Source organism: Nilaparvata lugens, chromosome 14, assembly GCF_014356525.2.
Source record: "Nilaparvata lugens isolate BPH chromosome 14, ASM1435652v1, whole genome shotgun sequence".
Lineage (NCBI taxonomy): Eukaryota > Metazoa > Arthropoda > Insecta > Hemiptera > Delphacidae > Nilaparvata > Nilaparvata lugens.
Window position 1 is genome coordinate 13152686 of NC_052517.1, and position 144179 is coordinate 13296864.

General features: G+C 34.4%; 3 protein-coding genes across 6 annotated transcripts in view; all 3 read left to right on the forward strand.

The window, feature by feature from the left end:
• Positions 1 to 24804, forward strand: part of LOC111054872 (POU domain, class 6, transcription factor 1) — a 225849-nt gene extending 201045 nt beyond the window's left edge. The window contains exons 3-13 of one of the 4 annotated variants that reach the window (XM_039440774.1): positions 1 to 225; positions 2107 to 2232; positions 5807 to 5977; positions 7120 to 7281; positions 9018 to 9385; positions 10424 to 10700; positions 11878 to 12058; positions 15169 to 15261; positions 19151 to 19234; positions 20493 to 20629; positions 21755 to 24804. The exon at positions 1 to 225 is cut by the window's left edge and continues 145 nt beyond it. In XM_039440774.1, the coding sequence (XP_039296708.1) occupies positions 1 to 225; positions 2107 to 2232; positions 5807 to 5977; positions 7120 to 7281; positions 9018 to 9385; positions 10424 to 10700; positions 11878 to 12058; positions 15169 to 15261; positions 19151 to 19234; positions 20493 to 20629; positions 21755 to 21885 (1955 nt within the window). In that variant the 3' untranslated portion in view covers positions 21886 to 24804. The remainder of the gene's footprint in view (positions 226 to 2106; positions 2233 to 5806; positions 5978 to 7119; positions 7282 to 9017; positions 9386 to 10423; positions 10701 to 11877; positions 12059 to 15168; positions 15262 to 19150; positions 19235 to 20492; positions 20630 to 21754) is intronic. The other 3 variants (XM_039440776.1, XM_039440775.1, XM_039440777.1) reach the window with 3 other exon arrangements.
• An 18808-nt stretch (positions 24805 to 43612) lies between these two features.
• On the forward strand, positions 43613 to 107225 carry LOC111054873 (F-box/LRR-repeat protein 4). The gene is made up of 13 exons (XM_039440778.1): positions 43613 to 44040; positions 45846 to 45939; positions 49001 to 49196; positions 56347 to 56620; positions 59935 to 60177; positions 62212 to 62337; positions 68201 to 68325; positions 71218 to 71327; positions 73710 to 73871; positions 83775 to 83940; positions 87088 to 87279; positions 96448 to 96581; positions 103269 to 107225. The coding sequence occupies exons 1-13, from the start codon at positions 43759 to 43761 to the stop codon at positions 103307 to 103309; spliced, it is 2145 nt and encodes a 714-aa protein (XP_039296712.1). The 5' UTR covers positions 43613 to 43758; the 3' UTR covers positions 103310 to 107225.
• A 16560-nt stretch (positions 107226 to 123785) lies between these two features.
• Positions 123786 to 144179, forward strand: part of LOC111054874 (activating signal cointegrator 1 complex subunit 2 homolog) — a 146846-nt gene continuing 126452 nt past the window's right edge. The window contains exons 1-3 of the mRNA XM_039440779.1: positions 123786 to 123835; positions 138640 to 138685; positions 140187 to 140778. Of these exons, the coding sequence (XP_039296713.1) occupies positions 138647 to 138685; positions 140187 to 140778 (631 nt within the window). The 5' untranslated portion in view covers positions 123786 to 123835; positions 138640 to 138646. The remainder of the gene's footprint in view (positions 123836 to 138639; positions 138686 to 140186; positions 140779 to 144179) is intronic.

Consider the following 144179-nt stretch of genomic DNA (forward strand, 5'->3'; position numbering starts at 1 on the left):
CGGACAGCTACCTGAGAGATACCTCCTCTCTCAGGGATGGGTCTCTCCTCAGAGAGAACTCGCTCAGGGAAGGAGGTCAAGGTCATCCTCAGGACAGAAGGCAGGATGAGGGTGGAGAGGCTCTCCCTCTGAAGGGAGGGAATCGTCAACATAGGGAGCGCAGTATGAGCCCTGTCAAAGGAGAGGGGTTGGATGCGACTAAAGGACAGAATCATCTCAATGGATGTGAGTTAAAATTAAAAACAAATGTGATAATTAAAACTTTTCCCTCCACCTACTGTCTAAAGTGCTTACTTCACTCCCTGGAACATAATACCAAAGTGTCACTTTTTCGCCCTCGGGAGGAAGAAACAGAAAAGCTCCCTAGAGCGTAAAAGTAACTCCATTTAAATAACATGGGAAGCATCTCTATTTAAAAAACCTACATTTGAAATAGGTTAGAAGGTCTAAGCTCAGATGCGGAACCATATAGAGTAGTCATTAAACCAAATTCAATACCTCAACCAGACATTAGATCTGGATAATTATAATGAAATATATGTTAGAATGCTAAAATTATTACAAACTTCATATCAGTATATTGTATAAATATTTTTCATAATCCATGTTATTCAAAACACCAGTCAACGGATATTCCTCATTAACTAATCAAATTTGAAACGGGAACTTCATCATAGTTGTAGTGGAGTCAGCCATTGTTGTTACAACTTTTGCCGACAGATAGCGCATAGCGCAGTCCGCGGTGAACTGTGATTACAAGCGAGCTGTTTACTTTTTAGGTTATACTGTTACACATTGTTACTAGTCACGTAAGTTTTAAAAATTATTTTATTTGCAGTTTTTATAAGAATGTAGGTGGAGGAAAAATGTTGTGTATATCTAGAGTGAAAAATTCTTTTTCTCCCTCAGGGAGAAAAAGTGGCATTATTTACTCTAGATAGACATATAACTATTGGAATCAGAGTGCAACTGAGAACAGAGCGAAAATAGCTCTGTTGATCCACAGATGTTTTTGGTGTGAGAACAAACTCTCCGGTCGTTAGCTCTGTTGCTCTGCAGAGTAAAATAGCCTGATCTGAACAGAGCTTATTCCAGTATATCTGAAATAGAATTAATTTTTTCATTGTTGATCAATCGTATTATGATATTCACCAAATGAAAATATAACTTTAATGATTCAATATGAAGTAAATTTAATATATAAAGTGAATTTGATATGATTCAATATTAATAGGCCTAGTGATTTTTTATAGTCTCTTTCTGTTCCAGCAGTATTTATTTTAAATCACTTGAAAATGGCATGAATGTCCGAAAAATGTAGTGATAAAATAATTCAAAAAAGGGTACTGAGATATTTCTATTATTTTAATGTTCATAAAATTGTGACGCAATAGTCTGGTAGTTCATCATACTTTTCCATAGGAAACGATTTAGCAACGGTGCGGAGTTGGAAAAGGGTAGAGCTATCTCCTTTGTTTGATGACAGACAAATGAAGCTAACCAATCAGGTGCTGACTTTATAGCGTGGGCCTTACTTTAGAATTCATTCAAAAATGATCTGCAACTTGCACTGTTCATTATTTAAGACAATGACATAGTTATCGAGTTTAATAGTTTAACAACCGGTACTAATATCTGTAATTGTTTCAATAAACAAGTGGTTCCGATAATCAATATTCAATATTATAGAACTCGGTGTTTGGAAACTTCAAAAGGATAAAAATAACTACAAAACTCAATTTTCTCCGAATTGTGAGAGAACTTCCATTGGAATCAAGAAGATTGCAAGTTTCAGACTCGATTTAGAATATTTATTTCGCCAAAAAACATAAGACAGGAATGTAAATGTAATTTGATACAGATATTGAATGAAAAAGACTAAGAAATTGTCAAAAACCACAGATTTATTGATACTTAGAAATACCGGTTTCGGTTATTCTCAGTTATATATTTCTTAGTCTTTTTCATTCAATATGAATAATTACCACAATATCAACTTCTCAACTACACAAAAAGTGATATAGTTATTTATAGTCGATTAAAAAAGTGTTTATTATAGTGCATATAGTTCTCATTTAATTTGGTTCAATCTTTTGTGATTTCTAGTGGCAGGACTCATGGGACTACAGAATTTGGCCGGACTGCAAAATCTTCACTCTCAGTCTAATCCACCACAGCACAATTCTTCACAATTATTGAACACACCCCTCAATCTCAGCATAAATGCTACTGGTAAGTCACATTTTATAAACTTTTTTAACTCACAAGTAATAGAATATTCATGATTACAATAGAAAATATTCGTTATATAAAAAAATTTCACTTATATAGGCTACTTTTGTACAGATTAATAGAAAAAAACTTGTAGTACCCTCTTTTATTATAAACTTTAAAATAGTTTCAATTATAGGTAATTTTCAAGTTCAACTTGACTAGCCGTTAAAATATTTTTAAGTTTTTAAATAAGGGGTACTACAAGTTTTTATATTGTTTTTATTAACTCCTTATATAGTATTCGTCAATATGATTTATACTTCAGGGTTCCAGGGTTCAATATCTAGAGCCGTTTGCAGAGTCAAAGCTCAAACTGGAATCAATCAGCTGGTGGCTTAGACTCAAGATTAACCACATTTGGGGCCGGTTTCAAAGCTCGGGATTTAGCTAAGTTCTAGACTTTAAACAGCTGGAGTCAGAAAATTGGCTTTCCGAAACGAGGCATAGTCTTAGTTTTTATTCTCTAATTTCTATAAGAAACGTTTTTCCTTGACAAAATGAATTATCCCTAAATAATTCAAAGTAGCTGAAGATTCACACTACTTTCTCTCCATTTTATTTTGTGTTCAATTGTCTAGTTTTTCGAAATTTAATTTGAACATGGACTACAACTACACCCCGTTTCGGAGACCCAACTATCTGACTCCAGCTGTCCAAAGTCTGGAACTTGGCTGAATCCCGAGCTCGAAAACTGGCCCTGGAACGAATGAGACTTCAATTGAATCCATTTATTCATCCGTTTGCAGGATAAATACAAGTGAACAAATGAATACATGCAAGAAACAATTAGAATAAAACAATAGGGGTGCAAAAAAAAGGTGATTGATAAGGATTTAATTCAGTTTAAAATGAAATTTATAGTTTGAACTGACTCTGTGCAAACGGCACTCAGGGCCGTATGTAGATACTCGGTTTGAACGGAGAAATGTTGTCAGCTGTTCGTTTAAACTCCATATTATGAAATTTCACAAATCTACAAGTAAACGTGGTTTAGCATTAAACGTAGTGTTAGCATTCGGCCCTGAGATAAACAAAATGCGTGAAATATCTAAATCTAAACAACATAACTGTGAAGTATAAACTCTTTTCATAATCATGGAGAGAAAGAGGATTAGAGTGAGCATTCACATGTAATAAACCGCATTTCACATTTAAAAGCTGAACATCCATGTGCTACTCTAAACACCTTCTATTATGAAACCTAATTATAAAAGTGTGAATGAGTTTCATTCCATTGAAGTGATGAATAACTGGCAAAGAGCGTTTTTAGCACAAAAAAGAACTTTGTGAGTTAAACATAACCTCACTTTTCTACCATACCGCCCACTTTTCGCTGCCTTATTTACATGACAGCTAATTGAAAAATACGTGTGAAAGCAAACCAGCTTATTCTGTATGGACGCACAGTGTTATTCCATCTTTTCTACCTTTCAAAATTAAAACCAGGTTGGAAAATGATTAAAAAAGTCGTCTGGTGAGAGAAAAAGAGCGTCAATTGACACCTTTCAAAAAGCTTGACTCTTTTCATTTGAATGATATTTTTCTGACGTTTTTTGCTGAGTTTATCTTCATTTGAGAGAAATGAGTTAGAGGGAGAAGGTGTGTGTAAGAGATAGGAAGAGAGTGAGAGAGGGGATGAGAGAGAAAGCCCAGAGGTATGTGCTGTTATACGCGTAGCAGAGGTAATTTTCCCTAATTAAGATTACTGGGATGATTTTTCAAGTGGAAACTGGTAGGGTGAAATGTGCGTTTGCTCTTTTTAATTCGTTTTTATTCGGAGGAGACTGTGAAGGTTTTCAAATGTGTTTAATGCTTTGAATGGAATAGGAATCTTTACTATGTTTAAGGTAGAAAGCTGTTTCAAAAATTATTAGATTTGTTATGAAAGCACATACTTTAGTGCTAGATAACCGACGTTCTTTCTATAGTGTTCAATCATCGTATTTATTAACAGTGAAGAGGTTGATACAGTACAGTACAGTACAGTTACAGTTACAGTACAGTACAGTTACAGTACAGTACAGTACAGTACAGTACAGTACAGTACAGTACAATACAGTACAGTACAGTTACAGTACATTTATATACACCCTTACGTTATGAGAGACTCACATGTAGGCAAAAGCCTGTGTTTGTGAGGGCCTGGCGTAATTCGCTGAATTTAAAATCGATAAACTAAAATTGATGCACCAGTTGTTGTTTTCCGCAGCTATTTCCAAAACTATGTGTCCATAAACACAATAATCCTATATACAAAATTGAAGCTTAAAAAATTTCCTAAAAGTTTTATTCGACAATATCTTTTGTATTCTCTATAGTTTCCAAAATATTTTATCTTGGAAGTTTGACATTTTCCTGAAACCAGTTCTGTTTATAGTTTTCTGCTCGTTCTACTTTCAACCTCTTCAAACAATAATCCCTGCTTATTATAAGTTTCTAAAGCATTACACTTTCTCCAATTTCACTGTTTAATACACCTCTTACATTTCTGATGGTTGAAGATGTAATGTCAGTAATACACATACAGTAGTTTTAGAGATAAATAACACTGTGAATTCCCTTTTTCTTGTAGAAATGGATTCAATTTTATTCAAGATTATCACAACTGTGAACTCGTAATCTTCCATAGAAATATACTGGACTTGAATTATTTGTGTTTTTTTTAGGGGGAAAATGAATTGAATTCGACTTTATAATACTCATCGTCGCCGTCTTCTTCTTACAGGGGTAGGCATTAATACCTGTTCCGCTTTCAAACATTTTCCCACCTTTTTCTTGGTCTGCCAATACTTCTCCTCCCTTCTGGCTTGTAAGCAATGACAGCTTTCGGGGATTCTTCCGTCTCCCATTCTCTCAACGTGTTCTCTCCACTGTTGTCGATTCTCGTCAACTCGTTGAGGTATAGAGATCACATTGAGCTTTCCACGGATATCGATATTATAAAGCCTGTCCTCTCTGGTGCATCCCTTCACTGACCTTAAAAATCTCATTTCGACCGCCTGTAACCTGCTCCACTCCCTCCTCTTCGGTACCCAGGTTTCAGAGCCATACAAAAGTGTAGGTACCGCCATTACTTTATTAAATTTGAGTTTCGTCTCTTTTCGGGCTTTATTTTTGAGAGTTCTGTTAATAGTTCCGCATATGTACTGGAATCTGTTAATTTTTGCATTCAAGTCGTGGTCTTCCTCGTATGTAATATCACATCCCAAATATTTGAAATGTGATACCTGTTCCAGTATTCTGTTGTTGAGAACTATTTCATAACGTATTGGAGACTTCCCCAGAAACGCCATCACTTTTGTTTTGTGCTAGGAAATCTTCATATTCTATTCTGAGCTCAGGAAATGGAGTTGGTATGTTATTGCTCTTTGCAGATTGTCCTCTGATTCCTGCAATATTACTTGATCATCTGCAAACCATAATGAATTGACAGCAATATTTTGTGTTAGTTGTATACCTGAGTGAATTTGTTGCTTCCACTTCCTACACTTTATAATACTAAAAATTGAAATTGTGTTTCTTGTTGTGGCAGGCTCGATGCAAGTGGGAGCCAACAACGGTGCCTCCCCAGGAGTGGTCCCCCAAGCGCCTCCCCAGCTACTCACTGCTCCCCAGCCGGCTGCCATGCCTCAGTTCATCCTGGCCTCAGGACAGCTAGTGCAAGGCATACAGGGTGCGCAACTGCTAATACCCACTTCACAAGGTCAGTAAATTTCTTCTTTTCTTCTTCTTCTTCTTCTTCTTCTTCTTCTTCTTCCTCTTCTTCTTCTTTTTCTCCTCCTCCTCATCATTATCCTTCTTCTCCTCCTTCTTCTTCTTCCTCTTCTCCTCCAGAAATGTATTCTGCAAGCACAACCCCTTTATATTGAATGGACTACTAGTAGATCTTCATATTATACAGAATGATTCTTAATTATGGTAAAATAATCCAATACGTGATAGTAGAGGTAAAAATAAGAAAAAAGTTTTCATAAACATATACCCATAAACGCTTCATTAACGAGCTATACAGAGTGAAAGATTTCCTATTCAGGAATTCAGTTCCTATGGTGAAATACACCGATGCTGAATTGTTTGGGGACTAGTTTTTGAAAAACTTATGCTGGATTCATATGGAAAAATATTTGAAAGATTGGATAAAACTAGTCTGGAAGCTGTAGTGTGAGTAGTTTTTGAGGGAAAAGTTGAAATATGCAAAAAATTTAAGTAGAAAAACACAGACTTCTAGGTTTGATGCCCAATAACTTGACCAGTAAACAAATGATTTTTCGCAATTAGAATTGTAGAGAATTCAATTTTGAAAAGAATTATGTAAGCTGTGTGAACTAAATTGGAATAATAATTAAATAAAAAGTACTCTTAAGTAGTACATTACACCACAAAAATTTGCTGTTTTATTGGGCATCAAACGTAGAAGTCTGTGCTTTTCTACTTAGATTTTTTGCATATTTCAACTTTTTTCTCAAAAACTACTCACACTAAAGCTTCCAGACTAGTTTTATCCAATTTTTCAGATATCTTTTCATATGTATCCAGCATAAGTATTTCAAAAACTAGTCCCCAAACAATTCAGCATCGGTGTATTTCATCAGAGGAACTGAATTCCGGGCGAAATCTTTCACCCTGTATAGCTCACTAATAAAGCGTTTTTGGATATATATGTACTTTTCTTCTTATTTTTACCTCTACTATCACGTATTGAATCATTTTACCATAATTGAGAATCACCCTGTATATGTTGATGAATGAGTGAGTACCATTTCGCTTTAATAATAATAGATATTTCAAGAAACTAGAAGGTTTTCACGAGATGAATAACTGAAATTAGAATTGATTTTCTTACAGGTATTGCAACACAAACGATTCTCACAATCCCGGTTAACCACGTAACCAGCAATCAAATAGTTAACCTGGCGTTAAGCAACGGTCAAGTGATAACCACCACTTTGGCTAATCTCCAGTCAATGGCGCAGCCTCACCATCTACTGGCTCCTACTCATAGTTCAGGTAAACCGAAGTTATAAACTGCAGTTTTGAACTGAACTGAAGTTTTCAAATTCGAAATGAAAATGTATTGATGACTGTTGGTGTTCTCGTAGTATTAAATGAAAAAGACTATGAAATTGTCAAACCGAAGGTTGAATTTTATTTTTAAGGGCTATATCAACTTTACAAGTACTCTTCTATTCAATAAATTCAATTTAATTAGAGCACGACTAGTTAGAACTCTACAAGCAAGGAAAATTTCAAAATTACATTTAAAAATGACTCTTGAAGAGCTAGAACTAGTAGTGTTGAAATAGAATAGAAAGGTACTTGATATATTCTATTGTATTTTTAATAACGATTGTAATATCATAATTATTATACAGTATTATACATATTATGTATACTGCTTCCCAGTTATCATATTCATTTCATTACGTTGTGAAACATTTCATATTAATAAGCTAGAAATACCAGAATTATGTATTGATTGATTGATTGAGTACTTCATTTATGTAGATTACAATATATACTGTACTGGCTTATACACTTATATACAGTAGCTTACAATACAGCAAAATTATGTTATTGCATAATGAATTCAACTATTCAATTGTATGAAAACAACTTGATATTCTTGAAATCACCAATTCATTTGAACAATTTGTGATACTAGTTTCGGTTTTTAAACCACTATCAATCTCTAGTTAACTGAAAGCTTAAAATGAAAACACTGAGATGTTGTCAGAAATATCACAAATTCATTGTAAAATTACAAACATGTTTTAACACCATTGTAATTTCACAATAAATCAGTTACATTTTAGAGTTTTCACTATGGATGGATATCACAACATTTTACCAGCAACAGTATCTGAAGTGAAAGCTTAAACACTGAGCATCAGTATATAAATAGTATGGGTGAAGCTCTATAATATTGACCATTACCTGTTGACCAATAGATATTGAGCTCTACTGTCATTGGCTGGGATAAGACAAGCCCAAGAATCCCAAATATCATCATCAGATCTGTTAAACAATAATCAATGAAGTTGGATAACTAAGTTGAAGAAATACCGTCTTTGTCACATCAACATTTATTAAATTATTTGTACACGTGGCTGTAGTCTCCTGTTGAAACCAACACTTCTTTAGCTTGTGTTGGTTTCAACACGAAAATACAGTCCTGTGTATAAATCTAATGGATGTTGATTGACAGAAATAAAACTGTGTTTTCATTCAACTATTGAATGAAAATACAGTTTTATTATTGTCACATCCACAGTTTATTTAGATTTCATCCATTTATTAAATGGAGACACAGTTCTATTTTTGTCAATACACAATTTACTAGATTATTTATACATTAATATTTATTCCATAATTATCATGGACAAATTCCACAATATCAATATTCTTATTCAAGAAATTTATCAAGAAACTAAGTTTCTAACAAAACCAAATAATGGATAATGGAGGAAGAATGGGAGAAGCTACAATTTGAAAGACATTAGAGACTGTATTTTCTTTTAAATCAATGAAACTGTAAATATTATATTTTTCAATTCTCATTCAACAAATTCTATCAAGAAACTAAGCTGCTAGCAAAACCAAATAGCCTAATGGATGATGGGGGAATGAAGGAAGCTACAATTTGAAAGTCATTAGAACCTGTAATTTCCTGTAAAACCAGTGAAACTGTCAAAATATCATCTTTTTTGGGTAGAAAATCACAAAGTTTCTCCATTTTTCCTCAGTTTCAAGCGCCAGCCCACCCATAATTCCCGCCACCGGCCTCAGTCCTGCCAACGCAACACTCACTAGTCAACTTCTCAACGGCCATAGCACTGCTACCAACCTAAACAACAACCTCGCCAGTGTAGCCAACTGCAACAACGGGTTGCCAACGCAACATAACCTCAACCAGTCGAATCTCAGTGGTCATCTGGGCAGTAATGGCAGTCTTCAAGGTCAAGCAGGTCAGGCTCAAGGTCAGAGCCATTCTCAAGGTCAAAGTCACCAGCAACAGCTGATCAATGCTTTGCAGCAGCATCAGCAACAACAGCAACAGCAGAATGCAAATGGTGGCCAGATGTCGGTTCAGAGGTCGCCTAACCATTTTTCGGTGAGTTTGAGGTTTGGTTGATTTGGAAATCACATTACTTGAAATCATGATCAAAATATGATTTGTAATTGTATTAAAAGGAGGACCAGAGGAGGGGTTGAGGATAGAATGAAACGAGGTGTTAGGAGAAATAATCATGAAAATGATAAATAAATTGGAATATGTTGAAATTGCTCCTTATCACCATAAACATTGAAGCTGAAGCATTGGTGCGATATGGCCACACACAATGCATTGATGATTAATTTTGTGTAACAATCTAATGTATTTCACTAGTTAGATGTAAAGAAAGAAATGGAATCAAATCAAAATTTTCATTCCCAATACAAACAATTGAGGGTCCTGCCAAACCCAAAGGGTTTTCGGTGGGTGCCCAGTTACAAAAAAAAAATAGTTACAAAAGATAAATAAACTTAGACAAAAAAATATTACACTTCAAAGATTTCAAGTATAAGATGAAAGAAAACAAATACAAATTGCAAGAGGGAAATATAAAATATACATCAGATTTTGATAGAGAATTTATAAAAAAAGGGAAAATAACAAAAATTTATTAGAAAGGTATGAAATAAAAATGAAAAGGGAAAAATTGGGATGGAACAATGTTTATGGTAGGGATGTGGTATGAGTTGAGTAAGAGGACCGGTATAATAATATATCACAAGGAAAGAAATTGGATAACGAGGTTTCAAATGCTAGAAAAATAAAATATACAGTATTGTGGCACAGTTTTAAAATAAAATATACAGTATTGTGGCACAGTTTTAACAGCAGTGGTTTTATATGACAGAGGTTAATTAGAAGTTCGATTAGATGCTTCTATTGCAGTGACGACATTACTGAGTGACAAAGCGGTTGGGGTGCCGCCTCATGAGTATAAACCAGAATACAAAAGTAAAGGGTTACTACTCACCCAACAATATCTAATTGAACCAGTTGATGGCTGGTGGATAAATTACATTTATATGAATCAACTTCTCCAAGCTTTCATTCAATGATAATACTAAATACGAAACAATTTCTTGTGCCCTTTTGTAGCAGAATGCAGACAAATCTCCACCTCATCCCAGCGCTGCCACCAATGGTCTCCTACCGAATGGAGGTGGTGTGACACCATCGTCATCTATGCCTTCGTCACCACTGAACACCGCGGTGATCAACCGTCTGGCGGCCACCAACTCGGACCTCACCATCACGACCACCTCCACCCCCAACTCTAAGCAGCATCAGCACATCAATAACAACAACAACAACTATGCACCTCAGTCCATGCAGCACAGCCCAGCTGGCATTGATCTACTGGATGATTCACCAAGTGAGTTGTGACATAATTTAGCGAGGGATTATCTTGGATAAATGTATGATTGATCTATTGGATGATTCCCCAAGTGAGTTGTGACATTCTTCAGCCAGGATTATTTCTCATAGATTCATGATTGATCTACTCAATGATTCGCCAAAGAAGTAGTGATGTAGTTTAACCAAGAATATCTTGGATTGATGTCTGATTGATCTATTGGATGGTTCGCCAAGTAGTTATGACATAATTTAGCCAGGGATTGTCTTGGATAAATCTATGATTGATCTACTGGATGATTTGCCAAGTAATTTTTGATCTTATTCAACAATGTCTTGGATCAATATATGATTTTTATACATTATCATTTTAAAAATTTACTCCTCTTCTTCTTCTTCTTCTTTTCCTTCTGTCTTCTTCTTCTTTTTCTTCTTTTCCTTCTGTCTTCTTCTTCTTCCTCTTCTCCTTCTGTCTCCTTCTTCTTTTTCTTTTCCTTCTGTCTTCTTCATCTTTTTCTTCTCCTTCTGTCTTCTTCTTCTTTTTCTTTTCCTTCTGTCTTCTTCTTCTTTTTCTTTTCCTTCTGTCTTCTTCTTCTTCTTCCTCTTTTCCTTCTGCCTTCTTCTTCTTCTTTTTCTTCTTTTCCATCTGTCTTCTTCTTCTTCTTCTTCTTTTTCTTTTCTTCCTTCTGTCTTCTTCTTCTTCCTCTTCTCCTTCTGTCTTCTTCTTCTTCGTCCTCTTTTCCTTCTGTCTTCTTCTTCTTCTTCTTCTTCCTCTTTTCCTTCTGTCTTCTTCTTCTTCTTCCTCTTTTCCTTCTGTCTTCTTCTTCTTTTTCTTCTTTTCCTTCTGTCTTCTTCTTCTTTTTCTTCTTTTCCTTCTGTCTTCTTCTTCTTCCTCTTTTCCTTCTGTCTTCTTCTTCTTCTTCTTCTTCTTCTCTTCTTCTTCTTCTTCTTCTTCTTCTTCTTCTTCTTCTTCTTCTTCTTCTTCTCCTGTCCTCTTCTTCTTCTTCTTCTTCTCCTTCGTCTTCTTCTTTTTCTCCTGTCTTCTTCTTTTACTTCTCTTATCTTGTTCATCTCAAGGTTGTAATCATATAATATCTGAAACATTGAACTCGTATTTCTGTCAATTTCCTAACAGTGATAGAATCTTCATCATTTCTAAATCAATTCAATAAATAATTCTTTGGTCTGCTCCACAGATCAACCAACCATCAGCCAGAGCAACTGCAACATGGTGGATGGCATCAACTTGGACGAGATCAAGGAGTTCGCCAAGGCATTCAAGCTGAGACGTCTCTCGCTCGGTTTGACTCAGACCCAGGTCGGCCAAGCACTCAGCATCACTGAAGGTCCTGCCTACAGTCAGAGCGCAATCTGCAGGTAACATTCTCAACATTTCCTGATTCCTCTACATAACACCAATTTATGAAGTCTAATGTGAACACATCATTTCTTCATATACCTAGAGCACCTTAATAAATAATGTTCAATGAAAACTCAAAGATATTTATATTTTTATTTATTTATTTTATTCAAAATGCAAATAACACCAATGTAAAAACACATTGAAAGATAAAATAATAAGGTAGTCCTTGTGATATTGTCTGATCAGATTCAAAGATTGGAATCATTTCCTCTTAACATGGAGGTGTGGGATAAAGTGGTGTTCGCGGTCATAAGCAATGTCAAAATATATCACTATAGGTCGGCTCCAGAGCTTGGGACTTAGCTAAGTTCTAGACTTTAAACAGCTGGAGTAAGAAAATTGGCTTTCCAGAATAGGGTGTAGACACAGTCCACCTTTAAATTTAATTTTGAAAAACTAGAAAATTGAATACAAAATAAAATAAAGAGGAAATAGTCAAAGTTTTAGCTTTTTAGATTATTGACCGAGCGAAGTGAGGTCTAAGATTCAAGTCGACGGTTTGGCATTTCTCTTAATGTTTAAATGTTTATATGTTGCACATTTATGGCAAAACACGGTAATAGATTTTCATGAAATTTGACAGGTATGTTCCTTTTTTAATTGCGCGTGGACGTATATACAAGGTTTTTGGAAATTTGGCATTTCAAGGATAATATAAAAGGAAAAAGGAGCCTCCTTCATACGCCAATATTAGAGTAAAAATCAGATTATAGAATTATTCATCATTAATCAGCTGACAAGTGATTACACAGATGTGTGGAGAAGCCAGTCTATTGCTGTATTTCCATAAGGTCTATAGTTTCAATCAGGTACTTGTGGATGAAAATACTGCGTGAGGTCTACTGCTCACAGAACTACTAGTTTAGGAATGTTTCATTTCGTCAAGGAAAACGTTTCCAATATTATAGAAATGAGAAAATAGAGATTAACATAAACTGTGACTACGCCCCATTTTGGAAGAACAATTTTCTGACTCCAGCTGTTTAAAGTCTAGAACTTAGCTAAATCTCGAGCTTGGAAACCGGCCCCATATCTCACCAAACACTGTGTCAGAAGTTGATAATTATTGTTAATTGAAACCTTTTCCATCTCAAGAATGGGTGGAAGTTTCTTCAATTCAAGCATCTTATTTTATAACATTTTCAAATGGCTTGAAGGACTTTTTTGAGAACCACTGTTTGCCCAATGAGTAAACTTTAAAGTAGTGGAATTGTTCTTTGAATTGTCAAATGTTGTACAATACACAGCTTCAGTATAAATTCTGACTGTGGTGTATCTATAGTGCAATACAGTACATCAATAGGGTAGGTCACTTTGTTAGCCAATTTACATATACAAGGAGATATAGCCCACGTTTAATGACACTTATAGAAACTGATGGATAATCAAATCTATACACTTGATAAAGATTTTATTTTGATGTCATGGCTAATCAGAGTCCTAGAAACCGGGGCCTATTATAATGCAGTACAGTATAGCTGTAGTGAATCTGTTTATATATCAGAATAAACTTCCAGGGATTGTATGCTTTGTCTATAACCAGATAGAATTTCGAGCTTGTTTGATAATGAATCAAATGATACATTTTTGTTTAAATACTCTGATGATCATTCATGAAAGAGTGTATTTGCTTCAATGATTTGATCCAAGAAATATCTGCTAGCTAATAATAATAGGTATAGTAATTCGAACACCACTTGCATAAATTTTGTGGCAAAGAAACTTACCTGTATATACATATAAATATGATGTAGTATAATTTTTTCAACGTAATTTGCATTTAATTTGATAATTAATCACGCAATAGTGGCAACTATTTTTATTTTTAAATTTTCTCTCATGAGTGGAAATATGCTATGAAATTTAAAAGAGTACTGAAAAATTGTTATTTCATTTCAATCACGTATAGTAGCCCTATGAATGATTGAACATTGAATGAATATATTATTATTATTTTTTCAATCAAGCCAATCTACCAACTGTTCAATAAACCGTTCAAGGAAATCTTGACAATTATTGATATTTATTGAGATTTGATATTGATATTTTTTACATACAAGGGTAGGCTGATAACTTCAAACTTCTTAGCTGTGTAGAGGCAGGACCTCCTATATACTAGCGGACCTGAACGTAGAAGAGAAATGGTCGCCGTATGTGGTGGTCTTACAGGAATTCCTACTGAGAAAAAATCACTAATCAGCTGTTAGAGAGTATCTCAGTTTGTCGATATCTCAGTTCGTTTAGTTCCCGTTTAAAATATCAATGCCGGCCACCACCTACGGCGGCCAGTTTTTTGTAGGTGCAGGTCCGGTATATAAGTCCTGGTCAAAGACCTTAAAGATGCATAGACTCACATGCAGCGCTAGTGTCGTACTTGAAATTGCAATCGGCCATTGAGGGGGCAACCTATAAGATTATCACATACCAATGCCTTTGTAATCTATAATATTACAAATATATAGATATAATATCTCGTGCTAAAATACCCCAATGGTGGCTTTCAATTTCAAGTAAGAGCTATCATTGGGAAGGCATAGGCATTGTGGGTTTATATCTCTCTAAGGTCTTTGGTCCTGATAGAGGATAAATAGTACTTCCACATGCCACCTACCGCGCTTCTGAACGTTATTCAGTTTGTGTTCTAGAACATGTGTGCATTATCATAGCCACCTCTAATACAAGGCCCCGGCCTACGATATTGCAACATTGCAGTGTAGGCCTAGAATCAAATACATGATTAGTGAAAAAGATCAGATGGTATGTTTTTAAATCTCTTTCACCAATCATGTATTAGATTCTAGGTCTACACTGCGACGTTGCAATATCATAGGCCGGGGCCTTGTATTAGAGGTGGCTATGGCATTACTTATCAGCCTACCCTCGTATTTCATTGTGTCTTTTGGCTTTGAACAAGTTGAAATCATCTAGGCCTACATAATTTTCCAACCACTCGATTTTTGGGCTATCAATTATCGAATTTTTGCCCCTGATAACCTGTTTCATCCGTTTTTTGACCGATTTCTAACCGATTTGTGTCTGTTTTCGCCTGCTCGTCTTGTGTCAGTGCCCTGGCCACTCAGATGTACTGCGCAGCTCAGCTGGCCACAGCCCAACAGCAGTCAATGTACGTCCAACCCGAATGCAACTCAAATGCCCGGCAAGATAACACTTTTATATCTATCAGCTACCATCTAAAATAGTCTATTCCATAACGGGGATGTGCGCGCTCAAGGCAGATTGTCGGCAGACTCTTGGTGTAACAATATAATAAGAATATGTAAATTCATCAATAAATACATTTCAATAAGTAAAAATATAAATCTGAGTAAATCATTCTCAAGAAAATGACATTAATAGCCGAAACATGTCGTGACGAAATAATTTAAAATGGTACTCAAATTTATATTTTTATTTATATTCAAAGTAGCCCTAAAGAAAAACGACAATACATTTCAATGTACATAAGGTGTCGTCAAGAATAAAATCCTAGCTATGAAACTTACTGAAAATTCGATTAATCAATTCATACACACTTATAATCATCACTCAAAATAAGTATTTATTACATCCACAGACAAATTGAAAAACTCTTCTACATTATATAATGGGTTCTCTGTTAGCAGCTTTTTAATTTGTGTTTTAATAAAAATAATAGATAGGATGAATTTTTCATTTGTTAATGTGACGAAGTTTGAACAATAAAGTCCTCTCTATCACTTAACCATGACAACAGTTTAACAACAGTGTACAGTACACTATAAAATGTGTTAAGGCAAATGTTTATAGGGCATAAAGCTCTAATTTTTGGGATATATCATCTCAAATACAATGGAAGATGAATCCATGGAATTTTGAGGATAAATTCTTCATTTTTGATTGAATACAACAAAAATTTTCTGAAAATATAAATTTTTGGGAAAGCTATTCCATTTACAAAAAAATGACCGATTTTTTGTAAATTGAATAACATTCACAAAAATTAATATTTTGAGAAAATTTTTGTTGTATTCAATCAAAAATATCATGGAGAATTTCATCCTTGAAATTTCATGGATTTATTTCTTACCGAATTTGGAATGGTCTATTCCAAAAATTTAATCTTCATTCCCTATTAACATTCCCTATGAAATGTTATTTTGGGTCATTTTTTGTAAATGGAATAACTTTCTCAAAAATTGATATTTTCAGAAAATTTTTGTTTTATTCATTTGACAGTATCATGAAGAATTTATCCTTGAAATTTCAGGAATTTATCTCTTACCGATTTTGAAATGATCTGTCCCAAAAATGTAAGCTTTTGGCACCCATATCTCAAGAAGTAATAATCCGAAAAAAATGTTTACCTGAAAAAACTTTTTCATTTTGATAACTTCATAGTAGATAAATCAAAAAACTTTTGAAAAATATCACCAGAAGAGAGTTTTTTCACAGCCTTAAAGTGGGACTTAAACCTTTGTTCGAAAGAGGCTTCATTGAAAACTTACCTAATTTTTGTGTCCATACTTGGGGTACAATATTTGTTAATAAGATAATCTTCTAATCAGGATTCTCACATTTGAGTGTCAGAATTTGTGTCTTTTAAAGTTTTCAAACTCTGTAATCCTCCAACAATTTTTGAGTCTTCTCTATGTTTAAGACACTAATAAGGGACGAATTCTCCTTCACACATTCTTACGGTAAAAACTTACAATAGCCTAACTCTTACATGAACGTTTACAAGGACCTTACATGCTTCCAAATACCTTGGGGACGTATAACATCAACCTCGAACCTTACTCATGACTCACTATAAATAATTGAATCATCCTAAAAATAATCCTTGATTAAAAATGAGTGGTGGGAGATTATTGTAGTACCAGGGAGTCTGCAAATATCCTGTATCTTCGCGCATATCCCTTACCTAAGGATTTTTGTTTCATATTTTTTTTTAGTTTTTCCTAGTCATTATTTTACAGTTTGTTGTTAATTTTTTTAGAATGTGTACAAACCTGATGCTGAGAGAGGTTGAATCTCTTTGTTGATTTCAAAAAATGTTGACAATTTTTTTTAACTCCTCCAGTAATTTCATTTAGTTCATGACAATGGAAAAATGAAGTTCATAGATTCAACCTTACTCAACATAAATTATGTACACATTACAAATTGTATTCTAGATTCTAGTCCTTCCTCTTTTTTTGGACAAAATAGATTGAACACTCTAGATTTGATTCTAATTGGAAAAAGACTACCAGCCTCAAAATGAATTAATTAAATGAACTTGCCAAAAAATGGGCTTAAAATTTCTCCCAGCAAGATCTTCAAGAATTGAACATTCTACTTTGTTTCATTAAATTCCCTATTTACTTTCTCTCTCTTAGTAGCGGTCTACATATTTAATAGGTGAGTAGAAAATAAATAGAGTTACTGGAATAAAGAAGTCGAATTTTTGTGGAAAAATCTGTACCTAGAATACTATATGAAAAAATGTTACTTATTTTTGAGAGACACTTTCCTGTGGGATCTAATTATTCAATTCTGATGTATAAAATGAGAAATTTTGTAATAAAATTGAAATAACTATCAGTGATAGGCCTAGTTACTCAGTTGAAATATTTTCCACACGTACAAATGAGTGACTTGTGTAATGTAGGCAGAAAATTTCCTAAAATGTTAATTTTTTACAACTCTCCAATATTTTTCCAAAAAATTTTTTGTAATTTTTTAAAAATGTTTAATGGAAGATTGTGATTTTCTCACTTTCATTTAAAAGAGAATAGAAGATGAAAAATTCATTTATTTCATTCTCTTGTTCAAGAAATTTAATATTATTGTATTCGAAAAAGATCTATTTTGTCCAAATTCCTTTCACATTCCATTATTTTTCTGTAATATTTTTGTTTCCAAAACTTTTTTTGGTATTGTAAAAATTTTTGTTTGATTTTTAAGTTTCTGTTTTCACTATTGCAATGCCCCAGTGCTCTGGTGCTCAACTTATTTGTCAATATTGATAGAAAATTTTGTGAATTTTCAAGGATTGTAATAAACATTTCAAAATTTTGTATTGTAAGTGTATATTTTGCCGGTATCTTTTGAGATTGTATCGTTTTGCAAATTTAATAGCAGAACAAAAGTTGGTGAGCCAGGGCACTGCGGCACTATTTAGTGTAATTTCTAGTGTATTTAGTGTTATTTTTAGTGTAACTCTAGTGTAGTAATCACTCATCTCATCCTAGAAGATTTTATTGAAAAACCGCATATCAATATTGGAATATTGTGAACACAGTTATATGAAATAGGCTAACTTGTTGTAGCCTATATATTTCTCCTTTGTAATAGTTATCACAAAAATGACTGATTATACAATTAGAGATGATATTTCTAATATTCATCACAAAATCCGATCTATAAGAGATAAAGTTAACTCCATGATAGATTTATAATTAAAAAGTACAAGTTTCACTTGAAGTAGGCCTACAAAATATTAAATATAATCTGATACATTAAAGAGCTTGTATTTCGAATTCATTTTGAGAATAAATTATTTTTTATTTCTTGTGAATCCATAGAGTAGTAGACTATATCAATAAAATAACTTCACTTATATGGGCTGCATTTGTTCATATTAATAAAAACAATATAGAAACTTGTAGTACCCTTTATAAAACTTTGAAATATTTCAACGACTAGCTTCGACCATGATATAAATATCATTAATATTTAATATTTTTATATTTTTTTAACTTGAAAATGACTTATGGTCGAAACTATTTGTTAAAATATTTTAAAGTTTTTAATAAAGGGTACTACAAGTTTTCATATTGTTTTTAAATCAATAAATTATCATAGAAATTCAGTCTTATGAAAAACTTATTTCTACATAGTCTACAAACGAATTGTTTCAAATTTGTATTATTGAGAAATATTGATAAGAAAAGTTATTTCACAATATTACACTAATAATCTTGGCATGTCCATAGCTTCATGGATTCATCATCATTGGAACTGTATCTAACAATATTTATAGTTGGGAAATATGATTTTTAATAATGTGGAAAATAATTTTACAGGTTTGAGAAACTCGATATAACACCAAAAAGCGCTCAGAAAATAAAACCGGTTCTGGAGAGATGGATGAAAGAGGCTGAAGAGAGGTAAATTGATTAAATCAAATTAATTTAAATGTTTATGGAGTAATCCGTGGTCTAGTGGGTAGAGTGCTTGCGTAGCAGCCTAGAGATCCCCGGTTCAAACCCCGCTCATGGCCTAAAGTTTTTGAACAGGTCACTCCCATGTTATCGGATGGACACGCTAAACTGTTGGTTGGTCCCGGCTCAAGTATGACAGTCGTGAGGCCTATTGACGGCTCAAATGATATAGGCCTATAACTACTATTACAGGAAAACTACTATTAATTATAAATAAGAAATAATAGTAGGTATATATTCAGGCGAGGTGGAACTTCCATCAGGAAATCTCCCCACCAATGAAAGCCTCATGAATATTACTAGTAGTTCTATGAACAGTAGACCTCACGCAGTATTCTCATCCACAAGTACCTGATTGAAACTATAGACCTTATGGAAATACAGCAATAGACTGGCTTCTCCACACATCTGTGTAATCACTTGTAAGCTGATTTATGATGAATAATTCTATAGTCTGATTTTTACTCTAATATTGGCGTATGAAGGAGGCTCCTTTTTCCTTTTATATTATCCTTGAAATGCAAAATTTCCAAGAACCTTGTATATACGTCGACGCGCAATTGAAAAAGGAACATACCTGTCAAATTTCATGAAAATCTATTACCGCGTTTCGCTGTAAATGTGCAACATATAAACATTTAAACATTAAGAGAAATGCCAAACCGTCGACTTGAATCTTAGACCTCACTTAGCTCGGTCAATTATTATCATAGAAGAGAATCAGAAATTGTGTATTAAAATTAGATAAATTAATAGTGAATTTCTATTAAAATTAGTTACAGTAACTTATTGTTGGTTGAAATCTTGTCTGATTATCCAGCTTATAAATTAGTGTACAGGAGTGTATATGATAGTAACCTCTCCCATTTTTCTTTCTAAATTGGAAAAATGAATTGGTACCGTATCGAATGACCTATCTTGAACACGTCTGATGTTACATTTCTCAGGTCAAACCCAGAGAGAATATAACTAATTATCATATCTCTGTTAGTTAAAATTTCATTCTCTTTGGTCATATCAAATTCATCTCCGTTTAATCTACGCCAATCTGCGTACCTGAAAATTAGGGATCAACTTGTTAGACCAAAATATTGTAGTTCATATACCATGATGTTATTCACAAGGTTAATTACTTCTCAGAGTATTTCCTGCTTTTTGTGTTTTGAAACGATGGAACTGATTTCTTTCTAATATTCTTCTGTAGGTACAAAAGTGGACAAAACCATTTGACAGAGTTTATCGGTGTGGAGCCCTCCAAGAAGAGGAAAAGAAGAACCTCATTCACACCGCAAGCCCTAGAACTGCTCAATGCACACTTCGAGAGGAACACACATCCTTCTGGTGAGTAAGCAGTAAACAGCCCTCCACAATCAGCCAAATACTCATTCAAATCCACAGTCACTCATTTGATCAAGAAAACCTAATTAATTCTATAATGGATAAACACAGTTAAAAATAACTTCTTACTCCTCCACATCAAACTATAAAATATTGAATCAATCAATATTAATAGATATGATGAAAATCAATAATTTCCAATTAAGACCAAATGACAATCCAACATATGCATATTTGTATCTAGGGGAAGCAGTTATGGAACTCATAAATTGAAGTATTTATTTATCATTTACAATCAACAAAGGAACAGACTACAGTCCAAAACTTCTTTTTATCCCAATTTCATAAAATAAATTGTCCAAATAAAGGTTATGTGCGACTTTCCAATTCTCCACTAATTTCCACATCGAAACAAAACACAAACACTTGGAACAATTAACTTTGAATTTAGAAAGATTAAGATCCGAATTAATACAGAATTCCTTCTACTTAGTAGGCCTACTCAAAACTGTAAAATAAATGTTAATTTGAAATATTTTGTTCCGAAAATTAAAACAATCTTCTCCTTTGTAATTTATGATACCATACAAATAAATTCAAATACTCCAGTTTTTCATTTTGTATTTTCACTGCATTGTATAGGAGTAGTAGAGTAATCCCCCCTCCATATGGGAGTATCTAGAAAACACAGATAGAATTATAGTTTTATAGTCTCACGCTGTGAATTATAAGTATTTCCCATCGAATTTACTTGACAACTGTGAAAACTTGCTATGTAAGAATTAATACAATCATTAATATGAAATAAAAGTAAAGGCTAATCATTTTCTTAAAACTATGTTGATAAACTTCATTTTAGATGCTGTGCACAATTGGATGCTGACACAAAAGTAGGGAGAATGCTGTTAGGTAGCCTAGGAAGTCATTAGTGCAGGAAAGAGCATCTGGCCTATCTGCCTTGGAGAAAATGAATACTTTTTGGACTATAGTCATATTTCTATTATTTAACAATCAAATCCAAATTTATACATCCTTAATGATAATTAGAAAGTTTGAAACTTGAAGCATAAAATAGCTCTATTGGAATACTTATTCATTCAACTAATGATCACACGACATCTGTTACAGGCACAGAGATCACAACCCTGGCCCACCAGCTGGGCTATGAGCGAGAGGTGATCCGCATCTGGTTCTGCAACAAGCGGCAAGCACTCAAGAACACCGTGCGCATGATGTCGAAAGGCGGTTGTCCCACTTAGCCCACGGCCTCAGCCCAGCCACCATTCCTCTGGGACTTCGACTAAGAAAATGCACCATCAGCAGAAAACAGCCTTCAGCTGAATCTGCCAAGAATGGCCATTTAGCAGAAGAATGGACATTTAAGTGTGACTGGGTTGAGAGCACATTGGCTTTGATGAATGCCATTAATGGATACTTCAATGTGGTAGGTGTTTGGGCATCATTTTTGTGGGGTTTTTGAGGAGAAAATACATCATCAGTAGGGAACAATATCCAGCCAATTCTGCAGAAAATGGACATTTAGCAGAAGAATGGACATTTAAGTGTGTCTTGGTTAGGAGCAAATGGACTTTGAAGGATGCAAGTGAGGATTACTGTACTGTGGTAGGTGTTTGGACATCATTTTTTTGGGGTTTCGCCTGAGAATGTATCATCAGCAGCAAACAGCATTCAGCCAAATCTGCAGAGAATTGACATTTACTGGGAAAATGGACATTGAAAATGTGACTGGGTTGAGAAGTGATAGACTTGGTTAAGTGTGGTGAATAACTGTCTGTCTTGGAGGCACCATTTTTGTAGGGTTTTGACTGAGAGAACGCACCGTCAGTGGAAAGCAGCTTAAAGGGGAATCTGCAGAAAGTGGACATTCAGCAGAATCAGTGGAAAATTGGACATTATTCGAAGACTGACTGGGTTGATGAAACATGAAATTTGTCAAGTGTGAGTAGTAGATTTTCGTGGAGTTTTGTCTGAGAAAACACATCAACAGAAAACAGCTTTTTGTAGAATAAGAGGAAATTGGATATTATTGGAAGTGGAGCTGGGTTGGTTTGAAATGGATTTTTTTTTAGTATTGTGTGAAATTCTTAATTTTAATGTAGGTATGTGAAAAGTTCATATGGGCACCATTTTGGGGGGATTTGAGCTTCAAAAATTCCCTATCAGCAAGGAATATTGAGCTATGAAGTAGACTGGGTTGGTTTGAGATAGTAAGGACTGTACATGGTTCAGTGGTGTGTGTTTATGAAGATTGTAGGAATGATGTGAATGTGCCAGGAGTCTGGGTGCCATTTAACTGAGAAAGTGCAATATCAGTAGAATTAACAGGACAGGACATGGAGATGTTCCAGAGATGAGTGAAGCACTTGACAAAAAATCATAGCAGGGGCTTGGGAAGGGCCAACCATTTCTATGGTATTGTACCTGGACTTGTCAATTACCACAGAAATGTTCACAAAATATTGACTGGTATAAATTGGTCCTTATTTGTGCCAGATGAGCCTACATCTTTTATAGATGAGTCTTGATACAGTGGAATAGTTAAAACCAATCCATCCTAACCTGCATTTACTGCATTTGGAGAATGGATGTATGGAAATATACCTACTATTTTTCACTCCTTTGTGAATGGAGTATGAGTGCCATTTTTGTGAGTTTTGGTCATTTGATCAAAAGTTCTGAAATCAGACAAAGTACCATAGTACTTTGACTGAGGCTCATGTGTAGATACTTGGTTTGAACTGAGAAATGTCGATGTTCATTTGAGCCCTGTATGAAACACCTTATGATAAATGCAACCATATCTGCAAGTGAACGTGATTTAGCGTTAAACATAGTGTTTGCATTTGGTCCTAAGGACTTTCTATACAAGGTAGAATCCGGATAAAATGAAGTATGGTAGGGTTGATAGAAGAAGTTGTAAATTGAACACATTTTTATCATCAATTTAATGCATTTGGAAAATAAAATTGTATTGAGAATATGGGTTCACAGATAGTGAGGAGTCTAAATTGGAAAAGTGCAGAAGAGGGGACAATTGATGTGCAATTTCAAGAAAATTCGTTCTTGTTAGTCAGAAATGTTGTAGATAAGGCTTGGGTTATTGCTCTGTGAATTTGTTGGTTGAATTTTAATGTATCTAGAGTAGGCTATGAATGCTGATCTTGTGGTAGTTTTACAGAGAGAGTGCCATATATCATCAAAGAAACCATTTGGATTGGACATTTTCAAACTTGATGTAATTATTATCAATGTGTAAAACTGTTGAATAGATGTAAGCAAATCTTGACATTTGTGATTGTATTTGATTTAGTTGCGATATAACTAGGCCTACCAGTAATATTGGGAACTATAATTTTTGTGGGATGGTGACTGAAATGGTTAGCATTACTGTACAGAACAAAAAGCATCATAAAATGTGTAAATTGGACAAAGTTTGGAAGTCTGAGATATCAACTTCGATTTATCAAGATTTTCAGGTATGGCAAAGCACTATGGATAACATTACTGTGAACATCCTCCAACTAGGAACAAACTCAAATTGACAAAACTTACAAATAGGAAAAACTGGATGGAACATAATTTAGTCAATTTAGATATAAGATCAGTTATTTAGGTATCCTATTAAAGTCCTTCCACACTGTAAAAATATCACACAAGCATCTTCTGTATTGCTGATCACAAATAAACTGGTGTTAAAACATAACTGGAGGATAACTACTTGTAACAAGGTAATTAACTAGTCTGATTAACTAGGCTACTAAAGACCATCATTTTGCTTATATTTTGAAAAAGGTAGATACATTTTCTTGTCATCCAGGAATAATGTTGTCATACGTGAAAACTCAAAAATTAACTCCTGCTCTTGGAAAAAATATGTATTTTTGTCCTTCACTCATAGATTATTTTATTGTGGTTATCATCTGTCTCACTTCAACTCATGAAGTGAGTATAGAAGCCTCTTAATAGCTGGTTCATCTGGCCCAGAGGACCAGCTTATGAGAATTTTTCTGTCCCTCATTCTATGAAACTATCTCCTACTCTTTAGATCATAAAAATACAGTACACTTGTATTGGACAGAGATTCATCACCACTACTATAAATCCAAAAACCTGTACGCTCCATCCATTTACACTTGAATTGAGGGCAAACACATCCTAGAAAATAATATGATTTCTCGTGGACACTATCCATATTAAGGGTGAAAATATCTTCAAAAACATGATGCTCTTTGAGCCAAACCTCAATGAATGTATGTTTTGGACATTTTTTTGTATTGAGGTAAAAAAGTAGCCTCAAAAATGGCACATGTTCATTGAAGCTAATCTAAATAAACTTATTTTTGCACGTTTCATTATATATTATGCATGAACATAATCTCAAAAAATAATGTGGTTAACTTACCAAACTCATGTATTGCACCTTTTTTCATTTTTTTATAAGGGTAAACATAACCTCAAAAAGTATATTGTTATCTAACCAAACCACTGTTATAACCAAAAATATGTTTCTATTACATAAAATACAATCATTGTATTTTAGCCACAAACTCATTATGTTCAACCTCAGACTATATATATTCTGCACCTTTGGATGATAACTTATTGTTGTGTGATATTTAATGTAATATTTTTAATTTCATTATATACTTTTAATCTACCTTCAAGAGTATAGTAACATAGTTAAAGCTAATTGCTAATTTCTAGAAAAGTTTGGGTAGAATTTGCATTGCATGTAGGAGAACTGTGAAAATTGAATAATTGTTGAGCTTATTTCCTGTTTTAAGATATTGTAACAGTCAAAACTTGAAGTTTTTCCTTAGAGATACCATATATATGATTATTTTCAACTTTTGAAAATGCTACATTTTCTTGTTCTTGTTCTGACAAGCAAAATTCTTGTATAAACCAATTCAAAATCAACTAGCAGTTGAAAGTATTATTTTCCAATTTGTTTATAACTTCATAGATGTATATTGCTGAATTCATATATAATAAATAACCTAGCTTTAAGCTTAAGCATAATGAACCTATTTCAAACAGTATTTATTGTAATTGTGATTAAATGATGTGTTGTTTCAAGCCTATTGTGAAAATGTACATAATGTAACAATTTTATAATATGATATATTTAAGTAATCAGAATAGAATTTCAAGTTTGAAATGAAATATATATCATTGATATATATAAATAAATATATGTATATCAAACACCGTATCTGTAACCAAAGTTCCTAAATAATATTTATTTTTTTGTACATCAAAATTGAAAATGTTTGGAAATGTTGAAAATTGTGTATAAATTTCGGATGTAGTTTTTTATGATTTGTATTTTTGAATTTGCGGAAACAAAATTGACTATTTGGACGACATTTTTAACAAGAAGATATTGTTTTAGAATTTTTGTTTTGTTGTTATAAAGGAAGGCAAGATGGTGGCTTATGTATAGTAGTTATTCTTTAGCTATTTGATGAAATTCAGTTTTCAAAAAAATTGTTACAGTATCAGAATAGTCTGAAACCAGACAGCACCAAGTACCGTAACATTTATGGAATTTTTTGACATCTTCACTCTATAAAAAATGTTAATTAAAAATTAATCTCTTAGCAAACAATTCCAAGTAAAAATGTTCGAGTAATTTCAAAAAGACAAGATGACACTACCATCAATAAATTATCACTTATCCAAAAATCCAAAAATATTTTTTCTTCTCAACATAAATTCATCAATAATAACATGAATGAATTTCACTCCTATGTAATCAAAAAACGAAAATGAAATATGGAGGATAAGAACAAACGAGGAACTAGGAAGATTGCTCGAGGAGATCATTATTTTTTATCTGTTGTGAAAAGTATGAGGGCTGGTGATGTGCACAGAATGCCAGAAGGGAGGGTGCCAAAAATGGTGCAAACCTGGAGGAAGAAGACTACAAGGAAGGCCAAGAAAGCGGTGGGTTGGCGATTTGGAGGAGGATTTGCGAAGACTGGGTTTAAGAAGATGAAGAGGAACAGCAGAATGTCAAGAGGGATGGAAGGATTTGGTTGTGAAGGCTAAGACCCTACATGGGATGTATAGTGTGGTCCACGTTATAATGGCAGTGGATAAAGATATAAGAATAGCGATGATGATTCTCTGCATTAATCAATTATATTTCTACACTGTCAAAAACATAATTGTCATCGTTGTGGACCTAGAAAAGGATAGTACCACCGGCTTTGTCGAATGATAGACAAGGATAGCAAAACCAGAGTTGATCAAATACTGTCATTATAACGTGGACCTCACTATAGTGCCAATTATGATGATGATGATGATGATGATGATGATGATGATGATGATGATGATGATGATGATGATGATGTACGGTATTGAAAACTGTTCCTTTCAATTCATTTTTTCGTACAGTTGAATTTTTTCTAAGATGGAATTCAAGTTATTCTCTATTAATAATTAGGCTTGTCTCAATTTCTGTTACCCAAACATCAAATTTTCCCCATTTTACAACAACATCTATCACATAAATCACCATCTTGTTTCCCAAAGTTACTACTAATCAAATATTATAATAATATTTGTAACCCCACATTGGAAATGTTAAGCCAAAACTAGTAAATATTACAAATATTACTATGATAAAACATAGCCATAATCAAACAGTTGAAGTAATAGAAAACATATAGACAGAAAATAATAACAATTGTTGTATTACATAATAAAATATTGTATCAATAGTTACACTACAGTTCGCCCACATAACAATAATGAAGATTCAATTATTTATTAATAGTATTACAATGAATTATCAATTATTATTCGAATAATTATGATTATTGATTGTCAGGAATCAAGGAGATAATTATCGGTCACTATCAATATGAATATTGATGAGATTGATAAGGTATACAATTATTAAGGATCAAATTGAATTTTATGTAAATAATGATAATGATATTGTGAAATGTACGTAGACGTCTATAGTATTTATAGAATAGTGATGATGATGATAATTATTATTATGAAGGATGATAATTATAATGATTAATATATTGATTTTAAGACGTGTATAAAAATTATAAGTCCATATTTGATTATAAAATGTGTTATTTAATTGCAAAGTACACAATCAATCCTAGCAAAAATCTCCTTCACCTTTCTCCTCTTCCTCTTCTTCTTTTTCTTCTTCTTCTTCTTCTTCCTCTTCTTCTTCTCCTTCTTCTTCTTCTTTTTCTTCTTCTTCTTCACTTCTTATTATTCTTTCATTTAAAAACAGAGCAGGTAAACAAAACAAAGACTGTTAATATTTGAGTCCACGTATAGGAGAAAAGAAGTTGGCTGAAGAATCAACTTACACGATCTCTGGTGGCAAAGTTTTTCCCAAAATGAGATGAGGTACATCCTTTTCGCTTCCATGGAAGCACTAGTGCTCATGCTCACGTCAAAAAAAGTTCAAACAAATTCATTCAAAATAATAGTAGGCCTATGTTATTTGTATATCTAGAGTGAAAAAAGCTGTTTTTTCTCCTGAGGGAAAAGTTTGAAGCCCGAGGCAAAGCCGAGGGCAACAATTTTCCTGAGGAAGAAAAAACATTTTTCACTCGTGATATTCACAACATTTTCCCTCCACCTACATTCTTATAAAAAATGCAAATAAAATAATTTCTAAAAACGTACGTGACCAAACAATGTGTTACAACATAATCTGAAACTTAAGCAGCTGGGCTGGCTTGTAACCACAGTTTTTCGCCGACAGCGCCATGCGCTATCTGTCAGCAAAAGTTCTAACAACAATGGCCACCACAACTACAACTATGATGAAGTTCCCGTTTCAAACTTGATTAATGAGGAATGCTCGTTGGCTGGTATTTTGGATAACATGGAATATAAAAAAATATTTATACATTTTTTTAGTATAGTAATATGAATATAATTATATAATTTATGAATTTATATAATTTTGGTACTCTATATGCTTTCTCATCTGAGCTTAGACCTTCCAACCTATTTCAAATGTACGTTTTTCAAATAGAGATGTTCCTCATGTTATTTAAATGAAGTCAATTTTACGGTGTAGGGAGTTTTCCTGTTTTTTCCTCCCGAGAGCGAAAAAGTGACACTTTAGTATTATGCTCCAGGGAGTAAAGTAAGCACTTTAGACAGGAGATGAAGGAAAAATTATTTTCAAATTCAGAAGTAGGCGCTCTGCCTCTATCATCTGATTTCCACACAATTACTTTCTACACGGAAGCGCTAGAGTTCGAACTTCTGATCAAGGTCTATTAATGAATACAAAATCTATATTTATAGACCTTGCTTCTGATTCCCTTGGAAGTGGAGAAATATTGGAGAATAGCGTTGCCGATTTTCTGTCTTGTCATTGCCTTTCATAGAAAACTGCTGATACCGGTATGTAATATTAATTTGTTCACTCTTGTTTAAAATGAACAATCATATTTTATTTGTTGAGAAATGTATTTTTTACAATGATAATTCATTAATACATTGTTTTCATAATAAATTGAGATCAATATAAGATGTTAGTTCTAAGTTGTTGAAAAACGTTGCGGAGCTAAAAAGGGATAGCGCTATCTGCTTTGTCAAATGGTAGAAAAGGACAGCAAGATCATTTTTAATCAAATACTGACATTTTTTCATGTGAACCTCACTGTAATGTCAACTTTTTTTCAAAACCACAAGCGCTGATAGCAATATAATAAACAAAGATACATTTTATCACTGATAAAATAAATGTTATATTATAATAAAATATTGCTATCAGCACTTGAGGTGTTCAAAAATGCCGGGGTCTTGCAGAAGTAGGAGGATCCTCCTTGTTGCAGAAAAGAGCACTTCTGCTAACTACCGGAATATAAAAATTATATTCTTCTTCAGTGGATGAAATGTAAATAGTTACTATAGCTCAAAATACATAAAAATATATAATAAATGTGTATATTATAATCAGGACTGCTCTATATCATCCAAATGATTTAATAATTTCAAAAATAAATGCAAAGTTTTCATCTAGTTTTGGGGTTGCAGAGAACAGCCAGCGCTTAAAACCACTAAAACAGCAAAAAAAGGTCAAATTGGGCGATTTCGTCAAACTGGGACGACGACAAACTAAGTATTTTTCACGCAAACGACAAGCTTGGTTTACTCGCGGAAATCCACCACCCCCGGCCGTAAAATTCCATTGACTAAACGTAGGTAGCGTTTCCAACTCGTCGAAAGTGGCATCTTTCTACAGAGCTGTAGATGATTATTTCGTCAATGAGTTCAGATTCATATCGTTGTTTGAATATTATGAAGGACAATATTAGTTCACCCTTGGCGGCAAAGTGGCCAGGCACCTCTGCAGGCCCAGCGACTATAGTGAGGTCCACGTTATAATGACAGTAGATGAAGATAGATGAACAGCGTTGCCTTGCCTCTGCATTAATTAATTATATTTATTCATTGCCAAAAACAGATTTGGCATCGTTGCGGAGCTATAAAAGGATAGTAATACCTTCTTTGTCGAATGATAGACAAGGATAGCAACATCAAAGTTTATCAATTACTGTCATTATAACGTGGACCTCACTATAGGTGTTGGGGATGAACTGTTGACAGATGAAAAAGAACGCAATTGTCAAGTTTGTAGCAAGATAAGTACTAATAAGTCAAGGTGGCAAAAGGAAAAAAACTCAATATATGTTTGCAAAAAATTTGACAAAGGAGTTCACCCTTTGTGCCTTTCACTAAATTTTCTTAAACTATCCTACAATTACTACAGTAAATATTTACTAATAATCCAAGTTTTTTGTTCTCAGTATAGGCCTAATATGCTTTGTCTAATACCCTTTTAGCTGTATATCACCATATTATTCCATAGTTATGCAGTACAATACAATACATTTGCTAAAATTTTAACTTTTCATAAAATTCTAAATTTTTGTGGATTTGCAGTTTTTTTATGAATCAATGATGGTAAAATAAATATTGTTATTGCATAAAATGCTGTATATTACAGATATGGTATCAGATAACATTCTGAATGTTTGTATACATGTTCAGTTTTAGTTGCTTTTCAAAATAAAAATGTCATAATTATTATGTATATAACTTATATTTACTGTACTAGTTAAAATATTGTTGGTTTCTATTCATTTATTCAATTTTAGGGGTCTAGTTAAATAGCAATAGCTTTAAAGCCATTAAACTGTTATAACTGAATGTAAATATTTTTGGTTTCTGATACAGTACTTCCGCTGGTACAAACTGCTTCCAGTTTAATCGCCAAGCTCAATTTCACAAAATCAAAATGTAACTTGCAGGGTCCAGCAAACTGCATTGAATCTAAATGCATTAGATTTTCTTGACCTCAAGGATACCTCGAACTTCCAATAAAATTCACAATAAATTGAGCAAGAATTCCATGGTGATGAAATTTTCATCCATTTATTATCACAATTCCTGGAAAAGATACTACATACAGCTTCTGCCTATGCTATGGAAGGATAGAAATTACTCGAAAAGTTAAATAATTCAACATGATACATAATTTTAATCATGTATTCATACATAAGGTTATAGTGCCTTTTGAGAACCTAAATTCTCAGACAACTATAATTAAGTTTGGAAATCATGCTAGACCCCGATGGTGGAGGGGTTAGTGAAATTTCTAGTACTATTCTAGTGGTGAGGAATTCGAAATAAAAATCATTTGACGATTGATTGCCTCTATATTAAATATTTAAACTCAAACAACACTTTACAATAAATACTTTCTTCAATTAAAGATTATCTTTGTCTTTAAGAGACCAAATTTAATTATTTTTACGTCTTTAAGAGACCAAAATCTAAGGGACACATTGAATTCTGGTGGGGAAAGATCAAGTACTCATCTTGTAGTTGTCGTCGCGATGTCCGGAGTCCCTGGCGGAGATGGATGAAGGGTGAAGATGATCAGTCGTCCTCCAGGAATGTTCAGGCGTCGCGGCGACAGATCCAAAAGGGAGTTAGTCTTGTTCTCTCCTCATCAGCGTTCAATGACGTACGATTCCATCCATGGTTGGAAGAAGTCGCCGGCCCTTTTACAATGGAAATTCTCAGCCCGATACAGAAACCTGATGACAAATTTACAACAGAATTAGAAACATAATAATTACCAATATCTAATAGGATTGTATTCAATTGATGATCTAGGTAGATCATCAAATAAATACAATTCACCGCTTCCTATGAGGAAATAAATAATATTATTAACATACATAAATCAAACACTTCTAAATCACTACAAAAATGATAAATTATATTCAATTACAATAATGAAAATACTCACCCAAAATGGGTATTGAAGATGCGTAGTATAGAGGGAATCAATCGTCATCCTAATTCATCCCATTATTATATTCTATAAGGGGGACTTTACTTCTAAATATTATTCTTACATTAAATGTCCGATTTACTTGGACAATCAATTATTAAATTCTCCTGGAGAGAATGAGAATGTACCCCCAAACGAAAACATATTACTGTAAATTGTAAGAAATCTCAAGAAACAGTTAACACTCTGACAGCTGGGATTAGAATGATTGCTCTCCTAGTTTTCAGAGGCTTCCAGACTGATCAGTTTTCCCATAATTGCCATGAAATATTTACCCGATCGCCGGTGAATTTCTCTTTGCCCACCCTCTTTCTCCTCAGTAAGTAAGGAAGGTGATACGTTCAAGCAAGAAGGAAACTGGGAGAGAAAAGTTATTTCCCTTTTGCAAGTTTAGAACTATGGGATTGATTCAGCATACTTCTGGCGTCTAGGTCTGTCGTGAGAATAGATAATTCCAAGTGGAATCGTGGGAACCAAGGACTTTAATAAGATTCTGGTCATAATTATAACGATTTTAGAAATGCTGGCTAAGTTGACAATGAACAAGAATAAATTTACTATCTTCATGGGAACTGAAAACTACTTACTTAAGATAGAATAAATTCCATTAAATAACTCAAAATTTTGGTACAGATTCTCCCCCCGTTAAAGGAAAGTTGGACGCCAAATGAAAAAAACTACCAAAATTTTGAATAGGTGAGCGCGCCAATTGAAAGGGTGTGGGGAGAATCCACAGCATTCGGAGTCAGTCGAAACGAAGAAAAGCGCGGGCCCAGCGCAATCTAGCGTCGTTGACTGGTTTTCCGAGCAAACACTTACTACTACCGTACTACAAGTCATGAAGGTTGTGAGAGAGAGTGTGCGAGAGTAACTTACGTCGAATGCAGTCAGAGAAAATAGGATTGACTCTGTCTGGATCCTATTCTCTCTGAACGGAGCTAGCCGTTCGATGTCAACATTACACAAATTACGGTATCATAATATCAACAAAATTATCATGAAACCTTACTAGAACAATGAACTAGCCTACTCTGAGAATTATCGATATATCAAGCTTTTCATTCAATACTTAATCTAGTTACACATTAACACTACTAACCTATTTCTATATTGCCAATGAATACTATAGTACGTGAATAAAATACTACAACCTAACTGAATAATCCTACTTGAGTACACAATAATAAACTGATTATGCCTTATTCACAACGATATAGTTTAATTGATTATATATAAAAATTTGATATTATATAAGATTATACTCCAATTACGATTATTATAATAATTCTACTTATTTATCCTATTTTACTCATATCTTCCTAATATTCTTATTACTATAATCATGGCCATGAACTTATATTACTACCTAGGAAATTTCTCTCTTGTTTATAGTCGACTTTCAATTATTACAACTTCAAAGACATGATATAACAGTCACTAAATTCAGTCATAGTTACAGTTACAGTCACGAAATTCAGATGCGTCCACCTGACTTCTTATGTGTCTCCTGTATTAATGCTCTTATCTAATTTCAATTGTGATACATGTGCACGTCGTATGAATGTATTTCCATCCATGGAAAATAACTTTACAGATACAGGTGAAATCCATTCTTTTATTATGAATGGGCCAGACCATCTTTGTGCTAACTTTGCCGAAATTTTATCAGCAGCTCTACTTATTGGATTAGCTTTTAGGAAAACTCTATCATTAGTTTTGAAAGGGATTCTACTTCTTTGTAAGTCAAATCTTTCCTTCACTTTACTCTGCGATTTTAAGAGGTTTTCATGAGCTTGTTTCCACAATTTTCTCGTACTTTCACTGAATTTCTGGGGCAGTATTTCATCTATTACCCATATATTCGTGAGTGGGTGAGTTGGTTTATGCCTGAATATCAACTCATAAGGAGTATACTTACTACTTTCATGGAAGCTGCAATTAAATGCTAGAGGTAACCAACTGAGTGGTACATCCCATTTTGTGTGATCATGAGAAGAGAATGCAATAAGTGCAGATTTCAAATTCCTATGTACTCTTTCAACAGCGTTGGATTGAGGGTGGTATGGAGTACACGTGACATGTAAAATGCCTCTTTGAAAACAGAACTTATTGAATATATTAGATTTGAATTGTGGTCCATTGTCTGACACTATTATTTTAGGTACACCGAAATTAGTGAAAATCCTTTGTAGTTCATTGCAAACGGTATTAGCATTGGCTTCTCTGACTGCAATCAGCCAGCAATACTTACTAAACGCGTCGAGACAGCTAAAAATCATGCAATTACCTTTAGAAGATCTTGGGAGTTTTCCTACAAAATCTATAAATAATTTCTCCATGGGGTAAGAAGCAACACTGGAAGCCATATAGCCATAATTAGCCTTCTGTGCTGGTTTAGATAATGCACATATTTTACAGTTCTTAATAAATACTCCTACATCTTTAGATATTCCTTTCCAAGTGAAAACCTGTTTAATTTTATTCAAAGTTTTTGTATATCCTAGATGAGCGCCAAACAAAGATTCGTGGTAATACTTGCAAACCATGGGTTTTAGAACTTGGGGAAGTACTATTTTTGGTTCAGTTGAATTTCGAACATTGCATACTAGAATTCCCTTTTTTATTTGATACGGAAAAATATCATTACCAGCACTCGCTGATTGCATTATCTCCTTCACAAATTCGTCCTGCTTCTGATAGGTTGAAATATCAGTGAAACTGAGTGGGAAATCTACTAAATTTATACTACATAAATTCTGTTCTATTACTTCGGGAGGAGAGTCTTCAAACATACGGCTTAAACAATCGGCGACCTTATTGTCAACGCCTTTCACATGCTCTGTAGTAAACTGAAAGGCAGATAACCTCAGAACCCATCTCCCTATCCTACCAAGTTGCTTTGGGTGGTTCAAGACAAATTGCAGTGCATTACAATCAGTTCTCAGAATGAATTTTGTATGTTCAAGGAAATATTTGAATTTCTCAACTCCATAAAGTGCAGCTAAAGTTTCCTTTTCATAGGTGGAATATTTTCGTTCTAATGGTGATAGGGTGCGTGATGCATAAGCGATTGGGGCAAAAGCTCCATCTTGCATCTGACCCAACACACATCCTATTGCAATTGAAGAAGCATCAGTGCTCAAAATAAACTTCTCATTGAAATCAGCCATTTTTAGAAGCGGAGGCTGTGACAGAATCTGTTTTAGTTTATCAAACGATTTTTGACATTCATCATTCCATATGAATTTCGCATTTTTCTTCCTCAAGGCATTCAATGGGGCTGAAATCTGTGCTAAGTTGGGGATAAACTTAGAGAAAAACTGCACCATTCCCAAGAATCGTTCAATTCCTTTTACTTTAGTTGGAACAGGAAAATTAACAATTGGTTTTGTTCTTTCTGGGTCGATTGAAATACTATTATGAGAAACCAAATGACCTAGGAAATTGATTTTGTTAGCAGCAAAGTTACATTTCTGAGGGTTCACTGTCAGGTTTGATCGTTTTAATCTACAGAAAACTTCATCTAATAATTTCCAATGATTTTCGAGAGTGTCAGTATATATAATCAAATCATCCAAATAAAAAATAGTCCCTTGAAACGCAAGTCACCAAACAATTTCTGCATTAAGTTGGTCAAAACAGCTGATCCACAACTGATTCCATATGGCAAACGCTTGAATTGATACAAGTTAAATGGTGTTATGAACGCTGTTAGATGCTTCGATTTTCAGTCAAATGGATTTGGTTATAAGCGCTAGTCAAATCAATGCACGAAAACCACTTAGCATTTGAAAAATAATGAAAACATTCGTGAAGATTTCCTAATGGAGCTGACTGTAACTCTATTACCTTATTGAGGCGACGATAATCAATGCACAATCGATAAGAATTTGGAGTTGGTTTGGGCACCAATAAACAGGTGACGAGTACTGCGATGTTGAGGGCTCAATTATATCTTCATCTAGTAGCTGTTGAATCTTTTTTCTTAGATATTCTAACTTGATTGGATTCATAGAATACGGTTGAGATCTGACAACCTTGTTGGATGTTAATTTAATATCATATTTTATTAGATCGGTTGATCCAATTTTCTCAGTCAGAACATCTGCGTGTTTACTGATCAATTTCTCTAGACTACTCCTATCAAAATAACTCAAATGCGATAAGTCCATTGGGGCCAGTCTCTCCATGATATTATGAACTTGAATTTCGGAATTGTTAGAAAAATCTTTATTGATTAAAGGAAATTTCAAGTGAGGACTGAAGTCAAAGAAAAAGTTTCTTCTTATTAAATTCACAAGGATCTGAGAGTGCTCTATGAAGTCACATCCCAAAATTATTTCAACTGGCAAGTTATCAGCAATTAAAAATCGGAATTTCCATGAGAATATTTCTATTTTAATTTTCAAAATGCACGACGTATTCATAACTAATTTAGAAGAATTTGCAGTCGAACAAATAACTTGATCTTCAATGATCTCAATTTCTTTAAGTTTATTACTGCTAATTATTTCCTGAAGTGTGGAGGCTTTTATTATTGAAAACGCTGAACCAGAGTCAACTAGACATTGGAATGTAGTTTCACCATTATTGAAATTCGCTGGTACAAAGGGAAGAGCTTTGTTAGAATAAATCATCCCACACACTTTATTTTCAGATTTTCTTTGCAAATTTTGAATGAAACGTTTCTTAGAATTAGAAATTTTATTTTTCAATGATTTCAATTTTGATTGTTTTTCTACTTTATTTACTTTTGACACTAAGTTTTTTTTTGTTGATGAGGCTAGGTTGAAGTTTAAATTCTTAGTGCAATTTCTTGCAATGTGATTGGGTCCATTGCATTTATAGCATACAAATCCCTGCCTGTGTCCTCTGTTGGGATAGTTATTTATGGGTCTCTTTTCAAATTGAGGTGTATTGTTATTATCCCTATTAGTCCTATAGAAAGCATCTCTCTCGATGTCTGCAAAATGTAAATTTTGTGCCTGGATACAGATTTCATCTAATTGGGCTAGAGTTGTAGGTTTGTTCATGAAAATTAACCTTGACCTTTCGTGAGGACTCAGACCACTTAATATTGTAGATACGACTTCAGCTTCTGATTTTTCCAATCTCAATAGCAAAGCACTCTCTTTTATCGACACCACGTAAGCTGATATAGGCTCAACCGGCGCTTGCAGTCGATAAAATCGATCTTTGACTATTGTTGACATAAGTCTCTGTGGTACAAAATAGTTCAGAACCTCCTGGTGGAATTTATCAAAAGAGTGACTTGAATTGATCGCCATAGTGATTTTATCGCATAGAGGCCCAACTGTGAATGGCACTAATAGTTTTAGCATCTGGCCGTCATCTATTTGAGAAAATGACTGAATTTTTAGTGCAATAGTTAGAAACGATAACAAATCATGAATGTTCAGACCATCAGTAGGTTTCAAATTTTTAGTCAAAGATTCAATGGGGTTATGTATTTTTGAATACATTGAATGTTGTACCTGATTTTGATTTTGACTCAAAATTATATTATTGTCAGGGCCTGCAGCTGCATTCACCTCTCCAGTTGGCGAATTTATTATGTTCACAGAAGGTATATTCAATAGTTTACTTGTACCTGGTTGATTTGAAACTACAACATTTGATGTACTGGGAAATGAGAATGCACTAGGCGATTTCATATTAGCTGGAGAAGGAGGCCTACTCTTAACTTGTTTACTTTGCAAATCTACAGTACGAGCAATGATAGAAGGCAACATATTTATCATTTCATACAACAAGGTCAATGATTTTCCTTGTTTATCTGGTGTTATTGTTGGAAAGGCTTTCAAAGATTGTTCAATCACTGAAATGAAATGAAGAATCTTCGATTCTAATTTCACAATTTCTTTTCTAGTCAGTTCCGACATTGATTCAAGTTCTTCCAATAAATATAGAATTCGAGAGCTAATTTCTTTTATTGTGCTATGAGATCTTAACGTTTCATAGGATACTTGTCTACGTTCAGTGAGGTCAGCGATCTTTTGTCTAAACAAAGTTCTCAGACAATCAACTGTCTGACTTTGCATTTCCGATCTATCTAAACCTAGGATTTCCAATTCGAACAGAAGTTCATCTTTTACTAATACATCTGGGTTAATTTTATGAGACAAAAATGAATTAATTACACGGTTACTTGTAAATGCCGTTTTCACTATCTCCAGTGTAACCGCCATGTTATCCTATTATAATCAAATCTACTAATTATTAATACTTATTACTTCTACACAATTGAAAAGCTTGATAATTCAATATCACTAAAATTTTTCCTACTTTAGATAAATAAATGGAACCTGATAGTCTGGAAACCGCTACTCATTAAATCACTTAAAAACTTCATTAATTTAATAATATTCCATCAGAATTCAATTTTCCCATTTCAAATTTAAATTTCCAATTCCAACACAAAAATAGGACCAGAAAATTCACTAATTAACCGTACGCTCTGCTACCAATTTTATAGTGCCTTTTGAGAACCTAAATTCTCAGACAACTATAATTAAGTTTGGAAATCATGCTAGACCCCGATGGTGGAGGGGTTAGTGAAATTTCTAGTACTATTCTAGTGGTGAGGAATTCGAAATAAAAATCATTTGACGATTGATTGCCTCTATATTAAATATTTAAACTCAAACAACACTTTACAATAAATACTTTCTTCAATTAAAGATTATCTTTGTCTTTAAGAGACCAAATTTAATTATTTTTACGTCTTAAGAGACCAAAATCTAAGGGACACATTGAATTCTGGTGGGGAAAGATCAAGTACTCATCTTGTAGTTGTCGTCGCGATGTCCGGAGTCCCTGGCGGAGATGGATGAAGGGTGAAGATGATCAGTCGTCCTCCAGGAATGTTCAGGCGTCGCGGCGACAGATCCAAAAGGGAGTTAGTCTTGTTCTCTCCTCATCAGCGTTCAATGACGTACGATTCCATCCATGGTTGGAAGAAGTCGCCGGCCCTTTTACAATGGAAATTCTCAGCCCGATACAGAAACCTGATGACAAATTTACAACAGAATTAGAAACATAATAATTACCAATATCTAATAGGATTGTATTCAATTGATGATCTAGGTAGATCATCAAATAAATACAATTCACCGCTTCCTATGAGGAAATAAATAATATTATTAACATACATAAATCAAACACTTCTAAATCACTACAAAAATGATAAATTATATTCAATTACAATAATGAAAATACTCACCCAAAATGGGTATTGAAGATGCGTAGTATAGAGGGAATCAATCGTCATCCTAATTCATCCCATTATTATATTCTATAAGGGGGACTTTACCTCTAAATATTATTCTTACATTAAATGTCCGATTTACTTGGACAATCAATTATTAAATTCTCCTGGAGAGAATGAGAATGTACCCCCAAACGAAAACATATTACTGGAAATTGTAAGAAAATCTCAAGAAACAGTCAACACTCTGACAGCTGGGATTAGAATGATTGCTCTCCTAGTTTTCAGAGGCTTCCAGACTGATCAGTTTTCCCATAATTGCCATGAAATATTTACCCGATCGCCGGTGAATTTCTCTTTGCCCACCCTCTTTCTCCTCAGTAAGTAAGGAAGGTGATACGTTCAAGCAAGAAGGAAACTGGGAGAGAAAAGTTATTTCCCTTTTGCAAGTTTAGAACTATGGGATTGATTCAGCATACTTCTGGCGTCTAGGTCTGTCGTGAGAATAGATAATTCCAAGTGGAATCGTGGGAACCAAGGACTTTAATAAGATTCTGGTCATAATTATAACGATTTTAGAAATGCTGGCTAAGTTGACAATGAACAAGAATAAATTTACTATCTTCATGGGAACTGAAAACTACTTACTTAAGATAGAATAAATTCCATTAAATAACTCAAAATTTTGGTACAAGGTGTCCCCATACAGTGAGGTACCTAGTTTCTTTTTTATAGCATACCGGTATGGCAGATAATATGAATAATAATATGTATTTCAATATAATATTAACGTTTGTATAAGTAATAAATAGTATTCCATTTTATTCATCGTATTCAACTATCGACTTCGAGTAACTGGTCAAGCAGTCAACAGTTCGGTCAATAGAATTTTTCTGTTGAGTAGAGCCAGGATAATGATCATTTATAATATTAGAATTACTAACCTATAAAATATATAAAGCAAATTGACCACCTTCTCTGATCTGAGCATATTATATCTGAGCCTATGAATATCTTAGTTTTGTTTCCAATACAGTTAGATACTGAAATAAGTAAACTCTTCATTTGTAGAGCTTTAATCAAATAAAATTGAACATGACTTTCTACTAGTAATGGATCAACAACATTTGATATTTATGAATGAATCAATGACAACGAAAACATATGGTTTATCATATCATTCTACCCGGCTAGATTTTTGTGTTATCTTAGGGGCAAGATGATGGAGTGACACAGTGGACTCTTGTCCATCAGGGCGACAAATGTGAGCATACTCTGGGTTTGCCTCAATCAATTCAACTTCTTCTACTGATGAATCTTGCTTTGAATTTCGGTTCATTTTCTTCAGCCAAACTGGTCCTGGGCTCATATTAGCCAAGATGGTAGTGACTGTCCATTTGTTGAGGATCTCATGTGTAGGAACATTCGTTCATGAGGGGTGCAATTTGTTGTAGTACACAAAAGAGATCGAATAGAGTGAAGTGCATCAGGCAACACTTCCTCCCATCGATTTGAATCAAGTCCTCGTGATCTTAGAGCTAGTGTTATTGCTTTCCATATAATTCCATTATATCGCTCTACTTGACCATTCCCTCTCGGATTGTAAGGCGTTGATCTACTAGTTGCTATCCCTTTTGAGCCAAGAAAGCTCTTCAACTCAGTTGACATGAAGGATGTTCCTCTGTCTGTGTGAATATAGCTTGGAAGGCCAAACATTGATATTAATGAGACCAGGCAATTTATGACTGTTCTCGCAGTCATGTCTGGACAAGGAAATACAAAAGGGAATCTTGAGTACTCATCAACCATCACCAGTAGGTATTTATTTCTTGTTTTTGATTGTACGGGTCCTTTGAAGTCCATATTAATTCGTTCAAAAGGTTTTGTTGCCTTTATGAGATTTCCTTTTGTCTTCATATACTGTGGTTTTATTTCAGAGCAAATTGCACAATTGGAGCAAATTTTCCTTACATCATCTACAGTATAGGGGAGATTTTTCATTCTGAGCCAGTGGTAGAAACGAGTTACACCAGGGTGACAAAGTTCATCATGGTATTTTGCCAAAGCTGAGTTCAATGTTGAACAACCAGCTGTAATACATATACGAGAGAGTGCATCAGCTGGTGCATTTTCTTTTCCAGGTCTGTAGACTATGTTGAATTTGTATTCAGATAATTCTAGGCGCCACCTTTGTATCTTTTCATTTTTTATTTTTCTATTGTGTTGAGTGCCAAACATGAATGTGACTGATTTTTGGTCAGTGATCAAAGTGAATAATTGTTTTCGTAGTAAATAGTGTCTCCATTTTCTTATAGACTCCACAATGGCATAGGCTTCTTTCACAACAGCTGAATGCCTGGTTCCACTTTGGGACAAAGTTCGTGAGAAAAAGGTTACTGGTCGAGAATTTTGTGTTAATGTTGCACCAATTGCAAAATCTGATGCATCTGTCTCAATTATGAATGGTATATTTTCATCAACAAAGAGCAGTACCGCGGAAGCAATTTCATTTTTCAACAATTCCAAAGTTTCCATCTGATCTTGAGATAGAGGGAATTTCTGTATGTGGACAAGGGGGTGAATCTTTTGAGAAAAGTTTTTAATCCATCGGGAGTAATGAGCCAGTAATCCCATGAGTCGTTTCATTTCTTTAGCATTTCTTGGGGGTGGAAAGTTCATGAGTGGTGCAAGGCGTTCTGGGTCAGGTTTAATTTCTCCATGTTTTATCTCATACCCAAGGAACTTCAATGATTTTTTGAAAATTTACATTTTTCTTCATTTATAGTCAAGCCATACAATTCAATTACTTGTTGAAATTTCTTAAGATTTCTGTCATGTTCTTCTTGATCTGAACCGCAAATGACAACATCATCCAAATAGGCAAAGCAGTCGTTCAAATTCTCTCTTTCTATAAGTCCGTTTATTGTACGTTGGAAGGCAGCTACTCCATTGGTTACTCCGAATGGTATTCGTTTGAACTGATAAAGTTTTCGGCCTACTTCAAAGGCAGTGTAATGTCGTTCATTCTCAAGAATCGGTATTTGATGGTAAGCTGACTTGAAATCTACAGTACTAAAAATGTTGTACTTGGCAATTGTGTTTACAAGATCTTCGATCAATGGGAGAGGGTATGCGTCTAAATTTGTGAATTTATTAATAGTCTGTGAATAGTCTATGACCATTCGTTTCTTCTGTCCATTGGTTACAATGAAAGGCTGGGCACGCCAACTGGACTGGCTTTCCTCAATTATTCCTTCTGTAAGGAGGCGATTGACCTCATTCTTCATGAATTCATAGTCATCTTGTGGGTGTCTTCTGGATTGGGTAGTTATTGGGTGGCAATCGGGAGTCAAGTCATTGAAAAGGGAACATGGTTTTATCATGGCCTCCACCAAGAGGCAATCTTTCAAGGGTGGTGTGGTTGTAGAATTATTATCTATTACAAGAGGCTGTTTATTACCATTGAATGCTAAACTTATTGTAGAGTGATTCATCAAAAAATCGTGACCAAGTATCACATTGCAACAGCATTCTTTTAATACCAAGAGTTTAATATTGTTGTATTCATTTCCTTTGTACACAATATTGCTATAAACACATGCTTTTGTAGCGGTGTTATGTTGAACAGATGCAAATCTTATAAAACAAGAATCTGATGCAGTTTTAAATTTATTTGTATTTGCAAATTTTTCATCAATAAAACTGGCAACACTTCCGGTATCAATAAGAGCTGGTGTATTTATTCCATTCACCGAAACAATAATTGTAGCTTTAGAAAGATTACTGGCTATACCAGCTGCAGTAATAGTTGACGTAGTTAGTTTTTCTTTGAGTGTTTTACTTTTACACACATGGGAAAAGTGTCCAATTCGGGAACATTTATGACAAGTCTTTCCTATTGCAGGACATTCTTGAGAATTTGAGTGTTTTTTATATCCGCAACGTTGGCATTGAACGTTCAATAAAATTGTTGTTTTTAAAAGGACATTTAAGGAAAAATGATATTAACATTGTTTTCATAAATTTGATTCCCTGAATATGATGGAATTCCCCAATATAAGAATATTACTAAAACTAGTGAACTCCTATAATGAACACCTCTAATAGGCCTATTTACTTTTCAGCCTTTTAATGTTACTACAAACTAAGAGGAATACAGGTTCAGTGCTGCCAAAAAATTATAGATGTAAAATAGGAATAGACCCAGTTTGTCTTTCACTGTTCCACTTTGGTCGCGTCCGTAAAAACTGACCATTTATTTGGTGAGTGGCGGCTTTCAGGGCAGGCGGAACTCCGGCGACCCATAGTTTCACATCACTGCTCTCAAACCGGGCCACAGATTATTACTCGTGGTTAAGTTGGCAGACCTGCTACTCAGCTTGCTCCTGCTCGCTGTGTAAAAGCTGTCTACCTGTCTTCGCGAAGACTTTTGATCTGGCGTTCTGCATCAAAATTCGGCAGTTTTCTCTAAATTTTCGGCTAGATTATGGTTGTTTACCGATTCGGTAAACGGCAATGGTATCTTTCTGTCTAAATATGTTCTCCTTGGAAAGGAGCGGCGCTGTTAGCTACAAAATGGATCCACATCAGTACCCTATGGTTACGTTCTTCAATGACAGCACAAACGATGAGGATGATAGCCAAGGCTTTTTGGCTATTGAACAGTTTGTGAACGACGTTGTGGATTTCAGTTCGCAGTATGGAAGTGATATTAGCATAACTTACACCGCTTACAATCTGGCCGGTAAACCTAGCAAATATCCGGATTACGGTGACTTTCCACAAGCGTTTGTTATGGTGAGTACAGAGCTACAACCACCTTACATCTTCAACTTTTGTATGATTCCTTCATAAATTGCCAAAACCCAACTAAAATTCAGCCTCATAACAGGTAATTATACTTGTTTTTAAATATAACAATGTATTATTTCCTTGGTAAATCATTATATTGGGTGTTTGAACCCTACCTAAAAGTGTAGGTCAGTGTTTGTTTTTGTACCTAACCTATATTCAGATTCGTGATAGCATAGCCACCTCTAATGTATTAGAGCTGGCTATGGTGATAGTGTTGAGTTGAAAATTATTTGATTTATTTAATGCTTTAAGGTGGGTCAAAACTCACCTAAAAGTTTAATCAAGTTGAATGAAACTTATATATTTTTTCCAGTGTTTATTTTACTGTACAATTCTAAATTTCTGTAGGCCTACTCTATAATAGGTTAGTTATTGGGGCTGTTCAAAACCAGATCTTGAATGAAATATAGTGTGAGGAAGTTTCTGAAATAAACCTCTGTATAGTTTCTTTTTGTAATAGATTATATATTTTTTGAATTAGCATTATCTTTTTTATTTTGAATTGTGTTGGGACTTAGGAGCCAGTTTGAACTTTTAGATTAGTGCCAGAGTCTTATAGAACTTAGCTACTTTTGTTTACAAGTTTTTCAAGCTATAGGCTAGTTTATAAGTTCTTGGATTGTCAGAATGTGTATTACTTGTCTCCCCTCCTTTATAACTAGCTGGAAACCCGTGCTCCGCAAGGGTCTGAAAAATAAAAACAAACTGAAAACTTGAACAAATTTAAAAAAAATTGAAAATAGGTCTGCTCATAAACATTTTCGTTTAATTAAGAATCTATTCAAAATGTCAAGTTAATCAGTCCAGTAGTTGAGACGTATGATGCGTCAAACATTATTTTCTTATCCCGTAAATGTATAAAAGTCAATTCTTTCCTTTATTGACCGAGCAAAGTGAGGTCTAAGATTCAAGTTGACGGTTTGGTATTTCTCTTAATGTTTAAATGTTTATATGTTGAGCATTTACGGCGAAACGCGGTAATAGATTTTCATGAAATTTGACAGGTATGTTCCTCTTTTAATTGCGCGTCGACGTATAAACAAGGTTTTTGGAAATTTTGCATTTCAAGGATAATATAAAAGGAAAAAGGAGCCTTGTTCATACGCCAATATATAAGAGTAAAAATCAGACTATAGAATTATTCATCACAAATCAGCTTACTTAATAGCTGACAAGTGATTACACAGATATGTGTGGCGAAGCCAGTCTATTGCTGTATTTCCATAAGGTCTATAGTTTCAATAAGGCCCCTGTTTCATAAAAATTTAGAAGTCCTGTAACACAGGAACAGCTGATTTTATCGGCTATATTGAACATGTAATTGGAATGGTGATTCTCCTGTATTACAGGAATTGTAACTTTTATGAAACAGGCCCCAGGTACTTGTGGAAGAGAATACTGCGTGAGGTCTACTGTTCACAGAAATACTAGTTAATAATGTTTGACGCATTATCACGTCTGAACTACTGGACTGATTAACTTGGAATTTTAAATATAGATTTTTTTAATCAACCGAGGATAGTTACAGACCTATTTCAAATTCAAAATTCTATTACCTACGTCAAGTTTTGAATTAGACGCTTGCACAGCATGGGTTACCTGCTAGTTTGGAGTAAATATGAATAAAGTTCATAAAAACCACAAATTCATAAGATTTGCTTCTGTGCTGAGTGTTGAATTCAGGGATTCTTGTTAGTATAGGATTTCTAATACAACAAACATTTATTATAGCCTTCATTTTATTGCAGCGAACCTATGGAAATTGGTGGCAGGAGGCTCCTTCTAGGAGAGAAATTTTTATGCCCCAAAATTTGGGAAAAATTGTTAGTCAGGATTATATAGGTGAGTGATTTTATAGACTATTTATAATTCTATTTATATTTGTATTATATTTTCCAGAAAGCCAAAACATGTTGTGACTGAAGGATAGCCTACTTAGATTTCTATTTCTATTCGTATTCAGGATGTAGCCCTAAAGAGAAAAAGACAATTCTATTCATATTATATTACAGTATTTCCAAATGCATAGCTACCTACTTCATTTCATTTGCTCAATTACATTGGAATGTTGTGTTTTGTTTAAACTCAATGTACTGTAAACTTAAACAATGACAGCAAACCAATGTTAATAAGTTGCTTACTTTATAACTCATAATAACTCACTCAATTACAATTCTCTTGTTTTTAAACCACATAGCAGCATACCACTGCAAATTTACCTACAATGCCAGAAGTTTTAATACGTAATTTTTTCTTCCATTATTTTTCCTTCTTCTTTTATCATTATTATTCTACATTTATTATTTTTCTTTTTGTTTCATTATTTTTTTATTTCTGTTTCATTATTTCTCCTTATCTTTGTTCTAGTATTTTTTCTTCTTGTTCCATCACTGCTTCTTCTTGTTCTATTAGCCCATTTCTTCTTCTTTTCATCATTTTCTTCCTCTTCTCTTCTTTCACTTCAACCTAGTCTCTTCTCCTTCTGTCTTCTTCTTTCTCTTCTCCTAACAGCCTCCTCTTCTTTCACTTCATCATATCCCCTTCTTCTGTCTTCCTTTCCTTCTTCCTCCTCTTTTCCTCCTGTCTTCCTCTTCTTTTTCTTCCTTTTTTATTCTTATCCTTTACTTGTAATTCTCCTGTATTCTCGTGCTCATTTTTCTCCTGACTTCTCATTCTGCCTTCTTTATCTACTCCTTCTTTTTCTGCTCATTCTACTCCTGTTTTCTTCTTCCTCTTTCTCTTCTTCTGCCTTCTCCTGCCCTATTCTGCTTCTATTATTTATCCTTTTATATCATGAATCTCGCTCTAAATACTGTTTGTATGATCAGCATTTTGTGTAGTATTTTTTAGAATAATTTCAATTTCTGTTTCTCAGACCTACGTTTCGAGCAAGCTGTACTCCCGGTGACAATTAAATATTCTTATCTCTTCCTGCCTTCTTCTTTTTTTCTTTCTTCATCATCTTCTCCTTCTTTGTCCATTATTCCTCCCTTGATAACTTAGATCTCACTAAAAATCTATTGTTTGTATGGTCTTCCTCAAGGTACTGTACTTTCTCCCATCCTTTTCATACTCTATGTGAATGACTTTTTAAATTTAAGACTTCTAAACTCAACTGTGATATCCTTTGCAGATGATACTGCAGCTATTTTTCACGGTAATTCATGGAATGAAGTTTATACTATAGCTGAAAATAATATGCTTTTAATTAAGAAGTGGTTAGATGAGAATACCTTAATTTTAAATATTGAAAAAACTAATTGCATAATTTTTTCTGCAAATAGAGTAGGGCAGCCTAACGAGAATCAAGATTTGAGACTCCATTCTCAGTGCAATTTAAACTTGGGTAATTGTGATTGTCCCACCATTAAAAAAGTCAATAATAGTAAGTATTTGGGAATTATAATTGATGAAAACCTTAAATGGGATATTCATATTAAATACATATGTAGAAAAATTAGATATTTATCTTTTAAAGTTAACAGAATTCTTAATAAGAACCACCTGAAAATGATGTATCATGCTCTAGTCAAGTCAATTCTGCAGTATGGCATAGTTGTTTGGGGAGGCTGTTTAAACTGTCATATTGCTGAATTATTTGTAGCACAAAAACTGATAATTAAAACTATATTAAGCAAACCCAGGCTCTATCCAACGGATATGGTTTTTAGTGATTTTGAGGTCATGACTATACGTCAATTATACATAAAAACCGTAATTGAGTACTTAATAAAATATAGATCCGATTTTCCTCTCACAATAAACTCTACTCTTAATTATTATAATCTAAGGGCCACTGCTAACAAATATGTAACCTATAACACTAATATTGAATGTATAAGGAGGCAATTAATTTACATAGGTACTAAAATAATTAACCTCATTCCAAATCACTTTCTCATGGACAATAAGATCAGCGGAAAAATTAAACTGGATATAAAAAACTGGACATACAGTAATTTCTTCTTCCATTTAGATATATGACTCGAGATTTCTGCTCCAGCATTTTTTTTTTTCATTAGTTTTTTCAGTGGACTCGCTTACCTTTATTTTGAGTACCTATTCCTCTGTTTTCTTCCTTCCCCCCATTTCTCCCTTCCTTTTTTCCTCATTACTTCTCTTCTCTTCTTTGCCTGCCTATTACATGGGAAACCATAGTTGGCTAGGTATCTTCCTCTCTTTTTTTTCTCTTCTCCAACACACCCAAACACTAAGCCCATGGTTTTTTATATTTGTAACATTTTATTGTGTTTTATTTGTTTCGTAAATCTTTGTAATTTTGTTTTGTCTTGTTTTGTGTGTTTTTAATAAATTGAATTGAATTGTATGTATAATCTCGCTCTTTAATCTAATGTTTGTATCGTTTTTTTGAGAATAATTCAAATTTCTTTTTCTCAGACCTCCATTTCGAGAAAGCAGTGTTCCCGTTGACAATTAGACATTCTCATCTCTTCCTGCCTTCTCCTACTTTTTTTTTAAATTTCTTTCTTCACACCATTTATCCTCGTATTCTTTCTTCTGCTTTTTTCTCCCTTGATTTCACTTCTCTTCTTCCTCTTCTCCATTTGCTTTTTCTTGTAATTCTTCTCCTGTGTTCTTTTCAGTCTTCTCTTGTCTTCTTCTGCTCCTTCTACTCTTGTAGGCTATTCTTCTTCCTCTACCTCTTCTCCTTCTCCACCTCTTCTTCTTCGTTTTCTTTCTCTTGTTCTCCTATATTTTTCTTTTTCTGCTTTTCCTTCTCCTTCTCCTCCTTCTTCTTCAATTATTCCTCCCCTTATAACATAAATCTCACTAAAGTATACTGATTGCATGATCTCCTTTTTGTAAAATCACTTCTTTATTACTATTTTTGTGACGTTTTGTGTCGTATTTCTTGATAATAATTGAAATTTATGTTTCTCAGACCTGCGTTTCGAGCAAGCTGTGTTCCCGGTGACAATCAGTATCTACGAAACGTTCAACCCAGGCTCTGTGGTCCGCATTTGGGCGGGACTGGACGGGGGGAAGTGGGAGCTGCTCTGGGAGGGGGAATCCAAACCTTATGGACACACCGCACGGATATTCTCACCGCCTCTGAAACTTATCAACGAAGCTGTAAAGTGAGTAATTATTTATTCATTATTTTCGTATTTCATGAATAAGACAGGTATAAGTAGCATAGCCTATCCTTATTTATTTTCTGTAAAGTTTTTTTTATTTTGTTTTTTAGCGAATGAAAATTCAAAATAAATTGAGATGTAGAGGTGCGTATAGCTATACGCGCCTCGAACACGCTTCAATCATGAACGTTACGTAAGGGTTCGCTAGAGGTTCGAAAGATGATCGCGCTTGTCGTATAGGTGCGTACAGATTTACGCGCCTCGAACACGCTCCGCACACGCTCCAATCATGGACGTTACGTAAGGGTTCGCTAGAGGTTCGAAAGATGATCGCGCTTGTCGTATAGGTGCGTACAGATTTACGCGCCTCGAACACGCTCCGCACACGCTCCAATCATGGACGTTACGTAAGGGTTCGCTAGAGGTTCGAAAGATGATCGCGCTTGTCGTATAGGTGCGTACAGATTTACGCGCCGCGAACACAAGCAATTCACTTTTCATCAGCTGATTAAATCTGTATTTGTACAGAAACGGTAAGATACAGTTATAAGAAGCTTGGCATCAGCCATCAGGGGATTGCCGGGTAGCCTGATAATACATTATGTTTATATAATAAACTAATAATAATTATTACCCTTGTTGTTGCATTTATGTTGATGTTTTATTACAAAAAAGGTTATGTCTGTCAATGTTTTAAAAGGTGAAAGGCGTGGTTGGGAGTTTGACTACTTTCTTCTAAATTCTAATATGCTGGTACCTATTAGACTAGTAGTAGTTCATGAACAGTAGACCTGACGCAGTATTCTCATCCACAAGTACCCGATTGAAACTATATACCTTATGGAAATACAGCAATAGACTGGCTTCTCCACACATCTGTGTAATCACTTGTCAGCTGATTTATGATGAATAATTCTATAGTCTGATTTTAACTCTAATATTGGCGTATGAAGGAGGCTCCTTTCTCCTTTTATATTATCCTAGAAATGCAAAATTTCCAAAAACCTTGTATATATGTCGACGCGCAATTAAAAAAGGAACATACCTGTCAAATTTCATGAAAATCTATTACCGCGTTTATAAATGCATATAAACATTTGAACATTAAGAGAAATGCCAAACCGTCGACTTGAATCTTAGACCTCACTTCGCTCGGTCAATTATTTTTCTTATAATTTTACATTATTCCATTTTGATGATTTAATAAATAATTATTAATTTTGATAATTTTATATGCTAACACAGAGATCGTAACTGATCCAACGAAATCGTTAACCGCGCATGCACAACTATTGGTCAGTTCGTCCTAGGAGCTTGTCAAGCTCGAGCTCTGTTACACGCTGTGTTCGCGTTCCGCTGTTGCTCGACCTGCGATCATCTATCGATCTGATCGATTGCGGAGCAGAGATTAAGTCTGTACGCACCTTAACGAAACAAATTAGCTCTTGGTTGCATGCGCCTCCTTTTTCAGCACATATCAGGGTGCGCTCCCTTCCATGTAATGTAGTGTTGATTGGATTCAATCGCTGATTGAAATACCTATAAAAAAAATCTGGTGTGGCGCACTCACACAACTTTCCTTGTCGTTATGAAAATTGATCACCTGACGCTAGTGTTCCCGCGCATATCAAGTCTACTTATAAACAAAGATCTAAGCCAGCTGGTGACAGGACAATAACGCTGGAGACATACGAGGTCTGCTATCTCTTTATAGTGAATGATTTAATATAATATAATCAACAGTTTATAATTGAATAATCACATTTTATCGAATTTAAAGCTTATTTTCAATTTTAGGTGAAAATGTTACTGAACATTAATTGTAGAGATTTTCATGCTCAATCTTTTCCACTTGAATTTTTTTGTTTAATACAATATCTGAAGCCTGATAATTGGGAATCTAAAATCGAACTTTAAAAATATGGGGTGGAGCTCCTAAAATTTTTACAGATATGGAACTTGTGGCAGTTGATAGAGCTTATCGATGACAATTTTAGGTATAAATTTGATCAAAATCGTTGGAGCCGTTTTCGAGAAAATCGCGAAAAACCCTGTTTTTGACAACATTTTCTCCGCCATCTTGAATTGCATTTGATCGAAATTGTTCGTGTCTGATCCTTATAGTGTAAGGACCAAAGTTCCAAATTTCCGTTAATTGGGAGATGAGATATCGTGTGTACACACACACACACACACACACACACCACACACACACACACACACACACACACCACACACACACACACACACACACACACACACACACACACATGCAGACCAAAACCCAAAAACCACTTTTTTGGACTCAGGGGACCTTGAAACGTATAGAAATTTAGAAATTAGGGTACCTTAATTTTTTTCGGAAAGCAATACTTTCGTCACCTATGGTAATAGGGCAAGGAAAGTAATAAGATCAGATACGAGGAACAGTCGGGAATTAAAAAAATAATTGTCTTTCCAATTTCAAGTTAGTGAGAAACCCATCTCATGTAAAAAAAAAAAACATAAATACAGCGTCTGTTATTAGATTTGTAGCATAATTTGAACGTCATTTAATTACGGTTTGATTCAATAGACGTACATGCAACCGAACGTAGGTACGAAGTAGAAGAGTAAAAGGATTGAGGAGAAGAAGAATACGAAGACGAAGACGTAAATAGAAAAATTGATTGAGATTAAAGCTGTGTTTACACCAAAGTTTTTAACAAAATGTTGATAACTTTATCCTTATAGATTCTATCAGATTGGACATAACTTATCGTACACATGATGAACATATGTGTTTGTCAAGTTCCGTTCAATCTAATAGAATCTATAAGGATAAAGTTATTAACATTTTGTTAAAAACTAAGGTGTAAACGCTGCTTAAGAAACATTTTATTGATATTCAATATATTTCTGTTAAAATCTAAGATTTTCAGCTATCATTTCCAACTTGACACTATTGCATAAGATTCAGGTTGAAAGTTCAGTGAATGAATTGGGAAGAATTTCTGCCAAACGTCAGCAAATGCTTAGAAGCCTTACAAAGTTTGCTATCGATCTCCTAATCATGTTAGACTTGTGCTCAAACTTTTATTCTCTGTTTCTTTCTAAATCTTGTGAGTTCTTATTTGGAACTTGATTATGGCATTTAATCAATCTTCTATTATCAGCTTATGTTCTTAATAAATATTCCAACCAATAATATTCATTTCTCATTACCATCATCCCATCCCATTATGGTTTTAGATTAGATTAGAGTTCTTTATTTATGTACAAGCGTGAATCCCGTGCTCTGCAAGGGTCTATTTTAAAACTTGATAAACTGAAAACTTGACCGAGGGGAATCTTGAAGAGTTTGAAGTAGGCGTAGAACTATCCTCGGTTAATTTAGAATCTATATGCAAAATTTCAAGTTAATCAGTCCAGTAGTTGAGACGTGATGATGCGTCAAACATAATTTTCCTATCCCGTACGTGTATGAGCCAGTTCTTTCCTTTATTATAATTTAGATAAGTTCTTCCACTTGGTGCGTGCTAACCTAATAATGTGAATGAACTCAAATCTTGTTAAGAAACCTTTCTCACTTGATGCCAACCTGACAAAATTGGATTGTTTATTAATTTGGTTGCCAATTTTAACTATCTGTTTCGAAAAGATAGTCTCTCTAGGTTATAGTTCTGAATGAAATTAGAAAATTAATTTTGAAAAATCTAGAAGGAAAATTGAAATTCGAGCTTCGAGGTGCACAACATTGATTTTTTTAAATTTTATGTGCAAAATTTGGAGTTCTAAATCATTCCCGTTTTTTCGGTTTGCAATCCACAAGTTGACATGTTTTGATGTTAACAAACGAACAAACACAACCCTACAACCCGCCTACTTTCTCTTATTATATGGATTTTACAATATTTACTGGCTTATAAGTTACACTAATTTACATTGAATGACTGTATTGCTGATTATTCAACGAATTTTACAAAGTATAAAAAATTCATCAGTGCGAATAAAGATTGAATGCTATAAGAATAACGATGTGACTCATATCTCCCGCGGCTCATATCTCCATCATTCTGGTGTTTCACGTAATATGAGATCTGTCTGCGACAGAAATGTGACATATCTGGTTCACGTAATTCTGCGGAATGCACCTTTGTTTGTTAGTCAGCCGGGGGAATGCTCAATATACCAATACAAAAGAGTATTGCGGGGGTGGTTATCTGCCTTAAATAAAGACGAATGTGATCTGATTTTGAGATCTGCGTACGTCTAGCCCCGCTGCGCGCAAACGCGGTTGGTTAAACTCCAGGCTTTCGCTTCAAATTATTCTACTGTAGACCTATATTCTATACAAATTTTATTCCTCTATATATTTATTATTTTGAGCTTCCAATTTTCATCTTCTCTACCTCTATCAGTAATCAACCAATGAATTTAAATGCATCTAACAGCCATTTTAGAATGTTGGTGGGTGTGTATGTGTGTGGTGTGTGTGTGGCTGTCTTCCCCCTCCCTGTATGTGTGAGTTGTATGTGTGTAGTTGTGCTACAATATTTCTATGATTGAATAATAATTTCTATTATTTAACATATCATAATTCAATTTACTTCTTTATTTAAGTTATTCTTTTCATTTCAATACAATGTACCTAGCCAAATCTAATTTCCAGGAATTTCTCTCAAGTTATAATAATTAAAATAATGTAATCACGAACTCAAACAACTCACAAACAGACCTGCGTGTCCATGTGAGTGTTTGTTTCAATTATATCTTTTTATATATTGTTTATACTGTAAATGTTGGAAACAAATAAATTTGATTTGATTTGATTTGATTTGATTTGACTGTAACTTCATAAATCGGCGTGTTTCAAAAAAAAAATCGTAATTGTCGTAAAAATGATTGTAAGTTGATGGGAAGAATATTCTTCTAGAAAATTTCCCAACAATCGACAATTATTTCTTTAAACGTATATTTCTTCATTGTTAAAAAACGATCTGGCAACGTTGCGAAGCTAGAAAAGAATAGCGCTGTCTGCTTTGTCGAATGATAGACTATAGTTTGTGTAGAACAAGTTGAGACTTGACCCTCCATCTGAAGAAATTACAGGGGTGCCAAATCGCGTAAAATTGCAACTTTCTCAAATTCTCAATCCAACGTCAGAATTGGATGTATAATATCATCCTCAATATCCTAGTAGTGCTAAAAAATTTTCAGGGTTGAAGGATTAAAAGGAAATTTAGCTTTTATGATAAAATTGGACACATCGCGAAGATTTGTTTTTCTTTCGAATATCACTTCTCTCAGAATCATGTAGCGTCGTAATGCGTAATAATTCAATATCAAATGAACGGGATGACTGTCTCCTTACTATTGGTGTCTGGATCATTTTTATCCGACCCATAGTTATTTTCCAATTAATAATTATTATGTTCGTCAATGTCGAGACATTTCGAGCAGAAAACATGAAATCTTTGACATGCTAGAAACTTTTTTGTTTCAAAAGATAAGTAGGTGGTGAAAGCGAGAAAGTTTCTCAGAAATAATTGAAATTATTTTTCCAATTGTCAAACGTACTCGGAAGAACGTATTTTGGCCTCTCAGGAGTGTCAAAGTCAAGGATAGCGGCTGAATGGTATGCCGCCATATGCTATCAATAGCTGGGATCAACAAATTCAAAATACAGAACGATTGAAAAATTCAGCAACTACAAACCAGATGATCATAATAATAGTGAAAATGACAACCTCGCCTTGAGTAATCCAAGCTGCTTATGTTTGAAATAATTCAGTCAAATAATCTTGTAAATTGCCAGCCTTTAGCATACAATAATATTTGGTACACAATGCATACTCTTCTAACATGGTATATCATGCAGCTACTCTTCTAACTTTAAAATTCCTTTGAGACCAAAATACGATCTTCCGACTACTTTTGACAATTTGAAAAAACAATTTCCATTACTTCTGAGAAACAATTGAAAAAACAATTTCAATTATTTCTGAGAAACTTTCTTGCTTTCACCACCCAATTATCTTTCGAAACCAAAAGTTTCCAGCATGTCGAAAATTTCATGATTTCTGCTCGAAATGTTTCGACATTGACGAACATAATTATTAATTAAAAAATATCTATGGGTCGGATTAAAATGATACAGACACCAATAGAAAGGAAACAGTCTCCCCGTTGATTTGATATAAGTTTCTAGAAGAATATTCTTTCCATCAACTTACAACCATTTTTACGACAATTACGATTATTTTGTTGAAACACCGCCTATTTATGAAGTTACAGTCACATCGTTATTCTTATAGCATTCAATCTTATTATTATCATTGATGAATTTTTTACACTTTGTAAAATTCGTTGAATAATCAGCAATACAGTCATTCAATGTAAATTAGTGTAACTTATAAGCCAGTAAATATTGTAAAATCTATAAACTGTAAAGTGAACGGTATCCCTGAAATTTGCAATCACAAATTAAAAATGGCCGCCATTTTGGAAATTGACATAGAATTTTTTTCATTTTATTTTTTAAAGTTGAGTCTTTATAGCTTAAATATTCATGCCAAATTTCAGATCAATACATCATTTCGTTCTTGAGACAAAACAAAAGTGAAAAAACAAAATGGAGCTATAAGGATAATCGCTGAGTTTTGGACACTTCAAATACGACGTTTGTAGTCTCCTATCACTTTTGGTAGAGAGTTAGTGGGAAGGATATTTTTAATATTCTTTCCAAAGAATGGACATTGATATGTCCAAAGCTCCGCCAATTTATGTAGATGCATAACAATATAATTATCTATAGTTATTATATTACAAATTGCTTTTTCATATCTTATACAGTTCAATAATTATTTTCTTAGTCTATATTATGTAAATTCATCTATAATTTTGCTGTATTGTAAGCTATTGGATATAGGTCAAAGTTTTATATACCCGAGTTTGGTTAATTCTTTTTTTCAATTTTTGTCAGTTTTCAATGTGTAAATTTTTCTTTCAAGTAATTTTTTTCACAACCTAAGTGTATAAGCCAGTATATATTGTAATCTACATAAATAAAGTACTCAATCAATCATCCAGGAACAATACCCTAAAATGTTTGACACTACTTCTGAAACACTCTGTATAACTTTTATCTAATTCTTCATCTCTTTTTCAGCCTAATCCGTCTCGAATTCGACCACTCCACGCTGGAATACTACACTCAACTAGATGCGGTGCTCCTGTCGGGAACCAACCGTCGCATGCATCCCAGTCAACGGGATCGGTTCACCTATGGAAGGGGGGCTGTCACCGGCTCTGACGAGGAGGAGGAGGAGGAGGAAGGAGAAGAGGAGGAGGAGGGGGCATGTGCTACACCTCCCCCCAGTGCTAATGGAATGGATGACAAAGTGTTCAATCTCGATTTGAGCAAACTGACGCTAACTGAATGGGTGAGAAAATATAACATAAGAAGATATACCCTGGTATAGGCTATTTATGTTCTAAATTTCAAGCCGATTACTGTTGACTAAAGCCGACTTCTGTCTATTATTATGCCCGGTCTACACGACAACGATATTAGCGCAAACCTGCCAGGTTTGCGCTAAGTTTGCGTCGTGTAGACGGGAGATCGTTGTAAATTTCTGACGTTTGAACGTTTGTGCTTTCTTCCATCAATCTCAGCCAGGTTTGCGTCAATTTTTCTAGGAAACGATTATGTCTCGTCTATCCATCAAAACCTAAATTGCTTCAAAATGAAGATAGAGAATTCGCGATTTCAGATTCGGATTCAGCACCCTCAAATTAAATATTTGCGAGGTCAATTCTCAATAATACTCAAAAACAAAGAAGTAATTATTATCTTATTTACTCTATAGTAATGTAATAGATGTTATTCACTCTTCACTTGATTAGCAGTATTCTTTATTATTATTATTGAGAAGTTGGAGGAGGAGGAGGAGTTGGAGGGGGAGGAGGAGGAGAAGTAGATGGAGGAGGAGGAGATGAAGGAGATGGAGGAGGAGGAGAGGATGAGGAGGTGAAGGAGGAGTACGTGGAGGAGGAGGAGTTGGAGTAGGTGGAGGAGGAAGAGAAGAAGGAGAAGGTGGAGGAGGAAGAGGAGGAGGTGGAGGAGTTGTGGAGGAGGAGGAAGAGTAGGGTGAGGAGGAGGAGGAGGTGGAAGAGGGTGGGGGAGAAGGAGGAGTAAATGAGGAGGAGGAGGAGGAGTAGGAGGAGGTTTGAGTTACTATTCATCTTAAGTTTATAAACACTTCAAAGACTTCGTATAGAATTTATTATATGGTTTAGTTTTTAATATAGGTTTGTGTTAAAGTTGGTGTCGTGTGAACAGAGGTTTGAGCAAATTTGGCTCAAAGCCAGATTTGCGTAAACCTGGCTTTGAGCCAAGTTTGCGCAAATATCGTTGTCGTGTAGACCCGGCATTAGTGTGTAGTTGGGAGTGTAAGAGTGTAAGAACGGCACAGTAAGAGAGACTACCAGCGTCACACAGCTTCACAAAAAAGAACTACTAGGACTATCGGCTTGAGTTAATAATGAAAATTAGGAAATGAACACCCTATACCATGGCTCATCACCATAAATGATACAGTATCAACATAATATGATTCAGTATCATTTCATCTTGATACTCTCAACAAGATATCCCATGGTTTGTAGAATTCATTCAAAGTTTGGAAGTTTTGTATCAAATTATGGTGTTGTGTGTAAAGCTGAGATGATACTATGGGCCGATTTCCGAGCTCGGGATTTAGCCAAGTCCTAGACTTTAAACAGCTGGAGTCAGAAAATTGACTTTCCAAAACGGGGCGTGGTCGCAGCTTTTATAAAAGTAGTCCTAGTTTTTATTTTCTCATTTCTATAATAATTGGAAACGGGTTTCCTTGACGAAATTAGACATTCATAAATAATTCAAAATAGCTGAAACTTTACACTATTTTCTCTTTATTTTATTTTGTGTTCAATTTTCTAGTTTTTCGAAATTTAATTCAAACGTGACTATGACAATGACTGCGACTACGCCCCGTTTTGGAAAAACCAATTTTCTGACTCCAGCTGTTTAAAGTCTAGGACTTGGCTAAATCCCGAGCTCGGAAACCGGGCCTATATCATTTATGGTGATACCATAGAGTAAAATTAGCAGAAGTAGATATTCCATGGTTTGTAGAACTCATTCAAGTCTTGGAAGTTTTGTATCAAATTATGGTATTGTGTATAAAGTTGAGATGATATAGTGTGGTCCACGTTATAATGGCAGTGGATAAAGATAGAAGAATAGCGATGCCGATTCTCTGCATTAATTAATTATATTTCTACACTGTCAAAAACATTGTCATCGTTGTGGACCTCGAAAACGATAGTACCATCGGCTTTGTCGGTTGATAGACAAGGATAGCAATACCAAAGTTGATCAAATACTGTCATTATAACGTGGACCCCACTGTAGTGTATCGTATTGTGGTGATACTGTATCATGTGAGGCTATACTGTATCATCTATAGCGATACCATAGAGGAAATATAGCATAAGTATGGTTTGTTGAATTGATTCAAACCTTGGAAGTTTTGTATCAAATTATGGTTTTGTATATTATCAAGTTGAGATGATACCTCAGTGTTTGTTTTCTACCACACGACGAGCATACCCTTGTTTCGCAATCAGATAAATATAACAGAACAGGATTTTAAGAAGTGAGAGTTGAAAATTTGCCAGGTCGCAGGAGGTTCAAGTATCATACAAATTCTCTATTTTTTGTAATAGTTGTACGGGTTAAAGAAACGAGACGAGGCCGCGCTACCTGTACACTGGGCTATTGTTCCAAAAAGGTTCATCCCACAACTCTGGACTATCACACTCTATTGTCCTCTGATTCTGCTTCATTACTCTCATTAGTGGCCGGAGTGGCCTCGTCTGCTTTCTTGAGGGCAGTTTCAGCTGGTAGGGACTCATCTATTACTTTGCACCTTACATCTGTTACTTGTATTTTCTAAAATTTATTATTGAATCTAGATCAATTATTCCCAATGGTTCATTTGATGAAACTCAACTTGCTCACAAGCTGTATACAGACTGACTCAAGTTACATACAGTTCGTGGTTACACACCACGTGCGCTATCCATCAGCTGATGATATGCGTATTATATTTATTTGTATGAATATAATAATCATATAATCAAATATATGTATAATATGATAATTATAGCATCAGCTTATGGAAAGCGTACGGCGTGTGTTCGTGCTCATCTATTTAGTCTCATCATGTACACTGAATATAATAGGAGGTAACGATGAGTATGAAATGACGTATTTGGACGTAATCTTAATAAAAAATAATAATACGTTATGATTATACGTAAATGACTATAAATTTGTACTTATAAACGATAGTAATGTGTGTGTTTATCCAATCACTGTAGGCTACCACTGGTTTACAGCTGAAAATGCCTTTAAGTAATCAGACTGGTCCACCAATTTATTCCTCTGAGTGAAATCCTCAACAATAGACCACGAAAATGTCGAAATTCAATAACAATAGGCGACCACTGAAGGATCACTGAGAACTCAGTGCTTATACCATTCAGTGCTTTATTGTAAAAATTATAATAATAAATAAATAATAACTTCTACCTGTTCATCCATTGCTTTCGGCGGCCCCGTCTCCTTTCTTCTACCCTAGTTGTAATATTTAAATAGTTTAATTGTTTGTATTATGTGTTTTCAAGAAGATACATTTTATTTCCTTTGCAGCAATCGCCTTCCACCGATCTTCCGATTCTCCCCACCCCCACTACGAACGGAGGAGGAGTGGGGGAAGAAGGAGGAGGTGATAAAGTAGTGAGAAACGGAGATGTGGAGACATCTTTGTCGGAGGTTTGTGATGCCCTGTTCAAACAGTTGGAGGAGGACTCCTGGTGGGAGAAGGGAGGGGGTAATGAGAAAGTGGACAGTGTGCATCCCAAGCAAAACAGCGGCTTGTTTGGGTTGCTACCGGTGAGTATTTTGAAAACAGATAAATCCTACACATAACCCTACATAGTGAGGTCCACGTTATAATGGTAGGGAAGAAAGATAGGAGAAAAACGTTGCCAAGTCTCTCCATTTTGCCACTGAGTGTACACAGCTGTTACTCAATTTATCCCATTAAATTTGATCCAATAATAATTATCATATCCTTGATTACATAATCAATTTAATGTCAAATTAATCAAGGAAATTTTTCCCATAATTTGATTTGAAAGTTTGCTTTCATAACTAAGATCAGATTTTCTCTAATACAAACCTGAAATGGCGGCAAATTTAAAAAGCTGTAATACAACAATCTGAATTTCAAAACAACATTAAGCTATTTGGTAGGTATTCTATTCCAATTTCTTTAAAAAAATAGTAAAATAGAAATCTTATTTAAAATAAGTAATTTCAATGGAAATAATTCTGAAATAACCTTTCAATATTATTTATACCGGTACGAGTAGGTCTAACCTATACGTGTAGGCTAACTGAAGCATGGATGAAATCTAGGATGGTTAGTTATCAACTTTTAAAATGTTATTTCAGGTATTTTAATTTGTGTTTATCATACGGTAATGTTTAAAAATTATTTCATTGTTTCAAAAATACATTTTAAATCAATTATACGACTTGTGTACTCAAGTATTTCGATAGAATGAAGAAAAAAAATGGCGACTGATAATGAATAGTTTAGTTTTGTACAGTCACTGTCAAAAGTAAAAATAAAATATTCTGGCAAACTGTCAACATTGCAAAGCTAGAGAGAGATAGCGCTATCTGTTTTGTTGTACTATAGAAAAGGACAGCAACGGTATTGTCAATGTTCTCTCTCTCTTGGGTTAACAGCCGTAGGGCTGGTTGGCAGCAGCTCTCCATGCTTTTCTGTCGTCCGCTTTCCGCTTCAGCTCGTAGTATGATCCACATCTCATATCCCGTAGCAATTGTTTCATATACTCCAGCCTAGGTCTTCCTCTCATATTCCTTCCCTCAACCATTCCCTCCATTATCCTTGTCAGTAGAGTGTCATGTCTGATGATGTGGCCAATCAGCTGTGCTCTTCTTTGCTTGATCCACTTCAAGAAGTTCTGGTTCTCTCCCACTCTTTCAAAAACTTGCTCTCAAAAACTTTGTAATCATATCTCTCCAACTGATCTTCATCATTCTTCTGTAGCACCATGCCTCGAATGCAGCCAATCTTCTTTCCTCTCTCACCCCCATTGTCCACGCCTCACTTCCATATGTTGCAGTACTCCATACATACGTTTTCAACATGTTTTTTCTTACGTCGAGACTTATGTTTTTTGAGGTGAATAGATTTTTCTTCTTATTGAAGGCAATCTTAGCCTGGGCAATTCTGCTGGCAATGTCCTTGCAGCTTCTTCCATCACTTGTGATTTTGCTACCCAGGTAATTGAACTCCTTCACTTCATTTACTACCTCATTCCTTAGCTTTACTGCTGAGCTGTTCTCTCCTGTCCTGCAACATATTATAATATTATAATATTGTCAATGTTACACTGCCATTATAACATGTACCTCACTATAGTGAGGTCCACGTTATAATGGCAGTGTTTAATTAGCAATGGTATTGCTATCCTTGTCTATCATTCAACAAAGCGGATAGCGCTATCTCTTTCTCGCTTTCCTTTGTTGCCAGATCGTCTTTCAGCAATGTAGATTAATAATTAATTAAAAAAATATTTCATCTATGAAAATCCATTATGAAATTATTGAAAATATAATTTTTACCTAATAAAATATAATTGATTATTTTAAACGAGAATAAACCGTTGATATATCAATAAACCGTCTATAGAATCGTAGCTACCGTCTATAGAAGGCATTGACAATACAGAGGATCGGCAACGTTGTTTTCTTATCTTTCTCCACTGCTATTATAACGTAGACCTCACTATATACATATAATTTTCTCATGCACTTTCAATGTTATCCTGTGATATCCTCGCGAAGGACGATTGAGTAATTAATTCAATTTCTATTCTGATTTTTTTCCAGGACGAAACGCTACTGTATATATTTGGTTTTCTGGATTTAGTATCGCTTTCAAATTGTTGTGCGGTAAACAGGCATTTTCACTCCATAGTAATGGACTCGTTGCTTTACACTGAACTCAACCTAAAGGTAAGTTCCACCCAGAAATTATTATAAATAAAATTTGGAAAAAATATTTCATTATCTATAAGAGAGTAGGGTTGTGTTTGTTCGTGTGTTCGTTTGTTTGCATCAAAACATGTCAACTTGTGGATTGCATACCGGAAAAACGGGAACGATTTAGATCTCCAAATTTTGCACATAGATTCTAAAAATATCAATCTCGTGCACCTGGAAGCCTAAATTCAATTTTATTTCTAGATTTTTCAGAATTAATGTTTAAAGTTCATTAATGGTACATTCGATTTCATTAAAAAATTACCAAATCATATGGTCGAAATTAAAAAAGGAACATCTGTTTCTATATTGCTTTCTACCTGAAAAACATAGTTTTGAAACTTCGTTGTCCTGATGAAATGTTTTGGCCTACACGTGGCATGGATTATTAATTTTTCAGCTAGAACAATTTTTGAGACAAAGTGCTAAATAAACGTCTACAGTTTCATCAATGCTGTATCGGTAATATGAAAACGCATGCAGTTAATATGTCTTTGGAGGTGTTGTTATTTACATTAAGAAATTATATTCTTCCATTTTTATTTAGTTAAAATTTCAAAATTATTCGAGACCTGATAGAATGACTGACTCACTGTACAGTCAGTCGAAAATTTTAATATTGGAATTTATGAGGGGTATTTTGGCAAAAAAAAATAAGGTCATATACACCTTTTCGTTATATCTTCAAATGAAAAATGAGTTTTGTGGGTTGTCAAAACTCCCTCTGAAATGGAAACTATTCAACTTATTCTATCTTTTAGTAAAATAACAATGATCATCCATCCATGTATCATCTTCTATACTATAATAAAGTAAAGAACTGGATTATAAACGTAGCCTATACAGATGTAAAGTATTGGGAAATTATGTTTGACGCATTTCACGTCATAACTACTGGACTTATTAACTTGAAATTTTGCATATAGTTCTTACTTAACCGAGGGTGGTTATAGACCAATTTTAAATTCTTCAAGATTTGGTTACATCAAGTTTTCAGTTTGTCAAGTTTTCAATTATTTGTCATGCTTCCAGTTTGTATGGAAGCAGCAAAATATTTCTCTTAAAAGGGAAATTAGAAGATAGGTATGATTGGGGATCCTTTTCGAATGATAAAAACAGGTTTTCCGTCACACCCAATTTTTTCCGCCATTTTGAATCCAACTTCTTTTTTTAATTGGAAGGTGGTCATACTGATTTACTTGAAATGCAGCATATAAATTCTTAATCAACCGAGGATTCTTATAGGCCTATTTTGAATTCTTCTAGATTTCATTACGTCAAGTTTTAAGAAAGACCCTTGCGAAGCACGGGTTACCTGCTAGTATTATTTTATATTTCAAAGCTGGATATATTTCCGGTAGCACGTGTGTGGGTGTCCACTATCGACAGGACAAGTGTGTCGAGCGGATATTTCTCCGAAAGAAAACGTCATATTCACGCGTAAGGCTTCGAACGAAAAACAGTTGTTTGACAGCAGCTTCTAATCTATATAAATAAAAATCGAGCCTCAAATTTTGACATTCAATAACTTTTTTTATGTGTGCACCGAATTTGATGATTTTTTAGTTGTGTTCGTTATGTTCAGTACCAGGTTTATGGCCTATCAAATTTATAATCCGACTTCAGGACTCTTTCCTTCGGTCCTTCAAAGTTTATATGTAATCCTTATGGGATAAGACTTGTGAGCTGGTCACACACAGAAATAAAAATCAAAAGTCCATATGTTATAATCATTGCGTCATTCAAAGGTTGTCGGTAGATAGTAGACAAGAATCTACTATATAACCGCCATAACCGCCCATGTATTTTATTTATTCTAAACGCCCCGACTAAAAAAATGACTGTTCTGTGTGTAACCATCCAGCAATGCGGCATCAGGTTAAAGACCAAAAGCTGCGTACACATATACGCGCTTCCAACCCGCACCGAGCATGCTCCGCCCTCGTACCGCCCTCGTTCCTCCATCGAACAACAGTCGCTCCGCCCCCGCACCCATCATGAACGTTACGGAAGATGTTAGATCTTCTCGCGTTCCCCGGTCGAACCACTCTTGCTCCCCGGTAGATCATCAATCGCTCTGCTGGAGTGACGTTCGGTTGCGGAGCAGAGCGAAAGTCTGTACGCACCTTCGCATGCTCTAGAGACATTGCTTTGTTTCGAATGATTGTGCTGTCTTCGGTGTTCAGAATTAATTGATTTTTAGTAAATTATTTATTTTGCAGTTGGAAAATTATTTACAATAAAATGCCGCATCACGCCTGGTGTGCATCCAGCTAAAGTATGAAATTAATAACCGGAGCCTACGTAATCTACATCATAGTAGGCTCCGAATCAACCAATAACATAAATAAACCACTGAAAAATCACAAATGATAGTGATAAAAAATAATTTAATCAAATAGACGAGCTGAGAAAAATTAAACTACAAAAATCAAGAATAAATAACCCAACCTCAAAAAAATTTTTTTTTGTAAGTCTTCCGCTGATGACACAATAATCATTTAGCATAATGATAAGGCTTTTATATGAATGAATAAAGCAAAAAACGCCCCAAGGCCCAGTCTGTGTGGGGTGGTATTCATAAATCTTGAAATTACAGTCAAGAACTACGTGGATGGGTGATTTCGTGCGACTGACTGGTCTCTAAATATTACAAATATACTACTAGAATGACATAAAATGGAAGAAACAAAATGCACTTGTATGACGAGCATGTTTGTACACACATGTTCAACACACTTCACCAGTTGTCGTGGGTGGCCACCCTTGAGCACACAGCTCACGAATAAGGAACCTTATAGATATTAAGGTTTAATTGAACGAGTGCAGCGAGTTCATACTTTTGACTAGAGGCTCGAGTCGTTGTCCGTTCCGTTCGTGTGTGTTTGCTCGATGATAGCTCTCGCTCGAATGCTTTCATTAATCAACTTGAAATTTTCAACACATAAGGGGTATTCACAATGTTGGAGTTAGCTGGCTAAGTCGAGCTATTTGCCAACTCCTGCTATTTGCTAAGTCTGTGTTAACTCAATGCTATAGTGGTACATTAGAAAAAAAAAATAGCAGCCGAGATAGCAGGTAACGCACGTTTGAGTCCGCTAACTCTGTTAAATAATAATAATAATAAAATGATGAATAATTTTTTTTGTCAAAGAACAATTACGAAATTGCATTAGACAATGTCAGAGAATTGAAAAGAAACATTACATTAATAATTTGGGTGGAGACCCACTCAATACAAATTATACCATCTAGGTAACTCATAAATAACAAATATAATCTTTTTTATTTTGTTTTATTAAATATAATCTTATACACATACTACTGTAGTATAATATACAGTATTTTAAAAGACAAACATTAATTGAAGGAGTTTTCATAAAATTCCGTCAAACTATAAAATGGGTTTTCACTTAGGAATTTGTTTATTGCCTTTCTGAAACTAGGATAAGGTAGATCTCTGACATATGATGGCAAATGATTGAAAAGTCTTATTCCCACATAAAAATGGCTTCTCAAAGTCCTTGATAGCCTTACTTGAGGAATATGTACATTTCTATAGCTCCTCGTATTATGATTGTGCACATTAATATTACAATCAAGGTTTCTTTTAAAATGGCGGCCATATTTGTTTTGGTCATATTTGGTAGCAAAAGTGAGGTTATAAACTTTGAGTTACACAAATTATCCGCTTGGACCACTATTGCAGTTAGCTTATAGCAGATGGTTTTAGGTGGGGCGTTCACAATCCAGGGTTTATCAGATAGCACTTCAGCTGGCTAAACAACATTGTGAATACCTCTATTTTCATACTTCATTATACAGAGTGATGCAGAGGAAACGAATGTTTTTCGAACTGCTAGTACTCGGCGACGGGAGGGGGTTATTGACTTGGTGTTGGCAGACGGCTCATACTATACCATAACAGTCGCTACGGAGCATTGGAACGTACAACATCGTGTGTTTGCTGTCGAGCAGTTTTTTTTTTTAGAAACAATGAATCTGTAGTCATAGTGCAACGTATTTTCCGTCAATATTTTAGAGTTGGACGTCGAGGTGCAGTGCCGGATCGAAATACTGTACTACAATGGGTTGCAGCTTATAGAAGTACTGGATTGATTGATTGATTATATGCCTTTATTAGGGCGGAGTTAGGACTCCTGGTCCTCTCTGCCACACAACCCTTTACAAAAGAAGAAAAATTTACATAAGAAAACAGAAAAAATAGATTACATATTATGTAATAAGATTACATAAGATTAATATAAGTAAATAAAACTCTTAATCAAAATACAATTAAATATAATAAAAGATAAAGGTGATGATTTCTTGATCCATTCCGAGCTGCTTTGTATAAACACACTTTTTTATGTATTTGAACACGACATGCAGTCGATTATTAAGTCGATTTCATGTCTTGTTGAAATACTTGAAAAAAAGTGTGTTAATAAAAGATAATTTTAAACTTAATTTATTAATACAATTGGAGACAATAATTCAAATTTCACTAGATAAATCCCATAGGAAAACCTATCAGAAATGAAGAAATTAAGATCTTATCAAGTTGCCATTCACTCACACATGTACACAAAACAACCCTAAAAACAAAGATTTTACAAAGTATAATAATTCTCATAAAACAATATAAGATGAAATATTTTTGTATCTGTAGTTGCATAAAAGGTAAAAATGAGTTAAATTCATGTAGATTGATACAATGTAAATAGACAATAAAAATAAAGATCTGTGATAAAAAGAAATCACCTGGTCTTTCCCGTTCAGTTCGTACTCTGGAAAATGTTGATCGAGTCAGAATATTGATGGAGAAGACGTTGCACTGTGACTACAGATTCATTTTTTTCTAAAAAAAAACTGCTTGACAGCGAACACACAATGTTGTACGTTCCAACGCTCCATAGCGGCTGAAAGGCATATTATGGGCCGTCTGCAAACATTGTTTATTTATTTATTTATTTATGTATTTATTTATTTATTTATTTATTCATTTATTATTTATTTATTTATTTATTTATTTATTTATTCATTTATTCATTATTCATTTATTAATTTATTCATTTATTCATTTATTCATTTATCATTTATTCATTTATTCATTTATTCATTTATTCATTTATTCATTATTCATTTATTCATTTATTCATTTATTCATTATTCATTTATTCATTTATTCATTTATTCATTTATCATTTATTCATTTATTTATTTATTTATTATTTATTTATTTATTTATCTATTTATTTATTTATTTATTCAATCATTCAGAATTACACAACTTACAGAAAAGTACCACAGGCTAAATCTCCCAAAAAGGTTCCAATTCTAATTTATACAACAGTCCAAATGTAGTTTGGTTATGTATCACTTCACAATTCTTCAATTTACAATTCAAAACACATAATTCATCACACACTAATCATCTTTAAATTTAAAAAAGTTGTAAATTGAATTAAATTAATTACAAATAGTTGTAACTTAAAATTTCAAACTTTGAAAAACAATTAAATTTTGAGACCGAGAAATTATTGTTCCATATTACTATATTATTCCAGGCCTATTATTTTATTGTTCCAGGCCTATACCTCCTCCCGCCACTAGCTGTTCGAAAAACATGCGTTTCCTTTGTACCACTCTGTACATGCTCTGTTTGGAATGTAATGTTCCCTCTTATACAGTTTGTTTTTCTCCAACGATATTGGTATTGTTAATCAAATGTTTTTGAACGAATTTATCTCGTTCTACTGTAATTTTTAGACTGAAGATGATATTATTATTAAATGTTTTCTCGTATAATTAGTATTTTTATCATTTTTTTCAGCCATATTGGCCGTGGATGAGTCCAGAAAGTCTGACATCTCTTTCAAAAAGATGCAATCACCTATCAAAACTTGATCTCTCCTGGTGCTTCAACTACTGTAACATTCCTGTCAATTTCCTCTCAGAGTAAGTACAGCAAACATAGACATTATATTCTATGCTTATAGGATTCTGATCACGGAGTAATCCGTGGTCTAATGGATAGAGTACTTGCGTAGCAGCCTAGAGATCCCCGGTTCAAACCCCGCTCATGGCCAACATTTTTTGAACAGTTAACTCCCGAGTTTTCACTTTTTGTGTAGTTGAGAAGTTGATATTGTGGTAATTTTTCATATTGAATGAAAAAGACTGAGAAATTGTCAAAAAAAACCACTGATTTATTGATAATTAGAAAGACCGGTTTCGGTTATTACACCATTGTCAGTCTCAATAACAAGAGTAATTAAGGAAAATTCCCAGTATAGTTTAAATGACCAGATTCATTTCAACTAATACAACACTACGAATTTAGTTTTATCATAAAATTGTAAGCATACATCAAGTCAATATATTTTCCATTTAAATATTTGTTTTATTATCTTATTTCACACTTGTTTTCTTGGTTCTTATTTTGTACTGAAAGTAAATTTTGTTATCATGGCGATTCTGTTGCTTAAGCCGCCATTTTGTCAAACCGTTGAGTGGGAGGAGACTGTCTAGCAGGCGTTCATGCCCTTGACCAATAGCAGTACTCGCCTACTAGTATAAATTCTGCTGCTCTTGTATTTAGTTTTAGTTTATCAGAGATTGACAATGTTGTAATAACCGAAACCGGTCTTTCTAATTATCAATAAATCAGTGTTTTTTTTTTTGACAATTTCTCAGTCTTTTTCATTCAACTCCCGAGTTATCGGATGGGCACGTTAAAACGTTGGTCCCGACTGCAGTATGACAGTCGTAAGGCCCATTTACGGATTAAATGATACTTTCTGGCGAGGTGGAACTTCTGTCAGGGACTCTCCACCAATAAAAGCCATACGAATACTAGTAGTTCTGTAAACAGTAGACCTCACGCAGTATTCTCATCCACAAGTACGGTACCTGATTGAAACTATAATAGACCTTATGGAAATACAGCAATAGACTGGCTTCTCCAAACATCTGTGTAATCACTTGTCAGCTGATTTATGATGAATAATTCTATAGTCTGATTTTTACTCTAATATTGGCGTATGAAGGAGGCTCGTTTTCCTGTTATATTATCCTTGAAATGCGAAATTTCCAAAAAAACTTGTATATACGTCGACGCGCAATTAAAAAAGGAACATACCTGTCAAATTTCATAAAAATCTATTACCGCGTTTATAAATGCGCAACATATAAACATTTAAACAGTTGAACATTGGAACATTAAGAGAAATGCCAAACCGTCGACTTGAATCTTAGACCTCACTTCTCTCGGTCAATTATTATTATTTATAAAATTCTGAACTCATTGATCACTATTGACCGAAGCCTTTGTACTTGAAAGGTTTTAAATTTATAAAAACTTGTAGTACCCTTTATTGAAAAAAACTTTAAAATATTACCTTTTAAATTATACCTTCTTTGAAAGTTTTTGTATTTTCAAGAGACACTCTGTTTCCCTAATATTGCAGTATTAGCACTGGAATCATATTTTCAGGGTTGAGGATAGAGTCTATTTTCAGGGCCAGTTTCCGAGCTCGGGATTTAGCTAAGTTCTAGGCTTACAGCTGGAGTCAGAAAATTGGCTTTCCAAAACGGGGCGTAGTCACAGTCCACGTTTAAATTAGATTTCGAAAAACTAGGAAATTTTCCACTTTTGTAAAGTTTCTACTATTTTGAAGTATCTGGGAATGCTTCATTTTGTTAATAAAAAACGTTTCCAATAATAGAAATGATAAAATAAAGATTATAACTTTACACTTGTGTTGTGAGTGATAGTGTGGTATTTTTCCATAATGAAAATACGAATTGAAATTGTCAACCACTTTTATTATTCTATAATATAAAGTCACGAAACCAGGTTCTGTTTATATTATAGTATTATAAAATGATAAAAGAGCTTGACAGTTTCAATTTGATTATTATTATTAAACGAAAATCCAAATTAAATGCTGTAATTCACCCCGAAGATTTCTGCTACTACCAATATTGACAACAGGGTAAACAGCTAGATGGAAATTCGATGAGCGCTACTATTCAATAATTATTTGTCAGCCCGGGAATGAACCCAGTACCTCCTAATTGCCTTACACCAAACTGACAATATCTGGATAGCAGCGTTCATTTTATACGAAGCCATAGCGGCCAGCCAGTCTACAGATGGAAATTACGGAGATATTGCAATTATTCAACTGTTAATGAATTTATTATTGGATAATCCAATAATTAATTCATTAGCATTTGAATAATTGTAATATCTCAGTAATTTCCATCTGTAGACTTTGGCTGCGTATAAAATTAGCGCTGCTTTTCAGAGATTGTCAGTTAAGGGTAATCATTCTTGACTGGCATTTAGGAGGTACTGGGTTCGATTCTCGGGCTGACAAATAATTTTTGAATGATAGCGCTCATCGAAATTCCATCTAGCTGTTTACCCTGTTGTCAATATTTGCAGTAGCAGAAGTCTTCGGGGTGAATTACAGAATTTAATTTGGATTTTCTTTTAATAATAATAATTAATTCATTAGCATTTGAATAATTGCAATATCTCAGTAATTTCCATAAATTTCAATTTGTGTTTTCAATAAAGATTATAAAAACTACGACTACGTCCCGTTTCGGAAAGCCAATTTTCTGACTCCAGCTGTTTAAAGTCCAGAACTTGGCTAAATCCCGAGCTCGGAAACCGGCCTTTATTCTTCAACCATTTTATCCAATCCCAATTGAAAATCGAATATACAGCACAAGTGGAGAGTGTTCTCTCTTCTCTTCATGATCTAAGACATCCCTAATCTGTTTATTATATTGTCGTAGTTGAGGGTATCTAAAAATTGATTTTCTCTTCTTTTTCAGCTTTATCGAACAGTGTGGAAAGAATCTGATTATTTTACGTTTAGACTGCTGTAAATTTGTAGATAACTCTAGTGTGCGTACCATAACATCGAAATGTAAATACCTTAAAGGTAAGTCCTAATCAATTTTATTTGTTATAAATAATTAATTAATAATATTAATAATAATTATATTAATAAATAATTTGTTAATTTTATTCAACTGTAAATAATTATGTAATTGTGAACTGTAAATCCTGTTTGTAAAACTGTATGAAGTCTTGTTTGTGATTCAAAAAATTCTGTTCATTTGTGATTCAAAAATTATCGTTGGCTACTATTTTGATGTTTATTTACATTTGGAAATTCTTCTTTGAAGTCAGGTACTTGATTTTTGAGTAGTAAACTGTAGTAGCAAAATTATTTTGATTGAACATTGCAAAAAATCTTGCAATATTGCAAAAAAAAAACAGCTACCTTGACTTTTGAGTAGTCAAATATAGCAGCAAAACTGTTTCAATTGAATTGTTCTTATTCATCCATTCAATTGATTCAATTATTTACTTATTCAATCATTGATTAGAAAAATAAATAATGAACAAGTTTATTTCTCTTTCGAAGATCACAAATACAACAACAAAGCATCGACTATACATACATAAAAATAAACTTATAAACTTAACTAAACATCAATTTAAAGTAATGTAACATACGAGAACATAAATTGGACTTTATCTTTCAACAGTAAAAAATTATAACCTATTTGTTTTTTGGTCATTTTATCAAAATTTAGAAGTTGAATAGTTTTGGGTAAGCCTGTTGTTATCCCAGTAATATATTCATTATATTCTTTGTAATTTTTTCCACAAATGAATAAAAAATTAATTAGTCCGTATTGAGAAACAAAATATATTCGTTTGCGCACCTTCATTGATTAAATTAGATTAGAAAATATTTGAAAATTTTGCACACACAGTAACTTAAAAAATGAAGAATACAATGAGCTAATTTGACAAAAAAAATTGGAATTTGACTATTGTGAGTACAGAAATGTTCAATTTGTGTAGAATTACAATTAAATTTGAAACTACGAATAAAACAATTAATAAACAATTAACAATTTATTGTTAAATTAATAAACAATTAATTTTTAGTATTTTCACTATGAAAATTACTAATTAAATTATAATTACTATTAGAATTAGTAACTATATCTTTCATATCAGTATACAATCATGTCTTGAGGGTGTGCAAAGGCTAAAAATAAACTTTCTACTCGTGATATTTTTTAAAGTTTTTCGATTTTTATATCATTAAGCAATCAAAATGAGAAAGTTTTCTCAGGAAAAATTTTTTTTTCCAATCATTACTTTTTGAGATATGAGCGCCTGAAGATTGAATTTTTGGGACAGAACATTTCAAATTCGGTAAGATATAAATCCATGAGATTTATAGGATGGATTCTTCATGGTATTGTTGATCTAGTAAAACAAAAATTTTCTGAAAATATCAATTTTTGAAAAAGTTATTCAATTTACCAAAAAAAAACTCAACAAAAAGTTTTTAGTAAATTGAATAACCATCTTAAAAATGTATATTTCCAGAAAATTTTTGTTTTACTAGATCAACAATACCATGAAGAATCCATCCTATAAATCTCATGGATTTATATCTTACCGAATTTGAAATGCTCTGTCCCAAAAATTCAAACTTCAGGCGCTCTTATCTCAAAGAGTAATGATCGGAAAAATGTTTTCCTGAGAAAACTCTCTCATTTTGATAGCTTAATGATATACAAATCGAAAAACTTGGAAAAATATCACGAGTAGATAGTTTATTTTTAGCCTTTGCACAGCCTTAACATGAAGAATCGATTTTAAACAGCTCTAGCTTTCCATAGAGCCTTTACTCATGTCCAGTATTAGTACAGTACGCGCCCCGTAGCCTTGTCTCGGTGACTTTGAAACGGCATATAGGCAAGGTATGGTTCGCGGATTAATATTCACGGCTTTGCAAAAACATCAACTTCAGAGACCCTAGATAGAGGAAGCTCCCTACAGAGCTTCCTTGGAGGAAGCTCCCTAGACACAGAGATCCTTCATGATGAATGAGACAGTTGTAACATACCACCAATAATTGAAAGAGCATGTTGAGCAAATGTCAGCTGATAGGCTTCCACTGAAAATTTTCAAGTATAAGCCGGTAGGTAAAGCTGCAGCACCCGGACTGTAAGAAGTGTTGTGCTAAAAGGACATAACTCCAAAGAGCTCCTTGTGTATCTTTTCGGATGCAACACGTTGCTTTTGAGAAGATACAGAAAAGCATCAGTTGCTTATGGAAAGATACATTTTCAAAAATGTTCAATGTTTTTGAACGGGTAGTATTATATTCTAGTGACCCTCCGCCGATAGGCAAAACTACTAGGAGTGTACACAATGTGATAAATACATTATTATATAACTATTTGTTATGGAAAAATATTGTATCTAACCGAATTGATTTGATATTTTTCAGAACTAACCCTTAGAAATTGCTCAAAAATCTCGACGGTAGGTTTCGAATTCATAGCTGATCTCGACTCACTGGAAAGGCTGGATCTGTATAGGACGACCATTGAAACTGCGCCCTTAGTCAAAATATTGAAAGCTTCACCAAAACTCAAACATATCAATTTGGGTAAGTACTTTCATTTACTTTATTATTAATCAAATATAATCAATTGCATGAAATAATAATAAATCAAGATTAAGAATAATTTTATTCCATTAAGGCAAAACAATATAACGAACATTACAAAAATATGAAAAATATGGCGATAACTATTACGGCAATTATTTTGAAGAATAGTCATAAGTGTAGGTAACTTTTGGTAAAATAGTTATTTGTGCAACTAGTGCGCAAAGTGACCGTTTGCTGCACCGAAAGAAACGTTTACGCACGTAAACGTAGGCGAGGTTTCTTGAGTGGTGGAATGGTTTCTTGAGTGCAGCAGAGGAACTTTGCGCACGTATTTCACATTAAATTTTTCCTACAGTTACCATTGAATATGAGAAGTAGTTGATTTTGGGTAAAATGATGGTTGAAATCCATCAAATGTTTGTCTGTATAATTTTGTTATTAATAACAACTTTAATTCATTTTAAACTTGATAATCCAATTGAGAATTAATAATCAATAATTGATTTTAATTAAAAATTAAATTAATCCAATTAAGTTGAATAATTTTGAGTAAATCTTAATTTCTAAATAATTTTTCAACCAATCAATTTATGAATGAAAAAAATATTTGAAATAATGAATAATTAATAATATTCCAATATGTATAATTTAATGAGTTCTCATTTTTATTTATTTTAAAATCAGAACAAATATAGATAGAACAAATTCGCATTCAAAATACACGCCAACAATGTCAACAACTGATTGGGATGGCTGCAAGATAATACGCAAAGTAATACTTTGCGCATTAGAGCGGAAAAGTGATTCTTTGCGCTCTGTAATCAGTGCAGGAATGGTCAGTTTTCAAGGTAACTGTAGGAAATAGTTATTTGTGCAACTAGTGCGCAAAGTGACAGTTTGCTGCACCGAAAGAAACGTTTACGCACGTAAACGTAGGCGAGGTTTCTTGAGTGGTGGAATGGTTTCTTGAGTGCAGCAGAGGAACTTTGCGCACGTATTTCACATTAAGTTTTTCCTACAGTCACCATTGAATATGAAAAGTGGGTAATTATGGGTAAAATTGCCTGAAATGCATCAAATGTTTTTCTGTGTAATTTTATTATTGATAAAAACCTTAATCCTAGAATCCCAAAGTCCTCGTTGTCCTTGGTTATAATATATAATGAATAATAATTAGCGCGTTGTGCTTCGTTGCACGTCTGCTCACTATAGCAGCCCAGTCACTGTTACCAACTTCATTTTGATTTTGCTGCACTGTTGCTCCATATAACCTACTAAGTATTTTGCGTTGCCATGTTGCAAATCTGGAGTGCAGAAAAGATTTTTCCCGCACTAGAGCGGAAAAGTGATTCTTTGCGTTCTGTAATCAGTGCAGCAATGGCCACTTTCCAACGTAACTGTAGGAAAAAATCATTTATACACTTTCGCCTCTTATTTATGACCATTCGAAGGATGAAAAAAAATAACCATTGTATTATTGACAAGCAGATAACCCGTGATCCGTAAGGGTCTAGTTAAAAACTTGACCTACTGAAATCTTGAAGATTTTAAAATAGGCCTGTATCCCTCCTCGGTAAATTGAGAATCTATTTGCAAAATTTCAAGTTAATCAGAGTAGTTGAGACTTGATGATGCGTCATTCGTGAATTTCCTATTTATTATTTTATGAAAAAAAATCACCAGCATCGTTAGGTAACGATCCTTATTGACAGTGACTGTTCGGCCGTTTTCTCGAAAAAAGTAAGGGCGAATAATAAGTTTTATGGGGCTACCTAAAAGCACGTGTATACTGAAACCACGAACCCTTAAAGCCCTGAGTGAAACAATAACACAATAAATTCGAGCGGCACCACGTGCAATGCTTCAGAGGAGTATGAACAACTTCTCATTGATTTGAACAACGTCTACAGGAGAGTGTATGGCCAAAAACGGACAGCATTTAACAGATGTTATTTTTTGTGCTGAAAGAGATTTTTAAAAATACCAGCTGATCTTTTTCACCAATCATATATTAGTTTCTAGGCCTACACTGCGACGTTGCAATATCGTAGGCCGGGACCTTGTCCTTTTTTTAAAAAAAGAGATTTTTAAAAATACCAGCTGATCTTTTTTACCAATCATATATTACTTTCTAGGCCTACACTGCGACGTTGCAATATCGTAGGCCGGGACCTTGTATTAGAGGTGGCTGTGATAATGTTCTAATTTTTCCATCTTCAATTTTTGTAATGGCAACATCCAAGGTACACACTAGAAAACAATTTTGAGTTTCGTTTAAAAATGAGTGTCTAATTGTTATTTCAAATCACGTATGAATCTTGAGACTTCTGCTCAAACTACTGTTTGCAAGGCCAATTCTTTTAGATACATCTGTTGAAAGTTGACTCGCTTACAAGTTTTGCACATTTTTTTCTCTTTTTTCCTACTTTCATCTCCAATACTTCCCTTTTTCTCCTCTTCACCCTTCATTCCTTACTTTTATACCCTCTACCTGCCTATTACATGGGAAACCATAGTTTGCTAGGTATTTTTCCTCCTTTTTTCTTTTCAGCACACCCCGTCATGAAGCCTGTTTATGTATTCTATCAGAAATTCATTTTTGATTTATTTTTGTTTTGATTTCTTTTATGTATATGAATAACATTATTGATTATTAGTTTAGATTAGTTTAATTTTCGTCATATAACACTACAGAATCAAGCAAAGCTTGGTAGTAGATGACAAGTCAAAAGTATTGTGTCAGTACTCAAAAACATACAAAGGAGTTGAAAAAATATGCTTGCAAGAAATTATTGATTGACTGATTGAAATCATCCATATCTCCCTGCCCAACCCTGTATAAAACTTATTTGACATGTCACATACTACTGACCAATGCACCATTATGTAGTGCTATTGTGATTCAATAAACTCTATTCTATTCTTGTATATAACAAGAAGTATTCTATTGTATATAACAATGCAAATGAGGGCTTGAGAATTGTAAAATAATGGTTTGATAGACATGTACTCACCATGAACCTTAAGAAGACTAAATTTATGACTTTTTCTCCTACTGAAATAGGTCAACCAGTACAAACCTTGTCTTTACTAATGCATTCTCACGCTTTGTTAAATCATGTGGATTGTGATTGCCCTTGTATTGAAAAGGTGAAATCCTTAAAATATTTGGGTATAATGATGGATGATCATATAGAATGGGATACTCATATTGAATATATGTGCAGACGGCTTAAATATCTAATTTATAAGTTTTATCAACTAAATCAAATAGCTGATATGGTAATACTCCTTGCCCTTGCAAAGGGTTGGTAGCACTGAATGCTACAGTAAAGTCAGCTCGGAAGGTCGTCTGTTTAATATTGCAATCTAAATAGTTTTCTTTTAAGTTTTCTTTCCTGATTGAGTGATTTTCTGAGGTCTGTGAAGTGTTCTTTCGAGTGCATGGATGGTTTTGAGGAAGGAATAAAATATTACAACTAAATTACAAACAGTTTCTTTATAACCTATAAATAAACAGTCGAAAAAGCCAGTTTCAAAGTGCCAGTATTTCTTGATTGTACTTTGACTTCCCTGCAAAGATCTTGACAGATCAAATTGTCTCAATTTTTCTTGGACGATAATCGACATAATTATGATAAGGGGGTGTTCGTGTTGAAGGGTTCTTGTGAATGTTGCAGTGAGCAGGAACTCTCAGCTACTAAGAGCAACACCGTTCTTGCAACATGTACTAGTACGTGAATCATTCCATCATTACGTAAATAATTGCAAACATTACGGCGAGTATCTCCAGTGATTTTTGTTAATTGACAAGTGGTGGCTTATTATCCATTCCTTCATTATTTTTCGGTGCAGTTCTCACTGCTATTGTTCTACCTGTGTAAATTGCTGCCTGTGAGCTAGACTATTGATACGGTAGCAATAAGATTGATGATCCGAGATACAGAACTGAAACTGTTGCTATTATTCTACGCTTGGGGATCCTCTCTACAATGCTGTTATCATGCTTTCTTCAATGAATATCGTGTTATGCTGTTTGATTTCCACCTGTTGACCACTGATTGACTTGATAGTTATTGGAACAATCTCGACGAGCAGCAGTGTCATCGTTTTGAACTGTTATCACTCATAATTTTCATTCATTCGTAGATATCATCCATTCATTTACTAACGGCTCGTTTATACTTTATTTTCTAGACCAGGGTGTTAACTTATCCTTATTTTATAATAGAATAATTCATTTTATTTTAATTATAAAATAGTTTTTTTTTTCATCTAGGATTATAACAACCAATTACTTTAATCAGCCCCATATTCAACCATTTTCCATTACTCTGAAGCGATTCTGCAAGCAATTCATGGCTAATTTATTCATTTTATTGCCAATTAATTCATTGATTGTTATTACCAATAATTATTGTAGAGTAGGGAAATGGATGAACTTATTATTGGACAGACAAACAAAAAAACCCTAAATTGACTTTCCGGTGTTTTTCGTACAGAAAGGCTGTAGTTAATTCAAAAGGTGAAATACAATGGCGCTGTCTATCGAAAACGTGTAGGGCAACTCTCAAGACAGACAAAGAAATTAAAAATATATTAGAAATGAAGTTGTCTGGTTCTCATAACCATTCTCCTCCTGTAGATGGAATAGATAAATCTGCTAACAATTCTGTTAGTGGGGATTCTGTTCATAATACCACTGATCTATCGCTGGATATACCAGCTATTCCACGCTGCAACAGCCAAATCCTGCCTGCGGCGTCAACACCTCATAATAATAGTAGCATAATACTATCAAATAATACTACAGATAATATTTCACTTCACAATAACTCCATAAAAGATTATTGTTTATTCAATGAAAATATCTCTCTGAGAAATGAAATTAAAAAATTGAGAAGAGAATGGGAGGCAGCAGTCGACAGATCTATTGAGAATGAATTGAAGTTGATGAATCTTCCTGAAAAATCGTTAGTAGATTGTGGAACTCAGAATGAGTGTGAAAGTGAGATCGTGAAATCGGTGGCAGAATGTGCAACTCAAACAGAGTCTGTGAGTGATATCTCTGGTGATTTGTGCTTCTCGGGAGATGTCCTACGTGAGGATTCGGTGAAAATGTTACAGGACCTGCATTACAGATCTCTGGCTCAGATGAATCTTAATAACGAGAAAATGGAAATGGACATTTTAGAACTTCAAGATGATCTAAAAAAATGCAATCTGCAAGTATTAGAAGCAGAGAAATTGAATGACTCTCTACAGAAGACAGTGGACGAATTGAATCAACAGATTTCACATTTAAAAGCTTACTGGAATGAATCGAGTACACAGACTTCCCCTATTGATTTTCCTAATGTAGAGAAGAAAGAGGTCAATTTTGATTTCGGAGTTGAGAGGCGGATGGTAAACTCAAAAAAAGATATCCTCATCTGGGCTGATAGTCACGGCAAGGGTCTAAGAAATATGTTGAGTGAAAAACTATCGACGCAGTTCACTTGCAGTGCATTTATAGCTCCAGGAGCATCATTTGAAGTACTTGCTAAAAAAATGTTGGATGCAAATAATAATAGTCTAGCTAGAAGTGACTGGAATATCCTGATTGCTGGAACGAATAGTGTTACCAATGATTTTACTGAGAGGAATTTGAGGGAGTATGCTGAGTGCCTGGTTGACACGGTGGAGGGATTCTCAAACCAGAACCTTATCATATCAACTATCCCCTATCGGTATGATTTGCATGCTCATGATTCCATTAATATAATGATTTCAAAATTGAATAGAGTGATTCGAAGGTTGCCATATTTTTATAAGGTCAAAGTAATGGATTTATGGATGTTTGAACCTCACAAACATACTAGGCATGGCTTACATCTGAATAGGAAGGGAAAGAGCTGTGTATGCAGTTTGCTGAGTGATATTATTGTTGGTACCGGTAATAGCAGGAGAGATTGTGAGTCACTGTCTGCAGAGGATGAAGGACTTGTAAATGAAATACCAGTTGTTATATCAGCTGAGAGGAGAGGTTTTTTAGGCATGGTCGACCGATTGCTTTTGGAGCGGAGGTGATAGGAGATGATTATGAAAAGAATTATAGATGGCTGGAGTATGTCCATATAGAAGCACCGAGTGAAGGCAGTCCTTGTAGTCGCGATATAAACTGTTTAAGCTACAGCAAAGTAAATTCACATAAAGAGCAACCTAAGGATTTGCTGATTCTCAATCTTAATGTAAGGAGCCTGGTTTCAAAGGTGGAAGAGTTTGAGTTGGCACTGTCAGGAAATTCTTTAAATCCTTATTTTATTACATTGACGGAAAATTGGATTTCAAATGATAATTTGTCTATATTGAATAAGTTGGAGAATTATGAACTGGCATCCTACTATTTGAGGAAGTATGGAAGAGGTGGTGGTGTATGTATTCTTGTTAGGAGGGGTACCAGCAATTTTGATAGTGTGAAGGGAATAAATAGACTGTCTCAGGATTTCCATTTTGAGTGTACAGCTATGAGAATTGAGTTGAGTATAGGAGGGAGATCGGTGTCATGCCTGGTAGTGGCGGTCTACAGGAGCCCAAATAGTGATTTCGATTCATTTTTAGTTGCCTTAAGAAAACTATTTCAGATTCTTGGGAAGCTTGACAAAAGTATTCAAATTTTTATTAGTGGAGACTTTAATGTCAACATACTGTCTGCTGATAAGAGATGTCGTGATCTGGTTGGCCTTATGGAATCAAATAACTTCCATCCTTTTTTCATGGAACCAACTAGAACATCCGGAAACTCAAGTACCTGCATTGATAACATTTTTTCAAATGTACAGTCACATTTATTCAGCACAGCTATTTTGGAGCTTGGTTTGTCTGATCATAGAGCATTGTGTCTTTACAGCAATAAACATATCAAGCACTCAATTGTCATCATAAGAAGTAGATTGACCAACAGCAAGACAAGAATCAGTACGTTTAAGGAATTGTTAAGACACGAAGACTGGAGTCCTTGTCTGATGAAGAGGAACAGTGATGATGCTTACAACAGTTTTTTCTCAATTATCAACAGACATTTTTCAACTTGTTTTCCTGTTAAAACTTTCAAATCAAAAGTCAACACTTCTCGGAAAGGTTGGATGACTCAAGGGCTTATTGTTTCTTCAAGGACTATTCAGGGGCTATACTCTGAGTCAAGATGGAATGATGATCCCAATTTCAAGCTTTACTTAAAAACCTACAAAATCATTTATAAAAAGACTGTAATGGCAGCTAAAAGACTATATAATCAAACTTTCATCGTGACAGCAACAAACAAAACAAAAGCAGCATGGACAATTGTTAGAAAGGAATTAGGTTTGAAATCTTGTGCAACCAACAATATCAAGATTCGGATTGATGGAGGGGTCTCTGATAACAAGAAAAGTATCGCCAACTATTTCAATAAATTCTTCTCTTCTCATGCCAATGAAACAAATCCAACTATTAATGCTCCCGAGGCAATGAGATTCTTGAACAATCTACCTGCTCCAAATGAAAATTTAATCTTCCAGGAGGTTACAGAAATGGAAATTCTCAAAATCATAAATAAACTTAAAAATAAAAGCTCCTCTGGTTGGGATGAGATACCGATGAGGCTGGTTAAGGAAGTTAGCCAATGTGTGGCAAGGCCACTTGCACACATCATCAATGTGGTCCTTCAAATGGGCATCTTTCCGGAAAAGCTTAAATATGCCCTCATTATTCCAATATTTAAAAAAGGAGATTCAGAGGATGTAAGGAATTTCAGACCTGTAGCAGTGTTATCTTCCTTCTCCAAGATTGTTGAGAAGGTGATATTTGAGCAGATAACAGCCTATTTGCAAAGACAGCAGATTCTTGTCAACCAACAATTTGGATTTAGAGCTGGAAAGTCAACCAATATGGCAATTTTTGAGTTGGTAAAGAATGTGATGTTGGCTTTGGAAGGTTCACACAATCCTACAGGTATTTTTTGTGACTTATCACGAGCTTTTGATAGTGTTAACCATGACCTTCTATTGAACAAACTTTGGCAATATGGTTTCAGAGGAGTCTCACACAAACTTATTTCATCATATCTTGAGGGCAGACAGCAGAAGGTACTTTTGAGAGATCAGCTTTCAGTGTATTCAGATTGGTCAAGGGTCACACTGGGTGTGCCACAGGGCTCAGTTCTAGGCCCCATACTGTTCCTCCTGTATATCAATGATCTTCCAGCTAGTGTTGACTCGAGGATGATACTTTTTGCTGATGATGCAACAGCGGTAGTGGAGCCTGAATTAGGACAAACGGTGAGAGAGGCAATCTTGAAGGCTTCAGAACCTTTAACAGCATGGTTTCAGTCAAATGGGTTGAAGATGCATCTGGAAAAGACCAGCATAGTGAATTTTCATGCCTCTCATCTTGCACAAATGGAAGAGCAGACAGAGACGCAATCTGCCTTTGGGAAGTCTGTTAGAATAATATATGGATTGGGATTTAGAGAGAGTTGCAAACCGCATTTCGTAAGAAATAATCTTCTGACGGTACCAGCAATTATATACAGGAGCTGGTGACTTATATCAGGAAAAATAGAATTAATATTGAGGAACCCAGACACACGCATACCTATTCAACAAGAAGTAATGAAAACGATTTCCAGCTACCGAGAATTAGATTAGACCTGGTAGGAAGAGGCCCTTGGTATAGGGGTATGAAAATGTTCAATTTGCTTCCATCTTACTTGAAGGATGACACTACTAATGGATGTTTTTTAAATAGATTGAAGTATTATCTTGTCAATAGCTGCCCATACAAGGTTGAAGAACTATTCCAACCATAGATCTCTCGTTTTTTATGCCTAACTGTTTTTTGATTCAAGTAACTTTCATTCTATTATGAAACTTTTCATAGTTTTTGACGTGTTCCTATGTGTTATGATTGTAATGTTTGTAATTGTTTTATTGTATTCTTATTATTGACATGTCATGGCTTGATAAATATTGTATTTATGCAAACAAATGTGACGAATAAAGATCTTATCTTATCTTATCTTAATAATGAAAAATATTTATTATGCTTATGCGCAATCACTTTTCCAATATGGAATTGAGATATGGGGGCTGCTTATGATATCCATATGAACAAATTATTGACATTACAGAAACACCTTATCAGAGCTGCATTATGCAGGCCAAGATTGTACCCTAGAAGACGTCTTTTTCAAGAATTCCAGGTGCTTACAGTGAGGCAAACATATGTTGAAAGTATCATATTATTCATTAATAAGAATAGTGATACATTCAACTTGAGGAATAATCCATATAATTTGCGTCCCTGCAATCCATTACAATTTGATATTGACTTTACCAGCTTAAGTGTATGTAGACGTCAGTTTGAATATCAGTGTTACTTGTTTATAAATAAAGTCCCAACTGAATTCATTATTAATAGAATTACAAAATCCATAATGAATCTTATACTGGATTGGATTAGGATAAATGTTTATTTTAAATTATTCATATCCATTATATAGTGTTTCATTCTTGTGTTATAAATTTAAAAAAATATTTGTTATGGCTTCCTTGAATTGGTCTTTTTGAGTTTGTCATTTGCTTGTGATTTTGTTACTTTGTCTTATCGTTTGTAAGTATTGAGATGTGACCTGGTTTCCATAATTTTATTTATTCTAGTGGTTTGAATAAGCTCTTTTTCTTTCTATTGGCATGTTTGCTGTACCTAGTTGTTCGAACTCACTGCCGGCGCACAAGTTGTTCTTTGCTGGTAGTGCCATCTTGTAAGTTACAATATTTATTTTATCAATCTGTATTATTTTATTGCAAATAAATGATTTTGAATCCTATAGATTACTCTTATTAATTATTGTAATTTGTGAACGTTTTTCGCTTATTTCAGGTGGTTGTGTGAGGGTATCTAGTATGGACGAAGTGGCCCAGGCCATGGGTAATTTCAACCAGGAGCTGGTGACAATTGACTTCTGGAAAACGTATAGTCTTACGCCGGTGGGAGTGAGAGCGCTCAGTCAGTGCTCTAAATTAGAGGAGGTTGATCTAGGCTGGTGGTAAGAACAGTACATAATTACAGGGTGTGGCAGCAAAACTTCTTTTTTCTACAACTGCGCGTAAAGAAAGAATTTACATACTCAATTCTCCTCGTAAAACAGCTTATTTCTGAGGAGAATCTACTTTTTCGCTCGCTAACCATCCGCGCATGCGCAGTAAATTTCCTTTACGCTCGCAAATCATTCGCGCATGCGCAGAAGAGTTTTTTTAGGCTCGCCAATCAGCTGATGGTAAGCAGCTCGCCAAAAGGTCAGATCTTAACCTAAAAAGTCGGTAATTGTAACTCCGCCGATATAAGTAATTTAACAGATTTGGGCAGTTGTAGAAAAAATTTTGTATGTAATTCGCGCGTAATGCTTCTTTATCGCTCTTGCAAAATTATCACGCTTCGCGTCGCGTGATAACTGTTTTGTGCGAGCGATAAAGTCACGCATTACGCTCTTAATACATAAATAGCTATTCCCTACAACCGCTCGTAAAGTTCTTCTTCAAAAACTCATCTCAAAACAGCTGTTTTGTGAGGAGCAAGTGAGAATCTATTTTACGCTCGCTAACCGCAGCGCATGTGCAGTAGGCTACGTTTTTACTTTCCTTGTCCTATTACCATAAGTAAGGAAAGTATTGCTTTCCGAAAAAAATCAAGGTACCTCAATTTCTATACGTTTCAAGGTCCCTTGAGTCCAAAAAAGTGGTTTTTGGGTGTGTGTGTGTGTGTGTGTGTGTGTGTGTGTGTGTGTGTGTGTGTGTGTGTGTGTGTGTGTCCACAATATCTCATCTCCCAATCAACGAAATGACTTTTGAAATTTGGAAATTGAGGTCCTTACAATACAAGGATCCGACAAGAACAATTTCGATCAAATGCAATTCAAGATGGCGGCTAAAATGGCGAAAATGTTGTGAAAAACAGGGGTTTTTGCTATTTTCTCGAAAACGACTTTAATGATTTTGATCATATTTATACCTAAAATAGTCATTGATAAGCTCTATCAACTGCGACAAGTCCCATATCTGTAAAAATTTCAGGAGCTCCCCCTCATCTATGCAAAGTTTGATTTTAGATTCCCAATTATCAGGCTTCAGATACAATTTAAACAATAAAATCCAAGTGGAAAAGATTGAGCATGAAAATCTACAATTAATGTTCAATATCATTTTCACCTAAAATTGAAAATAAGCTTGAAATTCGAGAAAATGTGATTATTCAATTGCAAACTGTTGGCGACTGTTGATTCTATTAAATCATTCACTATGAAGAGATAGCAGACCTCATGTGTCTCCAGCGTTATTGTCCTGTCACCAGCTGGCTTGGATCTCTGAATAGTAGATTTGAGATGCGCGGGAACACTAGCGTCAGGTGATCAATTTTCAAAACGGCAAGGAAAGTTGTGCGAGTGCGCCACACCAGATATTTGTGTAAGAAAAATGTAATTATTCCAATAAGTTCATGTTCCTACTTTTTCGCCTTTAGTTCCATCAGCCTTGGTGGCGAAGACGGCTGGAGCGTTCTCTTACGCTGAGGTTTCCAGGTTCAAATCACGTTCCTACCAAATTTTTTTTGCTGTTGATACTAATTGTTTTATTTTATTCTAATAATATATCATTATAAAATAAATTATTATGATTAGATAGAATAATTAAATTGATTTATCAAAATAATTGGATAAATTATACACAAAACTGTTTTAGAAAAAAAGTATTGGAATCCAATACTGCAATTGTAGAAAAGAAATTGTATGTAATTCGAGCGGAAAAGTTGCGTTTTACGCGCTTAATACATAAATAACTATTGTATGAATCAGAAAGTTTGTATTTTTTGTGATGTAGACACATTTAACGTTTCAATTAGTTTTGAATATCATATCAGGCAGGTGACGTCACCTATTCTCTATACACTGAGTAAATCGATTTCTGGCGTTTGTCATGACTCCTGCCAGCATTGCAGGCGTTATGTTATTAGATTAAATTTTTGTTTCAATATGTAAGGCAAAATAATGCTAGAAGAAGAGCATACGAATTGGCATTTGGGAGTGACAGTGATGATGATTATGTTGTTCGCTGACCTAGATGGATAAGAGAAAGGGTTGATGATTTTAATAATTTGGAAGAAATCTACTTATTTTTCAATCAGATCGACAAGAAGCGTTCTTTCACTGCTCATGAATTTTTGGGTCCCTTCTTCTTTTGATAGCTTAGGCAACACAACATTGGCATAATGGTTAGAAGACATCCTGTGAAATTTGAAATTTTACTTATTTGCAAAAAACAATCTCTAGAACATTCATTAAAACACTACAACCTGAATTAAATTCAGCTTGTAAAAACTGCACTATAATTATTATTAATTACCCAAATTTTTAGGCTAATCTCCAATAATTTTGGTAGACAAAACTTGTGATTTCGGAATCTGGTTGGATTTTCTAGGTTAGGTTTTACTAACAGGATTTACTTGTAGGACTCCAGTTCTTTGTCTCGTCGCACTCGTCTGAACGTTGTCCCGCACTGGTCCGGGATAGTAGCCAGAGGGGCTGAATCAAAACGTTTTCGAAATGCGCGCTGGGTTGTGATCACAGAACATCCGCTCGAAAAATAGTCCCGGCAAATGTGCGCTTCTCATTGTTCCAATGCATGATGGTGACTGAACATGTCGGGAAGAAAACTTTATCATAGAGAAGCAATAGCATAAGTAGATATCCCATGGTATAGGGCGTTTATGTCGCAACTTTTACTGTTATCTCAAGCCGATAGTCCACGTAGTTCTTTCCCCTGAAGCTATGTGACGCTGGTAGTCTCTCATATTGTGTCGTTCATACACTCACACCCCAAAAAACAGTAAAAATCGACAGTAATCGGCTTGAGATAACAGTAAAAGTTGCGACATAAACGCCCTATACCATGGGATATCTACTTACGCTATTTTTCATCTATGACTTTATGCTCTGATCTCTCTAACATGACCAATTGCGCTCTACTACGACATCAGCTGACTGAATGGCGTCACTTTATAAAAGGAAGTTTTGCTGCCGCACTCTGTATAACCGGAGCCTGTACTCGTATGAGACATCACAGTTTGTGCCATTCTCTGTAGTGTATGTAATTGTTGATATTTATGACAATCTAAATTTATTATAATTTCGTTAACTTTGCAGTCTGGGCCTGAGTATACCCGGGGACTGTATGGCATCTCTAGCAGAAGGGTGCCCCAACATGAGGAAGCTTTTTATGGCGGCATTGCGTGGTATCACCGACAGAGATCTGCTGCCATTTGTAACACGATGTCCCAGGCTACAGCAGCTTGATTTACTCGGGCTGAGGTGTATCACTGCCGATATTTGTCTCAGGTAAGTAATCTATTCAATTATTTATTTGTATTATTTGTATTACATGATTTATTTTGACGCGTGTCAGTAATAGAGGAGTTGAGCATAAGCCCAACATAATAAGCAAACAGTTTAGAATGAAAATCTCTGCAATTAGAACGAAAATCATGCATTTTCATGGCAAGTGGCCGATACGGTCAAAAAAGTACTGTATTGAAAGACAGGATTTTGGAACAGATATCAAACTTCAAAAATCTAAACTAGTAGTTCTGTTAACATAGACCTCACGCAGTATTCTCATCCACAAGTACCTGATTGAAACTATAGACCTTATGGAAATACAGCAATAGACTGGCTTCTCCACACATATGTGTAATCACTTGTCAGCTGATATATGATCAATAATTCTATAGTCTGATTTTTCAATCAAAATCAGAAACCTTTGCAAAACCAAAATCAGAAACCAAAATTTCCAAAAACCTTGTATATACGTCGACGTGCAATTAAAAAAAGGAACATTCTTGTCAAATTTCATGAAAATCTATTACCACGTTTCGCCGTAAATGCGAAACATATAAACATTTAAACGTTAAGAGAAATGCCAAACCGTCGACTTTAATCTTAGACATCACTTCGCTCGGTCAATAAATAAAAACAATTTTATTGTCAGCCAGCCAAAAAAGCACAAGACAAATTCACACAAATAGAACATGAAATAGACAGTCACACATTAAAATACACATTGTTACTATTACATTGCTATTTAGATTTCATTTCCAAATAATAAAGACAATATTACAAAATTGAGCAGCTAGTTCATACGTGCTAACAAATAAGAATTAAGGTATGCTGATTCTGCTCTCGTAAAATTCACTTTATTTTTAAAAAGGATGGTTTGCCAGTCAGTCGTGCACCTTAAATTTGAACAGTTTCAGAGGTGTTTCATGGAGGTGTAGCGGTTACTTCTAGGCTGCAATATCACATAATATGATTATGATCAAGATGTCCAAAAAAGGAATCAAAACTTAGCTGGTATGCGGAGCAATCACTCGATTCCTCAAAGGTAGAGCCAGAAGGAACACCTTGATTAAATTTTATAGAGCCATGGCAATACCTACTTTGACTTACGGAAGTGAAGCATGGGTGCTGACAAGGAAGCTTGAATCAAGAATACAGTCAGCAGAGATGCGATTCCTCAGACAAGTCAAAATATGCACAAGAGAGGATCGGATTCGAAATGAAAATATAGGAAGAGAATGTGATGTCCAACCAGTGTTCAGTTTGATGGAAACATATAGAAATAAGTGGTCAGATCATGTCCTTTGAATGGCACAAGACTGTTTTCCATTGAATGCCCTACTCTACAAGCCATTAGGGAGAAGAAGTATTGGTAGACCGAGGAAGAGATGGACACCGGAACAGGCTTGAAAAACCCAATTCATGACGACGATGATGACGATGAAAAATTATTTATTTATTTGTACTCGTTAATCCGACTCCCTCTGATGCGGCTTATCAGTCAATTCGATCAGGTTGGCAAAATTGGAAATATAAAAATAGCCTATAAATACAAAAATATAGCCTATTGGAAAATAGGCTACAAATTATAATGTGTCCTTGAATCACTATCTGTAAACTTCAGATATTAAAATGTTGGAATTCGAATTCGAGACGCCGATTAGGCTGAAAACCAGAAAAAAATATGTCAGATGGGGTGGATATTTAAATATTATTTATTACAATAGTGGGGTCCACGTTATAATGGCAGTGTTTGATTATTATTATTATTATTATTATCATTAATCATCCACTGACCACCTATAGAAGGGGTATTCGGATTTGTCAATCAATATTATTCAGAAGAATAAAAAAAAAAATCATTTAACTTACATAAAACATTACAAACTTATTATTTTGTACCTCATAATAGGTAAGGAATTCTTCAATTGAATATGCACATATATTCAGTAATTCATTTTTCATCAAGGCCCTGAATTTACGGCCTGTCGTTGCTTTAAGGCTGGCAGGTAATTTGTTATAGAGTCGAATCCCAGCACTTTTAACTCCTCTCTCATATAAAGTTGTTCTGTGGGTATCATCTCTTAAATCTTCACGATGTCTAGTTCCGTAACTGTGGAAACGTGCACCAGTTTTAAATTTGTCCTTATTTTGATCAATAAAACATAAAGCCTCTAGAATATACAAACTGGGAAGAGGGAGAATTCTCATCTGTTTGAAGTGTGGTCTACAGCTTGATCGTATTGTCTCTCCAACCATCACTCTTATTGCCCACTTCTGGATTCGAAAGATGTCTATTACTTGAGTTGAGTTTCCCCAGAAAATGATTCCGTAGGCCAGAAGAGAATGAAACATTGCAAAATAGACATCTTTGAGGGTTCTATTGTCTAATAATAATTTCAAATTTCTAAGAACAAACACCACAGAGCTCAACTTGTTTTTTAAAGATTCTATATGAGGTTTCCATGAGATTTCAGAATCCAATACAACTCCTAGAACTTTAATATCATTTACAGACTCCACATTGCTGTCTTCCACTCCCAAAGTTACTTCTCTAGCCGTTCTAAAAGGTAATTGCTTAGTCTTTCCATGATTCAATATCAGCATATTAGCAGTCAGCCACATCTCAAGTTTCTCAAAAGCAGTTTTGCACTCAGATTCCATTTCTTTCTGACAGTTATTCCTCAATAAAATGCTTACGTCATCAGCATATAACACACAGTGTGCCGGTTCCAGATAAGATGGTAAGTCATTTATATACAGAAGGAAGAGGAGTGGACCGAGCACCGATCCTTGAGGGACTCCACTCCTTGTCTTCAACCATTCTGAATTATATATATAGGGGGGTGACTGAATCTCAACCCGCTGATATCTATCACAGAGGTAAGAGTGAAACCATCCGAGAACTACATCCTGAAACCCATACATCTGTAACTTATGACACAAAATTTCTCCATTAACAAGGTCGAAAGCCTTGGAAAGATCAGCCACTAATCCACATGCCTTGGATCCACCATCCACAGAAGTAAGCACCTCATCCATGAATGAAAAAAGAGCATCGCCTGTTGAACAGCCAGGCCTAAAACCAAACTGTTTGGGTGACAACAATTGTAACTGGCTCAAATACTTTCTTAACCTTTTAAGTACAACATATTCAAAAATTTTTAGAAATATCGGAGGATTTGCCACAGGTCTATGATTCTCTGGAAGTTCATGTTGTCCTTTCTTATAGATGGGAACTATTTTTGACAGTTTAAGCTTGGATGGAACATAACCAGCTTGCATTGATCCATTGAAAATAAATGAAAGAGGCTTTAATATGTGTACTGCTGTTTGTTTCACTAAATTATTTGAAATATTAAAACAATCATAGGATCTTTTATTCTTCAGTTGCTTTATTATCTCCTCCAGTTCTCCAACTCCTACTGGATCAAAATTATTCAGATGCATATTATTTTGTTCATTAATGGTGAAGAAATCCAAGAATTTATTCGTACTAGTCAATCCTGTCATTGTGCTCTGTACTTTAAGTGGTGTGTTGACAAAATATTTATTGAGTAAGTCAGCAGCTTCTTTACCTGTTTTCAAGATTCCAGAATCATTAATTATACGAGTCTCTGATTGTGATACATTATTCTTGGCAGATTCGGCTCTAACTAATTTCCAAACTGCTTTAACCTTGTTATCAGAATTTTTTATTAGTGTGATTGACATAGTGTTGCTGTCAGGGGCGCCATTTAGGGGGGGGTAGTCAAGGGGATCCTAGGCCCCCAAAGATCAAATAAATAATGAATATACGGGTCTATCTACACAAATCCTTAAAATCTCATACTGATTTGATACTTTTTTAAACAGCTGTAGTTGACCGAGCGAAGTGAGGTCTAAGATTCAAGTCGACGGTTTGGCATTTCTCATTGTTTAAATGCTCAAATATGCTTTATATGTTGCACATTTACGGTGAAACGCGGTAATAGATTTTCATGAAATTTGACAGGTATGTTCCTTTTTTAATTCCGCGTCGACGTATATACAAGGTTTTTGAAAATTTTGAATTTCAAGGATAATAGAAAAGGAAAAAGGAGCATCCTTCATACGCCAATATTACAGTAAAAATCAGACTATAGGCCCCCCATCCACTTACAGTTCTAACTGCAGACTGAGACAGTCCGGGACTGCAGTTAGAACTGTAAGTGGATGGGGAATCCGGCAGGCGGATCGTTGGACTGTCAACTGCCGCACGGTGCGACAGTTCAACGATCGAACTGCTGTACATATAAAGACAACGATCGGACTGCAGTCCGTACTGACGTGAACATTTTTCAACAGTCCACAGTCCACCGTTCAAAGTTCTGACTGCAGTCAAGAACTGCAGTTCAAACTGTAAGTGGATGGGGGCCTATGGAATTATACATCATAAATCAGCTGACTAGTGATTACACAGATGTGTGGAGAAGCCAGTCTATTGCTGTATTTCTATAAGGTCTATATAGGTATTTCTATAAGGTTTCAATCAGGTACTTGTGGATGAGAATACTGCGTAAGGTCTACTGTTGTCACGTGGTATTTTAGCACCACAAAATATTCTTGAAATGAACTATTGAACTTTAATAGAATTATAAAATGGAAAGGAAAGATAACCTAGTCAAAGAACCACTCAAGTAAAATCGAATGTTGTTAGTGATAAAGAGTAATCGTATTATCTAAAATGATAAGAAAAAACATGCATAATTGTGATTCAACAATAATGAGGATCCATTGGCAGAATTAAAAATTATAAAGCGGCTTATTTATTATTGACAGATCATAAAAAATAAAAGTTTGCATGTACATTTGAGGTTAGAATTGTTTGTTTACACGTTTAAATGAATCAATCGATGTAGGATAAATCGATAGTTATTTGAATCAACACCTAACGAATCAGCTGATTGTTCGATCAACCAGTACAAGTTGAATTATAAAGTTTACTCACAAAAGATTTATCATGTATACTAAGGAAGGTTTATGTAAATAAATAGGGACAACTATTATTGCCGCATAAATATTTATTACAATCTAAAAAAGCACGAAAATCAAGAGTATACAAAACTCGAATAAAAAATAAAATAATGTTGCATGATAGCATCGTATATCACGATTTATTTATTAGAATAGTTTAAGACAATCACTCCATATATTTATATAAAAACTTTTTATTTACTTTTCTATAATAAAGTTGACGAAACCCTGAATCTGAAGTAACCAATTGTATTGAGTTTTGCTAAATTAAAAGCCAATCAGAAAGAAGCTTACAAATCGTTCAAGGAAGAGATAAAATTTTTCTGAAAACCACTTCTCTTTGGCTAGTGATCTCGTTCTGAAAGGATGCACATGGAAATTAGGGTCTTCCTTCTTGTTAAATTTTAAAAAATTATCAAGCCAATCCCTTTTTAAATTTGAACTATTTGTAATTAATGTTTATTTATCTGTGAACTCAGTGTTGTTTAAGAGTTCTTAATTGTAATCAATTCCCATAAATATATCTTTAATACGGAAAGAAATCTATAAGAAATCTGGACCACGCGCGAGCCCAGCCGAGACGAAAAGGACCTGCATAATTAATTATTGGAAATAATTAATTTATTCTACAAGACCTACAAGAACATCATTAATGCGAGTGTTAGTTCAAACGAGCTCGTTTTATAAAGGCCTTTTTATTAGAGTTGGGGAATTAATCAAAGCGCTATATAAATAAAATCAGTCAAAGAAAAATTCGCAACGTGTTGAGTGCTATCCTATAGTCTATAAGAACGTTTATGAATTTATTTGATTTATGTAGGAAGCTTACTTCCATGCACGGCACGGACTCATTAAAAACCCTGAGATTTTAAATATAAATTTAATAATTATTATTTGCTAATTGATCAAAGCATGTCCTATTAAATCTACAGACCGAACAAGTTTTATATTGTAGAATTTTGAATTGACTTGAAGTCCAAGTATCAGTATTAAATATAATATATTCATAATTTTTAAAGCTCACAACTGTGAATGCTAGTAAACCTTGTGATAATTGTTTAACTATTAAAGAATTTATATATATATATATTATATATATATATATATATATATATATATATATATATATTGGAATTATAGATATAGAATATTTATATATATATATATATTGTTTTATGGGAATATATTTTGTGTTTTATGTCAGCATACAAAATCATAGAAGTTTATTTTGTCCTAATTCATCTCGTGATATACAGTTTGGGCTGTCTCAGTACCAAGAAAAAATATTCTGCAGCATATAAAATTAGTGAATCAATTAATATTGATCTTATTAAGAGCATTAAATACTTATCATCCTTTGAATGATAGTCAAACTAGTTCGCCAGAAAAAACATATTGATAATTATATTAATAAGTTCTAAGGAATTTCAGAAAGATAAATTGGTGGATACCTGCATTCATAGTGAGCGTTTTAAAAATCAACTAGAAAAAACCATAGTTGGTCTTCATTATTCTCAATTGGATACATGGTTACTGGTAATCAGTCATCAACTATCTTTTTGGTTTCCTTATTGGTACTCTTCAAGAACTTCATAGAAGCGGCGGTAAGAATTATTAATCACCAGTCATTGAACCCTGTGGCGATTAATTATACTTGGGAAAATTCATGTATCTACCACTGAGCTAGAGCTGCGGTTTGAACCCAGCGATTTTGTGAGCCGGACGGCCTTAACTTTTTGTGAATTTATTCGCAAAATAGGGATTTTAACAACCGCTCTTATAAATATCAAGAACACCGTATCATCTATAAAGGATTTACAATTTACCACTTTTACACTGTTCACATAACTACTAGTATAATTCATTCTACAGTATCAACAATGTAGCAAAATTGCCTTTAAAGTATAGCTACGGAGTAATAATGAATATATTTTCTCTGTGGTATAGTTGAAGCTCAAATATAGAATGGGTACAATTATTGATGAGGGCACAATAAATGAGCTATTGCATTAATTGCAACATGAGAATTAGCAAGTTGCAAGATGGCACAGGAAAGCAAAAGAAAGGGCACATCAGACATTCAAAAATGTATTTACTGAGTTGGTGAGAAATATGGGGACAGCTTAATGTTTTTTCAGCTTTCTAACTGGATGTTGTTTTCCAAATAGAATATGATCACCAATGAAATCGTTGAAATTGTTATTGCATAAGAAAATTAATCAGTTTCCAGGATTAAAAAAAATCTGTTTCAGTGTATTCCTATTTTTGGAAGAACACTTCTCTCACTTGGGCTACTTTTTAACAAATTAGTAAAAATCTTGTAGTACCCTTTATTTAAAAAAAAAATTGGGTTTTTGAAACCTAAGTTAGGGTCGAAACTAGTTGTTGAACTATTTTAAAGTTTAAAAAAAATGAAGGGTATACACGATTTCTATATTGTTTTTATCAATTTCCTATTTTTGGATATTCCCATTTATTATCTGTATATTTTTAATAAATATTTCATGATTTAATCGATATCTACTAATGATGTTTATGTTTGTACTGATATTTCAACCACATTTGTATAAAACTAGAAAAAGATAGAGCATATAATAACATCTTCGAATGTAATTGACCGAGCGAAGTGAGTTCTAAGATTCAAGTCGACGGTTTGGCATTTCTCTTAATGTTTAAATGTTTTAATGTTTAAATGTTTATATGTTTTTATGTTGCGCATTTACGGCGAAACGCGGTAATAGATTTTCATGAAATATGACAGGTATGTTCCTTTTTAAATTGCGCGTCGACGTATATACAAGGTTTTTGGAAATCTTACATTTCAAGGATAATATAAAAGGAAAAAGGAGCCTACTTCATACGCCAATATTACCGTAAAAATCAGACTATAGAATTATTCATCATAAATCAGCTGTCTAGTGGACTATAATACTACCCGTTCAAAAACATCGAACATCTTGGAAATGTATCTTTCCATTAACGTTAGTAGACAGTTGACTATAATACTACCCGTTCAAAAACATCGAACATCTTGAAAATTGTATCTTTCCATCAACGTTGTAGACCTGAAAACAGCGCTCACACTCACATTCCGGGACGAAACGTCACGGTACGATATAGGACAGAAGCTCCATGTTTATTTAGGACTTTTTCTAGACATTTCTAGTTGATAAATTATTTATTAATTTTTGAGAAAACATAACAGGTCAATGTAACTCTCTGAGCGCGAGGTCTACTGTTCACAGAACTACTCAATTCAATTTAATTCGTTTATTTCCACTTGGCATACAATACATGTACATATTTATATTTGATATTCAACAAAATAAGAATCACATTTTTACAAAAAACAGTAGAAAAAACATATTGATTGAGTGGAATTCCCCCAGTAAGACTATGCGTCTGAGATTGGGGGACAGTTCCTGCAAGCAGTATTATTCAATAAGTAGTTATAATTATGGTATTATATTTACTATAAATTACAATATGTGTAATTAAAATTACACAACTAAGATTCAGATAACAGTAAGTGAATTATAGTGATAACATAATATATATATATATATATATATATATATATATATATATATATATATATATATATATATATATATATATTACATTTGAGTGTTTCGCGGATGGATATATTATATGTAAAAGAATTAACCGGGTACATCCGTTTGTTTTGACTTACTTGAGTCTGACGTTTCGTCGCCATCGCAGACGACATCTTCTGAGGGTGATTATTTTGAATACCAAACGCCCAGTACCTGGTACAATGAAACCCGCTACAGCACCATTGTCACCAAAACAAGACAACTTTCCTGGAATTTCACTCACCCAACAGCGCCAGCACAAGCAAGTGGAGGGAGGGGGTAGGAGATATGCTCTTCGACCCAGAAAGAATACCTAGGACTCAGTGTGGATCTCGACGCCACCCTCAGAAGATGTCGTCTGCGATGGCGACGAAACGTCAGACTCAAGTAAGTCAAAACAAACGGATGTACCCGGTTAATTCTTTTACATATATATATATATATATATATATATATATATATATATATATATATATATGTTTGGTGTAGCTTGATATCTAGAGTGGGAGAGCAAGAGGACCCAAAAACCGGAGGTAATTTATTACTCCTACTACTACTAATAATAATAATAACGTTGCAGGTTCCTAAACAACTGCAAAGAGTTGCAACTACTCGATGTCAGTTTCTGCGATCAGATCCAGGAGTCGGATGTTCTGCTGTGGAGAGTGCAATACCCGGATGTGGCCATCAAGTGGAGCTTCCAGTATGATGGCGGTAACGACTATTATCTGCCAAACCATTACTGAACCTTGTTTAACTGAATTGTTGGTTTGGCAAGTTGCTAAAACGGCCATTTGAGGTGGCTGGTTTGAAACGTTTCTCTGACAAAAAAATCAAATCTCTTACCAAAGTTGTACAGTCGAATTAATTTGAGTACAGAAAGTAAAATTATCACAAATACAAGATATTATTTTGAAGAAAATTGTATTGGTATTTATTGGGATTGATACAATCTACAGATGGAAACTACTGAGATATTGCTTTTATTCAAATGCTAATGAATTAATAATTATTATTAAGGCTGTGCAAAGGCTAAAAATAAACTTTTTACTCGTGATATTTCACATAGTCTTTTGATTTGTATATCATCAAGCTATCAAAATGAAAAAGTTTTCTCAGGAAAACATATTTTTTCTGATCATTAATTTTTGAGATATGAGCGCCTAAAGTTAAAATTTTTGGGACAGAACATTTCAAATTCGATACGATATAAATCCATGAGATTTAGAGGATGGATTCTTCATGGTATATTGTTGAGCTAGTAAAACAAAAATTTTCTGAAAATATCAATTTTTGGAAAAGTTATTCAATGTACCAAAAATAATTCAACTAAAAGTTATTTTTAGTAAATTGAATAAAACTATCTTAAAAATTGATATTTTCAGAAAAATTTTGTTCTACTAGATAAACAATACCATGAAGAATCTATCCTCTAAATCTCATGGATTTTTCTCTTACCGAATTTGAAATGTTCTGTCCCAAAAATTTAAACTTTTGGCGATCATATCTCAAAAAGTAATGATCAGAACAAAATGTTGTCCTGAGAGAACTTTTTCATTTTGATAGCTTGATGATATACAAATCGAAAAACTTGGAAAAATATCACGAGTAGAAAGTTTATTTTTAGCCTTTGCACAGCCTTGAACTAAAATCCTAACTCTCTCTTTTTCATCGTTATACTATCTCTCTCGCTCTCTCTTTAATCGTTATACATTCTCTCTCTCTCTCTGTCTTTCTTATATCGTTATACAGTCACTTTAATCCCCTCTCTCTCTCTCTCTTTCTTTTTCTCTCTCACTGTTCATAATTTGTTCTCCCAATATTCCATCTCTCTCTACCTGTTTATCGTGGATAAACAACCACTTGTTGGAGTGATAAATAATAATGACGTATTTTCTCGGGAAAATTAGGAAAATCAGTTTGATTTTCACAGAATTTTTGCCTCTATGTAAATTTATCTCTCATTGACCTTCCCTCTTTTTCTCTCATTCTCTGTTTTTCTCTTATGTCTCTCTCACGCAAACAATCACATTTTTTTCCTCATTAAATATATCTCTTTATTAAAATTAGTATTGAAAAAAAATCCAAATTAAATGCTGTAAATCACCCCGAAGACTTCTGATATATTGCAAATATTGACAACAGGGTAAACAGCTAGATGGAAATTCGATGAGCGCTACTATTGTAAAATTATTTGTCATCGAATTTCCATCAAGCTGTTTACCCAGTTGTCAATATTTGCAATATAGCAGAAGAAGTCTTTGGGGTGATTTACAGCATTTAATTTGAGTTTCCGTTTAATAATGATTATTGATACAATCTATTTTATTTTTAAATTTGTAGGTTGTTTGAAAGTTTCTCTGAAAATTCTTTTTCCAAAGTTATCATAAAAGCATTATATTATTCAATAGAATATTGTATTGATATTTCATAGATACAATCTATCTTATTTGTATAATACAGTTCTTTCCTTAATTATAATATTATAGATAGATCATGAACATCGTTATTTTGTTCCCAAATTTTGTCAACAGAGTAACTTTTACCAAAACTCAAAAATGTGGAATTATTTCAAAAATAATTCCATCAATAATAACATTTATTCAACGATTTTATTCATAGACAATAATGAGTCATTTATATTGATAATGAACACATCAGGTAGAATAATGCATCTTTACACAATTCATTAATCTATCTTTATATATAAAAGCGAAATGGCACTCACTGACTGACTGACTCACTCGCAAACAATTAAAAATCTTCCGGACCAAAAACGTTCAAATTTGGTAGGTATGTTCAGTTAGTCCGTCAGAGGCGCACTAAGAACGGATTTGGAAATTTTCCAAAGATACGCCCAAAATCTGCGTTTTTCCAGCTTTTTTTAGAGTTTTCTCAGCTTTATCGAGAACAAATGAACAGAAAATGTTCAAATTTACTACAGAAGCACAGCTGGGGTGTAATAATGTTGTGTTAGAAGGAATTTGAAATAACGCCAAATATACGCCCAAAATTAGCGGTTTTTTGCGTTTTCTCAGTTCTTTCATCAAGTAATAGACAGAAAATGATCAAATTTGGTACAGAGGTTTAGCTAGGGTCAATTTTGTGATGAGGTGACTTCAATATTTTATCAAAGATACGCCCAAAATCAGCGTTTTTCCAACGTTTTTTTCAGCTTTTCTGCGTTTTCTCAGTACTTTGACTTTCTTGATAGAATGAAGCATGCTCAAATGAAAAATGCAGGCGAGCGAAGCGAGCCCGCTGATCTTATTTTTGACGATCCAGTCGGGGTTCCAGGGGGCGGAGCCTCTTGGCCAGACGGATGTGGCGAGCGAAGCGAGCCTGACGGCTAGTACTAATAAAGGAAAGAATGGCTTATACACGAACGGGATAGGAAAATTATATTTGACGCATCATCACGTCTCAACTTCTGTACTGATTAACTTGATATTTTACATATAGATTCTTAATTAACCGAGGATGGTTATAGGCCTATTTCAAACTTTTCAAGATTTCACTTGAAATAGATCCTTGTGGAACATGGGTTACCTGCTAGTTTTCAATACAATTCAATGGTATTTTAATGAGTCATAATTTGAAAATTATGATTGTGGAACATTTCATTCAACGAGATTTTTCAATTGGCTTTACTTGTATTATTTTATTTTTGAAACGTTTCAGATTAGCCACTCAAATGCTAGGTATGAAGTATTAACTAGAGATGGATTTCAGATATTTTCATGAAGTATCAAGTATATGTTATTCATGAAGATGCCTGATATAATAATATGGGTTTGTACCAACAATTCAGTTAAGTAAAGACTATTGTGTCATAATATGTGATACAGTTCAGATCTAAATTCAATTAAGAACAGAAAAGACTGCAAAAAATTGCAAAATAAATTGAATATCGTTTTGAGATACATTTGAAAAGAGTTTAAAATTAAGTGGAATCACTGTAGAGGTTTTTGCAACATTTTCGTATCGTACCACTGTATCAAAATTCATTATTGTTTGTATCAAATCATGTTTATTTTATCATCTCATGTATCATCCCAAAGATATAGGATATATTCAAAGTTAGTCTGCCTACTAACGATTGGATATACCAAGGTTTTCACATTATATACATGCAACAGTATCAACATTTATTATTTTATACATGCATCAGTATCAACATTTATTATTTTCTGTATCAAATTTACTATTCTGTATCAAAATTTACTATTGTTTGTATCATCAAATCATGTTAATTTTACGAATCTTATGTATCTTCCCAAAGATATAGGAGATGCAACAGTATCAACATTTTACTATTTTCTGTATCAAATGCTATTTTTACCGTTTTATGTATCTTTCCAAAGATACAGACCACATTTTATCATCTACATAAAACCGTATCAAAATTTAGTTTTTTCTGTATTAAATATTGTTTGATACATCATGACTTCAACCCTGATATGTATCTTCCCAAAGATACAAAGGCTTTTATATTATTTCAGTATCAAAATGTACAATTTTCTGTATTAAATCATTCTTACCATGGTTTATGTCTCTTTCAAAGGTACAAATCACGGCTTTCACATAGTTTCTATGGAACAGTATCCAAACATACTATGATATAGATGGAAATAAATTGGAAATTGCATCTGTTCAAATGCATTCCCGGATTAGCCTGAATTTTCAAATTTCTTTCAATTTGAATAATATTCCATATTTTCAATACTACATCAATCCAAACCTAAAATATGTGATCATTTTCCATTTTTACTTTATAGTTTTTTATTGTATAGCATGTTACCATACGGTACCGCTTGGCTTTTATGTAAGCACTTGTTGGTAACTGATGAAAACTTGAATTTTCATGGTTTTGGTTATGTCAAAGGATTTTAATCATTATTCTGGAGATTAATAAATAATTTTATTGGCAAATACATTCAAATTACATAAATGTATAGGCTACAACCTAAAGGTTCATACAGCCTGAAACGTTATTTTTTTGTATGAAATATAACAAAGCATTTACTGCAAAGGACAACATTGCATTTAGTACACTCCACTCTGACCCAAGAGTTTTCATAGTACAGTTTTCATAGGCACATCTTCATTGGCTTGTTGGAGAAATTTCGTTGCATCAAACCTCAAAGCATCTGAGACCCTGGAGCCTGTAGAACTGCATTGTAATGATAATATTCGTATGGCTTTTATTGGTGGGGAGTCCCTGACGGAAGTTCCACCTCGCCAGAATATATAATTTGAACCGTCAATGGGCCTTACGACTGTCATACTTCAGCCGGTCCGACAATTTAACGTGCCCATCCGATAACACGGTAGTGACCTGTTCAAAAACGTTTGGCTCTGAGTGGGTTTGAACCGGGATCTCTATGTTGCTATGCAAGCACTCTATCCACTAGGCCACGCATCACTGAACTGTATGATGTTCAGACAGGATGTCCACCTGCCTGTGGAGGTTTTTCAGGGTAACCGTCCACTGGAACTGTATACAACTGATCCGTTCGGCCGTTGGATCGGACGAATCTGCCGGCCGTTAATTCAGAGGAACACGGTCGTCCATTGGAACCGTTCACGTCAGTCTAGTTCAGTAGTAGGCTGGTTGCCAATTATTGAATGAACTACTATCATAGCCACCAAAATTTTTCATAAACAATTATTATGTTGAGATTTTGAAAACTGAATAAACGAATATCCACAAAATTAGCTATTCATTATAATAATCTTATCTTCAGATCCTATTTGTTCAGCAATCTCTGTCCACAGATTCCTTTGAACATCAAGATGATGATGATATCTTTTGTCTTGCATATCTCACAATGGAGCATGCTCTTGAACCAAACTTATCAACTTTTCATTGTCCATAGTTACAACTTCAAAAAACAAACAAGACTGACACAATTTTAGGTTAGGAACACTAATTGTTGTCTCAGATCGACTAGTTAGTTCGACGGGATAGAGCCGGAAATCTCATTCAATTCGGATCAAAAAATTGATCGGCCGTATGAAACTGTTGCAATGGACGAGCATCTATTCCTTTCTTTGTTGGGGGATCGTTCGGTCGCGTTCGGTAGTTTTCGGCCGATGCTAGTTCGGACGAAAACGGTTCTAGTGGACGGCCCACCTTAGGCAAGGCGCACACCAGTTTGTCAAGACAAGATCAGACACGTTTAGTCACAATACTTCACATTGTTGCTTATGACGCAACTCACACTGATTAGTCATTGCAATTAGATATTTCTTCATAAGCAACTATGTGAAGTATTGTGACTAAACGTGTCTGATATGTCTTGTCTAACTGGTGTGTGCCTAGCCTTAGCAAACTAAAGTGTTCCTCGCTTTTTTCTCTTCAAGGCTTTGGATGAGGGAATTGTACAATCTTTAGGTAGTCGATTTTCTCTTTTTTCAGTCTCTGTTTCCTTCAAATGAGATAACAAATTAAAACTTGTAAACTGGTTATCAAAATAGTGGAAGACATTTCACATTTTCAGGCATCTTGTCTATCATCATCACCAAAGGAAACGTTGCTTTTCCAAAGTCAGCTTCTTACTGAGTGTTAGCTGACATTTGTTTGCCTTGATATACAGTGTAAGTCGAATGTAGCGGTATGGGAACCCTTCAATGAATTGGAGACTGTTTTAGATATAATACTGTAACTTTCAGGATAAGTTATTGGTCGAGTACTCTACCATTTGACATACAACTGAATTTCAACCTCTCATGAAGGGGTGACTTAGGGGTTGTAACTCGAATATTTCAAATGTCATCATCCATTCTGTGGTTCATCATTTTAAAGGCCTTTTTAAAACAAGTATCGTATAAACTAGGGCCGTTTGCACAGTCAAAGCTTAAACTGAATTCAATCAGCTGGCTTGAACAAAAAATGAACCATATTATAACGAAAGAGGCTTGATATGGATTCAATCCAGTTTAAAATGAAATTTAGTTGAAACTGATACTGTGCAAACGGATCTAAGGCCCGCCGCAAAGTAGACCTACGCTAATCTACGAAGAGAAACTCACGCCGTGGATGGTTTGTAAACCATTGCTAGGCTTCTCTAGACATCTGTGTAATGCATGCAATGAATAATTCTATAGCAATGGTTCACAAAACATCCCACGGCGTGGGTCTACTTTGCGGTGGGCCTTAACTGTTCTTGTTCAGATTCTCTTTTACAATAGACCACAATTCTTTGGGTTCATTTTTAGCTATCAGCCCGCGATTACAATCATACATTGAATTTGGCTTCCTTCACAGTCTTCTAGAATAAGTTTCTAAATAAATTATACTTATTCTTGTAATGAACAAAACCTGATTGTCTGAATAACTGATACATAATCAAACAGTCATTCTTTAATTGTCTAATATCATCATTATACCATTTACAGGTAGGAGCAGATTTTTTCTTGCACATGACATTCTTAACTGAAAAGCATAGCTCAACAGCTGTTGAAAAATATAAATTTATTCTCCAATGAATCAACAGAATGTTACTATGATATGATTTCCAGCACATTTTGTATCTTCCCAAAGATACAGACCAAGTAATGCATTTCATTGTAAAAGATGTTCACTGCCCATAAATTCTATACAGTTTTTTATAAAATCTATACTAGATTTTATAAAATCTTGATGTTTAATTTTCAAATACATCAATTTTATCAGTGTCTATAAAATCAACTTGAAATGACCCCTTAAATTGGTTTTGTGAGTTATTATGTAACATAATAACATGAATATGTAATAGCCTATATTACATAGTAATACATTGAAAATCAACTTGAAATGACCTCTCCTATTGGTGTTGTGAGATATGTAACATAGTAACATTAATATGTTGAATATGTAATATAGGTATTACACAGTAATACTTTGAATGTAATATAGGTACCTCTGTTACATTAATCAGATCTTTAAAAATATTGGTGTAATTGGTATTAAATGAATATTAAGGCCCGGTTGCACAAAAGCAGGTTAAATTTTGACCGTGATTAATTCCACGAGAACCAATCAGAGAAGGTGTTTTTGAAAAGATGGCTTCTCTGATTGGTTCTCGTGGAATTAATCACGGTTAAAATTCAAACGGCGTTTGTGCGACCGGCCACTAAGTCTTGAAATGAAAATAGTAATTAAAAAATACATATATTTGTGTTAACTTGTATGTTGAATATTACTGTGAGTACAGTATCATAAATAATAGATGTTTTCTGTAACCCGTTGTGTCCCAGTGTATATAGTATTGCAAACCATGAAGTAATTTATGAAAATTCCATAAAGTATCCATGAAATATTGCTAACTGCTCTTCTTCTTCTTCTTTTTCCCAAGTAGTTACAGTAAAACTTCAATTGATAGTATCTTAAGTCACAAGGACGGGAACAGGCGTTTTGCAGGCGAGAATGATGTTTCCAGTCGAGTAGTTAGCCGAGATTAGAATTTCATTCAAGCACTGCAAAAGACATTCACGTCCAAGTAACTAACACTATTTTTTGTCATAATAATCTAGAAAATAATAATACAGAAACAGAAAACATTACCTGCTTGTGCTGATATTACTACATGCATTCTATAAACATAACCTAGTTTACAAGTTTCAAATCAGGAATTTCTTGATTGTAGTTGACAAAACTACCACCCGGAGCGCTAAAAGGCGGTTTTTGTACCAGTTTTGCTGTTCCTAATTCGGAACTAAGAAACATACTCGACTGTAAAGAAAACATATGATTTTATTACAGTATAGTATGCTGTAATGAGAATCATAATTATGTTTATTTGTTTTACAATCAGCTGTTTACCGGCTTCATTTCATGGATGTAAAACAGCTGAAATTGAATGACTATGACTAAAAGTATTTTAAGAGGCTGGAATCAAATTAAATACTTTTTATTGTCATTAACAATTACGTAGACAACGTCAACAAATTGAAAACATATACTGAGAAGGCCGGATTATTTACCATAGGAACTAAAGTAAGATTCACTTTTTAAAGTTGGAAACTGGTCAACATTGGTTTTTTATAATTGTCTATCATCTTCCTATAGTGAGGTCCATGTTACAAAGTCAGCACTTGTTTAACATTGGTGCTGCTAGACTAGTAGAAGACTAGAAGTAGAATAGGAGTGGATAGCTAGGAAAAGGGAAAGAAGAAATATGAAAAATTATGAATAAGGAAACAAAGATAGGAGTAGAAGAAGAAGAATGGTAAGTCTATTGGCCAAATAGTAATCTATGTTCGATTAAACCATAATCCGGATTATAGAGGCTCTACCCATGAATAATGTAACTCCCAGTTTTTGAACATGATAAATTACAAACCTTATCAAATACTTGATACAGTATGGCCCTCCTAGGTCAAAAAAGGCATTCATTCTATTCTATATTCTAATATAATATTGAGAATAATATATTAAATGTATTTTATTGCATCTCCAGTGTTGTATGCTTCCTATGACATTGTAAATTTAAGAAAAACAAAACATATGGTTGTCGTATTATATATACTTCTTGTACAAATATATCAACTGATTGTTGTAAACTGTTGTATATAAGATGAATATAAATAGATTAATACTGTATAAGAGTAGAGTTCTCATTTTTCTATGAAAAGTAAAAGATGTTCCAGTTTCATTTTTTGTGATTTTTCTATCATTTTCTATAAATTCGTTTCAAATTTTAAAACTATTCCACTATAATTGAATTTTGGATCAAAATTTTATAAAGTCTTTGTATTTATTTTTTGGAAAAGTTGTAAAAATAATATATTTTGTCTTTTTTTTAATATACTCTGTACATTTGGTATTCACTATTTTTTAAGTAATTTTTTAATTTATTCTATCTGTTGTTATATATTTGTTTCTCCAATTTTAGAACTCTATTTTTAGAGGTTAGAGAGAATGTATTGTACCATATTAGCATAATGTACGTTTAAGTATATGTGATAGTGTATTTTCACATATTTATTTTAGTCTCTCAGTGTTTCTATAAATTTCCTTCATTGACCCTCTTGAGCTTCTTCTATTTATTTCAGTCTCTATTCTCTTTTATCAAATTCTCTAATGATAAATTTTTCCTTGAGGATAAATTCATGATTCTTTTTCTAAATAAATTTCTATAATCTGTAGTGAGATTCATGTTATAATGTTACAATGTTATGTCAGCACCTGATTAGCATTGGTGTTGCTATCCTTGTCTGTCATTAGACAAAGCAGATATCTCCCTCCTTTTCTAGTTCCGCATTGTTGAGAAACTGATAGCAGGTTATGTAGAAATCTAATGAATACCTACATATTTAGTAACAACTAGCAGGTAACCCGTGCTCCGCAAGGGTGCATTTTAAAACTTGACAATCTGAAAACTTGCCGTTATCTTGAAGAATTGAAAATAGGCTTATAACCATCCCCAGTTGATTAAGAATCTATATGCAAAATTAAGATCAGTCCAGTAGTTCAGACGTGTTGATGAGGCAAACATAATTCTCCTATCCCGTTCGTGTATGAGCCAGCTATTTCCTTTATTATAGTATAGATAATAGAAACTCATCATTAAATTATGGAAAGATATACTTGCTGTATGACTTGACTCGAATATGATATATTTGAGATTCATATAGTGATCATTATTAACAAGAACCAACAATTAATATTAGATCAGGTATAAAAGTTACCGGGAAGACTTGAATCACAGCTATCTACTATAGAAGGCAGTGGAAAATAAATCCGCCAACTACAGTGTCCTATCATTTCCACTGACTGTATTCTTTTATTAATTCAATGATACACAATTATTTTGAAAATAATTTGGTGGGGGGCCAACAGGCACAGCCCAAAACTTTTCCTCCCCCGAGTTTTGATTCATTAAAATAATCAAGGAGATAGGTTACTGTATGTTTTCCAATTTTGTCTTATTTTCTAACCAAACACTTGAAACAAGGACACTAACAAAACTAAAACTAACAAACTAATAACAAAATTCCTCTCACGTAGCACTCAAAACTGTGAAATATTGATTAATTTGGAAAATTTTATCACATGAATCTCACCCTTTATTTTAATTTATCCTTCTTGATTTTTCTATGAATTTTTAAATTTATAGAGCCGGCTCAAATCAATCAATTTGATAAGGCCTACTATACATTGAAAATTTGGTGATATTTTAGGTTAAAAACTATAATATATTTATACATATTCAACTATTTATATTTACTATAGTTTGTATATTTCTTGATCTGCAAGTTTATTGTATTTTTGAATAGTCTATTTTTAAACTGCTCTACTATTGTGATTATTTTACTGTGGCATAATGTTTATCTGAAGTATATTATTGAAGATTAAATTCATACTATTGTGTATTAATTGTTATCATTCCCATATTATGTCTTAAATTAATGTTATTATGTTTTAATTGTTTGTCAACTAATTCTAAAGGTTCAAGAACGAAAGTTTTTTTAAGTGAATTTTTGTAGAAGAAATTCTAGAATAGGATCATGAATATATTTCAACCTAAAAGTGTTAATTGTGCATTGGGTGATGGATTTTGAATTTTAAATTTGAAGCTGAGATTTTGCAGGCTCAAAATAGCAATGTCTCCCGGCTACATAGTGTAACGCTCTGGGGGGGAGGGGGGTACTGTCAATTGTTGAATAATGCCCCAGATGGGACGTCACACATATAATAAATCTTGTATTGAGTCCTCGGTGTTATGGTTTGGAACTTGAAAATGCGTGAATAAACACCAGACTGAGTGAATCAATACAAGATTTAATACAATCGTCCAAATAAATCGCAGGATGCATAAACTTTTGCACACCCTTGATTCATCTAATGACTGATTGTATACGAATAATATCTTTTGAAAAGTGTAGGTTGCAGTGTAGCAATCGCTAGACACTGGGTACGGTGACCTTAAACTATTACCTGTGATAAAAATGGTATATAAAACCAGACAGTTCGAGCAAAATCCTCGATGCATATAATTTACAGAACTGTGTCTCTAACGAATTCTGAAGGACTATGATAGGTTCAACAGACCAAATGTCGTTCAGAAAATACTTCGAGATCAGAGTCTTTTCGAACGTTATGCTCTATTGTATGGATTTATTACCTTCAGCTGCATCTGCTCTGTAGTAGGAGATTCGCTCCTAAGTTGTAGTTGGGCACAGATAAAAGTCAATGTATCAGCAGATAAGGACAGAGAATAATTATGCAATCTCGATCTGATCCCACTCAATACTTCCACTTGAATCTGTTCACTTTTTGTGTAGTTGATAAGTTGATATTGTGGTAATTATTCATATTGAATGAAAAAGACTAAGACAATTTGACTTTTTTGACAATTTCTTAGTCTTTTTCATTCAATTGAATCTGTTCCCTTATCCAGATCTGGATCAATTATTTCAACGATTGTCCTTGATTGGCTCCTAACAAGTGCTGAGCCAGGCACAAAGATTGAAGGGCTTAAGAAATAGTCAAACTCAGAAGACGAATTACTAGATTCGAAGTATAATGAATTAGAATAATAATTAACAAAAGAGTGCAGTCTGAGAATTTGATTTTCAGGTTTCAAATAATTTAATGTTGACAGAATTATTAAAAGCTTGTGCTATGTGTGAAATCATAGATATTTTAAGACTTTAAAATTTTCACAAATGGAAATTAAATTTCTTAAATAATAAAAGATAATTTACAATATTCGAGACTCAATCAAGGTCGTGGTTCAGGCAGTGGAGAATAGTTAATCAACTACAAAAGTCATGATTCTGAACCAGTCTAATTTCCAATAATTTATTAACTCTAAAGCGCTGGCCATCGACGTGGCCATCTAGTTGTCACCCCGACTACTTGACACCTGGTAATTTTGGCCATAGGCGACTACTTGTACCCTCGTAATAATATACCATTGCCGTCAAGTTGTCCCCCGACTACTTGACACCTACTGGACCAAAGGTGCCAACTAGACATGACCGTAAACGACTTCTTGACACCTCGCACCCTCGCGTCAGGGTGTCCCCCCGACTAGTTGTCACCTCCTTAGAAAGGAGACAAGCAGACGGGGATGGCTCACGTCTACATGACACCTTGCATGCTGGCGTCAAGGTGTCACCCTGACTACTTGTCACTCCAGAGTTGGCACAACTTACACCCCCGCGGCGTGGGGAGGAGGGATCAAACAATTTTTATTACTGGTTATGATGTAGAATTGAATTCTAAGCACTTTTGGTTCAGTAACATTTTCCCGTCAAACGCACAGTTCGAGAGATATTCGCCGTCTTGGCTATTTTTAGGGAAAAAAAATTTCGAGTTGGTTGAAAACAGAAAAAAATAATAATATACCATTTTGATGACTGAACCAGATGTAGAACACAATTCTAAACACATCTTGTTCAGTTATATTTTCCCGTCAGATGCACCGTTTATGAGTAAATTAAGCCTAATGGTAGGATATGGTAGATGAAGCTATCAGTTTGGTTATCAACTGAGGTATCACATGAAGTCTGGTAATTAATATGAGGATGAACAATTATTCATATACACTTGTTCCTATACAGTCTGTTTCTATACTTATTCTTGATTGCACCATGGTTGAAAAGGCTCACTCACAAAGACATGATGTTGAAAATATCTTATTACATCTAAATTAGGAATCTTAATGCCTTTTCATAAAGAACTTGATAGTTAGGCTTCATTTTCAAACTTTCAAATGAAGAGCCAGCTGGAATGGTGATTTCTTGTGGAGTGGAGTCGAGGGGATAGGGGATAGTGGTGACCGTAGATGACTACTTGTACCCTCGTGAAAATATACCATTGCAGTGGAGAATAGTCAATCAACTACAAAAGTCATGATTCTGAACCAGTCTAATTTCCAATAATTTATTAACTCTAAAGCGCTGGCCATCGACGTGGCCATTAATTGGGTAGCTATCTAATTGTCACCCCGACTACTTGACATCTGGTATTTTTGGCCATAGGCGACTACTTGTACCCTTGTGAAAATATACCATTGCCATCAAGTTATCCCCCGACTACTTGATACCTACTGAACAGGAGGTGCCAACTAGTCATAACCGTAAACAACTACTCGACACCTCGCACCTCCGCGACAGGGTATCGCCCCGACTAGTTGTCACCTCCTCAGAAAGGAGACAAGTAGATGGGGATGGCTCACGTCTACTTGTCCCCTAAAAACCGGTTTCAAAAGGGGACAAGTAGTCGGGGTGGCACCTAGTCGCGTACCCCATTAATTAAATGAAGAAAATTTAAAGAATTTCTGCACTGTAATTTTTTGAAGTGAAAGATGGGGCCCCATAAATAAAAAAGATAACTCACGTGATACTTCCTGTCGTGGTTTCTTTAAATTAATTTATATAATCGGTGGCTAGTCCAGGCTTCGGTCTTCAGCACGTGGGGAATTTTAAAATTAATTATTTCCTCTACTAATTAATTAATGAGCAGTTAAATTTGATTCTCCCAAAAATAATTAATTGATGAATAATTTAAAAAGGTAATAAATAATATTGCCTTATTGGCTTACAAATAAAATATAGAAAATCAAACAAACAAGAATCTCACTAGCAGGTCTATTTATTTATGGTAACTTTTAACAAGGTTCTCTACAGTGGAGGAATAAAAAGGAAAGTGTGTCTTGTCCCCTCTTAGCTAGCTTAGCTAAGCTTTTAGCTAGAACGGTCCCGTTTTGATCAATTTGCATAGAAATCCTTTAATTGGATGAGTATGACATAGACATTACATCATAGACGAGCAAGAAAGTAGTTCTTTGCTTACAATAAATAAACTTAAATTATTTAGTCCAGTCAATATAGACATAAAAAAGGAGTGTGCTTGCAATTGATATTGTAGTTCTGATTTTGTAATATATTATTTGGGTACATAAGAGAAGTCCAGAACCAATTTCTTCACGCAAAATTCCCTTGTGCTAGATACAGAGTGGCCCAAAAACCTCGTATTTTCGGCTCATTTTCCAGTCTTGAGCTATTTCTACCAAATCTCGTAATCGGACAGAAAAATTTGGTCCAGCGTTTTTTTTTTTTAGATCATAAGATTCTGAATAAAATGAGATCATTCGGAACTCTCTATCACGATTGAGTACTGAGTTATTATTTTTCAAAAATGAGTGAAATTTGAAGAAAAAATCAATCTTGATGAATTTTAGTTTTTGATCAACAATATCTTCGAATGTTACCATTTAGATGTATGATTCAAAATCCCTCTGGGCGTATTTTTGTGTTCTACAATCTGAGATTAGGTAGAGCGCTCTATATCATATAGATTTCCAGGTACACCTGACAAAAATGCTCCTTGTATTGTGAAAAACACCTAATTTTCAGCATCAACCATCATCACCAACTACATTGACCTCACATTGATATTTCGCACAATGACAGGTTCATGATATCATGTTCTATGAGAATCACCCGTAAGATGCACTTCATTTCAGTATTTCCTAGTGGAGAGGCGCGCTTAAGGAAACCTCAAGGATCAAAATTTCAAACACTTATATCTTTTGACACAATGCTCAAATTTCATCGTACTACACTTCATTCTTCTAATTTGCTTTTATCGATGAATTAACCTTCTTTATCTTTTCCCTTGTGCAGCATACATGTGCTACCACATAATTATGATAGGACTAGTTTGGCTGCTGATAACAAATCAGGCTATAACATTTGAATTCTCATCCCTTTTGGGGTTATTTTTCCGACTTGTGATTGGCTTAGACTGGCCACAGAGATTCATACATCTATCAATTCCGTTATAAATCAATTATATTATTGTAAGCTCTTAGTTTTAAAAATAATTATAGTTTCATTTTATCTGAAACATAAAGACAGTAGTACAAAGAGCCATTTAGCTGATTTCTGACTGAATTCAAAACAGCTGTTCGGTACGGTAATTTTTAAAAACAAAATATAACCTCTAAATTTGATGGTTAACTCCATAGAATTTATAAATCATTTGTAATGAATCTAAATTTCAATAAATATAGTCCAGTCAAGGAAACGTTATAGAGGGAAAAATTGGGAAGACAATTTTTGATCCCGCAGTTCTGTTTAGGGTAATAAGGAGGTAAACATATCAAAAGTCCCCTACCCCAACAACAACAAGTGTCAACTCAGCGGTTCCACACCTTCAACAGAGGGGATAAAGATGCGCACTTTTGCTACATTCACCTACCTACTAACTAGTCCAAATTAAGCTTCAAAGCCAAAAAATGTGTCACAGACACCCCCATCAAATGTCATTGTCAAACGATGGAAGGTTCAGCAGACTGCTTTTCATGGCTGCAAAGAGATCTATTCCAAGAGGCCATAGAAAGAATTATGTCCCATGTTGGAATGCAGAATGTGATGGTTTACTTGCTGAATATAAAGTTTCACCAACTGATGAGCTTGCCAATAGCCTGATAAAAAATTTGGATGAAGGAAGACGCAATCGTTGGATGGAAGCCATGCAGAGTCTGGATTTCACTCACTCCAGCAGAAAATCATGGAGTTTACTCCGAAAGCTGAGTGGGAACACAAGATCCATAAAAAGAGCGGATGTGACTCCTGATCAAATAGCTGACATCTTCCAGGAAAATGGTGATATAGATGTGCCCCCAAAGCTGAAAGCTCAAATGAAGCGGAAACTACAGAAGGAGCTGAAAAACTGCATGCAACAATCCTTTTTGGCTGAGTTGGTAAGTTCTGAAGAGATTATAGCTGCCATTAAAAAGATGAAAGGCAATAGAGCACCAGGAGTTGATGGAGTTCTGCCTGAGTTTATCAAGAATTGGGACCAAAAGCTATAATGTGGCTCTCAAAGTATTTTTCTGAAGTAATGGCTAGAGCTGAGCTCCCCAAATCCTGGAAACAAACAAAGGTCGTAGCAGTATTGAAGCCAGGAAAAGATCAAAGAGACCCAAAAAGCTATAGACCAATAGCCCTGTTGTCAGTTGTGTACAAACTTTTTGAACGAGTCCTACTGACAAGAGTAGGGAGCAGAATGGATGAGTGTTTGCCAGAGGAGCAGGCTGGTTTCAGGGAGGGTAGGAGTTGTGAGGAACAAGTATTGGGGCTCACAACTTACATTGAGCATGGGTTTGAGAGAAACCTCAAATCAGGAGCCGTATTTCTGGACCTTAGTGCAGCATATGACACAGTGTGGAGATCTGGTCTTCTTCTGAAGTTAGCAAGGATCCTGAAATGCAAGGCAACCGTCAATCTCTTTGGAGCTATTTTGAGAGACCGTACATGCAGAGTGTCTCTTTATGGTAAACTCAGCACTATAAGAAGATTACAAAATGGTTTACCTCAAGGATCGTTTCTTTCACCAATTTTGTTCAATGTTTACACTGCAGACCTGCCTGTTACTCAATCACGCAAGTTTATTTATGCCGATGACATTGGGCTTGTTACTCAAGGTCGAAATTTTGATCAGCTCCAAATTGTGTTGAATGAGGACTTAGAGTTAATGGCAGAATACTTCCAGCAGTGGTTCTTGAAGCCAAACCCGTCCAAAACTGTCTCAACAATATTCCATCTCAGTAACCAGCATGCAAAAAAGACAATTGATCTCAGGTTATGTGGCAAAAGAATATCTCATCAGGAAGCTCCCCGTTACCTAGGAGTCAGACTTGATAGATCCCTCACATATCGACAACATCTGCAGGGGTTGAGAGATAAACTGAAGACAAGGCTAAATATCATCAGCAAACTTGCGGGAACAACCTGGGGTTGTGACATGAATGCCCTTCGAACATCAAGTCTTGCACTTCTGTACAGCACAGGGGAGTACTGCTCTTCTGTCTGGGCTCGCAGCAGACATGTTGAGAAAATTGATACAGTTTTCAATGAAACTATGAGGAAGATTAGTGGGACATTGAGACCAACAGAGACTGAGTGGTTGCCTGTGCTCAGTAACATCATGCCTCCAGATCTCAGAAGGTTGGAGAAGAAGAACAAGTTCATTTCTCAGTTACAACACATTCATGAGGATCTCCCAGTCTCAAGAGATTTGGCTAACCCTCCACCAAGGCGCCTCAAGTCAAGAAGATACTTGAGACTTGACGAGCAAGAGGAAATTAGAAGTGCAAGGGAGTTATGGAGACTGAGATGGTTGCAGGGAGAGGTCAGGAACAAAGGCCTTGTGGATGACCCAAATGACATTGTTCCTGGCACCCAGCTGAGACGTAGAGAGTGGTGTGGCCTTAACCGGTTCAGGACGCAGGTGGGAAGGTGTGCTGAGCTGATGACAGCATGGGGATACACATCTGATCCTCTGTGCCAATGTGGACAAATCCAATCAATGAACCACCTTATATCTGAGTGTCCACAATACTCCTATCATGGAGGGCTGTCGGCCCTCCATGATGCTGGAGAAGATGCGTGTCAGTGGCTCCAGAACGTTCTAAATTCTATTAGTATTTGAAATATTAAGTTTAAAATTATGTTTTTTTTTTATAATTTTGGCCTATGTATGCATATGCATATATATATATATACCAACTACATTGACCTCACATTGATATTTCGCACAATGACAGGTTCATGATATCATGTTCTATGAGAATCACCCGTAAGATGCACTTCATTTCAGTATTTCCTAGTGGAGAGGCGCGCTTAAGGAAACCTCAAGGATCAAAATTTCAAACACTTATATCTTTTGACACAATGCTCAAATTTCATCGTACTACACTTCATTCTCTAATTTGCTTTTATCGATGAATTAACCTTCTTTATCTTTTCCCTTGTGCATAGGGATGTCAATCCCGGGATCACGGGATCCCGAATCCCGGGATCCCGGTCCATTTTTGATACCTAACAATCCCGGGATTTTTCAGCGTCAATCCCGGATTTTCGGGATTGAAAACCTGAAATTGTGAATCAACTACAAAAGTCATGATTCTGAACCAGTCTAATTTCCAATAATTTATTAACTCTAAAGCGCTGGCCATCGACGTGGCCATTAATTGGGTAGCTATCTAATTGTCACCCCGACTACTTGACATCTGGTATTTTTGGCCATAGGCGACTACTTGTACCCTTGTGAAAATATACCATTGCCATCAAGTTATCCCCCGACTACTTGATACCTACTGAACAGGAGGTGCCAACTAGTCATAACCGTAAACAACTACTCGACACCTCGCACCTCCGCGACAGGGTATCGCCCCGACTAGTTGTCACCTCCTCAGAAAGGAGACAAGTAGATGGGGATGGCTCACGTCTACTTGTCCCCTAAAAACCGGTTTCAAAAGGGGACAAGTAGTCGGGGTGGCACCTAGTCGCGTACCCCATTAATTAAATGAAGAAAATTTAAAGAATTTCTGCACTGTAATTTTTTGAAGTGAAAGATGGGGCCCCATAAATAAAAAAGATAACTCACGTGATACTTCCTGTCGTGGTTTCTTTAAATTAATTTATATAATCGGTGGCTAGTCCAGGCTTCGGTCTTCAGCACGTGGGGAATTTTAAAATTAATTATTTCCTCTACTAATTAATTAATGAGCAGTTAAATTTGATTCTCCCAAAAATAATTAATTGATGAATAATTTAAAAAGGTAATAAATAATATTGCCTTATTGGCTTACAAATAAAATATAGAAAATCAAACAAACAAGAATCTCACTAGCAGGTCTATTTATTTATGGTAACTTTTAACAAGGTTCTCTACAGTGGAGGAATAAAAAGGAAAGTGTGTCTTGTCCCCTCTTAGCTAGCTTAGCTAAGCTTTTAGCTAGAACGGTCCCGTTTTGATCAATTTGCATAGAAATCCTTTAATTGGATGAGTATGACATAGACATTACATCATAGACGAGCAAGAAAGTAGTTCTTTGCTTACAATAAATAAACTTAAATTATTTAGTCCAGTCAATATAGACATAAAAAAGGAGTGTGCTTGCAATTGATATTGTAGTTCTGATTTTGTAATATATTATTTGGGTACATAAGAGAAGTCCAGAACCAATTTCTTCACGCAAAATTCCCTTGTGCTAGATACAGAGTGGCCCAAAAACCTCGTATTTTCGGCTCATTTTCCAGTCTTGAGCTATTTCTACCAAATCTCGTAATCGGACAGAAAAATTTGGTCCAGCGTTTTTTTTTTTTTTTAGATCATAAGATTCTGAATAAAATGAGATCATTCGGAACTCTCTATCACGATTGAGTACTGAGTTATTATTTTTCAAAAATGAGTGAAATTTGAAGAAAAAATCAATCTTGATGAATTTTAGTTTTTGATCAACAATATCTTCGAATGTTACCATTTAGATGTATGATTCAAAATCCCTCTGGGCGTATTTTTGTGTTCTACAATCTGAGATTAGGTAGAGCGCTCTATATCATATAGATTTCCAGGTACACCTGACAAAAATGCTCCTTGTATTGTGAAAAACACCTAATTTTCAGCATCAACCATCATCACCAACTACATTGACCTCACATTGATATTTCGCACAATGACAGGTTCATGATATCATGTTCTATGAGAATCACCCGTAAGATGCACTTCATTTCAGTATTTCCTAGTGGAGAGGCGCGCTTAAGGAAACCTCAAGGATCAAAATTTCAAACACTTATATCTTTTGACACAATGCTCAAATTTCATCGTACTACACTTCATTCTTCTAATTTGCTTTTATCGATGAATTAACCTTCTTTATCTTTTCCCTTGTGCAGCATACATGTGCTACCACATAATTATGATAGGACTAGTTTGGCTGCTGATAACAAATCAGGCTATAACATTTGAATTCTCATCCCTTTTGGGGTTATTTTTCCGACTTGTGATTGGCTTAGACTGGCCACAGAGATTCATACATCTATCAATTCCGTTATAAATCAATTATATTATTGTAAGCTCTTAGTTTTAAAAATAATTATAGTTTCATTTTATCTGAAACATAAAGACAGTAGTACAAAGAGCCATTTAGCTGATTTCTGACTGAATTCAAAACAGCTGTTCGGTACGGTAATTTTTAAAAACAAAATATAACCTCTAAATTTGATGGTTAACTCCATAGAATTTATAAATCATTTGTAATGAATCTAAATTTCAATAAATATAGTCCAGTCAAGGAAACGTTATAGAGGGAAAAATTGGGAAGACAATTTTTGATCCCGCAGTTCTGTTTAGGGTAATAAGGAGGTAAACATATCAAAAGTCCCCTACCCCAACAACAACAAGTGTCAACTCAGCGGTTCCACACCTTCAACAGAGGGGATAAAGATGCGCACTTTTGCTACATTCACCTACCTACTAACTAGTCCAAATTAAGCTTCAAAGCCAAAAAATGTGTCACAGACACCCCCATCAAATGTCATTGTCAAACGATCAATTGTTGCAGCAATGGAAATTTCACCCCCTACATTGAAGCTGCTATAACAATGAAAGGACAAATTTGGAATAGTGAAATAATACATCATTTTAAAGAGAATTCAATGCTCTACAAACCTACAATAAGCATCAGTTTCTATGATGCATTTTTGGAGAGTTATAAGCCCTGTAATAGCAAAACATTGGATAAAAACCTGCTATTTTAACAATTACATACCTACAAGAGCGAATATTTCGAGAACTGTTGGGAATATCACAAAATTCCACTGAACAAAAAGTGTAGAGATTTTATCATGCTTCATTTTTTATACTTATTTATGTTGGTTGAACGCATTGTTCTCAAGATGAGAGCGTGGAAGCAAAACGCAAAAAATGCAACTTCTAAACCACCCTCATCCCCTTGGCACATGAGTTAGGAATGGGGACTTTTGATATGTTCTCCTCCTAACTAGTCTCAACAAAGCTGCAAAGTCAAAAATTTCGTTTAAAACATTCCCTCCAAATTCCTTTGTAAATTTGTATATTGTTGCAAAAATGGAGATTTCACACTCAACACTAAAGCTGCTGCAAAAGGTGTAGGGAAATTATTCGTAGAAGTGTGAAATTATACATACATATTATAAGTCCTTGGGATGCATAGTTTTTGAGTTTTATGCGAGAAACCAAAAAATGGTAGCACTTTAAACCACCCCCACCCAAAGGATTTTCAGAAATTTGCCTCCCTGAGGGAGCTGGGCCCCCCAAAAATTTTGTACTTTTTAACCGCTCATTGCACAGCAAAGTCATGAGGGACTTTTTTGTTCAGCTACGAAAAGAAATTAGATCTATGCAGAAAAATTCCGACCAGGAGCAGAGAGGGCATTTTTTGAAAATTTTCATGTAAAATCACTTTACAGCTCAAACGCTTTACTGGTCTAACACCTTATTGGTCCTAATTTATAGTATTCCTGGTGGTTGAGCATGTCTTTTTCCAGCGTTGACTATTAATAATAAAGCTTTATTTACAACTAGCTAACCCGGCGAACTTCGTACCGCCAAAAAGTCAATGTATCTCATGTCACACTTTACTTTATTTGGTGAATCATGAAATTTATCTGACAATCAATATTTTCATTTACATATGAATACGGACTTCCTATGTGCTTAGTCATATGCAGCATTCATTATTCCCAAAACATATTCTTCTCAATCAATTGGTAGTAATATCTATACAGTAAAGTGTTGAATTAAAAAAATATATATATAGATAGGATGAATCAGTGTTTCAAAGATGAGTTCAATGTTTTCATAGTTGTTGATTGTCCAGGCATAGATGGTCCAGGAAATATGCGATGTACGATGAATCACACAGAAATACATATTCTTTTCATCTTCCATTTAAGGATGAATATTAGCTAAGCTAAATTAAAAAAAAATATATTCTTCCATTAATGAATGCAATATGAACAACTCTCTTCCATGAAGTGGATTTTTTTTCCAACATTTTCCGGTTACTCAATGATAGGGGAGTGATAATTATTTGTATAGGTCCTCTAAGAAACCATTATCTACAGCTAGTACCAATCAACTACACTTCAACTCCAAACTACCGTTGTAATACCAGTGGCCTAAACAATTTATCATAGGGTGACGTGTTTATTACAGCTGATAACTTTAGATGCTAAATCATTATTATCTCAATATGATCTTGAATCATGATCATCTTTCCGTTCTTCGGTAGCCGCTAGGCCGACAATTTCGAAAACATAGGTCTGTAAAATGGATTAATGAATAATCATTATTAGCCACCCTATTGAATTTCTGGTGAGAAACCATCCCCGATATTCACACAAGATATTCCCAAAGTTTCATGCCGTTATGTCAAGTATTTTTCAAGTCATAGGGAACAAACACACAAACAGACATTCATTTATATATATATATATATAATATATATATATATATATATATATATATATATATAACATATATAACATATATCGCATATATATATATATATATATATATATATATATATATATAGAAGATTTCATTCGGCTCAAACAAAAGCCTCTCTAAATGGAGGTAGAATGATAAGGTTGACAACTTTCAGTTCTATTGTTTTAACATTTTTTTTTTCCAAATCACTTTCAAAAAGTTCATGTAGTACCTACTATTGTGTTTGAGACACTTCTGGCGCTATCATAGTTTCACAACTATTCTGTTCCACACTCCTATCTCTTGCAGTCGTTAACCATATCTATAATAAAATAAAGAGTTGGCTTATACACGTACGGGATAGGAAAATTATGTTTGATGCATCATCACGTCTGAACTACTGGACTAATTAACTTGAAATTTTGCATATAGGTTAGATTCTTTATTAACCAAGGATGGTTATAGGCCTATTTTCAATTCTTCAAAATTTCATTACGTCAAATTTCAGATTATCAAGTTTGAAAACAGATCCTTGCGAAGCACGGGTTCCTGCTAGTTGATAAATAAATTAATAGCTGGTAACACGTACTTTGCAAAATGTTGTAAAGTGCAATCTCCTTATGTCCAGGAAACATAAACAAAAAATCTGGTGTGGTACTAACACTAACACTCACACAACCTTCCTTGCTCATTGAACTAGCCTCATTCTTAAACGAGAATAATTTAGACGAATAACATAATGACGATTGGCGGCAACATATTTGAAACTACAATCAGACTACTGTATATGTGTATATATGTGTAAAATAACTGTTTTCAGAGTACTTTTTCTTTTGTGTAAATTGTGAAATCCAATGATTTTTTTAAAAGTCGTCAAAACAGCTGTTCTACAGATGAAATATCTCGACTATGTGTTCTTTCTATAAACAACTCTACCTACCTACCTCATGCACGAGAAGGAGTTTACAAAGTCCATTTCTCAAGGATGGGGTGGACCCCATTAGCTTCCAAGGAAAAAGACTCATGCCAGTTGATAGAGCTGATAAATAACTAACTATATACAGAGTATGAATTTGAAATAAATCAGTCAAGTCATTTTTGTTAAATTCGTGAAAAACAAGGTTTTTAGTAATTATCCGCCATTTTCCTCAAGAATATTACGGAGCTCCTGCAATTTACCCATAAATGAGATTCATGTCAGTTGATAGGGCTTATAAGTAGCTATCCATGGTATAGATTTGAAGAAAATCGTTAGTGCCGTTTTCGAGAAAACCGTGAAAAACATGGTTTTTTAGTAAGTATCCGCCATATTTTCCGCCATCTTGAATTGAATTTTATTGAATTTCTTATTGTCAGGTCCTCATGTTATACCTTAAGTTTAAAATTTCAATTCAATCGGTTAATTAGGAATGGAGTTATCGTGTTCACAGACATACACACATACACACACACACAGACCAACAGCCAAATATCATGTTTTTGGACTCAGGGGACCTTGAAACGTATAGAAAACTTGAAATTGGGGTACCTTATAAATTTTTTTTGGAAAGCAATACTTTCCTTACCTATGGTAGTAGGGCAAGGAAAGTAATAATATTATTAGTTATTTTGTCACAATTATGTGTAAAATGTTCAGAGTCGAACCATAGAGAAACGATATAGTTTGAAGTTTAACCATATTCATATGATTTGTACAAATTTGATGGGATATCTACTTCTGCTATCTTTTCTCTTTGCTTGAACCACAACCTTTCATTCAATTTTTGTTGTATTATCGATTGCTGATTTCCAGCATATTTTATTTATCCATCAGGACACTTTAATTCCAATTTTGAGTGAAATTGATGTAAGCTGTATTAGTTGTTCAAATGTATAACTGGATTCAAATTCAATTTGACATCGGATAGAATTTAATTTGTCTTTGAAAAAAGATTCATGCATTGAAGAATAACCGGATCTAGCTGATGTGTACTTGTAAGTCAAGTGCAGGTGTTCGAATATTAATTTGTTTTTGACGTAATTGAAGATGAAGAAGAAGAAAATGAGCAAGAAATTGCAAAAGAAGCGGAAGAAGAAATAAGTAACATAGTTAACTGTGTTTTATTATGTATCTCATTTTTGTCATTCAAATTATCCACATCGATGATTTTCCAATATTGTGTATTATTTTATATTTTTTGCTTGTATTTCTGTTTCTTCAAGTTATTTTTCTGCAATTTTCTAATATTGTATATTATTTATATAATTATATTTTTTACTGGTATCTGTTTTTCTATGTTATTTTTATGTTAAATTGATGTTGTATCGTTGGTAGTTGAATGAATAAATAGGACAGAGATATGCAAGAGAAGGGGAAGATGAAAAAGAAGAAGAAAATAAAGACAGAAGAGGAAGAAGATAGAAGGAGGAAAAGGTAAGAAAAAGTAAAAGGAGATGATGATGAAAGGGAGGGGAAGAAGAAGGAGGAGAAGAAGCAGAAGAATAAGAAGGAGAAGAAAAGGAAGATGAAGATGAAGACGTAAAATAGTTAAGAGGATGTAAGAGCTTGAAAGAAAATGAGAAAGAAATAGCAAAAGAAGAGGAAGAAGGAATAAGTAAGATAGGAGAGATAGGAGGGATGGAGGAGAAAAATGTGATGATGGGGAAGAAGATAAAAATGAAGAGAGAAGAGTTAGAAGATAAAGAAGACAGGAGTAGGAAAGTAAAAGAAGACGAAAAAGACGACAGCAAATGAAGAGGGAGAAATAAAATAAAAATAATGTTGAAGAAGGGAGGGGAAGAAGAAGAAGAAATAGACAGGTGGAGGAAAAGCAGAATAGCATTCAGAAGAAGTAGAAGAGAACCTGAGAAGACGAAAAAGAAGAGGAACAACAGGAAAAAGAAGAAGAAGACAGATATAGAAGGGGAAGAATAAAAAAAATAATGAAGATGAGGGGAAGAAGAAGAAGAAGAGGAGGAAGTAGACAGGAGAAGAAGAAGACAGATAGAGAAGGGGGAGAAGAAAAGGAAGGTGAGGAAGAGGAGGAATGAGAATGAGCAGAAGAAGAAGACTGTTGGTGAAGAGGAGGAAAAAAGTATGAAATTGAAGAAGATGGAGCAAAAGGAAGGGTCGATGTCAAACGAGGCAAACGACAGAAGAGTCCTGCGACAGTCGAGGCCAGCGACGGTAGAGACCTGCGACATTTGAGGCCAGCGACAATACAGGACTCCTGAAAAAGAGGCCTCAAATGTCGCCTGTGCTAGGCTCTCCAGAATGACAAACAGCACTAAAAGAATTATCATTCAATTTTTATTGATTTACCAGCAATTGATGATCACGAAGTTTGAACGATTTTTATTTTTCACAAAAAATTGCGGAAAACCATGGACTAAATTATATCCCATTATCCCTTCCATCTTAAGAATAAGTATTGCAACTTTACAACTGTAAATATACCTTAGTTGCTTCTTCATAAAAACGTAATTTTCAAACTCGTAAATATCTTTTTGATACTTGGATGACAAATTCTCAATACATTATAGATTACAAATCTATGTTTAAGAAATGAAGGACATTCACATTCCAGTGCGTTCTACAAAAGACAACATAATAAGATTAGAAATAACTTTCCTTGCTCTTCGGTTTTACATGTTCTCCCAGTTGGTTGCAAAATACCTGGTCCCAAAGTTCCGGTCACCGTTCAAATGGGACCATTCTACAAAAACGGGTACTTCTACCTATCTGAAGCATAACTGATATCAGATGTGTATCCGTATGTTTCTAATATGCATCGAAGGTTCAAGGATACGTATCTGATACCAAACAGATATACCGTGCTGTGTGCGACTAGCTGGGGAATCCATCAGAACAGTAGAGAATCGACAACGCCGTTGTCTTATTTTTCCCACTGAAGTATTAAAATGAGAGCCTCACCATTTAGTTTCACTGTTGAAGTTGACTCTTGTAAGTTATCATGTGCAGGTGTTTGAATATTAATTCGCCTTGACGTACTTGAAGACGAAGACAAAGAAGAAGAGAATGAGAAAGAAACGGCAGAAGAAGAGGAAGAAGAAATATTTAACATATGAGAGAAATACAGTAGGAGAAGGGGAAGATGAGGAGAAGATGATAATGAAGACAGAAGAAGAAGGGTGAGGAGAAGGAGGAGTGGAAGAGAAAGAAGAAGGATCAGGAGCTCAGAAGAATGAGGAGAAGAATCAGAAGAATGAGAACAGAAGAAGAAAATGAGATGGAGGAAAGAGGTAGAAGACAAAAGGAGAAGAAAAGAAAAGGCAAAGGGGGTAGAAAATGTAGAGGAATACAGGAAGAGAAGGGGAATATGAGGAGGAAGAAGGAGAAGGGATATATTAGAATTTTTTGGGAGAACACTAGACAGTAGACTCTCTCATTAAGGGCCGGGTTCCAAGCTCGCGATTTAGCTAAGTTCTAGACTAGAGTCAGAAAATTGAGAAAAATAGATCCTAAAATATGGGGAAAAACAGAACAGATGATAAAAAAGAGAAGAAGGGAGAGAAGAAGTCCATCAAAGTTCAACAATATCAAAAAGAGAAAAAGAAGGTAGTACAGAAGATGAAGAAGAAGGAGAGAGAGAAGAAGATGGCTTGACATCGCCAATGACGTTGACATTGACGTTTACTCTATTAATGTTTGAAGCGTTCAGTGTAGCTTGAGTGAGTTGTCAGTGGTCTATAGTGAAGCTGCAGAATTAGGGTAAGTCCCACATCTCTATCATTTCAACCTGAAAATGTTATTATTTTCATATTCCGCCATTACTCTGATGAATAATTAATGACTCAATTATTATTGTAATTTATTTCATGAAATGCTGTGTCTATCAATCAATCAATATACTATTATTATTATTTATTGGAGATTTTTTTATTATTCATTTATTGGAGAAATTAGTAGTGTTGGGTCCTGCTAAGCCCATAGTTTTTGGGCAGGTGCCATTTTGAAGCATTATTATAGTACAATTTTGTCTTAATTGAAAGTTGTTATATTTGGTCATTTTTAGTAAATTGAGTAATTTTCTCAAGAATTGATATTTCCAGGAATGTTTTGCTCCATTCAATCAACAATATCGTATATCGTGAATTAAAAATCGAAAATGAAGTGGAAAGAAATCGCATAAAGTTTAAATATTTCTGGGACAGATCATTTCAAATTCGGTGAGAGATAAATAATCCATTATATACTCTAAAGGCAGGTTCTCCGAGCTCGAGATTTAGCTGAGTTCTAATCAGCTGGAGTCACGAAATTGACTTTCCAAAACTGAGGGTAGTCATAATGTTTATGATAATCTTTATTTTCTCATTTTTATACTTGGAAATGTTTTTCCTTGACGAAATGAAACATTACTAGATAAAATTTTATCTTGTGTTCATTTTTCTAGTTTTTCAAAATTTAATTTGGACGTTGACTACAACTATGCCCCGTTCCGGTAAGCCAATTTTCTAACTCTAGCTGTTTGAAGTCTAGAACGTAGCTGAATTCCGAGCTCGGAAACCGGCCCACAGAGTATCATGAATTTATTTCTTACTGGATTTGAAATGATCTGTCCCACAAATTTAAACTTTATGCGCTCATATTTCAAAAATCTGGTGTGGCGCACTCACACAACTTTCCTTGCCGTTATGAAAATTGATCACCTGACGCTAGTGTTCTCGCGCATCTCAAGCCTACTATTCAAAAATGATAATCCCAGCTGCTTACAGGACAATAACGCTGGAGACACACGATGTCTGCTATCTCTCCTTAGTGAATGATTCAATAGAATCAACAGTTTGCAATTGGAATAATAACATTTTATCGAATTTCGAGTTTATTTCCAATTTTTGGTGAAAATGTTACTGAACATTAATTGTAGAGATTTTCATGCTCAATCTTTTCCTCTTGAATTTCTTTGTTTTAATTGTATCTGAAGCCTGATAATTGGGAATCTCAAATCAAACTTTGCATAAATGGGTCGGAGCTCCTGAAATTTCTACAGAAATGTCACTTGTGGCAGTTGATAGAGCTTTTTGATGACTATTTTAGGAATAAATTTGATCAAAATCGTTGGAGCCGTTTTCGAGAAAATCGCGAAAAACCCTGTTTTTGACAACATTTTCGCCATTTTAGCCGCCATCTTGAATTGGGTTTGTTCGAAATTGTTCGTGTCGGATCCTTATAGGGGAAGGACCTTAAGTTCCAAATTTCAAGTCATTCCGTTGATTGGGAGATGAGATATCGAGTACACAGACGCACACACACACACACACACACACACACACACACACACACACACACCACACACACACACACACACACACACACACACACACACAACACACACACACACACACACACACACACACACACACACACACACACACACACACACACACACACGCACACACACATACATACAGACCAATACCCTAAAACCACTTTTTTGGACTCAGGGGAGCTTGAAACGTATAGAAATTTAGAAATTGGGGTACCTTAATTTTTTCCGGAAAGCAATACTTTCCTTACCTATGGTAATAGGGCAAGGAAAGTAAAAAGTAATGATCGGAGAATAATTCCCCCAGAATACTTTTTCATTTTGATAGCTTGATAGTATACCAATCGAAAAACTTTGAAAAATATCACCATGAGAATTTTTTTTATTTAGCATTTGCATAGCCTTAAAACTAGACAGAACAGACTGCAATATTATACAAAATCAGTTTATTCTACTTGATTAAAGATCATTTCCGATAAATAAACAGTAGTTATTTTAATGAAATCGCTAAGGAGCAAAGACATGAAAAATAATACAATCTATACTATAATAGAGGAGGGAACTCTCTTATAGAAACGCAACTAGATATACGTACGAGATAGGAAAATTATGTTTGACACATCATCACGTCTAAACTACTGTACTGATTAACTTGAAATTTTGCTTATATAGATTCTCGACTAACCTGGGATGGTTATAGGCCTATTTTCAACTCTTCAAGATTTCATTACTTCGAGTTTAAAAATAGTCCCTTGCGGACTCTGGTTACCTGCAAGTCATGAATATAATTTATTGTAATACGATAAATTTATTTATTTTTTTTCATTCGTGGACAGAATTACAAATCATATAAATATGATTAGGAAGGAACAACAGGCTTGGCCCAAATCTATTCCACTGCCAAATTTTAATAAATTGATAAAATGTCCAAAAAATAGGTTTATTGATTTGGTTTATTTGAAAAGTGTAGAATTAGGACAGTTGAATTTTCTGTGTTAATTTTTATCGTGTGAAATTTATTTTTCTGTTGAAAAATTAGCAGAATCTTGAGTTAGTCTATAGAATGTGCAATAAGTTGATACAGATTATATGTTTTGTTTAAAATTTCAAGATCTAATGAATAAAATTTGAAAGTTTAATGGGAATAAAAAGCTTGTTGTTTATCGAATAAGTCCCATGAATTGAACTCGCTCTTTAGAATTTAGAGATATCTCAACATCACATATGGGGTGGTTATATCATAATATTAGTTGAATTGAAAGTAGCAAAAATAAATATAAATTTGTATGATATGAGAAAACTCCGAACACCCTATAGTGAGGTTCACGTTATAATGGCAGTGTCAATTAGCAATAACTGTATTGCTATCCTTGCCTATCATTCAACAAAGCGGATAGCGCTATCTCTTTCTCGCTTTGCTCTGTTGTCAGATCGTCTTCTAACAATGTAGAATGAGAAATCGAGCAAATATTTCATCTTTCATGGAAATTCATTATGAAAAGTATAATTCCTTGCTCAATAAAATATAATTGATTATAATATTTTTACAAGAATGAACAGTTAATATTACATCAATAGACCTGTATAAGCTACCGTCTATAGAAGGCATTGACAAGACGGAGGTTCGGCATCGTTGTTCTCCTATCTTTCTCCACTGACATTAATAATAATAATATAATAAATTCATTTATTCTTCCAATTAATACATAACACAATAATCAGAAATTATGAATACGGTAGTACAGTAGATATATCACAACAACAATCTTGCAAATTATAAAAAATAAAGATAATAAAAATAATACAATTACACGTTGTACAAAGAAATCACAATAATTTATTTACATCAAAAGAAGAATAAATAATTTTAAGTACCCCGAGGACTAAAAGTCCTGTTTGGGGCACCATCATATTTTTAATTAAGAAAGAAAAAAAAACAATGAATTATTTTGCCGAGTCGGAACTTGCATAATATGACTGATTATATACTTCTAGATGAATGAAACAATATTGGAAAGATGTTATCCAACGGTATTTGAATACAGCCCTGACTGTTACTGTATGGGAGTACCATCAGCAATTCATAAGTTTTCAATTCGTCAAAGGAGTGGTCATAGTTGAAATATTGTATTCAACGGTTATAATCAATGTACCTAGAATACAAGATAGTGGCCACGAAAAGATGCGCAGTGACAAATCCAAACCAGCTGGTCGATGTGACGTCATTGGTGCTCTAAAAGTCGATTCTTCCTATCTTTTCAATGTCAAATTGAGAAACTTTGTAAGTCTCTTTCTCATAAAGTACATAACTTTTAAGTCTCATCGACATTCCCTACGATTTATACAATATTTATCTTAATTTTTTTTAGAAATTCAATACTTTTGGACGGCTGGATCTTTCAAAATGATCGATTTTGTAAGAGCCTGCACATCGAATACCTGTTGCTCTCTTATTGAAAATTAACATGCTTTCCCTGGCTCTTTTGTAATTCAATTACTCAATGCTAATGAATTTGATAAATCGATCATTGAATAAGGAGTTAAAAACGTGAAAACATTAATTAGAGTGTGGGCCTAATATTATTTCTCTCAAAATTCTTGATATCTTGTCTGTGTAGCCTACTGTATATTAGGCCTACATAGAATCAGTAGAACATCTTGCCGGTTCAACATCTTCTGTCATCTTCGGTTCAACTCCTTCAGGAGTGCACTCTTAACTCAGGGAAAAAATGATGTTCACATATCCATCACATACTTAAAGCAGGTGATAGTTGTGTGTTACGGTCATAAACATTTTATCTCGAGCAATTTTGTAAGTCTTTTTCTAAAAAATGTACATAACTTTAAAGTCCCATCGACATCTCCTACGATTTATACAATATTCAATCCAATATTCATCTTCAATTTTTTACAAATTCATCACTTTTGAACTCCTAGATCTTTCAGAATGCTCGATGATGTGAGGGCATACTGGTTCGAAGATAGGGAACTCTCATTTGATACTAAGAGAAGGAATGAATAGATATTTGATATTCGTGGAAGGAATGAATAGTTTTAATTCGGCAACATTTGAAAAGATGAATGGCTTCAAAGGTTTTCTACTGGAGGTTTTTTATTCAAAGTTTAAATATCCCAACAATAATATTATAAAGTGAAAAAAGGTACTGAATGTTGCCTATTTCTCCTAGTAGTACTTTGAATGATAATATAGGCTGTGATGAATCTTTTGAGTAAATCTCATGAAAGGAGAGAATTAACTAGAAAAATTGTAATTACCCTTATAGAATGAAAGATCTGTTAAACGAATAGTTAGCACCCGAGCGATAAGGCTTCCTTATCAACAGCTGAGTATAAGATAAGAGTACCATTCTGTACTACACATTTTTTTCCCAGAGAATTATTTAATAAAATTATAATTATTTTGCAAATTGAGTGCAGGTCATTTATGGATTGCTCATTGAACTTTTGGAGGTTACACTTTTGTTTACTATTGATCAGATGTTTTTGTAGCAGCTCAGACACAGCTGACTGACTCAATATATTATAAAATGTCATGCCAGGTTTTCATGCAAGCTATAATATTATTTCTATTAAGAACTATTGATAAAGGACGAAGAATTTCAAATAAAAAAATAAAATGTATGTATTATTGTTAAAATCTATTTATTATTCACGAAATTACATTAAAATGTCAAATGTTATTGTAACGAACTAGGTCATAGCATGAATATTGTATTACTGATAAGAGCAGCAAAATTAATTATAACAGTTTCGAATATAATAGGAATTGTATAGAAATATTAAATTATAAATTATTGATTCAACTGAGTCACATGGTGAATGAATCTCTTTGGCAAGTCAAAGCCAATCATATGTCATAGAAATAGCACCAAAAGAGATGATCGTTTGAAAACACTGTATGTTAATCTGTTATCAGACAGCAAACCTGCCTTATCATATATGCTAGTGCATGTACACTGTATAGAGGAACTGTATCTAGAGAATTAAGCAGTTTAAAAAATTATACAAATTAAGTTATTATTGTAATCAAAAGAATTATATTTTACTGCTTGCCACTGATGTCATGCCTACGTCATAATCATTCTACCAATGGAGAATTTTCATGCAAATTAATTACACAGAGATTCTCAGAGAAAAGGTTCTAGCCAAAGGCTTAGGAGAAGACAAGTCACTTCCCTTTTAGAATCCTCACCGTTAAGACCTTGTTGAAAGTTACCAAAGACCTATTAGTGAAAATTTGTTCGATTTTTATATATTTTATCTGTGAGCCAATATTTTAGGCTAATTTATCTATTATTTGTAAATCTATTTCATCAATCGATAATTCGAGAAATTCTAATTTAATTATTCCCTAATTATTTTGGTGAAGGAGATATTTAATTAATATTCCACACGTGCTGAGACCAAAACCTGGACCGGCCACCGATCAAACAAATTTGATCTAAAGGAACCACGACCGCCAAGAGGATTCACGTGAGTTTTCTATTTTGGGGTCCCAATCTACACTTCGAAAGAAAATACAGTGCAGAAAATATAAAATTTTTCTTTGTTAAAGTAATAGCCACGCCGACAAGCACTTATAATAAAATTATTAAGATCCTAGATTTTATCTGATATAGAATTTATAAGAACTTGTAGTTGATTAACTATCCTCTGCTGCCAGAACCACAACCCGAGCAATTTTTGAAATCTTTTATAATTTATTTCAGTATTTTTCAAAAAACTGTTAAATTTATCAATTATAAAATTCTGTTGAATCATGCATGGTGTCATGCGAGCACAAGAAATTTTCTAATTATTTTGTTAATGTTAAACTATTCTCAATCTGTAATTCAAGCTTTACATCTGCACTGTCGAACCATATATTTTATCATATTATATTTCAATTTTGTTAATTCGTCTTCTGAGTTCGATTATTTCTTAAGCCTGTCAATCATTGTGTCTGACAAGTTCCATATTATCAAGAACCGATCAAGTATGATCATTGAAATAATTGAATCAAGCTGGATATTGGAACAGATCTAAGTGGATGTAGTGTGTGGGGTCAGATCGAGATTACCTATTCTCTGTCCTTACCTGCTCATATATCAGCTTCTATCTGTTACCAACTTCGACTTAGGAGCAAATTCGTTGACTGTATAGCAGATGCAGCTGGAGATCATATAGTTTCCTACAATAGAGCATAAAGCCCGACAAGACTCTGTTCTCAAAGTATATTCTGAACGATATCTGGTCCTAGTACCCTATTTTAATCCTTCAGAACTTATTAGAGACGCAGTCCCGTAAATTATCTACATTGGGATTTTTGCTCGACCTGTATGATTTTGTATGCTGTTCCATCACAGGTAATAGTTTCAAGATATCCGTATTCAGTGTTTAGCAACTGCTACACTACTTTCAAAAATTTTTATCATCATACAATCTGTCATAAGAAGAATCAAGAGTGAGCGAGTGTTTATGCCTCCTGCGATTCAGATGATTGTATCGAATCTTGTAGTGACTCAATCAGTCTGGTATTCCACTCAGCTGCCATGCACGCATCTTCAAAATTTCTAACCTCAATACTGGTGACTCAGTGCAAGATTCATTATACATGTGTGGTCCTATCCTTGGAGGCGATAGTAACTCCCCCAGGAAGAGCACTACACAATTTGGCGCCCAAAGTGTTGGGCATTGATGAGGTGGATAATCGACTGCAAGGATTATATAGTTGTTCAGTATACTACAGCGCTGACAACGGAAAATTTTTTTGAAGAATTCATGATTGTGAATTTCTTCAAATTTAATATCAACTGTTCACTGAGATATGAAATAGCAAGACGTGCCATACACAATTTTTGAACAAGAAGAGATTTATCGATTGATGAATTTTCTGAAGAAGGAATCGAACTCAGAATTTCACTACTGTTGTCATTTGGAAATTGCTCATATTATAAGTCATAGGTATAAGAAAAGGTCATATCATTTTAAGAGCATTAGGTCTATATCGAAGCAATTTATAAAAAAGTTACGAAAAGGAGGATCAAATTCATTTACTGCATTTTCAAACCTTTGTAAGGCATAAAGAGGGAAGTAATATTAAGTCATGGATATATTGTGGAGTAATTCAAGCAGAGCATCATTGCTTTTTATAAAAAAAATTGTGAGAAATACTAGCCCTAAATATAATTACGGCAGGAACTTATAAGATCAAAATATTTACAATAATAAGAATAATAAATTATAATAAGCATACCTGCATTATTGAATATCCATTATTTTTGCATGTTATCACCGTTTTATGGTTATGATATTGCTAATTTGATCCACATTTTTATCACACATATTATTGAATCACACTTTTGTATTCCTTCATTGAACGAATTTTTTACACTATCTATTTCAATGTTTGATCATCATTCATTTGTAATTATTCACATAACCTCACATATTTGCGGTCATTTCACTACACTTGCATCGTTATACCATCCAATAAATCATGGAAGAACCACACAGCATCCTGGAGACCACATCGGCGACTTCAAGGACAGAGGAGTTCGCACGGGAGAAACGCCCATGTACCACCGTTCCAGAAGTCCAGACGCCCGTGCCTTATGCCCCAGAATCCCCTCTGCCGACCGAAGACCATACACCCATTTCCGTGCTAGATATGAACGTCCTCCTGGAAGCAATAAACAATATGAGGAAAACATGTACGTGTAGGGATGGATACACTGAAGGAGGAAGTCATCAAACAAGCAAGCGAACATGGCACATATATGGAGGACCAACCTACCCAGGATAGCCAGCTTGGAGTTGTCCCGCACCACACCGGATGCCAGGAGGAGCCCGAGGACGCCATCCATGGCATAGAGGGGCAGCCCGAACCACCACACGCAGAACACCAGGAGTCCAAGGACATTGCTCACCGAGTTGAAGAGCAGCCTTGACCGCCGACCGCCCGCATTACCGATCCACCAAAGAAATCACCTGCAACACATCAAATCCATATTCATCAAAATCAATCAGAAAACAACATTAGAACAATTAAACTCCGCAGAAAGTCAAAACCACACACAAGCAGCAAAACAATTCAAGAAAGAAGAAGAATATCTGGAAGGATCCATTCACACCGCCATCATATTAGGCTAAAATCTTACATCAAGCTTCCTACCAGCATGCAAGAGAGAAGAAAACCATCAAGAAGGACCTACAACCACCGGCATGTCCGGTTTAAGAATATCAAACTGCATGTCACCGGCCGACAAAGAGGGAATGCATTCGAAAGAACTGATCTACACCACAGACATGTTCGTTTTAAGCAAAGTTTGATAAAATGGATAGCTGAAAATTGGAATTAGACCTTGAATAATACCAAAATCAAATCTAGATGGGGGCTTGAGGAAGAAATAATTTTGAATTAACTGGAAACCACATTTGTGAATTACATAAATTATCAAACTTTTCATAATCACAGCCTACCCATTGAATCACATATTTATGGGCTGGCACCTTTCCACTGCAGCCTAATCATCAACATAACCTAACTTCGCCACATCTCAATTAATAAGAAAATATCAACAATCCACATCAAATGAAGAAATTACTATCAACTTAAAGTCAAGAAAATAAAACTGAAAATAACTTTAAAAATTACCATCCTGATCGAGCCATCTACCTCATGCTACAGTCATCACAGAACCAACCGCCTTGTACCATCCGCACAACTGAAAAACAAAAAACGAAATATATATATTATCAACAGAAAATATTTTATGTATTTGAACACGACATGCAGTCGAATATTAAGTAAATATTAAAAACTTTTACTTACTGACTGGAGTACTTTCAATTGTCTGGCGATCATTTTCAACAGTGTAGACCGGAAATGTTTTGATGGTTAGGAAGATTTGTGGTGTTTATTATGTGATTAAAAAGTTTATTGGATTTGAAATTTAGATGTTCATTTAGTATGTTGTTACTGTCTAGGATGGTGGCTTTATAAATTTCAAACTGTTCTGTTGTATTTAATTCATGTCCATTTCTTTTTACTTCCAATATTGTAAGGTTGGTATCTATATTTGTGTAGGTGTTCCCGGTTCCATTTAAATATGTTGCAAAAGCTGATTCTGTTTTGGTTTTAAGTGCATTGATATGTTCTTTAAATCTATAGAGTCTATAGAGCATGGATCTGAATGCTGCATGTTTGTGCTGCTGTGTTGGGTGGTTGGAGGAGTTGTGGATTAGTGTGTCTGTTGTGGTTAGTTTCCTGTAAATGTTGAAGCTGAGTTTTTGGTCTGGTTTTTTTGTGATTGATAGGTCGAGGAAGTTTATAGAGTTGTTTTGCTCATATTCAGAAGTGAATTGTATTTTGTTGTTGAACTTGTTGATGTGTTTACGGAGAACTTCACATTGTGTCTGGTTTCCCTTGAAGAGAATTAAGAAATCACCGTAATCATAAACAAAAAAGACCTTGACCAAAAAACCATGGATTTCATTACTAAAAACAACATAAAACAACTCAAATCAGACCCAACAAATGAATACCACGTAACCATGAAGAAAACAATCAACAATGCAAAACATATAATATCAGCAACAGAAAAAAGAACACTCAAATAAATCCACCCATCAGCACCGACCCTACAAACACTCCCAAAATTACACAAACCCAACATTCCCATCCAACCCATAGTAAACTACCGCGAAGCACCAGCCTACAAACTTGCAAAACACCTAGACCATACACTTAGAAAAGTAATTGATCTAAACAACAATACACACCTCAAAAACAGTGATGAGCTTATCTCAAAACTGAAAGACACTCACATTCCGTTCAACTCAACCCTAGCATCCTTTGATATAACAAACATGTACACCAACATTCCAATCAATGAAACTATATCCATAATCAGAGACCTCCTTACAAAAAGTAACTTACCAGTAGGAAAAACTGATGAAATTATTGAAATCCTACAGACAATAACCAAACAAAACTATTTCACCTATGACAATAAGTTCTATCTTCAAGATGAAGGTTTACCCATGGGGTCACCAATTAGTAGCTTACTTGCAGAAATATACATTCAAAACTTTGAAAACAAACATATACTCAATAGTGAAATATCAAAGAAGATAGTTTTCTGGTATAGATATGTAGATGATGTCTTTATTCTCTCCAAGGGAAACCAGAGACAACGTGAAGTTCTCCGTAAACACATCAACAAGTTCAACAACAAAATACAATTCACTTCTGAATATGAGCAAAACAACTCTATAAACTCCCTCGACCTATCAATCACAAGAAATCCAGACCAAAAACTCAGCTTTAACATTTACAGGAAACCAACCACAACAGACACACTAATCCACAACTCCTCCAACCACCCAACACAGCAGCACAAACATGCAGCATTCAGATCCATGCTCTATAGACTCAACAAAATACCCTTATCACCAGAAAACTACAAAAATGAGCTCAACACAATAAAATACCTAGCACAGAGTAATGGATATGACCCAAACATAATAGATAAACTGAACAAAAAAACAAAAGCAAAATCATATAAGCAATAAACCAATCCAACAAATGAGAGAAAACACTTCATAGCACCAACATATATCAATAGTCAATTTAATAAAATTGCCAGGATTTTTAAAAAATCAGGCTACAAGGTGGCTTTCAAAACCAAAAATAAGCTGATGACCACCCTCACCCCCAAAACCACTGACAACACAGACAAACACAACCTCCCTGGGGTATATAAGATAAAATGTAGCGATTGTGAAAAATTCTATATTGGCAGAAGTGGACGATCATTCAAACTTAGATTTAAAGAACATATCAACGCACTTAAAACCAAAACAGAATCAGCTTTTGCAACACATTTAAATGAAACCGGGCACACCTACACAAATATAGATACCAACCTTACAATATTGAAAGTAAAAAGAAATGGACATGAATTAAATACAACAGAACAGTTTGAAATTTATAAAGCCATCATCCTAGACAGTAACAACATACTAAATGAACAGCTGAATTTCAAATCCAACAAACTTTTTAATCACATAATAAACACCACAAATCTTCCTAACCATCAAAACATTTCCGGTCTACACTGTTGAATATAATCGCCAGACGATTGAAAGTACTCCAGTCAGTAAGTGAAAGTTTTTAATATTTACTTAATAATCGACTGCATGTAGTGTTCAAATACATAAAAAAGTGTGTTTATACAAAGCAGCTCGGAATGGATCAAGAAATCATCACCAGAAAATATTTGTAAATTAGAAATAAGATGGAGTTAGTAGTGAATAGGAAGGAAGAAAATAAACAAGATTTATTTCAAATAAATGCATAGAAATAACCTCAAAAATGTGGAATCGATAAAGAATTAATTTAGAACCAAAGCCTGCTCGATAGTTCTCCTTCACACCAGCCAATGTGTGCGAGATCACAGAGCAAATTGTATTAAATCATATTAATATCGTTATAAATAATTATTGTAATCTATAATTCAATATAAAGTATAAACAAAAATGCAACCAAAAATATATTATTTATGTCAAATTGCACAAAAAATGTGCATGTTAAATGTTATCGAAATGTATCTCTAAAAAGCTCAAAAGGAAACGAAATCCTTGTCCTTAAAATTATTTACTTTTATAATGTGCAAGATTGTTGTTGTGATATATCAACTTTACTGTACCTACTATTAATAATTTCTGATTATGTGTAATGTATAAATTGGAAGAATAAATGAATTCATTAACCTACATAAGATAGGCCTAGTACTCTTCTAGGAATATAAAATCACATTCTACTACGTGCAACGAACTATTTCGATTGAAAGATGTGGTTTGACAAATAATCTAGATCTTGTTGATTATGTTAAATGTGAGCCTCCCATTGGTATTAGCACGAGCCGCCACTGGGTTTCTATTGTAAGCGTGTCTGTGAATAGCATTAAGAATATTGTTAATTTTCTAGGAAAAAATTATTTTGTTTCAAACTATTTTGAAAAGAATGATTACCACTGTCGTCCGACTAGGAATTCAAATGCATTATCAATAGTTTCGAGAAACGGTTCTTTTTATTATACTAGCTCTCGAGCGTCCATCCTCTTACAATACAATACACTCAGAACACGTGTTATGACAAATATCAGAAATCTACAATTTTTTAATTTTAGAAAAGCACCTGGTCGCCACATTTGGCTCAACCCTTACTATTCTTTTAAACATTTTTGATGTGTGCTAAAATGCATTTTTACAGAGGAAATTTAACTTTTATGATAGAATTGAAAACATCCCAAAGTTTTGTTTTTGTTTTGAATACCACTTCCCCCAGAATCATGGGGCGTCGTAATGCTTAATAATTTTGTATCATTTCTATGGGGAGAATGTCTCCTTTCTATTAATGTCTGGATTATTTCTATCCGACCTATTGTTAGTTATGAATTATTGATGATTTTGTTTGTCAATGTCGAGACATTTCGAGCAGAAAGAAGAAATTCTCGACATGCTAGAAACTTTCTTGTTTTTGAAGATAAGTAGGTGGTGAAGCAAGAAAGTTTCTACAGAAATAATTGGAATTATCTTTCCAATTGTCAAAAGTAGTCGGAAGGTCATATTTTGGTCTCCAAGGAATTTTAAAGTTAGGAGTTACTTCATGGTATGCAGTGTACATGATATCTCGTCTCCCAATCAACGGAATGACTTGAAATTTGGAACTTAAGGTCCTCACACTATGAGTATTCGACACTAACAATTTCAATCGAATGTAATTCAAGATGGCGGCTAAAATGGTTAAGATGTTGTCAAAAACAGGGTTTTTCGCGATTTTCTCGAAAACAGCTCCAACGATTTCGATCAAATTTATATCTAAAATAGTAATTGATATGCTCTATCATTGCCACAAGTCCCATACTTGTAAAAATTTCAGGAGCTTCGCCCCATCTATCCAAAGTTCGATTTTAGATTCCCAATTATCAGTCTTCAGATACAATTTGAACAAAGAATTTCAAGTGGAAAGGATTGAGCATAAAAATCTCTACAATTAATGTTTCCTAACATTTTCACCTAAGAATGGAAATAAGCTCGAAATTCGAGAAAATGTGATCGAATATTGCAAACTGTTGGCAACTGTTGATTCTAATAAATCATTCACTATGAAGAGATAGCAGACCTCGTGTGTCTCCAGTGTTATTGTCCTGTCACCAACTGGCTCAGATCTTAGAATAGTAGACTTGAGATCCGCGTTAACACTATAGCGTCAGGTGATCAATTTTCACAATGGCAAGGAAAGTTGCGTGAGTGCGCCACACAACCTTTTTTTTATTGATTCCAGTTATTGATAGCATATGGTGGGACACCATCCAGTCGCTATCCTTGACTTTGAAACTCCTAAGAAGCCAAAATACGTTCTTCTGAGTATTTTTGACAATTGGAAAATTAATTTCAATCATTTCTGAGAAAATTTCTTGCTTTAACCACCCACTTATCTCTTGGAACAAAAAAGTTTCTAGCAAGTCGAAAATTTCATGTTTTCTGCTCCAAATATCTCGACATTGACGAGCATAATCATTAATTAAAACATAACTATAGGTTGGATAGAAAGTTTTCCAGAAAAAAGTCCAGACACCAATAGAAAGGAGACATTCTCCCCGTTAACTTGATATTGAATTGTTATGCATTACGATGCCCCATGATTGTGAAAGAAGTGATATTCAAAAGAAAAACAAATCTTTGCTTTGTTTCCTATTTTATCATAAAAGTTAACTTTCCTTCCAATCCTTCAACCTTGAAACATTCTCAGCACTACTACTAGGATATCGGGGATGATATTCTATATCCAATTCTGACGTTGAATTGGAAATTCGAGAAAATTGCATTTTACACGAATTTGCAATCTTGTAATATCGTCAGATGGAGGGCTAAGTCGCAACTTATTTTACAGAGACTACAGCATAAGTATTGGACAGCTTCAAAAAAAGTTCACCTTCTAGCTTTCTACATGTGCCCCAAAAACAATAGATTTCCGGTCCCTTTCCCTGTTCTTTGAGATTAACACCAAATCAAGTCTTTGGAAAGAAAATGTCACTTTCGCCTCTTTCTTAGAAAATACAATTTTGGATAAAATGAAATAACTCGGAGCTTTCTGTATTTGGAACATGGATGTTGATAGATGTTTTCTGTACTAATGCATTATTCAGGATGTCATTGAGTTGATCAATTTATTTTGCAGTGGCAGGATGATGCTTCTCCTGGCAATTCTCAACGTTCTCTTCATTGTAAGTACAAAATTGGTTATATTGTAATAAGTGCGTCCGGAGCTTTTCAATCCTTCTACTAACGTGCAAATATAATATATTCTTCAAAACAAACCTTGGACACAATCTCATCAAATGATGATGAAATCTGTATAGTGGACATCGAGAATATTTTCCATATAGTGAGGTCCACGTTATAATGACAGTGTTTGTTTAGCAATAATGATATTGCTATCCTTGTCTATCATTCAACAAAGCGTATAGCACTATCTCTTTCTCGCTTTGCTCTGTTGCCAGATCGTCTTTTTACAATGTAGAGTTGATAATTAGTTAACAGAATATTCCATCTTAATATTATGAGCATGCATTATGAAATTATTGAAAAATATAATTCCTCACTGTATAATTGATTATTTCGAATGAGAATGAACACTTTATACTACATCATAAACCTGTATCAGCTACCGTCTCTAGAAGGCATTGACAAGACAGGCAGAGGATCAGCAACATTGTTTCCCTATCTGTCTCCACTACCATAATAACGTTGACCTCACTATAGAATCAACATGACTTCTCCACATCAGATTATCATCAACCGATAGGCCAAGATATTTGACCACCTGAAATTGTTTTATTACCTGGCATCAACAATGGATATCAGCTGCCATATTTATAAATCCAACTCTGTGGAATTCCAGTGGGCTGAGAACTATGAAATAACAAGATATTCTAAAGTTCAGATTTGTAGTCTCCTTGATTTTGAGACTCGATTTATTGAAACAAAACCATAGAGACAATAGATCCGAGTCATGTTACATTGTCTCAATATATCTCATCATCTCATTCAGCTTCATAGGAGCTCGCATTGGCAAATACTGTGAATTTTCCCTTGAATGGGCATGAGTAGAGGTGATTGATGTGAATCAAAAACAAAATCGGCCCCAAAACTGACCTCTGGGGATCTTCTAGAATGTACTCATTTTGGAGCCCAATTTCACTGCTCGAGAACGTCCATGCAGATATGAATAGAACAAGGACAAGCCTGGCCTGGCATGGACAAGTCATGCACGCCTGCCAGCTCCAGTTTTCGCAACCGAATCTCATAATTTACAGTGTTGAATGCCTTCGAGATGTCTAAGATCATCCCATAAATTATTTTCATATATTTTCTGTTTATGTTATTTCAAGTTTCTGAAATGAACTTTTTTAGAGTCAGCTCAGTGTTCAAGCCTACTCTGTAGCCAAACTGGCTCTTTGAGAAAAAATTGGATGAATTCAAAAGCACACCATTCGAACCTTCATGAACTTTTCAAATAAAATTGCAACAATGGATAACAGAAATATAGATCTATAACATCCTTGTGGTTCCCCTTCATATTTCCCATATTCCATGATGAAAACTACAATTGGTAAGGTGGTCAGCATCAACCCATCATTTCAAACCCTACTTTTGGAAGTTGATAATTTTCCAGTGTGACATCTGGACACCAACCATCATTTGATACCATATAATTCATTGCAGGTTATTGAAGGATACACTCGCTCACCTTCACCAGATTCTCCATCCAGCTTCTGGGGTTCTGATGATGCACCGCCAAAGCAATATTTTTGGCTTGAGCAACCTTCATTACCAGGACAACCTTCATCACCAGGACAACCCTCACCTTCATCACCAGGTCAACCTTCATCATCACAACAACCTTCATCATCACGACAATCTCAACCCAATTCACCACCAGCCCATATCTATGGAGTTAGATACCCATCACCACCAACCTATACATATAACACTGGCCATTCAGAGCCTGGCACGCCTAAAGCTCGTCCTTGGGATTCACCACCACAACAGGCTTCACCACAACGAACACAATACCAATCATCACCATCACAACAAACTTCACCACCACAACCACAGTACCAACAACAATACCAACCACAGTATCAACAACAATATCAACAACAACCATACCAGCAACAACCATACCAACAACAACCATACCAACAACAGCTTTCATCACTACCACAAGGACGAAAGAGGCATGAAACTGAACCACCTGCAGTCAATCCATCAAGTCGTCAAAGGACAGATACAATGCCTCCAGGCACATATGTTGGTGAGTAGAATGAAATTGAATATTGTGTAGGGAAATGAAACATATTATTCATACATTTGATGGACTACTTTTTGTGTAGTTGAGAAGTTGATATTGTAGTAATTATTAGTCTTGAATCTTTTTTTCTAAAAAAACTCTCAGTCTTCTTATTTAATTTCATAAGCTAAGCTGTATTTCTCATATTAATATGTTGATGATTGTCTATTTGGCATATGATTGATATTCAGTATTAATATTCCAGTATTGTAAAAGGGGTTTGGGGTGGTGCTTGGGACACTCACTCCAATAAACTAGGTGTAATACAGAAGAGACCCAAAAGCTCCAGAGCTAGAAGGTTAACTTCTTGTATTTGAGCCATCCAATACTCTAGAATCTAGTTTCCGAGCTCGAGATTCAGCTAAGTTCTAGACTTTAAGGCTTGATGCACATTTGCGACGCTAGCCAGTTGCGTTTCTACGAGTGGAGCGACTCTCTGCTGGCAGCCAACTTCAGTTTAGTGCACACTTGTGCTTATCGACAGCACTGTCGAGCGACGTCAATTTGTACTCAGCAATTTTTACAGCTTGGGCAACTTGGCCATCAATCGTGATAGGAAAGTTCTGATTTCAAATTTTCAAAGTTTTTTGTAATACCCGATGTCAGCAATTATTATGAAAATCACAATATTATTGAAGGGATCAATTATTCATCGGCAGTAATAAATAAATTAATCAGTTAATAACTAATATAGATATAATACAAATATGAAGAGGAATTAGTACAACTTTTTCAAAAAGACCTTTCACTTCTTATTGAAATGAAATAAAACTCCAATATTAGCCCAGTCAATAAAGGTTTTTTCGATCCGAAAATTAAATAAAAGCTGAATCTTTTACCATCGATAGAACCCTCTCAGAGGGTCATTTTCCCAAAAGTCCCAAGAAATCCCCTTGGAGCTCCCCCCCCCTAGCCGTCCTCAAAGTTGAAAAATGCAGGTAATCACGGAAAATCAATTATCTCTGTACCCATTGATCGGAAACAAATCTTATATATGCCATTCGATTCGTTCCATTATGGACTACAATATTAGCTATATTCATTTTTCCAATAAAATCAACAGTTTTCTTGATAAAATAATAAATATGTAAAAATTTAGGAGGCTTGCGATTTGATTTTTTTGTTTTCTTTGATTAACTTTAAAGCAAGTAGTTTTAAAGAAAAATGAGCCGATTAATTAATGTAGCCACTCTCATTGCAAATCCATTGATGTATATTGTTATGTATTTGCTATTCGATTTGACGCCGTGGAAGGGGAAACAGTCGACGCGGAACGTCGCGGCTGACTCAGTAAGCCATAGTAAACAGCAAACTGGAAATCAAATATCTCTGTAACCATTAATCGGAAAAAAATCTATCATATGTCATTCGATTCGTTAAATTAAGGACTACAATATTAGTCGGATTCATTTCCTCAATAAATCGAACAGTTTCCTTGATAAAATAATATAATGTAAAAATTTAGGGGTTTTTCGAATTGATTTTTTGTTTTCTCCAATTAACTTCAAAGCTAGTAATTTTAAAGAACAATGTGACGAATAATTATTGTAGCCACATTAATTGCGAATCCATTGATGTATATTGTTATGTATTTGCGATTCAAATTGACGCTGTGGAAGTGGAAACAGCCAACGCGGCTGACTCCCTTCACCATAGTAAACGGAATAATACTGCTGTCTACATTTCATCTCATTTACACTATGGCGCTCGAAACAATTAATTTTGTCTATTGTTTTGACATGCGCTGTATATAGATTCTCACTTTTCAATATTCTAAAAAAATATTACAATTTTCCTGATTTAACCATGCTCATGATAAAAATCAGGATTTCCTTGTTTGCTCACAGAATTTATTATATTAATTTGAAGTGTGCCTTCTCCATACGAGTCAGAGGTAACACAATTTGATAACTCTAGTTTCAGATATAGATGTTTTTCAATGAAGTTTGATTATATATTATGTGTCCGACTCCTTCATCTTATCCTTATTTTGTGAAAAATGAAGATTCAAAATTTCTTTTCATAGCTTTTCTTGTGTTTTATCTTGTTTCATGACTCTTAATAATTTAAACACTTGATAATGGAAAGAATATCATCAGATCACGTGAACAAAAAAATAAAATAAAAGGGTGGGCCTACCTGAGATACTATATGATAACACTGTACTCCTGATAAGTTGAAAATTTTCAAGCTGAAAGTAGATTAATTTGTAACACATTCGGTTCAAATATTAACAAATGATACCAAATATCACCAATATCATCACATATAGTGAGAACGAATTACTCTGAAGCTTTCTATTCTCACTGAACATGAAGAGGCAATTACCAAGCCAGATTCGCAGTTCCGTTCAAATCATTATTATCAGAGCTTTCAAATTGATGCTATGTAACTATGGATGTTATCCCATCTCAGAATTTCCCTATTTATCCTTATCCTGATTCAGAATGAAGTAGTTGATCTCTATAATCACAAAAATCAATGTACAGTACCTATAATAAATAGTGAAAATAACAAAATTTCTAGTAATAATGCAACTTTTTCCAGGTACGAATTTCAAGGCTCATAAAATGACTTATCTCATTCACAGGCAGAAATTCCAATGATCATCATAATAGTAATTTAATGAAAATTGTTTGTATTGTACATTGTTCGACATAAGATAAGCTACATCTTTAAGGTAATCAACGTATTTAGATTATCATGTTTATGAATGAAAGCGGGACTGTGATAGAAGATTGGTCAAACTGGAATATAAATATTATATACAATACATATTTCTGATCAACTATGATTACAAATGATAGTATCAAGCCGAAATGAATTGAGCAACTGAATTTCAAAGTTACTATCCACTGTTCAAATCACACTGTGATTTCCTTTTACTTTCAAATGGATTGAATTGCCTCACTCTTCAACGTAACAATTATTGTAAAAAAACCAGTGGAATGTGAACGTCATCCAAATAGCATTTGAATTTCAATTTTCAGATCATGAAATTCATAAAAAACTAATTCTTGAGAGAATAGTGATGAATTGCAAACAGTGCAAGTAACATTGACATCGATTAATTTAATACTGGACTTATCAAATTTATATTACCATTAATTTATATTATTTATGAAGCTTATAAAATGTAAACCAACATTTTAAATTCTCTCTACTGGAGCAAAACATCGATAGAAAATAAAGAAGAGCCCATTATAAGCACAATATACTTGTATACTAGAATTCACTTGAACTAACTCATCACTTCAGCCCTTCAATGATCACAATGAACTAGAATGGTATAAAAACAATGAAATTGATAATCAGGTACAATTTTCAAATATCTTCACCCAACTGAATCTGTGGATGCTAAGTCA

What these genes read in the sequence shown, in the direction of transcription:
- LOC111054873 (XM_039440778.1), top strand. Translation starts at nt 43,759, where the DNA reads ATGGTATCTTTCTGTCTAAATATGTTCTCCTTGGAAAGGAGCGGCGCT. An exon ending in AACTGACGCTAACTGAATGG is followed by an intron (nt 56,621 to 59,934) that starts GTGAGAAAATAT and finishes TTTCCTTTGCAG; the next exon opens with CAATCGCCTTCCACCGATCT. An exon ending in GAGCTTCCAGTATGATGGCG is followed by an intron (nt 96,582 to 103,268) that starts GTAACGACTATT and finishes TACCATTTACAG; the next exon opens with GTAGGAGCAGATTTTTTCTT.